A 123285-nucleotide genomic window follows, 5' to 3' on the forward strand; every position below is an offset into this window, starting at 1 on the left:
AGATTATTGGTATGGCTAAAGGTATGTTAAGTTACTTTAATAGGTGATTTTCATAGCTCTTTGGACAAGGCACTCCTAAAATTGCATTATATTTTAAAGTTTGCTTGAGGACAAGCAAAGATTTGAGTTTGGGGGTATTTGATACATGCATTTTACATAGTCATTTAGGTTAAATTTCATGACTATTTCATTTATTTGTTAGTCACTTTTAGCTAATTTTATTAGTTATTTAGATAATTTTTCATAATTGTCAATTTTTAGGTTAATTTGTAATTTGCTTTGTTTTGTAGGTAAAAATGGTGTTTTTGAGGGACTAATAAGTAATTATGCCAGTGAGGAGTGATTCTTCGAGCCAAAAATATCAAAATAAAGCTTGAAAATTGAAGAATGCAAAATTGCCAAAGTTTGCATAACCTGCTGCACAACTTTTGTAGTTCTGCACAGGGAGAAGAAGCAATTTGTGAGCTTGATGAAACCTGCATAACATACTGCATGACTTATGCAGATTCACGTCCTGCTTATGCAACTTCACAGAAACCTGTATAACTTGCCGTATAACTTATGTAGTCTCACGCCCTGCTTATGCAGCTTCACGGAGGGAACAACTGCTTTGGCCGAAACTTACATGACTTGCTGCATAACTTATGCTGTTCCACTCCCCACTTATGCAGCATCATGGAAAGAGCTCCCAAACCTGCCGAAATCTGCACAAGAGCCTGCATAACTTATGCAATTCACTTATGCAGTTTCACGGAAGGCTCCAAAGCTTGAAAAAATCTGCATAACTAGCCTGCATAACTTATGCAACATCACGGAAAGCACCTGAAACCACCAAATATGCATAGAATCTGCATAGGAAGCTTGCACAACTTGTGCAATCCTTCATAATGAGCTGGCAGAAAGATTTTCACACGTGAATCTTCACCTCAAACACACCATTTTAGGGTTACTTGTCAGAAGAATATAAATAGGGTCCTTATCTCATTTTGGCGATGAGGAGAAAGAACAAGAAAAGGGGAGAAGCAGAGGAAACGTAAGAAAACAGAGCAAGAGGCATCACTTCCCTTTTCTGGACCAGAGTTGGATCCTTCTTCTTCTTTTCACTATTTTCTACCTTTTTTGTATTGAGTTTCTTGGTTCTTAGTATATTTTCAAGTTCTATTTCCATATTTACTTAGAATATCTTGTAATAATTATGGATAGCGAGTAGTTTTTCACAGATTCTGGAGTTGGGATGTAATATTTGAGATATTTTGTGGATTTTGATTAGGTAATCCATATTTTATGGTTTTTATGAGGTTTTATCCATTTCTTGTGTGCTTAATGACATGCTTAGTGTAGAATCCCATTAAGTATTGTTCTTAATCCATGGTTGAAGCACCGAAAGGAGAAAACCCTGTGATAGATAATCAAGAAATTGGATTTAATTAACTTAAATCTAGAAATAGACTAAGGATTAAGTGGTTTTACAGATTAATTAATGAACTTAATGGATCTTGATTAATTTTAACTATGTGAAAGTAGGATTAAGTTAATTAAGACATTCTTTGTCTCACTCGAAACGGTATTCAAAGGATTTAAGAATTAATCTCCTTAAAACCCATAATTTTCATAAGATTGGACAACCAATTTAAAAATCCCAAAATAGTTTAAATATGAATCCCCAAACTCCGGAATCGCCCTTTTATCATTGTTAATTTTTAGTCGAATTTAATTGCATGTCATTTTAATTCTTACCATATTTCAATTTGCTCATTTTAATTACTGCTAATTTAGTTGAATCTTTATATTGATAATTAGATTGTTAAATTTTGCATATATAAATTTCTCACCTAAAATTTTATCAATCTATTACTTGAATTTCAAAATTAGTTTAAATTAATCAATTTTTATATCAAAAAATTTAATAATTAACACAACTCTTCGAATGAACGATATCTTTCCTATGCTACTTGTGCGAGCCATGCACTTGCGGTTGGGCTACATCACCCACCTTTACTTGACTGAGGCATTCTCTCTTAAGCCTCATGCACTCTCGCCTTGCGGTGCGCCTTTGACAACTATGTCTTCATGTAATAACTTTTCTACAAATATTAATGTGTTAATAAAAGATAAATGTCTTGCATGCATATATAGCATATTTTCATCTCCTTTTGTTAGTATACAATAATTGCATGGAATAATTAATCTTAATATGTCTATCATAATCGACGATCAGAATTACAGAATAAATTCTCATGGGAAAAGGGGGTTTTGGATTGATATTGCTGATGGGAAATAGTTAGTAGAACAAAATTGGTTAAAGCATGAAATGAAGGAAAGGTAGAAGGAGCTCTGTAGCCTTGTAGCCAAGGAATAATTTGCTGGATTGAGACATAGTCTGCCAAGCATTCAACCACTGATAGGATTATCTTCTTCCTTTCTTCTTCTTTTCCTGTTCTTGCAACAATTTCTTGATGTTACCATATGTTGATAAATCAAACAAATGTCGCAAGTTGCTACATAAACGGTGCCGTGTTTTGGTGAGAATGGATAGCCCCCCATTGTCAGTTCTCCTACCCAGAAGAATCTTTCACTACAATTTGCTGCAGGAATTTTACTAAGACAAAGCATAGTGGGCTATTGTTGGCAATTAAAAGAGAATAATTGCTTAGATGAGAATAATTGCTGCCACTTCCCCATTAGTTAAACAATCCACTTTTAGCTATTCGTATTACTAATGAAGGAGATAAATATGGTGGGACCCAGCATTCCTTTTGACTAAAAGACAAATATAGCCAGACATTTTCTTAGTATTTCCAAGCCACATGCAAAGTCAAGTTGTCCATCTTCCAGCATGGTTGAGGAAAAATTATGTAATAAAATTGATGTATGGATTTACGTGAATTCTATTATAATTAATAATATAATAAAATTGTTGTATTTATAATAACTGTATTAAATAAAAATTTCATAATTCATTTAGTTAAGCTATCCAATTATGAGTAGGCAAAACCAATTTAATTCCTAGCAGCTATGAGAAGGCGCACCTTCTATAGCAAAAATAATTTCCTTGGGTATTAATTCTGAAGTAAACAAAGACTATCCAACTTTTATTGGCCATAACCAAAATCTTTACTATATATGCATATTCAAATTAAACATATGGCTAGGACGAAGCCTAAACACGTAGAAAGACATGAGGGACATGCATGGACAGGCTTCGAAGCAAATGGATTGCCACAGTTGCAAGCATACTGATTCAGTGCAGCACAGGTGCTACCCTGACCTTCAGCATCTACTCTTCAGTCCTGAAATCCAGCGAAGGCTACAATCAATCGGAGCTTGACATGGTATCGGTGTTTAAGGACATAGGAGACAATGGTGGCATCCTTTCTGGGCTCCTCTACACAGCCGTTACGAGAGATGGTGCTGGCTTTGGTGGACCGTGGGTGGTGCACATGGTTGGAGCAATTCAGTGTTTCACTGGGTACTTCCTTATGTGGGCCTCAGTCGTGGGTTTTCTCTCCCGGCTGCCCTTGCTGTTGATGTGCTTGTACATGTTAGCAGCAGCTCATGCTCAGCCATTTTTTGATACTGCTAATGTTGTTATTGGCGTTCAGAGCTTTCCCAAGTATATAGGCACTGTTGTGGGTATTATGAAGGTAAATCCTCAAGATAACAATAAGGAATTTGGATCCTCTTATTTGCAGAGATGGATTAAAATTATTTTCATACAAAGAAAAAAAGATGCACCAGTAAAATTATTTGGACCTTGATTTGGAAGAGCTTTAGGGAATGAGATCTTTCTTTGCCACTTCACTGCCTTATGTAATGCTTCCAGATAGGGGTGGAGAACTCTTTCTGAAACTTTCCTTGAATTGATTTTCTTTTTAATAATAGGAGTTTCTTTTGGTTCTACCTACTAGCTATTCAGGTTTTCCTTCTTATGTTCCATTTTGCCAGGGCTTTCAAGGTCTAAGTGCGGCCATATTGATTCAAGTTTATAACACGATATGCCAAGGCAAGCCCAGTACCTTCTTTCTCATTATTGCGTTGTCACCAACTCCAGTTTCTCTCTTGCTCATGTGTTTGGTGAGAAGTTATGAAAATAACGCAGGTGAAGACAAGAAACAGTTCTCTGTGGTTGCCATGATCATTGCATTCTATCTCTTAGTCACAATAATTCTGGAGAATATTTTCAAGTTCCCATTATGGGCACGCATTGCTACCTTGCTATTCTTCTATTTCTCCTTGCCTCACCACTTGCTATTGCAATCAAAGCCCTGAGGAAGGACTCAGAGAGATTTCCCCAACCCTGTTCAATCGAAGTGACTCCATCAATGGACAAAGAAGCAGGTCAAGTGGATTCCTTATCCTCTCAAATTGGAGAACACATGAATCTCTTCCAAGCCATGAGGACCTTAAACTTCTGGTTGCTGGTTGTTTGCATAGCATGTGGAAGAGGTTCAGGGCTCGCCACAATAAATAATGTCAGACAAGTAGGAGAATCACTTAATTACAAAGCCACTGAGATTAATACTTTGGTTTCTCTATGGAGCATGTGGAATTCTCTGGCTCGTTTTGGAGCTGGGTTTTTATCAGACTTTTTCTTGTATTCAAGAAAATGGGCTAGGCCATTTTTGATGGCCATTATTCTAGCAATTATAACGGGTGGCCACACAATGATAGCTTCTGGTTTCTCAGGAAATTTGTGCGTGGCCACTTTCTTAGTGGGCGTTTGTAATGGCTCTGTATGGTCACTAATGCCCACCATCACTTCTGAGATATTTCGTATCAGACATATGGGGACAATTTTCAACTCTATTGCCATAGCAAGTCCTATCGGAACCTATATGTTCTCTGTTAGAGTGGTGGGATACATTTATGACGAAGAAGCATCAGGTGAAAGGAACTTATGCAGCGGCACTCACTGCTTCATGCTATCTTTCTTGATAATGGCATCTACCACTCTCTTTGGATTTCTTGTTGCTATTGCACTGTTCTTGTGAACAAAGAGTTTTTATAAAGTAGTTGTGCTCAGTAGGTTACAGAGATCTTGATTAGTATTTGGAGCTTGTTGGGTAGGCATGTGCTTGATTATAATATTTGCAAATGAATGAGAGCATCTGTTTAACATCTTCTTGCCACAACGTCAAGAGAATCTTGCAGGGCTTTTTAACAGAGTTGCATAATAATTAATAAAGAAGTAGAATTCTTATCTTTACCTACAATTAATTTGTGAAATTGCATAATTTTTTTTTAAATTACAAAAAATAGTATTACAAATGAATATTCTCTTGCTCTTCATCTAAATTCACTTCTTTAATCAGATTAAGATAGTAAAAATGGATCTTACGCCATAAGATGGTAACAAAAAAAATGCTGTGATCAGGAAAGGGATTAAAACAAAAAATTCAGGACTTGAGTTTGGAACCTTTTCGCATGGCCAAAGGCCAGGAAGGTCACTTTAGGCTACTTAATTAATTTAGGAGACGTTTTGAAATTTGTCCAAATGTTGCAGATTCTTGCAAGCTGCATGTACAATGGATTTCTGGATTTTGTTAGCCATGGCTTGTGGTATGGGCTCAGGACTTGTCACAGTAATATAAGCCAAGTAGGAAGATCTTTTGGTTATGCAAGCATTGAAACTAGTACCTTGGTTTCTTTGTGGAGCCATTGGAACTTTCTTGGCTGGTTTAGAGCTGGATTTACATCTGATTATTTCTTACCCGCTAAAGGGTGGGCAAGGCCATTGTTCATGGTCATCACTCTTGCCGGTATGACCATTGGTCATCTGGTGATTGCTTCTGGTTTTCCTGGTTAGGTTCTGGAGGCTGTTTGTTATGGGTCTCAGTGGTCACTGATGCCCACAATTTCTTCTGAGATATTTGGGTAAGGGCATATGGAATTACGGATTATGGCCAAACACATTCAATACTTGGATCCTACATATTCTCTTTGAGAGTGGTTGGGCATATATATGTGACAAGGAAGCATCAGGGGAAGGGAACACATGCACTGGAACCCATTGTTTCATGTTATCTCTTCTGGTCATTGCACTGGCTACAATTTTTGGGGGCTCCTGCTCTTCCGGAAAAAAGGATTTATATTCGGATTATACCGAGAAGATTACCGTTACAACAACTACCATAGAAAGCAATCAATTGGGCCTGATGGCTTCGGCCTGCAACGTTACAAAATGGGCTTATTAGCATCGGCCCAAATGGATCCCCATCAAAATTAGGATTTACTGAGAAATTAGGGAGTAATAGGTAAATTTGCTCCTTTTAGATATTAAGCTGCATCAGATTAACCATAGAAAAGGAAGCGAAGAAGGGTTTCTGCAAGCTCTTCCTGTCTTTGATTTCTAATTAAATTTCCACATTGAACAATCACAACGAACAAGTATATCAATCATTATTGTTGCTAATTTAGAAAAAAAATAATTTTTTTTTTAGGAGACGTTGATAGATACGTAAGGCCAAAGTTCCTCAATTTTTCTATTTGCAAGATGAAGACGACGAAAGGAGGCAAAGTTATGAACCCCACTGACGCCTATCGTAAGGAGCTTCGCAAGAAAGAATTAAAACGGGTAATTATTTTTATTTCTCCAATTTTTTTTTTTAAATTTTGGAAGGAGGGTGGTTTGGTTAATCATCGAATAGTTTTTCTGTAATTGGATTTTGGGTGCGGAGTTGCTGAGGACAAAGGGGGAAAAGTAGCAATAGCGAAGAAATTTGAATATTTTGATTTTGGTTTTGCAAGTAATGAAAGAAAATTTGCTTCAATCAAGCTCTGTAAAATTTGAAAATTGGGAGGTTTTTAATTTCGTGAAATCACTTATTTTCAAATTTAAGTTTGTTTCCTGAAACTTAAGGGAAAGCGAGGAAAGACTTCTCACTGTGGCCAATTTTATTCATAACTTTATTAGCACCAGAATGGGTGTAGTTGAACATTTACTTGTACTCTCAGATCGTGGTGTTTTTTTCATTGTATTTTAGTTATTGCATCTGTGTTTCGTCACACATGTATTCCTATGTGTTTTGGTGCCTTTCTGGAGCAATGAAAATCTTATCCATTAGTCGACAAATTATCAAACTTCTAACCTTGTGTATTCGATTTAACAGAATAAAAAAGAAAGAAAGAAGGTGAGGGAGGTGGGCATCTTGAAGAAGGATCCTGAGGCGCTTAGGGAGCAAATAGAGAAGTTGGAAATGATGAGTAAGTCAGTCTACTTGATTATTTCTTCTTCTCTCTGTCTCTCTCTCTTACACTGAAGGTATCTTGCTCAAAATTGTGAATAAAAAGTATCATATTTCAATGCACATGATCATAGTGGAATGATCGGAAGTTATTAGTAGTTGATTTGGATCCCTAACTTATGGAAGTAGAGATCCAAGCATAGATAGAATACCCTTCTTCAATCATGGATGTTCAATTCCCTCAAAACAATGACTTTTCTGATCTACTTGTACATTTGATACGTGCCCACGGTATATGGAATCGCATAAGAAATAAAGAGTGAGTAAAATATTGTTTCTATAGGGGTTGTCTTTAATTACTAAAATCTGTGGTAATTTTACTAATATTTAGACTATCAAATTGAATTAAATTCAAGAAATTAAAATTTAATTAAAAATGAAATTAACTAAAATTAAAAATTAACTAATAAAAAAAATAAAAAATTTGGGTTTAAAATCAAATAAAAGTGGCTAAGGATTTTGATTTCACTTTACCCAATAATTAATCTCAATCAGTTTTATTTTATAATCAATTTTAACTATTCTTGCAAGGGTAAATAATCAAAAGCATTTAATAATTCATTCCGAGTATCATTAAACCTTCTAATTAATGAATTAACCCATATTTCTCAATAAAGAGTTAATTAATTACAGCATTAAGAAAAAGACTATTTCAACAAAATCCATAGACCCAATCTTAGTTTCCACTTTTAATTAAAATCTATTATAGTTGTTATTAAATCTAACTTTTAATCATGTTTTTCAACCATAGATTAGAAATCTAAAATCATTCAAGTATTCGGCCAAGATACTCAATAGCATTAAACTTAAAAATAACAAATATTAGCAAAGTAGAGAAAATTAGAACAAAATCTAGAAATTAAATCATATCAAGCTATATCAAATCCCTAACTAAAGTATCTAGCCACTCATAATGTCAACTCAAAATAACCTTAACAAAATTGTATCTAAACATAGCAATAAAAATTTAATCTCTAAACAAAAGCTAATGGAAAGAAAAGAGAAGAAAGAACTCTAAGAAGCTTGAAGACTTGAAGAAAATTCTTGCTCCAATCTCCTCAAACTCCTCTTCCAAAAACCTTTCTCTAGCTCCAAGATAGAAAAACTAGAGTGTCTGGATAGTTCTTCCCAAGAGAAAAATGTCTCTTGCCTTCCCCTTTTCTGAAAATTTCCAACTACCCTTAATTTTGACTCTTCCTTTCTCTTGTTGAAGTGTCACAAAATCATTGGATGAGAAAATGCCCTCAAAGAGCATCTCATGGCCAACCATGCGAGTTGGGAACAATCTCACAGTTGGCGATGCTTGTTTTTCAATTCCACAGCTAACTATGCGGATTTCATAGCCAGCCATGAGATCTTCTGCTCTAATAATTCTTTTCCAATTCTTCACCATTTTTTATAGTTCTTTTTCCTAAAAAAAAAATATAATTAAAGTGATATTAGTTAACTTTTAGCTAAATAAAACTATAAAATGAAATTAAAATTAATTAAAAGACGAAATATTTATATAAATTAATAAAATTCACTCTATAAAAGTACTATATATTAATATTCCACAAAACATGTGGCAATTGTGTTTTCATGCCAAGTGACTTCTTCCTGTTATTGTGTCTAACACATCATAATTTAGTGCTAGTTCTCATAAACATTAACCCAACTATGAAGCTTTCTTTACTACGAGGTACCGGATTTATTTTTATTGTGAGAACTTTCAGTGTGTGAAAATTGAAATTTTAAAGTCCATGTAAGATTGTAGATCTCTAGCAAATTCAAACCTAATAATTGCCAATAGATCTTGAGATGCAACCAAACATTGGATATTCTAATTTATTAAAGGAACTGAGGAAGCAAGTTATGATTGATTTACTCTTTCTATGGTGCCTGTACCTGTGCATGCATAAATTGACGGTTGGGCGGGGGTATGTTTATAGAATTTAAAATAGTTGTTGCTTATGGGCTTCCTTGTTTATAAAAATGACAACTTTTCGGTTATCCTGTAATCATTGAAGCTTATAGTTTTAGTAAATGTCCTTCAATAAGAGAAATGAAAAAAAATCAGGCACTTTTTCATGCTGCATTAATTTTACTTTGATATTTATCCCATGGTTTTCAATGACTTCTCTTCTTGTATTTCCTAGCTGTTGATAGTTGTGCTCATCTGGACGATACTTTTGTTGCATGTGACATGGAGATGAAATTTGCTATGCTAGCCCTTTTCCATTCAAACTTTCCTCTGTGTCTTCATAATTGGTGCAGAGGCTGATGGTGCTTTGGATAAAGCAAGAAAACACAAGAAGCGTCAACTTGAGGATACACTTAACCTTGTTTTGAAAAAGAGAAAGGTAATAGTTATGATGCTATGTTTTCTGCTGCTCCTTTCATTTCCAAGTCCAACTCCATTTAAAAGAAAATTACATGGGTGGTCAGATATCTGGATCAAGACAAACATTTAATTATAGCAGAAACGAAACAGCATGCAGTTGATGAATGGTGGATGGTTTTTATTGGATTAATAGTGTGCATCAATAGGGTACGTCCGTACGTGCTCATAGACCAGCAAATAACTCTATCAACATTGTGTACTTGAAATGTCAGAAGCAATAACATTCATATAACATTTCTGAAGAAATTCTAATGGTTCTGTAATTTTAAGAATTAGTAATGGTTCTATAACTATTAGGTCTATGATTGCATATAGAATTAGGGAGAAAAATGTAGATTGGGAATAGGAAGAGGAAATTTGGTTGTACAAACATAATAACCAGTTTTCTTTAATATCTCAAACAGGAGTATGAAGAGAAGATGAAGGAGAAGGGTGAGACACCAGTCATGTTCAGGTAAATTGTCCGCTCTTTTCTCCTTTCCTTTCTGTCAATGCCAGCTAGCCATTTATTCTTTAACATCTTTTGTTTTTTATTAACAAACTGAATTCTTTATTCTATTGCAGTCATTTGGGGCCACCTCAGAGGAGAACATCTGCAGAAGAAGAAGAAAGAGTCAAGCACCCTAAACCTGAAGTATGTCTGACTGACTTTAATAATAATTTATTCCTATTTTATTCTCTTGCGATCTTACATTTACCAAGATTTTGGTTGCAGGACTCCGTCTACTATCATCCTACACTGAATCCTACTGGGGCCCCACCACCGGGAAAGCCTCCTATGTATAAGTCATCCATAGGTTCTTTTTTCTGTCTCATTTTTCAGCTGAATGTGTTGTTGATTTATGTGCTTTGGGTGTGTGTTAACTTTGCTTTGATTTTGACATGCAGGGCCTCGGATTCCCTTATCTGCTGCTGCTTCATCAAGCACTGCCGCATCGTCCTCAAATACAGAGTCGGATGATGGTACCTTAGCAGTGCTTCCCCCGCCACCTCCCCCACCTCCGCCTTTGCCAGAGAGCACTAACGTGGCCTCTGGTGATAACTCTGTTATACCTGCTTCTTTGCCTCTACCTCCACCTCCTCCCATGCCACCAAAGCCTCCTGCACCAGGGTTGGGCATGTCACTGCCTCCGCCTCCACCTCCACCTCCACCAGGCCCCCCACCAAAAGATCAAGTTTCAAGTCACACCTTCCTACCACCGCCTTCTCCCCTCCAACAGTCTGCTCAGCCACCTCCACCTGGCACTAATGAAATTGAAAGGGAAAGAAATTTATCTACCTTGTCAGATGAACCATCATCCAAAGAAACAATTCATGTGAGTTTATATTGCACATCCTCTGCAACTGCTTTGTCATAAAGACAACCTAAATTTGATGAAGACATTACACCAGATTATCAAAAAAAAAAAAAAAAGGAGTATATTCTTGGTCCATAGTTCAAAATCCAAAGGCGTTTAGCTGTTGTTTACAAACTCAAAGAATTGGTAACAGGCATTAGGCTTGACACCTTAACTGAACTTTTTTTTTTTTTGGGGGTAAACCTTTTCTGGACTTTTGGGTATAAAGGTAACATCTTCATTTCTCTATTCAGGTGCCTACCGTACTCCCCCCACCACCTCCTCCTCCTAGTATGCTGCTGAAGTCAGCCATCAATCAGTCTGAAGGCACCTCATCTGAAGCTGATGGTGATAATCCAACAGCAACTAAGGATAACCTTAAAATGGTTCCCCCACCACCTCCTCCACGGCAACCACCTCCTGTGGCTGGGCCAACTGTGATTCCCACATTACAGCCTGATGTATTGCCCCCAGGAATATCACATTTGCCTGGACCCCCACCTCCACCAGGTATGCGGGCACCAGGGGCTGCTACCGGACTTCCTGGCCAAGTGGCTCCTCCAGGAGTGATGGTTCCACTAATGCCAAGACCACCATATGGTCCTCCCCCTGGACCTCCTCCAATGATGAGACCACCACTTCCACCTGGTCCTCCTCCTACCTTACAAGAAGATCCTGCAATAAGGCCACCCATTCCTCAGAAGCCATCTTATGTCAAATCTGCTGCATCTACTGTAGTTAAGAGGCCATTAGCACAGCACACTCCAGAACTTACAGCTATGGTATGTTCATTTCTCTAATTAGTTATCAGAAGCCAACTTATGTAAAAACTCTTCTCTCTTTAAACATTTATATGTATAGTATACATATAAAATGGAAAGTGTACATATAAAATGGAAAGGTAAAGCACTTCTCTTACTGGGGATATTGCATTAAGAAAAAGTAGTACTATTGCTCATTAGACAATTTCTAATGTGTTTAACCTTGAGGCAAACTGCCTGAAGGTTTTCAGTAGAAAAGTTTCAAGACATTTGGAAACATGGAAGACATTCGGAATGCATTATGATTTGCAGATGTTGATCCCATTTTCTGTTCATAATCAGAAAATAGATCGCTGAACACAATTCCCAGAAGTCATTTTTGGAACTTATCAATTTACATATGAACAGAAGAAAATTACCATTGCATGAAGCCTCATCTGAAGGAACTGTAGGGGAGATGAGAGCAAAGAAAATTGGATTATCATATGGAGCATGGAATGTTTAAATTCTGTTAGCATTGTTATAAAATTGTGCACACATGATTTAACAACCTTGCTTGTATGATAATGTAGCACCCAACAAGGATTGGCTAGTATTCCCACACTCTGAGCCCTAATTTTTAGTCTGTTTTCAGGTTCCTGCTTCAGTTCGCGTAAGAAGAGAGACTGCTGTTCCAAAATCCAAACCCAAGCCAACAGTGTCAACTGCATCAGCAGCAGTCATCAGACCGGCTGCTCCTACCATCATGAAGCCAGAGTCCACTAAATTGCCACCAGCTCCAAAGACTCAGAGTATTGATGACTCATATATGGCGTTTTTGGAGGACATGAAAGCACTTGGTGCACTTGATACTTGATCTCAGCATTGCAGGCTAGAGGACAGAGAAAAAGGAACCGAGGCCTTGTAGCGTGCAGGTTAATTTGCTGGTACAGTAGCTTGAGCAGAAAAATTTGTTGTTGCCAGTGCCCTTGGTTCGACCTCTTTCGGTTGAGTTTAGGAACCTACATTGTATCATTGGTCCATTTTTCCCTTGGTAGAGCACCTCCATATATAAGGTGGGGGTAATTGGGGGCAATTTTTCTAAGTGGACGGTAGATATATTAACTGGAACAAGGGGCGTAACTGTACTTCATTGAAATTCAATATTTGGTTGCCTTTCTCTTTTTATTTTTTCACGACTTCCAACTTAATTTATGGGTACTCTCTGATTTGTAGCTTGTCTGGGTTGTATATGTTGCCCTGTTCAGAGACAAACTTGTAACCGTTCAATCTTCTCATTTTATTTTTGGGGTTAATTATAAAAAGATTCTCTGAAATTTGTTTAAAATGCACTTAAATATTTATTGTGTTAGAATTAACAATTTGTTTTCAAAATTTGAAATTTAATTACACTGAAGTCTTGCAGTTGTTAAAATTTGTACTTTTCGTTGATGGTACATGAATGATAGTTTTGTTTGCATGGAATATATTAAATTAACCGTGATACTTTGACTGAAATCCCAGGTATCTCTTTATGGTCCTGCATGGGCAGACACTGAAAGCCCAGAAAACAGTGGAAACTTCACCACTGCCGAGATTTCATGCAGATGTGCTCATGGCTCCCCAATTCAATGTAGCTTTCTGGAAGGAAATCCTCTGCCTGTTCTAGGATATGAGTTCTGATTAGCTGAAGATGACAAGGAAACTAAAGCAAGACCAAGCCCCTGCAATTATAAATGTTCCAAGGAAACTAGAGCAACTTCTGTCGCGCCAAGACCCCATTCTTCTTCCCCCATATCTGGGAAACTGTAGAGGAGATGCGCAACAATCAATTTGCTTCTCATCTTCATATGTTGAATTTTTACTTTTTAAGCCTGTTCTTCAAGAAAAAAATCAGCTATATCACATTGCTACACTATCTTTATCTCCTTGTGTTGTATTAGATAGTTTATTGGAAACTAAATTGGACCAGCTACATGAACACAATGACTTATTAAGTTCAGTTTTAGTTTTTAAATTTATTTTTACTGTTTTTTTTTATCGAATGGAATTGGTGAATAGATCAATTTTCAAATTAATTGTTTCCATTTTAAATTTATTGATGGAAGGTACATTCATGCAAGCACGTTCTTGCATATGGGAATTTGATTCAGTTTATTATTATTATTATTATATTTATTATTATTTAATTAAACAACCTATATAATTGAAAATAGTTCTCCTCCTTAACATAAAAAAAATTAAAATCTTGGTGATGCTTCTAATTATTTTGTCTTCTTCCCAATTTTTAAATAAAAATAATTTATTAAATTAAATAATTTTGATTATAAAAATAAACGAAATATAAAAAAAAATTATTATTTTATTTTTGAACAAAATTTACAACCTTCATTTGCCACAAGAAAGCAATTTCAAGAACAAATCAGGCCAGGAAGCTCCTCTGGGCAGCTCCTGTCCCCTTGGTCTAAGATCTAAAAACAGTTACATGTACCCTTTTGGCTAAAATAATGTTACAGTTCCATCTACCCTTGAACCATTTTTAATTAAATTATTTCACAGAAGATGATGTGAACATGCGATTGATCCCATTTGTTTATTTGGAAATTAGAGAAAGCTCTCTATATTTTAGATTTGCAGCTTTTATTTCGCCCCTCATATCTTTGTCTGTTTCTTCTCATTTTGATGTCATTATTGCTTTTGAATGCTTTCTTTTTTTCTTTAAATGGTAAAGTCAAATGGGATTCTTTTCATTCTTGAATGTGAATATGGCAGTGTTTTTTGGCTTGTCTTGCGGGGTTTGGGTTTTAAAGCACTGATCCGGCATGGACAATTTGCCAATTTGTGCACAAAACACATTGAATATCAACCAAGATCCATCCAACTTGTTACTGGGGGCAAAGCAAGTGGATTCCTTCTCAACTACCTCATATTAACTATGCAAAGTTGCCGAATTAATTACTCATTTCTTGATCAAAAGTTACTGGAACTTTTCAATTCTTGAAGCTGAAATTTAAAATAAAAATAAAAATAAAAATTCAAAAGCTTGTGATAGAGAGAAAGGATTTTGAGAGAGAGAATTGGAAAATCATTGTGCAACTTCAATAAAATATTGATATGCATACAGAGAAGGAAAGATATTTTAAATGCATTTCCCTTCTGGAAGCTGACTTTAAGAGAGTGATATATAGATAGAGCTTACAAATGGGCCACCAGGAGAGAGAGATTGGAGGTAGTAAAAAATAGAGCAGTTGGTAGAGAGAAGAATGCTCAAACCAAGAAAGGTTTTCTCCTCTGAATAATGGCAGTCATTTTCTAACCCCATTTCAAGCCAACAGTTTTGCTGCTTAAGATGATTCTGGCATAGTCAAAAAGGAGCCCTTGTAGCGGAGCATCATCATTGTTTTGCCTGTTTGGTGTCATGGAAGCACTTCTTGCCATTGCTTTCCTGTTCTTTAACTTACTCTCACTTCCTGATCCTTCCTTTTCTCATCCGTTATGCACTGATTCAAGTAGGTTTTAAACCTATAGCGCCAATATTGTTATTATTTGAGTTTTGATTTGTTTTTTACTTACAAAATTTAGTGGTTATGTGCGATTATGTACTAGAAATTAATTTTCTTTCTCCTTCTGAATTTGTTGATTAGGAGCACCTGTTACCTTGAACACCACTCTGAGTTTTTGTCCCTACAATGGGAGCACATGCTGCAATTCCACTGGAGATATGCAATTGCAGAAGCAATTTCTGGCAATGAACATCTCCAATCCTGGCTGTGCGTCTCTCTTGAAATCTATACTTTGCGCTGTAAGACTTTGTTTTCCTCTTTTGTCATGTAAAAATCATATCCAACACATATTCAATTTTCAAATTTAATTCAGGTTGATTGCTTGATGACAACAGTATAAGTGTTGTGAAAGTCGATGAGCTGCTGTAGGTTCTTAATAAGTTATCCTTTTTTTTTTTTTTTTTGCATTTAGTGTCTGCAACAGTATTTCAAGTGATATGGCAAAATCTAAGGGTCAAGACCTGTTCTAGTATATATTTCAATTACAGATTCTGTGTACTTTTCATGAATTCAGAGATTAATCATTATCAATGATTAATGATATTTTGAACGTATCAACCATCTCTCAACAACTACATCATTTTGATCGAATTTTCTCACTCTTTTGATATCTTTGTTATCACGGTTTACAGAGATGTGATCCCTTTTCAGCAGAGTTGTTTACAATCAATTCTGTACCCCGGCCAGTTCCTGTTCTCTGTAATTCCACTATATCAAGAAATTCATCTCAGTTTAGTCAACCAGTGAATGACTTCTGCTCTAAAGTATGGGATGCATGTGAAAATGTATCTATATCAAATTCACCTTTTGCCCCTTCACTACAAGGCCAAGCTGGATTACTTGTCAATTCCAGTATCACCAAATTGACTGATCTCTGGCAATCAAAAACCGATTTTTGCAAAGCATTTGGTGGAGCATCTACTGATGGATCAGTATGTTTCGATGGTGAACCTGTTACACTCAATAAGACTGGATCACCTAGTCCTCCAGCTGGTTTGTGCCTTGAGAAAATTGGAAATGGATCTTACCTCAATATGGTTGCTCATCCTGATGGCTCTAACCGTGCATTCTTCTCCAGCCAACCAGGTAAGATTTGGTTGGCAACTATTCCTGAAGAGGGATCTGGAGGAACGCTCGAAATTGACGACTCCAGTCCTTTTATTGATCTAACAGATGAGGTTTATTTTAGCAGTGAATTTGGGATGATGGGTATGGCATTTCATCCAAACTTTGCACAAAATGGCCGGTTCTTTGCTTCATTTAATTGTGACAAGGTCAGGTGGCCAGGATGTGTTGGAAGATGTTCATGTAATTCAGATGTGAATTGTGATCCTTCAAAGCTAGCTTCTGACAATGGTGCACAACCATGCCAATACCAAAGCGTTATTGCAGAGTATACTGCAAATGGTACAGCAGTTGAGGCTTCCTTGGTACAAATCTCTGTACAAATAGAATTTTGTGATGTTATTTTAATTCAATAACTCCAACTGACTTCTGAACTTTTTTTTCCAGGCAACAACTGCCAAACCATTGGAAGTTAGAAGGATACTTACAATGGGCCTTCCATTCACATCGCATCATGGAGGACAAATTCTTTTTGGACCTAAAGATGGGTATTTATACTTCATGATGGGAGATGGGGGTGGACCAGATAATGCAGGGGATCCTTACAATTTTTCGCAAAACAAGAAATCATTGCTTGGAAAGATCATGCGATTGGATGTTGATAACATGCCAAGTGAGTTCCCCATAGAATTGTGTTGATTAGTTTTTTGTTGGTTTGTGTGAACAATTGCTGCATTGCAGCTTCTGTTTTCTCTTCCTCAACCTGTAGCAAACCAGTGAGTTGAGAGGCCTTGTTGCATGGCTCATAATTGCCACTTTTGCAGGTGCTAAAGAAATTAATAACCTTGGTCTATGGGGAAACTACTCTATACCTAAAGACAATCCATTTAGTGAAGACAGTGAATTGCTGCCAGAAATATGGGCATTAGGCTTAAGAAATCCTTGGCGCTGCAGCTTTGATTCAGAAAGGCCATCCTACTTTATGTGTGCAGATGTTGGGCAGGTTTGTGCTGTCTTTTCCTTCCCACGATCTTGGCAATTAGTTGGTGCAATTTGTAATTCAGTTTTCTCCTTTAGGATGTTTAGGTGAATGTTGGTGGACCTGTATAGGTCAGCTTTATTCTATATGATTATCATTGGCCATTCTAGCAAAAATAGACGAAGTAGGAGTGTCAGGGAATGATGGATAGATCCAACTAGAGCTAATTAGCTAAAACTCTGCTTGTCTCTTTGCTTAATGTCTTGCTTCCTTTTCCTTGGAGGAGCGAGACTTTTCAAATAATATTTAGTAATTCTTGAGGGCTATTTTTCGAATATAATGTAAAATTATCAATACTTTTTGGAACTGCAAGTCAAAATGTTTTCTTGATTTTGCTAAATCTTTGTTACACTTCCTCACAAACTATCTCACCCATGGCCCATTTCCACAAAAAATACCATTTCTATTGTCAGCAGAAGATATTCTAATCAACCAGCTCACATTGGTCCAAAGGGTCTACACTTATTTCATAAGTTTGTTAGTTGTTTTATGCTTAGATGTTCCATTAGCACATAGGAATTATTTAGAGAAATAGAACTGTTTGAAACAAGGACCTTTCAAAATGACAATGCATTATGCTTGTGTCTTTTGTATTACTCTATTCAAGTCATGCAAACTTGAGGTGCCTGAGGTGGATAATCCAATTCCTTTATTTATTTTTGGCCTGCAGGACTTGTACGAAGAGGTGGATATCATAACAAAGGGGGGAAACTATGGCTGGCGTGTTTATGAGGGCCCCTATCTTTATAATCCTCCATCATCACCTGGTGGAAATACTTCTCCAAACTCCATAAGCCCAATTTTCCCAGTTATGGGATACAACCACTCTGAAGTAAACAAGAATGAAGGGTCAGCATCAATTACTGGGGGTTACTTCTGTCGCTCCAAGACTGATCCATGCATGTATGGGAGGTATGTCATCTACGTACATTTCGCTAAAATGTTCTACAGAGCCGTAATAATTGATAATGATGAGTTAAGTGGCCCTTAAAAGCAATCATGTTCTCAAGCAGACTTTCAAAAATCAATATGCTCTAAGTTATGAGAGGCAAAGACTTTGTAGGGACTTGCTAATTTGTTCTGTACATTCAGGTACTTGTATGCAGATTTGTACGCTGGTGCTGTATGGGCAGGCACTGAAACCCCAGAAGATAGTGGTAACTTCACCACCAGCAAAATTCCCTTCAGTTGTGCAAAGGACTCTCCCATACAGTGCATATCTGTACCAGGAAGTAACTTTCCATCTTTGGGTTACATTTTCTCATTTGGGGAGGACAAACGCAAGGATATTTTTGTCCTAACCAGCAGTGGTGTTTATAGAGTAGTTAGACCAAGTCGCTGCAGTTACACCTGCTCAAAGGAAAATGTCACAAATGTTGCAAGCCCAGGTCCTACGACCTCACCCCCTTCGAATGCAGGTCAGTCGCAATGCCGATACAGCAGGATTGTGGTCTTACTCTCCTCTTTGTTGCCGCTTTTGTTTAGTGTTATCTAGCATATCACAGCAGATGTATGTAGCATAAAGGTCTTCTTCCAGTATTGTTGTACACTAGACTTTTCTCAATTCCGTTTTCTATTTTTTTTTTTTTCCTATAATCGGCTTGATTCAACTTGAGATCTCACAATCCTGATGAGTACAGTAACACTAAGTTAAAAAGCTCATTAGTTTCATTTCTGTTTCTTGAATTGTGGTTTTCCGGAACTACCAAAGAGATGCCTGTATTTCCTTTATCTTCAATTCCAGACCAATGGAATAGGTTTTGTCACTCCCAGTTGTACTTTTTTTGGCTCATATGGCAATTCAATTGAAAGCTGAAGGTTGTAGCTGTCTTAGATTATCCTGATTGAGTCATTAATCATGTTCTCAATCAGATGAGAGGGAATCCTGAAAAGTTGCTTTATCTTCATAAGAATTATCTTATGGGAAATTGCATAAATAGTTTTATGAAAAGTTGATTTCATGACAAATTAAGAGGCTCCATGCATCAAAATTTGCATATCCTCAAAATTTGCTTCAGATACGTACCATTTATCAAATGGTTTATGAAATTTGATTTTATGGCAACTCAACCATTTCCTTTTCCACTGCTGGAACGTTGTCCATTTGGGTTCTCAGACAGTCACGGGAAAATGGGAGGAAATTCTGGTAAGGCGCTCTACCTCACCACCGTGTACGTGAATGGTGTAGTCTAACGAGGTCAATGAGTTCTATTATAAGGCCCAAAACCTGTAGTTGGGTTTCCAATATTTGGCAGAATTGGGCTAAATTGAGTTTAGCCCTTCACATACACATGCTTGTTGTGGCATTGTAATACACATATGACCTCTCTTTTTCTTTTTTTTTTTTTTTTAATTTTAGTATTGTTGATGAAATTTGAAACCTGATTAGATAATATTGTATGTTGCAGTTTTTCGAGTTTAATTGAAAACATGAAATGCACGATAAAATACTAAAATTGAAATATTTATTTTTTGTAAGTCAAATATTTTTTTCATATTTTTATAATTTAAATATATAGAAAAAATTCAACTTTAAACTCATGTTGTAATAACAATAATAATGATAATAAATAAAAATTATAATTTATTACTTTGTTGTTTGGATATTTATTAGGCATGATGTTAATGTTAAATTTGTTATGAAAAAGTACTATTAATTTTAACTCTATTAATAAAGTGAAAAATTATACAGATGCTGTCAAAAAAATTAAAATAAATTACAATTTAATCTTTATAATTTAGTAAAATCTATATATTTATCTTTATATACTTTTTAAAACTCGTATATTTAGCACGTAACAGTCCTCATCTAATTTTCTATCTAATTTATCATTTATTATATTAGCAATATTAAAATGATATTATAAATTTATAATATAAATTTTATTATAAAATAGTTTCATATTTTATAATTTTATTATTTTAATAATAATATTTTATTTTATTTTTTTAATATTCTAGATATATTATATATTTGAACTAAAAGAAATTAGTTAAAAATTTTATTATTATATTATATTACTTTATAATTAATAACAAAATAAAAAAAAATAATATGGACACTTTAGCGTCTATATACATACAGACAAAAATAAATATATAAGTTTATTAAAAAAAAAGGTAAAATTCACTCTTGAATTTTGAGGCGAGAGCTAAAATTGTTTAAATTGAAGTTTCTATCTATATTAGCCTATTTCTTCTATTTTAAGGCCAAATTAATATTTCAATATGTGAAATAGACACGTAGTGAAAATAATTAAAAAACCTAAACTTTGAGGCGAATGTTAAATTTATCTAAATTTAAGTTTCAGTGTAAATTTATCTGTAATTTCATTTTAAGGCCAAATTAATCTCCTCTTGTCGGATTTTCAGCATGTGAAATAATAATGTTGTTTAAAATTAAAAATAAAAATTAATTGTGTAAAATTAAAACGATAATGATATTGTAAAATTTCCTCGCATCAAGTATGAAATTTTTGATGCTAGGAAAATCAATAACATTGAAAATGCCTATAAATAATTTTTTCAAATTTTTTTAAGTAATTAGTTTTTTTTTTATGTTATTTGAAGAAAAAAGAATAAAATATTATTTTTAAAAAGATCTGAAACTCAATTTTAATCCTACATCAAGAATATTGTAAAGAGTCCAAAAATATAAAAATTAATATATAATTTTTATTAAATTTCAAAAATAAAATTATAATTTACTTTAACAACGTTCAGGTAATTTTTTCTCTTTACTAACAATGCATAACTTTGATATACATTTTTGTAAAATATTAACTTTATACCTTTTATTTAGAAAATGTGTAAAATTACAAATTATTTTTTTCTTTAATTTCCCCTAATAATAATAAGTGTCGGTCTTTCAAATTACAAATTACTGTGATTACTAAGGTAGGAAGGCTCATTTTTGGAAGTTGGAACCAATTTCAAATGATAAGGAACGTTAACCAATAATCACTAGTGGCTAATGTGTTCAATGAAATGGGATTATAAATCGCAATTTTTGCATCGATGCTAAAAATGTGGTTTCAATTGCACCGATTAGGTATTGTGTCTAACTTTGATTACCCTTTTAACATGTTTTATTATTTTTACTATGCTAATAATTTAACAATTAATTATACATTCAAGAGTTGACTATTCAGATCTAAATAGAATGTATGTATGTAAATTATATAGAAATAATGATTCTGATAAAATTATTATAATTTTAACAGCAGTCTATTTTTATCATTGACATATATTTAATTTATTAATATATATACATATAAATTTAAAATAAATTAGTGTTTTATTATGAGAAATAAATAATTTAAATTTTATCTTATTTTTTGTTTTTTTTTGCAAAATTAAGAAGATATATTAAACACAAATGTACAATTTATGATATTTAAATAATAAACTGAAATTTTCCAAAAATATTTTTTTTTAAATAAAGAAAAAGGATTATTTCAGATAACTCTTGTTGGTAAAATATCGTATTTGCCCATCAATGCAAGGAGATTCATGTGTACGTATCGTTGTCAATGTTATGAAATTGATGATAAAATTTCTAAGTCTCCTCCACTAAAATGTGCACATTTTTTCATCGGAATTTTAGTGTGAAAGGAAGAGAAAACATTTAAAAATTGTTTCATCCACCAATCCTATCAAGAAGAAATTAGTAAAACATAAGCTTTTAATATATTTCATAATCTAACATAAAATAAATTCACCAAAAAAAAATTTAGACTCAATTTGATTGGTTGAAAATTGACTTACAAATAAAAATAAATGGATTTTATGATGTTTGGAGTTTTTTTTTTAATTTTTATTTTCATAAAATAAAAAATTTGATTCTCACAATTAAGAAAAATCATATATATATATATATATTAAAAATCAAAATTCATGAATAAGAATTATTATCTTATTAAAGGTTAAAACTAAGTTTTACCTATGTATTTATTAGAATATTTAATTTTTACATTTTTCATATAATTAATAAAAAATAAAAATAAAAAAATAATATTTTTAATTTCATATAATTAATTAAAAATTAAAATTAAATAATAATTAAGACATATAAATATTTTTATATTTATATATAATTAATTAAAATTAAAAAAATATAAAAAACATGTAAATGTAATTTTAAGTTTATTTTCATATATGTATAAAATAAGTTAAATTCTAATTTTAAAGTTTATATACAAGCACTTTAAAAGAAATAAATTTTAATTTTATAATGAGTAAAATATTAATAAAAAATTATTATTTTATTTTCAAATCCATTTGATATTAATTTTAATACTAATTTTAATTTTAATATGTCAATTTGATGAATTTTTAGTTTAATTTAAATCAATAATTAAAAATTTATCACTCTTATGATAAAATAACATTTGAGTTCACATTTTTTTAATAAAAAATAATTAGTTTTAGGGAAATTATACCATTAATATAATATGTAGTTTTATGAAAATTACAGTGAAGTCATCATAATAACGGCTAATCACCCACTATTAAAAATTAAAAATCCACAAACCAAAAGGAAAGCAAACTAGCATTATCCGTCAACTCTAAGAACCCCAAATTCCAAGAAGAATGTGTGATAAAAATTCCAAAGCAAAACCAACCCTAATTCCTTGAATAAAAAGAAGAGGAAATTAGTAAAATTGATGAAAACCCAATAACCCCAAGTGCTTAATAAGCAGCAAAAGTCCGAGTTCTACATAAAATCCCAGACATTGTACCTCGTCTCTTCCCACCTATACCTTCCGTTGCCTGTCTTTCTTTCTCTTCCTTCAAATTGTCCTATTTTCCACTCATCCAAACAGATCACAACATACATATAAATATTATGTATATATAAATAAAAATAATTGATTGGACTTTTGGTCCTCAATCTTCTTCTCCTTTCTCATTCTCATTCTTACTCCAAAAATTATTTCTTTCCTTTTGATTCCTCTCTCCAATGCAAACCCTTGATCCTCTACATGTAATCCCACATTAGCTTCCCTAAACCCTCTCGATCTCTCCAACCATGTCCCTCGAACAACCCTTCTCATCACCGATCCCCCTAAACGAAGCCCCTGACTCCGCCACTGTTACAAACCACGCCTCTGCCCCTCTTGACGAGGAGTCCCCACCACCGGTGCCGGCTCCGGCGCCTCCTACCAACAGGAGCAATCGACCGTCCCGCGCTTGTACTATTCGAGCCGCCGAGAGGCTTCAGGCTGCCCAGCAGCAGGCTGCGATCGAGCGGAAGCAGAAACCGAAGAAGGAGCATCAACAACAGCAGCGATGCGATGAGTCGCCGCAGCAGAAAGAGCAATGCAGCGCCAGCAGTAAGATCATTACGTTGCTGGTTGGGCCGCCTGAGCCAGCTCAGTTGCCGAGGTGGAGCCTCCGCTCCATGTGGGAATTAGCTTCTATACTTAATTTCTTGCATGTGAGCTTTTCTAATGCTTCTTAAAGTTGTGAACTTTGTTGGTTTTAATTACCTACATTTTTGGTGTCTTTTAGGGGCTCAAATTTTTTTTTTAAATGTTTTTCATGTTGCAGGTATTTAGGCCTCTATTGAATATACAGGTTGAGTTCTCAGCCGAGGAGTTTGAGACAGCTTTAATTACACCAAATGACACTTTGGGTGATATTCATATGCCCTTACTAAAGGTTGGTGCTTTTTATTTTTTTAGTTTATATTACTTAATTGAACTTCTTGTACATGGTTTACAATTTGCTCAGTTCACATTTTGGTGATGTGCTCTAGTGAGAAGCTTAATTTTAGCCAAACCTGGGAGTGTTACTTCTGATCTGATTTAAGTGCCCCCAAATTGTTTTACTTTGGGTGCTAAGGAAGTGAATTGGCGGATTGTAAGTGCGAACTTGGGACTATGGTTTTATGAGTGGAGAACTGGCTGATGGTGCAGTGCTAGTATCATGCAAAGGGTTTAGGGGATGCAATTATGGACATGTCCTATTTTATCTCCTAGCATTGCCACAGTTGATTGAAACATTATGTGAATGGTGCTGCAATTATTGATTCCATTTAGGTAACCTTCATGTGAGAAAAAATTTGACATTGTGCTACTTGGCTAGCAGCATCCAAAGACATAGCGCGTGTATATATATATATATATAGAGAGAGAGAGAGAGAGAGAGAGAGAGAGAGAGAGAGAGAGAGAGAGAGGACTATGGAGGGTGTATGTCCTTGGTACGATGCTTTAGGCACTGCTTGAAGTTGTTTGTATCACATTTTTAAGACAAACTTGTAGGTTCTTTTTTTGGTACAGGCTCATTTGGAACTAGTTCACATAGGAAGCAAGCTTGGTGCCAGACCATTGCCAATGACCTCTGCGATGCATGTAGTGTTGGTTGCTACAGCACTGTTTTAAATCTGCAGATATTTGGTACCAGGGCCTTGTGATGTGATATTATGAAATAGTCAGTTTTGTTGAGCCATGTTTGTTTTGTTTGAGGTAGGTGTTAGTGTTCTGCTGCTAGTTTTGTTGGCCTACTCCTAGGCAGTTGCCAATTGTGATACAAACTAGAAAGATGGTTGCATTCCTAAATATGCACTGAAGAAATGGTCATTCTTTCAGAGCTCACTGCAAAGAAGGATTTACAAAGCCAACCTGATATAATTGGATAAAACTTTACTTGCCAATATTGCAGATCATAATAAAAGTATGGTTGGTGGATGTACATATAGATTTTGTTGTCCCCCCAAGCCACCACAAGTTTGATTTTAAAGTGATAGTATGGTTATCATAATCTTGTATAAAAATTATGGCCTGATTTATAGTACGTAGAAGTGAAATGGCTGTGATAATTATTTTGGACGAGAAATGGCTCCAGTAACTTGTGATCATTACCAAAGGAACTTCATATGACTTAAACATATCATAAGCTGTTTTAATTTGAAATGATGATATGTCATAAACTTGTGGAATTCCTAACCTTGATCGAGTTGAAACTGTTGTTTGAGTTGAACCTCGATTGTTTATTCTTAACATTAGCTGCTAACAGTGTTGTTAAGAGGCTCCCGGGCAAGGTGAGAAATTAAAAAAAAAGCTGACTTGATTTGTTTTCACCTTTTGGAAATGCATCTAGAATTTTAAATTATATTATTTACTTTATGGTTTTTTCTTTAATATTTTGTATTATTAGAGGAATGCTTTTGATCATAAAGCTTAAAACATAAAATATATTATGAAATGTGAATATGAAATTTGGCAATTTATTGATTATGTAATATGTTAAACTTTTTTACATTGTATATTTAATTATTTATTACTTTAGAATAAATTAGTGCCTCATTTCACTCAGGCGATGGGGGACCTTCTCACCTTAAGGGCACCTAACGCTGTTGACAACATAAGCTGCTAATCAAATAAATTGTTTTTCTCATATCGTAATTATTTGCAACATGCACATTTGTGCATTTTCTGCTTGATAATTAATACAAAAGCAGTAGAAATACTCCATGCTACTGCAACTACCATACTTATTTCTTTTGATCCATCCATTTTACAGGCAATCCCTCCTATTACCCGAATGGCCCTTACACGGGATACTTGGATTACTGTTTTGTGTAGAAAATTAAGAGACTGGTGGCACTGGGTAACTCAAATCATTTGTACTTCTTTTAAGATGTTTAAAAATATTAGAACTGATCCTCTTTACAGCTTCTTCCTGTTAAGATGAGTTTGGCATCTTCTTGCAGGTTGCAGATGGGGAACTTCCCATAGTTGCTTCACATGGGTGAGCAGTTTTGCACATTAGTATACTCTTAGAGTTTGTTTGGCATTATTGTTGGAGCTGCTGTAACAACTCCTTAAATATGTTAATTAGCCGGTATTAAAAATAGTTTAAAGTTAAATTTGATAATTTTTAGTTATAAGAACTCTAAAACAACTAAAATGCTCCAAAACAAATAAATGTTTTTTTTTTCAATAACATTTAAAATGGTACTTTTCCAAAAAGCACTTTTTGGCTTCCCAACCACAATCCCAAAGCCTTAAGGTCTGTTTGGCATTACTGTTGAAACTGTTGTTGAAAAAAATTACTTTTTTAGATAGACTAGTTAGAGAGTATTAAAAAATAATTTAAAATTAAATTTGATAAGTTTTAGTCATAAAAATACTAAAATAACAAAACAGCTTTTTCTAAACTGCTTTTTTCAACAGCATCTAAATGATGCTCTTATTTAGAAAAGCAATTTTGAACATCCAAACGCAATGTCAAACAAGCACTTTGTCTTTTTGGCATTGAAGTTGAAATTTTATTTTTGAAAAAAAGTACCCTTTAGATGTCATTGTGAAAATTAGTTTGAAACTATGGTTAGCTATTTTGGAGTTTTTATAATTAAAACATATTAAATTTATCTTAAAAAAATCTTTAATTACCTTTAATTAACATATTCAAGATGAGGTTTTCTGAACCAATAATTCCAAACAAACTCTCCATTGTTAATCTTTGTTTGTTTCTAATATTTCATGTTACTTTATTCTTTTAGGGTTGAGATTGAAATGTATAAAACTCTTGATCCTGGGATGCGTGTGGTGATCTTGAAAGCGTTATGTGACATTCGTGTTGAGGTATTATTGGATGTTCTATGATTATTTATTTGAAATAGTTGCTTACTGCCTACGATGTTAATTTTAATTCCTTTTTACACTCCATTGCCTATTGAATCTTATTAAACCTTAAATTGGCATTATATACTGATTCATAGACCAATTGGAGCACTATTCATAATGGGGTTGGATATATTTAGAAGAAGTTAACTTAATTTTAGACTGGTTCCAAATTAGTTGTGCAGGTAAATGATTCTCCTTTTGAGATTTGATTGTGTCGAAGGTTTTTTTCCTTTAGTGATTGATCTTGTGGTTTTCTCAGAGCACAAATTCTAAGTGTATTGGTGTGTATTGTCTTCTTGTCCCTTCAATTTACTTCTTGTCCCTTCAATTTAAGTCAAGTAGGTCTTGACTGATGTATTTATTTATAATTATTTCACTCAATTGTGCCACTCATATTGGTAAAGAACTGTGCCATCTGAATGTTCTCATAAATCATTTCTCTTTTTTTTTTTTTGGGACTCATATAGCCTTAAAGTCTTGGCACAGGTATTCACTTTATGATTTATCCTATTTATGCTCGCAAACATGCACATTGTAGAAGCAGCTGGCTGCTTATTGTTTGTGCAATATCTTCTTCAAAATTTCCTGAAATGTTATATCCAGCAGTCATTTTTGGCTTCTAGCAATTATTTCCTAATTTTACTCTTCCTTCGACTAATTTGAATTCTTCTAGTTGTAGACTTGTAGCAATTATGCATTCCTTTACATCTTAGGGCATTTCTACAGTTACAGCTAAGGTTGAATCTTTTCTCTACAAACAACAACTAATTCTTAATCCCAAACTAGTTGGGGTTGGTATATCTATATCTAGTTTGTAGTAATGTTTCCTCTGTACAGTTTTGATTTAGCTCATATCTATATTCTGAATATCATGTCAATCCATAATTTTGACAAATAACCTGTGTGCAGTATCTAATTCTGAGTCTATATAGGAACTTCATTAACATTTTTTTTATGCCTCCTTTTATTGTTACATTAGCAAAGCAATTGAATCTGAGTGATATTTGCAGCAAGAAGATATTCGGAATTATATAGACAACTCCATTAAACATGGTATTCAACTTTCTGTATTTCGTAAAGAACGCGTCGGGGGTGATTCGCAAGGAATTAATTACTGGTAATATAGATTTTCATAAAGCATTCAATTTAGTTTGTTTTTATTGTACTTTAAAATGATGTAAAAAAGATCAACTTTATCTGTTTCTGTGCAAAACTCAAGATCTTGGTTTGGTATAAAGTTTTTGTTGTCATATAGTATGAAGTTCTATAATCTATGTTTTTGTTTTTGGCATAGGTATGAAGATGATCCAATAATTGGTCATCGGTTATACCGGGAAATAAGAAAAGTTGAGGTGAAGAAGGGAAAGGCAAAAGGTTCTCAGGTCCTTCCCAATGCCACATACCAGTGGGAAACAGTTGCAACTAATTTTGATGAATTTCAAGATGTCTCTGTATGTTACTTAAATGGCCTGTCTTTGTACACCTGCCTTGTTTAAATTTCCATGCATTTTCTATTTTTACTATATTTTTATATATATTCTGATAATCATTACTGGCTACGGGTTTTGAAGTAAGCATTTTCTTTACGCCAAAAAAGATCCCCTTTCATATTTTTGTTATTTTATATTGTAGAATGAATAGTATGCATGATGACTTGAAGCATGCTCTGACATATCCATCATTTCATTTAGAAGAGAGTATGTTGTTGTGTTGTTTTTAGATGGTAAGTTGCAAATGTTTTGATGTGCCTATATGCATGAAGTAAAATTGTGATTATGCATTAATCTTCATAGTTACATTGCCATCCATCCATGTAAATTGCCCCTTTCATCTGCTGCACCTTTAAAACTATAAACCAAAACTTCTGATGAAAGGGGACAAATGAAATTTTGGATGTTAAGAATGTTAGGTAGTGACTTAGTGGAGAAGGGATTACAATTACAAAGAAAGAGGAATTCTTAACATTTGAGATTAGGTTGTATTGGGTTTTTATAAGTCTGGGCAGCTTAAGAAAAATATGCCAAGAGTTTTTTTTTAATCCCTGGAAGAATTAGTTTATATGTGGAAGATGAATCTTAGATAAGGAAGCTACCTTGAATGTTCTGTGGGCCAGTATGTTGAGTGGTGTTCTCCTAGTATGTTCCTTTAACCTTGGATAAATAAACAAGGAGTGCAATTTGCCTATCAAAGTTTCATGAGGAAGTAATAAGAGATTGAAAAGGTTTTTACATAAATGCAACACACGATATATATATTAACTATTAAGTGATAGACATCCATAATATGTAGAACAGAATGCTGCAAGTTAATTGTTAGGATTTGTAGCTGCATGCTGAATTTGTAGACTCATATTAGGATGTCTGGAATAATTTTATGAATGAGTGCCTAGTTGAGATATCATTATTATCCTCTGTGACCTTTGAACTTCTAGGATCTAGAATTGTCTGGGTTTCTCTTTTCTGGTGGAATTGCTTTATTTAGAACAGATTTTCCTTTTTCTGGTTTCTTTGTTGTCATTTTTATTTGTACTGACTACTGAATAAGTTTTTGGTTTTCTGAGGATGCTACCCTTTTCTTCCATGCTCTATATGGTTGCTCTTGCCGTCAGTTCTTTTATACATATAGACATATGTACCATATGCACACGAATTATAGATCATTTTAAAAAAAATTTAATGAATAAAAAGTTTTTAACTGTTTTAGTTGTTGTATGATACAACTTTTGGTAGTTAAGTTGTTGGACATCAACTTTCTTGTGGTTTCATAACCCTTTTTTCATAGGATATGTGTCCATTTCTGTTTGTACATGAATGATGGTTTTTTTCGCATTTTCTTCTATAATTTATACAGTTGATTAAAAAAAAGAAAGAAAGTATTTCACTGGCAATTGATTCTGTCATTCTGCTTGTGAGTATCACTTAAATAATTTTGGGAGCTGTGTTGATGGAAGCAACATCGTAATGGTTGACAAATTTTGTACCATTTTGCTGATTAGTTATGCATTATTATACCTTCTTTACATAAGTGTTTTTAGGACATTTTCCCCTGCCTGGTTTTGATAAAGAAACAGGTTCTTGTACGGCATTTGGTGTAATGAGGTTTAGAAAAATTTCAAATTTGTTGCTGCTGGCATGATTTTTCAATATTCTTCAACTATTGCTGTTTATTTAGTGTATTTTCTTATTTGGCTTTGTCTATCTGTTGGTGCAGGAGAAGCTTTTTGCAAGTAAAAATAGAACAGAGGCCTCATTAGGGAAGAAGCTAAAGAACGACATGCTTCCTGAGATTGAGAAGGTTCATAAGGTATGAAGATTGCATTTTGACTGAAATTGTTACTTGATTGAATGTTAACCAAGAAAGAGAGAGTGCTCCTTTCTTGACCCAAGTTATATTTTGTGATTGGATATGGTGTTAAATTTTGCTTTCCTGTTATGAAAACATCTTGTTTGCTTTTTGTGACTACTCAGAGGAAAGAAAGGTTGCTGAAAAAGCAACATAGACAGGCTCTACTTCTTGATAACTTTTTGAGTGTGGATGGACTCTCACCAGGACGCTCGCTTCGTGACAGAAAACCTGTTACTTACACTTTTGGTAAGATAAAGAAATATTATTCAACACAGTAGCAAGAGTTAGGCTTCTACTGATGATGATTATTCTCATATATTGATGGATATATGAAATCTGAACATGGATGCCAAATGTTTCTGCAGATGATTATGACCGGTCAATCAGTGAGGCTATTAAAATAACCAAGTATGAATTTTATTATGTATTCCTCTTTTTGCTTTTTATTTACTCATTTTCCCCCCTGGGAGGAAGTTATGTACCTTTGACCAACTTTCATTATTAACTGTATTAAATCCTTTGCATTCTTAATTGTTTTGGTAGGCGGAAACCACCATCCCCAGAGCCTATTTACAGAAGAGAAGTTATTATCAAACCTGAAGCTTCAACAAATGGTAAATGGACTGGTCCTTCACATTCCTCTGAACAAGGCAGTTTCTGTTTGACAACCCCCAATTCACCCGGTTATGATGACATTGATGAAGGGGATAAACCTGAATTATTGGACCGAAGGTAAGATAATTTCAGTTACTTGCATTGCCTTGAAATTGCACATGAGCTTTACCATTGCGTAATTGCTCGCAGCAATAGGCGAAGGCAGAGGCCTCAACGGTATTCAGCAAAAGAGTTTGTTGAAGCAGTCTCAGATAATGACGCAGACTTTGACAGTGATGATGACATAGTTGGAGAAGCCGTATATGATGAGGAATACTTGAAGAGACGTAAACAGAGGAAGCTGTCAAGCAGCTCTGAAGGGGATGAGGAGTATCGGTGGGATGAAGAAAATGGTGAAGATGAGGAAGAAGAGGAAGAGGAAGAGGATTCGTTAAGTATCAGTGAGGATAGTGATGAGCCCCAAAAATTTAAGAAAATGCCAGGCCGAACACGGAGGGAAACTAAATTAAGGTCTGTCGATGAGCTTCAATCAGGTTTGAGACGCAGCAGAAGGGCTACCAGAAACCGGATTAATTATCGGCAATATGAGCTGTCAGAATCAGAAACAGAGTCAATGAAGCCTGAAAAATCAAATGCATCAGATGATCACTCAGATGCTAGTGAGAAAGAGTATTCAGCTGGAAGTCAAGATTCTGATGAGAATGAGGATGAAGAGCAAGATATGAAAGTTGATCAGCCTGTTGAAGGTTACACCCAGACTGCAGAGAAACAGCAAAATCAGCCACCAGAGAAATCAAATAGCCCTGGCGAAGATGAAGTTGAGGGTGTAAGAAAGCGGCGTTTCCTCGATCTAAATGAACTTGCTCCAGGCTCTGGTTTTGATGATGGTCCAAACACAATAATGAAAGATGAAGATAGAGGCAATTTTTAAGTTTCCCTCCCTGCTAGAGAACAAGGTTTGTTGTTTTTTCTCAGGGAAAGCTTAATGTACGATAGTAAAAAAACAATATTATATAAATTTTGTGATAAGCCTGTGGAGGAAATTCTGGTCAAAGTTCTTCCATGGTGAAGTTAAGAAACAGCCTGATGAAATTCATTCAGGATTTGCAGCAGTGAGTGACTTGATACTGAGAGTTATGTAGATTAGGTAGTCATTTTTTAGCATGTCTACATTCATAGAAAACCTACAATGGGTGAATGAGAATTCGTTGGGAGTTCCTTATCTTATCCAATTAATGTACAATAACCTTAACTGATATTGTAACCGAAAAATTTGGGCATTAGATGTTCAAGCCCTGTAGTTTAATCCACCATGATTACAAAAAACGATGTGCCCATTGATCATTTGGTTTTGGCTTTGTTTGCGGATAAAATGATTGGATCTGAAATCTTTTTTATGTAATGGTCTATCCTCCCTTAAGGGGTAGCTAATGTTTCACTTATCGGTTGATCATTTTTCCTACATTGTAATTGCTACCATTCTTGGTTTGTAATGCTGACATTTTTATGATGCGAGCTGTGCAATGGACGAAAGTGATTGTGCTGTTTGTCTTTTTTGTAATTATATATTATGGTGCAACTGCTCGAGTAGTGTTTGTTTTGTGTTCTAAATGGACTTGTTACAGAAACAGATATTTGTAACTTGTAAACGATAATAATTACTTCAACCTTGTACCCGAAATTTACGTGGGCAATATATTTAATACAAGAATTTAATGATGATGCCAGTTCACAATGTTTCCTCGGCTTCTCCATTTTCCCGTGGCCGGGCAACATCTATGTTGACGGGGTACCCTGACGTCTCATTAGCTGCTGCTTCCTCCTCTGCCTTTCTTCTAAGTTGCTTCTTCCTCAGGTTGTCGTCACATGCTGCTGCCTCTTCTTCTTTCTCTGTTTTAAAAGCTTCTGCTTCTTTTACTTCCTCGAGGGCTTGAATCAAGTTTGAAAGACATGTCTCTGCATTATCAAGTGGGGACTTGGGCATAAGGTTTTCGGCAACATCAGCAGGTGTGATCTTGGTCTCCTTCATTAGCCTTTCAATTTTGCCGAACAGAGGGTGTGCTTTGAGTTTCAAGTAGTTCCTTGCAAGCACCTTGAATGCCTCAAAACTGCAATAAGAAAGTTCAATGTGCTTATCCATTCTACCCCTTCTTATCAAAGCAGGATCAAGCTTCTCCACATAATTGGTGGTGAAGACAATTAGCCTCTCACCTCCACAAGCTGACCATAACCCATCGATGAAATTCAATAACCCTGAAAGTGTCACCTTGCTGCTTGCCTCTTCTTTAAGGTCTTTACGAGGAATTTCCTTCTCTGATTTCTCCTTCTCATCATCTGAAGATTTCTCCGCTTTCTTCTTCCTCTGACCAGTAAGATCAAGCGAGCAGTCGATGTCCTCAATCACTATGATCGATTTACTGGTAGTTTCTATCAAAAGCTTCCTTAGTTCCGTATTGTCCTTCACTGCAGTGAGCTCCAGATCATAAACATCATAGTTCAACAAGTTCGCCATTGCAGCAATCATAGTAGACTTGCCAGTTCCTGGAGGACCATAAAGAAGATACCCTCTTTTCCATGCTTTTCCAATTCTGGCGTAGAAATCCTTGCTTTTGCTAAAAGTAACAAGATCTTCAATAATCTCCTTCTTCTTCTCAGGCTCCAAGGCCATTGTCTCAAACGTGGCAGGATGCTCAAAGACTATATGGCTCCACATAGTCTGCTTGTAGCTTGGCCACTTGTAGCCAGGACTATTAGTGTAAAGCTTCCTCTGCCTATTTCTCACCCTAATCTCCTTCCCTTCCCTCACTACATGCTGCAAGTAAGCCTCAGTGATCATCTCCCTATGGCTTTTGTGAAAGGTGAGCTTGTAATACCTTCTTTCTTGTTGAGGATACATGGATTGGCTAGGTGACACCAGCTTGCTGGAAACCCACCAAACCTTAACCCCCCGAAATTCATCGGTGACCCTCTCATACTCATCCATGCTAAGTACCAAGTTACTGCAATCTTTACCCATCTCAGCCTTGAGCCTTTTAGCAAACTTGGTAGAGTTGACACTCAGGTAAGCCTCAACAGCAGCATAGGCTTCACTTCTCTTGAGGCGATCCCCAGTGTATTCATGAATTGATATCTTAATGTAAGGGTAGAAGAAACTCATGATTCTTTGGCTATATTTTTCCAAGTAACGGCGAACCTCATACGGGCAAAATTGGCGAAAGATAGCCCAAAGAAACATGAAACTAGCAATTGTTGAGCCCATTGTTGCCCACATCTCAGTCATTGTTTGAGGTGCAATTGCCATCATGGTTTTCTTTTTTGCTCTCTGGGTTTTCCCCCTTTTCTCTCTAGGCCTAACGCAACAATGGTTCTTGTGTTTATGTTTTCCTATAGGCTAATGTGAGCATATTGATGGGTTTTGCATTAGCTCGTATAAATAAATAAAAGTAAAGAAGAAAAAGTAGGTAAAGTATAAGAAAAGAAAGAAAAAATAATAATAATAATAATAATAATAAATAGTAAGTATTTGCCAAAAACAAATGTATGTAAGAAATGTTTCTCTGGGTACAATACACTGAAATGGGAATACTTTCGGTGTCATTTTCTGATTATTTAGTGGGATATGTTTGGACGTTGGCTATAAAAAGCCACAAATACAGCCAGGCAAGCAAGAGGAGGAAGCCCTGCGTATTACAGAGTCATTATTGGTCCTAGAGCGTGTAGTTGTGTACTGTTTACTGTACTGTAGCTACCCAATTGCCATTAACAGTAGTAACCTTCCTCTCCTCTTCTAAGTATTGGACACATGGTCTTTAAGTACAAGTGGCGGTGGTGGTTTTGTTGATTTTCAATGAAAATAGACAAAATTTGTGGGCTCCTTCACCTCCTAATATCTATGATTCTCTTTTCAGCATTGAGGAAATCCATTCAATAACAACGTGCGCACGAGTTTATCCACCGTAGATTGATGTGCCTTTTTTTTTTTTTTTGAAGAAACAACTTTAGGGCATGAGTATCCATCTCAAGGCTAAACAGAGCCTACAGATCATTAACAAAATAAAACTCAACTCAATTTAATTAAAATTTTATCTCAAAAAATATCATTAATAATAATAATAATAATAATAATAATAATAATAATAATAATAAGTGAGATTCGAATTTGAATTGAAATATATTAACAGTTAAATCTTTAACCAATTAATCCACCATCATCATGGACAGATTGATGAATATAATTTAATGGCCTTAATTTTATTAGGAAATTCAGGTTTTTTATTTTATTAAGCCTTCTTTAATTAAATCATGAAATTATAAATTTTTCTTGCAATTAAATTTTAATATGAATAAAATTTTTATATAAAACCAACAGATCGAGAAATAATTTTCAAATTAAAAATATAAAAATTTTTGCTATGTTATTGAAAAAGAGATGGGACTCATAAATTCTTAAAAGATGTAAGCACATGAATTAAATTGTATGTAATTGTCTGAATATTGGAATTTTTTAAATGAATTTAGCAAATCAGCAACAATTAATTGTGATGAAATACAACAACAAAAATTTATCTTATTAAATTAATTAAAGTAGATTATATGATTTTTTTTTTCAAAAATTGAAATTAATTTTATGTTAATATTAAAAATTATAAAATTTTAATTATTTTTTTATTGCTTAAATAAAATTCAAAACTATTTAATTTTACAAATTTAAATTAATAATTTACATAAAATATATTTATTATTATTATTATTTATATTTAATAATTTTATAAAATATTAAAATTTTATTTATTTAAATATTATTAAAATTTATAAATATAATTACAAAAAAATACATTTTATATTTACTTATATACCATAACAGCTGGCATCCAACATTTAAAATTTAAATCTGTCTTGAACATTGTTTTTTAATCTGTTAATATCTAAATGTATTATATCTTTAAATGCTTAATATACACTCTTACAGTATAAAATAAGAAATATCAGACTGCTTTTTGAATGCAGAAGTCAAGTCTCAGTCTGCCATGATTTATCATGCACTCCAAATAATTGACTTTACAAGTTCATCAATGATAGGCATATATACATACATATATGGTCAGAGCATATATATATATAATATATGAGTTAATTTTTTATTTTTTAAATTAAATTGTGCTTAAATATGAGTTAATTTAAATAAAAAAATTAAAAATATATAAGTAAATTGAGTATTAACCCTTGATGAATTCCCTGGGAAACCTGTAAAAAAAAGCAGGGTGCAATTGAGAAAAAGACTGATAAGTATTGTTGTTAAAATTATTATTGAGAAAATTATTTTTTTAGATATATTAATTAAAAAATATTAAAAAATAATTTAAAATTAAATTTAATAAATTTTAATTATAAAAAATTAAAATAATAAAATTATTTTTAAATTATTTTTTAATAATATTTAAAATAATATTTTTATTAAAAAATAATTTTACACTTTTAAACTAGACACAAATGGAATTAGGCATCCACAGAGAGCTTCCACACAGCAGAGTAAGGATTCCACAGCTAGTGGCGCAAGTGAGCACAAGGGTCAGCATCGAATTGCGTGGCCACTGCGTACATTGCGAGGGCTAGTTGATCTGACTTGGTCACTTTCATCATCATCTGTTAAAAGAGGACAAATGGTCCAGTCACGTCATTCACGTGGCATAGTCCTTGTGCCATTTGAGCTTTGGTATACTTACCCGATTAATCCCCTACTTTGGAAGGTTGTTTGTCACTTTCCAGTAGTCCATGCACACTTTTTCATTTTTTGTTCTTTTCTTCCTGAGATTATCCACTTCTACAATCATGCCCAACTGACATCGAAAATCTCTGTATCTACTTGATTTTCTTGATACCAAGTAGCTGTCCCGTCTGTATTCATAACATTGGCATAATCATTTTGGTGCAATTATTTAAGAAGAACTGGAAGCACTGGTAGAATTCATAAATTTAAATAAATTCTGATGAAAGATGAAATGGAGGTTCACCTGTGGCAGTGGCTGTGTTGATCCATCCAATTAGTCCTGCCTGGAGTCCCATTAAAAGATAAGTGAAATGCATCATGTAAAGCCACTTTTCGTTTTTATTATAAAATTCCCTGATTTTGTACCATAAACATTTGTCATTTTATACATTGACAACAGGTCATGCCCTTTATTATTTACTTTTCTCTTTCTGCAAGCAGATGCAGGTCCACCTCCTACAGAAACCATTATTTGCATCTCACTTCTCATCTTTATTTATAAATAATCCACAAAGATGCTGATAGATTAGATGGGTGTAGTTGCAATTTAATAACAAGTAAAAGAATATTAAACTAGCAGGTATTCACTAGCAACTTGCCGAGTCCTCCCATGGAAAAGCATGCTTTGATCAGACAGGAGGAAACCACCATGGGCCATGGCCCCTGCAAACACACATAACATGAACTTAAAAATACATTTAAACTGAACGTCATTATTATCCAAAAACCAAAATAACCCATGAATAATGAGACAGAAAAAATGCAGACTGCAGTCAGAGATCTTGAGACATTGAAGATAATTTAGGCAAAGAACATTTGCTAGCTTGGCTAGCGGTGAGCCATAATCTTTCATCTTATGAACAAAGCCACAAAAGGAAATGCTAATCATATGAAATTCTTTTCCTGGTCAAATAAATCACCTTAGTCAATGCTTGCTGAAAATTCAGTTAGATTACAAAATAAATTAATTTATATGATTATTAATAATTTATTTTATATATTTTATTTAAAAAGATTATGAATAAATTAATTTATATGTAGTAAAATTATAACCCGACCCTCAGGGCTAAACGAGGGACGACCTAAAAAACAGAAGAAAGGAAAGGGAAAAACAATGAATGAATTTGAACTGCAATTTGTTTAGCCTAGGATGAACGACTAAGCCGACTTCACAGAATATACAATATTTGATGCTATGGCTGCAAAATTTCTTTATGTAACGTATCTTTAACTTCTTCAGACAATCATCCAATGTTGTGATCGTCATAGCATTCCACTGGCTCGAGTCACCAAATATTGTGACCATCACCCCATGTTCCAGCACTCTGAACTTGTGACGTTCCCTCGACAGTTTAGTATCTGTCATCTCATATTGCAGCACTGAGGCCTTCCAAGCTTTTGCAATTTATCCCAAAGGCAGATAATCTGCCTTGGAGACTGATAATGTGCTGTAAAATAGCCTTCAATGCATCCGAACTGGCAGTACTTCAAGCTGTGTACATATTCCACAGGTTTTGAGCTGTTGAATTGCTCCACCCACATTCCCATGCTCACATCTTCCATCTTAAACAACTGCAGAAAGTTCAGTGCAAAATTTAGTTGAACATTTGAACTATCCTCTCCTGGTTTTTATTTTATATATATATATATATATATATTTATTTATTTATTTATTTATTTATTTATTTATTTATTTTGGTGGATTGGATGCGGCGGAGGGAATACTTACCCTTAATTTATGTCTCTCAAACTCGGAAACAATGAACTGCGCTATATCAGAGGACAAAATGTAGCCTGGTCCATTTGCATAGGGTGGATAATCTTCCTCTGGCCACTCCTGAAACCACAAAAAATGATGAATAAATGGCAAGAGAATGTCACAAAGACACATCAGGAAAAAAAAAAGGAAGAAAATAATTGCTCAACAACCACTTTAACGCCATCATTTTTTTTTCTTTCTAAAAACCATAGCTAGCCCAAGAATTAGTATACAATACACTGAAGTTCTCATAGCTCCAACCAGTCCCATCACAAAATCACAGCATGTTGTGTACCAAATAAAATAAACATGTGGATTGAGATAGGAGAGAGCTTTCAAATCCAGAATTATCACAATACATACAACCTGATCAAGACAAGCATCAATTAAATCTGGAATATAGTGCATTGCAACCAACTGATCAAGGGGCTTGCATTTTCACATGAAATCTAAGTATTAAGATTGCTAGGATGACTACAAATGCAAACCAACAATTTGTGTCAATGAACTCTCACATAGAGCTCAATGCACCATGTTAAATTAGGTATCTGATAAAATTAAAGGATAAAGCAATTAACAGGGTTACCCATACCTCATATGTCACTGCCCATTTACCATATCGAAGAGGCTTATGGTAGTAATTTATGTTCCCAACGTAGGAACTCCTACCCTCAGGAACTTTTCTTGCTTCGTCAATGACTGCATCCACTCTAAAAAATGTGTCATCATCACCCTTCATAATATGCTTTGCATGCACAGTGCGGACCTGTAAAAAACCAAAGCCATTTAATATAAAAATAAATATCATAAGGAATTGCTATTTTTTTCAGCAATTCTAAAAGTATTCCATTACTCACCCCATATTCACAGATAGCAACAGTTTTTAATACTACAAGGTCATAATTATCCATGTAAGGCACGATAACAATGTCACCAAAAAATTCTGCCTCTTTCTTCAACTCCAAATTCACTTCTTTCCGGGCGTGCTGTACAAACATAAATTCAGAAAAAGTACCTTCAATTATAGTAAGAAAGAACAACGAAAAACGCAGTTGCTAATGTATTCTTCACATACCAGTGCTACAAAGAAACAAGCTACTGCATTTGAAGATTTAATAAGCCTATGTTGCATCCAAGACTTCCTTGCAGCCATCCTCTCAGCAAAATGGTTGCCTGCAGAAAGAACACCAATAAAAAGTTCTGCAGACCCCTCAGGAAGAGGTGGTGCTCTCCATCTGTCTGTCATCTCTAAATGCCTCTGAGGAGCAAAACTCGGGTGTATTGTGGGCAATGAAGCAGCAAATACAGAGTGAACTTCAATGTCACCTTTCACAATTAGCCCTGTGGCATCCTCAAGAGTATAACCCTGTCAGCATTACCAAACCATATCACAAAATGCCCACATCTACGATGACATAAATACAACCATAGGATATACTCACAGTGTGATAAGGAAAAGAGGTGACATGCCTCCCATCAACATTAATGTGATAACCTTCCAAACCAGCACTAAGTGTTAGAACAAACAGCTTCTCCTCTACAAATGGAAATGCCCAGTCAACAGACACCTTTTTAGTTCGGCCTATCAGCCGACTTAACCACCAAGTTGCCTTTGACTCCTCGGAGTGATTGTCATCATCTCGGATCCACTTCTCACACTTCACCTGACCATCAACTGCAACCAATGAGAACAATTACTCACTCCGGTGGAACTGAAGAAACAATTTCTTTTTTTTAAAAAAAAAAGGGGACTTGTACAAAAAAAAAAAATGGTTCAAATAAAGAGGAAATTCTCATCACTTCTAGAACAATTTCAAAAGACAACTAGAAACTAGAAAAAACAAACTAAATCCACAAATCCACAAAAATACTACATCCTTAATGAGACTATAGAAGGAATTTTTTTTTTTTTTTGGGTGGGGATTGGCGGGAGAGGGAGAAACGTAGGCTGAAATTTACATGGACCACCCTAACCTGAAACAGTTTTTTTACCCAGTCTCTTCATGGAATATGAGCAAACAAATTATACTACTTCAAGTTACAATTCATTAGCATGCAAAGTTCCCACTGCCCGATGGGGGGGGAGTTTAAGAAGAAAATTGCTTGTTAATAACATATCATAATAGTAATAGTCATACAGAATCAAATAAAAGCATCCACATTCCACAACTTGCCTTCCATTTAGGAAGTCTTTCAAACAAACATTTTTATCCAGACCAATGTCATCTTTCCAGTAGTCATCTCCCCAACCCCACTTTGATGAGATAAATTTGGCATTGTCTGGCCTAAACAGATATAAAAAAAAAAAAAAAAGTTTATTTCAAAGTTCCTATGTTGACAATATGACAAAAACCTCCACATAACCGACCCAGCCCATTATCCACATGGTTCCAAGGTTCTAATCCTAATGCGCATGTAACATTTAAGGGTTCTCAAAAAGAACAAGACCAACCTATGAAGCATTTAAAATCAGACTATTGAGATATTAGTAGAAATGGTAGAATTGTGCAGTAATTTTAGGAATCATTGTAGGATTGATTGAGTTTATTGTATTTCCATACTTGTGTAACTTTAACAGCATAAAACCCCCAAATGGCGTGAGGAAATGATCAGGCTTTTCAGCTCAATTTTCTCTCTCTTTTTTTCTCTTTTTATCTATTTTTTATGGTATCAAAGATATGAGGCCCGACAGCTGCAGATCCGGGACCCGAAAGCATGATGGGTTCAGCCAAACGAGCCAGATTAGCGAGTTGAGTTAATCAAGCCAGACTCAAGTAGATCCCTGAGCTAACCCAACATGCTAGACCCTAAGGGCAGAGCCACAAGATACCAAACACAAGTAGATTAACCAACCCATACAATACCAAGTGAGAACAAGGCCTCAATAGGTCAAGTTCAATTACACTCTAAGGGGAGTATTGGAACGTGGCTTGTCTCACATTGGCAAGAGAAGAAAAAATTTAACGGCTATATAAAATTCAAGCACAATTGTAGCTGCTGGCCCATTTTGTGCTCCAACTCCCTGGGCCCAAGAATTCCAACACAGACCAATTACAAACTATGATCCAATTACATTAGAATGGTGGTTTTTGGGGCCCCGCAATGGGGGGCGGGGGTGTTGCGGGGCTGGTGTGGGGTGTGTGGGTGTTGTTGGGCGCCATCATCCTAATTCTGAGTTACCAAACATACCCAAATCAAAAGCACTCTTTAAAAGTCCACCTTCTGTTTTAACTCCATCTAAACAAATCTCCCATACCCACTTCACAGCATCAAACACCTAAAGTGAAAAAATACATCCTAATTAACTAACAATAAGCCACAGTGGCCTGTTATTAACTTATAACTAATTCATTTCTACTGATCAGCCACAAAAATCTGCAATAAAACGTTTGTAATGTCCATTGCGGGCTAAGAACTCAACAGCATATGCCATATACAATTATGCTACTTTCAAACTCTAATGCAGGCCTCAAATAACTCAACAAAAAAACAAATATCCATTAAACACGATCGCTAAACGAACAATGAAGTAGCCTCTAACTCACCTGTCTCCTCATCAGCCTTAGACTTCCAACCCTCACATCGTAAAGCAGTCCCCCACTGCATCCTATAACAAGTATTATGCTCAATCACCGGCTTCCCACTCCAATCCCCCTTCAGCCTTGGATTGAAATGCAGAATCCTTGGCGGTTCCTCGCCTTCCACAATCTTCAGCGCCTGCAACTCCATAATAAACTGCGACACCACCACCGGCTCTCCACCATCTTTCACCAGCGATATCTTTGGGTCGTTCTCAGCATGAGCCCACCTTGGCTTCCCCACCACAGTAACGTGTGACCCCAACGTTAGCCCACACGGCAACTCCACCACCTTCCCTCGCTTCAAAAAATCCGACCCAGATAGCGAAACCGAATGCGGGCAAGATTCCGATAAGTTATTGGGCTTTTTAACATCCGAAACCTGAACTTTACCCGATTCTATCCCTTCCCAAAGCTTCCTCCCCTCCTCCCAAGCAGTCTTAGCAGTCCTATGAAGCTCGACGGATCCATCTTTTTTAGTAGGATCAAATGTTTTGGGGTCAAAATTCAAACTCGACAACATTTTAAGGGTTCTGTCAGTACTTTGGGACTGAGTTGGTTGCGCCGAGTTATAAGAAACCCAATCAAAGGGCCGAGTTGGAGCACCTCTATCCTGCATATCCTCTTCGTTTTGAAGAATAGAAGGGCGAGTAAAGGCTTCTTGAGAGACAGTACTGAAATCAGTATTGAAGGCAAAAGGGATTTCTAGAGTTACAAGTAGTATATACAAAAAACCAACGCCAATCAGGATTTGAATCGATCTTTGCCTGCTTAAAGACACAAACAAGTCGAATTTATCCATTCTGGTTTCCCATTTGCCCCTCTTCATACTGGACAATACCAAAACGAAAAGAAACCTAATTTCTGAAGGAAACAGCGAAAACAGAATCTGGGTGTTGGAGAAATTGAGGAGACAGGGCAAGAGAGAGTTGCTATAGAAGCTCCCCAGGCAGAACAGAGAATGAATCAGGTGATCAGCACATTCACAGAATAAGAAGAAGAAGAAGAAGAAGAAGAAACGCGTAACCAAGAGAGAGGAAGAATTGAAATGAAATGAAACGGCGACGAAGATTGCTCTCTCTCTCTCTGTCTCTCTCTATCTCTCTCTTATTATTATTATTGGGGGCTTTTGGAGAGAAGAAAGTGAATAGCAGGATGGGAAATATAGAGAGAGACGGAAAGGAATTTTCCTTTTTCAAATTCAAAATCATGGATTTACCGAAAGCATATGGTAAAAAATAGAAATTTCAAATTACTTCTATTATTTGTTTAAATACATATATTATTTTATATTTTTTTTAGTAAAATAAAATTTAATTAAATTCTAAATTTTTAAATATAAAAAAATTAAAAATAAATTTTTAAGTTTTATAAATAATTATTTATATATGTTAATTGAAAAATTAATTAATTTTAGAGATATATAATATGATGAGTAGAATTTTATATTTGAAATTATAAATTTATAAGTTTTAAAATTCTTAAAAAAATTGTAATAGATAAAATTTTAAATAATTATTATTTTTATATTTAAGATAAGATTTTTATAATTAAAATTTAAAATATTTAAATAAAAAATATATTTAATATGATAAATTAATTTTTATATAACAATAAAAAAGAAGTATTCACTAAGCAAGGTGGCATACTCTTATGAAATTATTTTTAAGATTTTGCTTTAATATATATGTTGTAAATTGCATAAATTATAATTTTTATATAAATATTTTAAAGTGTATATTGATTATACACTTGTTAGAGAAAATTGACTCTAATTAAAATTTAAATATAAATTTCATGATTTAAAAATGATTCAGCATCCATAAATTAAATCTAATTAGTTATCATTTAATTTTTTTGATGTATATAAATTTATATATTTTAAATAATAAGACTAAACGATCTAAATGAGCTATTTTATTACAAGTAGTTAGAGTAATGAAATTATACTCTCTCTTTATATTATCTTTGTAACAAAAATTGAAAAATTTATAATTAAAATGATAATTATATGAATTTTAATATAAATACTTATTTGAAAAATTATTAAATTTATTATTATAATTAAATTTATATTAATTAAACTAATAAAGTAAAATCAATAAATTTTAATTTAGTGGTACTAACATCACTTATAAAATCATAAGGTCTCAAATTCAAATTATAATTATAAAAATATAATAATTTTCTTTCCTCCTTTTTATTTCTATCAAAATATTAAAAATGCAAAAAAAAAATTTCCCTTATCAAAAAGATTTATATGGACAAAGAAAATCTTTTTCTTTCCAAAAATATTTTTTTCTTTACCAAACTTTTTTTTTTTTTTTTACTTAGAGTAAGTCAAAGCAATAAAATTCAATATCCAAGGATTTTGGACCCAAAAGAAATTCCAAGAAGTGGACTCTAGTCAAAATTCGTCATTAAATGTAACAACATAAAGGATAAAAATCCCATATCCCAAGTTTGATACTTGGCCAAAATTTTTTTTTGACAGTTAAAAGTATTAATTGGCAATAATTGAGACGATCCCACATTAATTAATTAAGAAATGGAAGAAACTATAAAGAACTTACCGTGATGTTGAAAGAATTGCCAATTAATTGTTGGCCAAATGAATTGGCAGTGAAGGCAATTTTATGCCTTTTCCTTCTATTCTCTTTGGGCCTTCATTGTGACTGTGGGTACAGAGATACACAAAGACATAATGATAGGTTAAGCAGAGCATTAGAATTAGAATTAATTAATAATTATTTAAAAATGTAAATAGAATCAAATCTTATAAAAAATATAATCGAATAAAATTAAATTAAGTCATATAAATAATATAATCAAGTATTTTGATTTGACTCAAATCGTCAATTTTCATTATTATATTTTATCTCATTTTTTCTTATTTTTTGTTGATTTTTATTAATAAACATTTTATTTAATATTTGACAAAAATAGAAATAAATTTATTTTATAGTATTAATAATTTTTATTAAAATTTAAAATTTAATAAATAATAAAAATTTTATGTTTTTTAATTAGTTCACATATTTATATTATTAAATAAAAAAGCAAAATCAATATTTAATATATTTTTTTAATTTGAATTTTAAAAATTAAAAGAATAAATTAATTCAAATAAAGTTTCAATAATTATTATTTTTATATCCTTATTGGTACATAAATTAGTCAGGGATTGACATATTAATTAATCAATTAATATTTTTAATCAAGTTATATTTTTTATCCGTTAGCTTATATAAATCAATAGAAAATATTGATGATTGATATATTTTTAATTATTTAAATAAATAATATTTATTTATAAATTTATGTATATATTTCGGCCTTAATATATATATATATATATATATATATATATATATATATATATATATATATATATATATATATATATATATATATTAGATTACATGGGAAGCTGACATGCCGCAATTCAGTCTTCACAACTCCTCAAACAAAGTAGCCTGAATTCCGTTAAGGCCACTCCGAACTATTAAGGCTTTACCTGGAAACTAAAGCCCAAGCCCACTAGCGGCCTGAGCAATACTATAATAAGACGGTTAAAAAGCGGAATGATTTGTATTGACAAGAGAGAAAATCAGCGGCAGCGAATGGCGGCCTCTTCTTTGATCTAAGCACAGGCGCTGGCACACAGAATCTTATACGAAGAAAGGGAAAAATGGTGGCGATTTCGCTTTACAGAGGGAACCTCCACAGAGTCCCGGACGTACCTCGTCGATGGCCAATGCCAGTCCGCAAAATCTCTCTCAAAGACTTCAAATCCCTCCTACACCGCCGCTCCAAAGCCCTTTCTCGCCTCCGCTCTTCCACCAACGCCATCGCCACCACTTCTAATCATAACCCTAAAACTGATCCAAAGGAGAACGTGGATCCAATTGCGCTTAACTTGGAGGCCGGCGAAGGGACTAATCGTGAAGAGGAGGAGGGGACTTCCAAAGGTTCAGCTTCTAAGGAGGTCAAGGATCAGAAAGGATTGGATTTTGGTGAATGTTCGGTTAAACCGGAGGGCTTGTCGGATTTGTCGCCTGCTGAGAAAGGCGATGATGAGGCAGTTAACGCCGATGGGAATTTTCAGCCTGAAAAGCTGGATTTGTCAGCTAATCCTAATACGGAGGTATATTATAATGGACAATTTCACAATTTGTATTTCAGTGCATCTTATTTCTTGTTTTTTTTGGCTCGACATTTTTGTTGTGTTATTAAATATATTTTCTATTGTGTGAATCTTGGAAATAAATAATTTTTTGGGAGACCCGTGTGGTTGCTATAAATTAACAAACTCATAAGTTCAATAAATCTTCATGGTGGTTCATCATGTTACAGCATAAATGTGAACTTTGATGTTTCTTATATGTGTCACTCAAATGATGGCAAGTGGCTGAAATTCCCTAAAAGATTGAATGAACCAGTAAACATTTATTTGATTTATTACTAGTGCTCCTGCGATTATGTGCATCTTCAAGAAAGGCAAACATGTTACGTTGTATCATAAATTCTTTGTTGCGTGTAAGTTATTCTTTGAGATTATTAATGTATGTATGAAATGCCTTTTCTCAAATCGTGTATTTGTAATTTTGCATCTTCAGCCGCGCAAAGCTGATGTTGTAAATGATAAAGAGAAAAGGAAAAAGGAAGTTGAGGAGAAGTTACTGGTTTTGAATGCGAAGAAGCATAATCTGGTACAAGTGCTGAAGCAGGTGAGTTACTCTATCCTCGTCTTGTGTGGAACAAGAAAAGTTTCAATTATGTGAATCATTGCTTTGTGCTCTCCAATCCCACCCCTCCACCACCCTGCGAAGAAATGATGAGTTTGGAATTGTTTGTGGTGGTGCCTGACAGATCTTGAATGTGGAGGAGGAATTAAAGAGACGAAATAGCATGCAAGGAATGGGAATTCGCCCTTCTGTTCCTCTTCAAGGGGATATTGCTAATGATTCTGGGTCAATGAGTAGGCATAATACTCCTAGGATGGGCTCAGAAGGAAACCTTGGTGGTGATATGGAAGGGGGAGAAACTGAAGATGTTTCAAATCCTAGTAATCATTCTCGTCACATACAACGAATGAGCAGTACATCTCCATCTTCAGAGTCTCCTCTAAGAAAGCCTCCCTACATTCAGCACAATGTGGTAATGCGCTGCAATTTCTACCTTTTATTGTGATGTTCCTTGGATATTTTACTTGTTTGAGTGAATTGATTGTGTTGATAGTTCTGTTTTTAGGCCTTTGTTAAACTAGATTAAGGGCCTTTCTGAACTACATCTTTGATGGACTGTCAATGCTCTGCTCTATTCATCCTAATCCCATACCCTAATCAAAGTTGCAAAGTATGCCAAGTCAGCCAAAAAAAAATGTTTTCTTTTCAATAATTTAGAGTTTTAGGATATAATAGACCTATAGGTCCCATACAATAAAATTATATGAGAACATCTGTTGTGTGTAAAATAGATATAATTAGTTCAAGTTCTTGGCCATAAGCTAAGCGTCAAAAATGGAAAAAATCAATGACTGACTCTTCTAGTTTAGGATTGTACTTGATTGAGTTGAGCTTTTGTGTTTTTAATTTGTACGAGCATATGCACAGATAATGATGTGTACTTCCTACTATTCGAAGAATGAAGTAAACTACTGTCATCTCATCTGCTTGGGGCTTGTTCTGAACATAGCAGAATGCTATACTCTAGAATTTTCTAGTAATCGATTGGCACCTACCCTGCCTTAGTAGGACGTTTATGTAATTTCACTTATTGGAGCCACAAGGTGAGTGCCTCAGGGACTACAGTGGATCACCTTATTATTCATAGGCCAAACCTGTTTATTAAGATGTCTGAAAATATACCAATCTGGATTGGATTGCTTGCACAAAGGATTTATAGGCTACTTAACTAGGATAGAATGAAGGGTTCATTAAAAGCAAATTCAATATTGGTTCTTCCAATTGTAGGTGATTGCAGGGCTAGGAATGGGCAGCTGAAAAGGATCGTCAGTTTTATTTGCCAAGAGGTTGCTGTCCAGTAAAATATATAGGCTACTTAGAGAAGTAAAATATTTGGGGTTTGCAGGGTTCAAACTTACAATGTCATAGGCTAATAGCTTTTTCAAATTTTTCCAAAATGTGGAAGTTAGAAGTGCTTTAAAGTCAGAAGCTATATGGTACATGTCAATCAGGTCCCTTTAAATAAATTTACATAAATATGCATGCATATCACTCGTTAAGTTTCTGGATATATGGTATTAAAACAATATTATTTACAACATGACAGTGTTGTTAATGCAAGAGGTGACACTAAGGCGATGAGGTATCCTATGGCCTTAGGTGAGAGGCATGAGGCAAGGGGTGTGCCTTTTTGAAGCAAGGCGTATATAGTGAAGATCAAATTGCATATTCTATAGTTAAAATCAGCACCCTAACAATTCTATCAATATTTGGTGGATGTCTTGATCCTCCATTCAGTGACCAACCAAGCATACAAAGAAAATACTCAAGTTAAAATTAAAAAGAAAAATAAAATAAAATGCAGATGCTGTGCAGAAGGCGGGAGTGAGAGAAGAAGAGAAAAGGAGGAGAGAAAAGAAGAAAAGAAATACAAAGAAAAAAAAAAGTGCAGATGCTATGCAGATGGCGCGAGTGAGAGAAGAAGAGGATAGGAGAAGAAGGAGAGAAGAAGAAAAGAAGAATTTACAAAGAAACAAAAAAGGGGGGGAGGGGGTTCTGTGCAGGCGCTGTTTTGCTGCACCAGGTGAGAAGAAGAGAAGAAGAGGAGATAAAGAGAGAGGAAGGATGAGAGAAAATTATCTGCGCCGGTGCTGTTGTGGTCTGACCTTGTTTTCCAGCTGCTGGTGGTGTCAAAATGAGAGGCGAAGGTTGGGTTTTTTAATCTTTGCTTTTTTAAAAAAATAAAAAAAATAATAAAAAAAGGCGCCTTAACAACACTGTAACATGATTGGAGTGTTTATATTTTACTGCAATTTGAATCTTATGTCTTGTCTTTCCTTTAGCTTCTTTATACGGATTCATTGTGTTCATATTTTACTGCAATTCCTTGCAGGTTCCATACCCCTCTCGTCCAAGTTTAGGGACCATCAGTAGTCCATCACGCTTTGCTCCAACAGGACACCAAGTCCCTTCTGCAAATGTACCAATGGTATCTGTATCAGGAACAAATTACATTGCGTCCTCTCCATCCCCTGCAGCATCTGGTGGCACATCGGCATTTAGAGATGCTCGGCAGCCAAGTCCATGGAATTAGAAGGTGTGCACTAACATGATTTTGATATTTGGCTCTGTTGTAACAGCTTCAATCTTCTTGTTAATCGGCAGGCATATCAAGCTTACATGGTTTTTATCCTCCTTTGCTCAGTCTTTCATCCCCATGCAAATTGAATGTTGGCGCCTTTTAAAATGTTCCATTTATGTGAGTCTTTCCATTGTTTAGCCAGCCCCAGGTTGAAGATGACGAGAATCCAAGCAGTGCCAAAAATTATATATATTTTTTAAATCATTGTAAATGTAGCACCGTCCATTCATTGCTAGTTATGTGTTGTTCATTGCAATTTCTTAAATTCAAAGCACTGATCCTAACAGATTTAAGCTATAGAATTGTTGAAAACCGCGAGTTGTAGGGACTGAGTCAAGCATTGTAAAATACATGTTGAGTAGGGTTATTTTGTTGGATATAATATCCAAAGCATTGTGGTCATGTGGTGCATTGGAATTCAATTATTGGTGATTTTCGTGTCACCTTCAGTTCAAAAGGGGGTTAAATGACACGGGTGAATGGACATTACAAGTTTTGATTTTGTTAAATATTGAATCTATTTTCCTTCCATTTTGATCTGTGGTCTTTTAATTCATCTAAAACTGTGATAACGTGTTGGTGCTGTTCTGTTTATGTCATGCATCTTTTGGCCATACGATTGTACCCTATTTCTTAAAATTTTCCCTCCAAAATTTCAATTCTCTGGGGGTTTAGCCTAAACGAAATCAATACATGGTTCTACCAACTTCTAAATAATTTTTTTTGAGAAGCCGCTACTTTAGTTTGAGGATCCATCAAAGGCTAAATCAAGTTGAGGTTCTCTGATAATGGCATATGGAGCTTCATCGTTGGAGCATTGAATTGTGCATGATCTTTCCTTGTGCTTGATGTTAAGAGGTTAACAATTTCGTTAGGTGGTGACACGGCCGCGGAAGGAGATCATCCTTTGGACGTACACAAGTAGAGTCAATTGAACAATTAAAGCATAGATAGTTTAGTGGAGTTAAAAGTTCAAAAACAAATGCTCTTTTTTTATTGGTTTTGCTCAGGAAAGCAGTATATGTGATAGGAAATTTCACCTTTCCTCTTGTTCAGGGACCTCGATTTTCAGTGGTCTTAGCCTTTAAGGACATGAGTCATTGAACTGGGGTCCTGGGAAAAGAAAGCCCCATTGACCAGCCCACATTGCTATTGCCAAGTGTTGCTATATTTCCTTGTCCAATTGGGATCATTTGACTTTGAAACTAACCTTCAACTATGCATTCAAGGATTGGAGGTGTGGAGTGGTTGTTGGAGCAAGGAATGTAGCATGCACAGGTTGGGACCAGTATTCACTTGACTGCAGAGGACTATTCCGTCTTATCACCAAGGCCCAAGCCAATAATTTCATTTTTCACTTCTGGGTATAAAGCAACTTAATTGTGCAAGAGATTATGTCTAAACAAACCTCTAAATCATAACAAGTGATTATGTTCTTACATGTGCATGAAAATGGTGCAACTATGCTGAAAATAAAGATCACCAAACTCTATAACATAAGCCATTTTCTAAGCATTTAATGCAATTTTCACACATATAGCCATTGTAAGTCCGGGTTTGCTGTGCAAAACGGGAAAGCTTGTTGGGTCAAAAAGTGGCATTAAAAAAAAAAAAAAAAAAGGAAATAGACACACCCTGTTTCTAAAAACTTCTTAGATGTTTGCATTATTGATGACTTCTCAATGAACCATCATCAAACACTTTTTGCCAGTTCTAGACTTCTAGTGCCCTGGAGAAATAGGGCCTTTGTGTGGCTCTATTAAATATTAATTGCACGAGGTGGAGGTTCTCACTGCTCAAGATCATAGGACTGGGACCGGTCTCAATGGTGAGAGGAGTCTGGCGCCTTTCAACTTCAAACTTCAGCAGGACAAGAGGACAAAACTTTCTGGTGACTCTCTTTAATGTCTACCTCAATTTTTACAGATTATATGTGCCATGATGAACTATTTGGACCCAAATTCAGATTCGGGGCTTGTACCAGATCCCAAGTTAACGTTAGCCTAAAATTTGGAGAAATTCAATCCTAGCTCAAACACCATGGCTCAACACAACTTCCATTTCTAATAAACCTTTAAGATTTTTTTCGAGTTACTTACAATTAAATCAATTTATTGTTGGTCCCAATACTCTATTTGATTACTAATTCAATAGCATAAATATACAAATTTCATTTAGTCTTTGTTAACAATATGAGAAAAGTCATTACTCATCACTCCCACTTGCCGATCTGATGGAGAAGCTTCAGCAATTGTGACCTCTCGAAAGTCCTAACGTACAGTAATGTGAAATGTTTCCACTAGTAGTAGGGGTGTGCAAACGGTCGGTTCGGTTTCGAACCGAATCGAACCGATAAAATCGAAAATCGAAAATCAAAAATTTTAAAAATCGAACCAAACCGATTGATAAGAGAAAACTGAACCGAATCGAACCGATAAATATCGGTTCAGTTCAGTTTTAAACCGATTAAACCGAAATTTATAAAATTTCATATTTTTAACATTAAATCTAAACAATAAAAACATAAAAACAAAAAAAATTAGAAATCAAAACTCAAAAATCTTAAGGTTCGGTTCGGTTTTCTTTGATTTCGATTCGGTTCACTTCGGTTCGATTCAATTTGATTCGATTTTTTTATTTCCTATATATATTAATAATTTCGGTTCGGTTCGATTTTTTTAATTTTTTTATGAAAATAACCGAACCGAACCGATTAACCGAAATTATCAAAATTATAAACCGAATCGAACCGATTGAATTTTAAAACCGAACCGATTAAACCGAATTCAATCAGTTCGATTCGATTTTTTGGTTTAAACCGAAAACTGCTCTCCCCTAACTAGTAGTGGGTTGGCTGGCCTTATGCCTTGAATATGCGAGAGACATCATTCTTGGCATTACACTATCTGTTCGGTAAGTTTAGCTGAAGGGAAAAATGTGTGTGAAAACAGAATTGAAAGAATGAAAAATCGCGTCCCTTGATGTCTTTTACATGTGCTTATATACAAGAATGTGATCTGTACAGTTGTAACAAACTCATCATAGCCTCTAAGTTTCCAGCTCAGCTTCTAACAGTTTTCTCCCGCCAAATAACTTAAATATCCTACAGCCCCTCCTCAAGATGGAGATGGGTTTAGGGAAACCAATCCCATCTTGGACAAAAATTTGTGGAAAAGTGGTGTAGTGACTGGTTTAGTAAACAAATCTGCAAGTTGGTCTCGGGCAGGGATGTGAGCAGTAGTGATAAACTGATTTTGGACTTGTTGTCGTATGATATGACAATCGATATCCAAATGCTTCGTTCATTCCTGAAACACTGAATTTTCAGAGATGTGGACAGCAGCTTTATTGTCACAAAATAAGGGAATGAGAGGTGCCACTGGAAATTGGAAATCCCGCAGTAAGTACGACACCCATTAGAGCTCACAAACCATCATTGCCATGCTTCTATACTCATCCTTAGTTGACGATTTACTAACTGTAGATTGCTTCTTTGATTTCCAGGAGATAAGTGACTGGCCAAGGAAAATGCAATACCCTGTCAATGACTTGCGAGACATTGGGCATGTGGCCCAATCTGCATCACAATATGCACGAATGCAGAGCTCTGAATTTGCTGGAAAAAATAAACCCTTTGCTGGAGTCCTTTTGAGATACCGAAGCAATGCTTGCAGGGCTTCCCAATGTGCTTTTCTCGGATGCTGGAGGAATTGACTAAGATGTTGCACTGCATATGAAATATCTGGGCGAGTAAGGTTCAAGTAAAGTAGTCGCCCCACAAATCTGCGGTATATTTCAGGATCAGAAAGTAATTCACTTGTTTCATCATCAAGCTTCAAATTTTTACTCATTGGAAACTCTTTAGGCTTACAATTCAATAATCCAGCATCGGTGATTATGTCTAATATGTACTTGCGTTGATTAAAAAACAAACCAGATGTAGATCGTGCAATTTCCACACCGAGGAAATACTTGGCATAGCCAAGGTCTTTGATGGTAAAAGAATCATGGAGAAATTGTTTTACAGTAAGAATAGAGGATTCATCAACACTTGTGATAAGCACATCATCCACGTATACGAGTAGAGCAATGAAAGACTGAGCCGACCCTTTTGTGAAAAGGCAATTGTCATGTATGGACTAAATAAAACCATAAGAACAGAGTTTAGATGTCAACTCTTTATTCCACTGCCGTCCGGCTTGTTTGAGGCCATATATTGATTTTCTTAGACGACAAACTTACCCTGTTTGAGCTTTCAAATATCCTTCCAGTGGCTTCATATAAAGTTCTTCATCTATGAAACCATGTAAGTATGCATTATTAATGTCCAACTCGTGAATAACCCAGTTCTTAGCAGCTGCAAGTGCCAAGAAAATACGAAAAGTTACTGTTTTCGCAACAGGAGAGAAACTTGCTGTGTAATCCAGGCCTGGAAGCTGATTATAACCCTTTGCTACAAGCCGAGCTTTATAGCGATCAACCGTGCCATCGATTTTGTATTTGACCTTGTATATCCATTTGGAGTCAATGGCCTTTTTGTGAGCAGGCAAAGAAGTTAATTCCCATGTGCCATTCTGCTCCAAAGCTGCAAGTTCCTTTTCCATTGCCTCAATCCAGTGTGGATTGGACTTAGCTTGTGAATAATTGTGAGGTTCATGGATCATTGACACATTAGCCACAAAATTACAGTAAGTAGGATGAAAAATAGGATTGGAAAAAGAAAAATTACCTGGGGAAAAATTGGAATCCAATGAACTATTGATAACAGTTGGTGTAGGATCATGTAGGGGGCTTGAAACAGAATGAATATTAGCAACAAAATCCTGAAGCCATGCTGGGCGAGATGTAACTCTGGAACTTCTTCTTAATGGAGGACAATCAGGGGATGTAGATGTTAGTAGTATGCCCTAGAGCATATCATTTAGTATGTATCTTGTACATATTTTTATTAATAAAAGGCATTTCCACTTTTCCGTTTACATAATATATTTATGTGTAATAGAAAAGGTCCATTGATATTTTGTTAGAAATTCTATTCTTAAGTTGTTAAGAATATGAGTGACAGTATTTCTAGTACAAAGTATCATAAATAGGTTCACAATCGAGGATACTTTACAATAAGGACATGACTTATCCAGAAAGATTGTATTCATATTTATTCCCAAGTTATTTATATGAGATATAAATAAGATAGAATGGTGAGTCTCATGCCATATGACAAACATAATAGGTAAGTAGGTCAAACCAGTGACACTTATGACAAGCACATGGAGTTTACTCTTGTCAATGTATTGTCATAAATCATATCAGTGCATATAATTTTTAGACCTGAGCTATCTTGTATATAGGTGGTTTGAGTTTGATACTGCTTTCATACTTGTACTGTGTATAGGTATATGGGTATGTGTTGGCTCCTATTAGTTATATATGGAGGTAGGTGTTGATCAAGATGGAATCTGTTCCTCTAAGTAAATAGGGATAAAATCCTATATTCATTTAATTGTTCTTGATGTTTCAAGTTCCTGGCCAAGACAGATAGATTTAATCAGAAAAGAGTTTCTGATGAGAAAATCTTTTAATCAAGAACTGGAATTAAAAGATAACATAATATTCATAGCAAATGGGGTTTGACATAAACCATGACTCCAGCTTGAGTTAGGATTTTGTAACAGAGAGATTCTAGTGCATGGTAACATATGATTATAGGTTCATTTAAGGTAAACCTTATTACTGATTGGGTGGTCATGGCATGCTATGCTAGGTGTTAACCATGGTCTATGAGGTGCATAAAATGATTTAGAAAAATCATTTATGGTAAGAAAGAGTTCTGATGATATTAAGAGTTGATATCATATCTCATTGCCAATTAGTGATGAGCCTAGTAAGTCACATACATACACAAGTAATCACCAAATTAAATATAATTTAATTAATTAATTAAAGAGTTTAATTGATTAATTAAATAGGTTTGGTTTGCAATTAGATTGCAAAGTCCCTAGCATGACTTGAAACCAAATCTAGATTATTGGATGTATAGTATAAGTTAAATTTATATTTAAAGTGTTTAAATATGAATTTAATTAATGAGAAATTAATTAATAAAGATTAATTAATTGATTTATATTTGATATAAATTGATTAGAAGAAGAGAAATAATTATTTTGGGTTGAGAACTCAAAATTAAGACACATGGGCATTTTGATCATTTCACAGGGTGACATGTGGCACCATAAGATGGTGACACATGGCACTACACATAAGCTTGCCAAATGTCTTTTAATCATGTAAGATGATTAAAATTAAGATTAAATATAGGTTTGACACTTGGCACAATGTGATTGGGTCAATTAAACCTAGAGCCAATCAGAAGATGACATGTGGCAAGGGTTTTAAGTGGTGACCTAGCTATATAAGTGTAAGGATGAAAGAACAAAACACAACCAGCTGCTGCCTCCCTTTGTGCCACCACCTTTGAGGCTACCATTCTCTCTTCTTCTTCATCTCTCATCAATTCCAAGAGATTAGCAAACAATCTCTTGAATTAAAAATACTAGAAATTATTTCTAGTGTCCTGTTTACATCTTTAATCTCTTAAAAGGCAAAAATTGATTTTCTAATTAATAGAAAAAGTTTAGAAGCTGTTCAAGGGCTGTCATAGGTGATCTTGGTGTGGACAAGCTAGAGGGACAACATCTGGTGTCCTAAAGACGCATCTCAAAGGTGCCAAACACACTGCAGTGCATCAAGAGGTTAGTGCACTTATTCTTGATCTAATCTAGGGTTCTAAAATTAATCTGATTAATTCTAAAATCTTAAATGGCAAATACAAATCCAAAAACATATTAAAAGAGTTTTAATATGTTGTTTATCATTGAAATCAAATAGATAAAAATAAATCTTGCATGATGCATGTGACCCTAGGTGAAAATTTTTGAATTCAATGATATAAACTTGTGTTTTTCATGCTTCCGCTCCTTCAGTAGACAAAGGTGATGGTGTATGAGGTTGTGTTGCTCGTAGGGATGAAGAAAATACAGTTCGTGTATTAGATGAAGGTGATGGTATATGAGGTTGTGTTATAGGCGGAGAAATAGGGGAAGGTGTTATTGGAGAACTAAGTTGTGATGGAAAAGAGAAAGGAGACGATAGGTCAGGTATATTATTTGGTATGACAGAATCAGAAAGCATAGGTGATACAGGAGGCACATATGAAGCATGGGCTGATGAAAAAGGAAAAATTGTTTCATAGAACTGGACATCTCTTGAAATACAAATAGAATTTGTATGGAGATTGTAGAGTTTGTATGCCTTCTGATGAGGAGGGTACCCAATGAATATGCATTTATAAGCACGGTAATCAAACTTGGAGTTGTGAGGAAGAACATTTGTGGCATAGCACAAACATCCGAATGTACGAAGGGTAGAATAATCTGGAGTAGAGCCATTGAGAATTTCATAATGAGATTTCCAGTTGAGAAGTTTGGTAGGTAGACGCTTGATAATGTGTGTGGCAGCAAGGAGAGACTCACTCCAAAACTTAGATGAAAGATGGGATTGGAACATCAAGGATCTAGCAACCTGAAGTTAATGGCGATGCTTCCTCTCCACGATACCATTTTGCTGTGGAGAGTAGATACATGATTTCTGATGAACAATTCCTCTATTTTGAAATAGCTGGGCAAATGTGGAGTTAACAAACTCAGTTCCATTATCACTTCGTACAAGCTTGACATTAGCTTGGTAGTGACTGCAAACAAAATTCAAAAATATGGTGAGAGCATGGCAGGTCTATGTCTTGTTTTGTAGTAGATAGGTCCATGTGGCACGACTATAGTCGTCTACAAGAGTTAACATATAACGTGCTCCTGTTACTGATGTGACTCGGTATGAACCCCATAGGTCCATGTGCACCAGTTGGAAAGGATGAACGGATTTTGTTATGCTTAAAGGAAAAGGTAGACAATGTTGCTTAGAGAAATGGAAAATATCACAAACAATGTAATATTGGCTGTAGTCAAGTTGTTTGATATGACTAATCAAAGTAAGTGCAGCATGTCCCAGCCTATTGTGCCATACATCTGTAGAAATAAGGGAACTTTTAGTTGTACTGTTATTGTCTTTATGTGAGAAAGTACAATGTCCTGCTACATTAGTTGACAATAGAGGAAAAATGTCCAGAGTGCTATTATCACATGAAGATAATGTTGATGTCACACCCTACCCCTCCGTAAGGCATAACATGATCCCGTAGTATACCTAATGAATTACCAACTTCGTCTACTAATAACCCATTAAATACACTACAAGGGATTTTAAACCTTTTTTTACTTCTTTTTACAGTGGTGAGCACTATTTACAGGTGTTAAATTTTTTTTTAAAAAAACTAAAGTGAAACCAGATAACACATTTGAAGTATTAATAATTTCTGTAAAAATTATGGCAGAGTGCCATCTGTATTTTGAATAAAACAGTTCTTCAAAAACCTGTAAAAAAGCACTTCCAATATTTTGTTCAATCCCCAAACTCCAATATCCAATCAACACAATAAGTTTTTCAAAGTTTGCCAACTCAAATCCACAATAATTTTTCAGTATTTTTAAAAGCAGAGATAAAGGAAATATATCACAATATTTACAAGCCAAAATAATTTACAAATTTAGTTTACAACTTTAATGTACAATTTTAATGTACAATTTTAATTTACAACTGCTCAAAATCAAGAACAATATATACATACAGTGAACATACATTACAATACAAAATGCCAAATATGGTATACTCAATATACCCGATGAACTCTCAATGTAGCACTAGCAGCCTAGTCTGCTACCCTATCAGTCTGTCTACCTGCGACAGCAATGAAAAGCTATCGCTGAGCCAATTTCTCAGTGGTGCACAACATTAACAAAATGCAACTTTAAATCATAAATCATAAGTCGTATAAATAGTGGATACTTAAAACCATAGTTAAATTCAAAGACAATGAATATCATAAAGAATTTAAACTCCATTTCACAATATCACAATAATATCAATAAATCATACACACAGCTTAATCATGTTGCCAAAGTCCAATTCGTCCCAAAAGCCGATGACTAATGAGGAATAACATAGCTAGCTAGCAATAATATGAGTACTCATTCTATTCGTCCTTAACAGGCACACACCTCAACACTTCAGCCAGAGAGGGAATTCAAAGTCAATTCGTCCCACTAGACAAGCTAGCGAGGAATTCAATCAATATACATGATAGCTGTAGTTTCAAACCATTTACAATGTTTTTCAAGTAATAAGTATCCATCAAATATCATTCAAACAAATTTTCGCAATTTAAACAATAATAGACAAATTGTCATAATTCATTTCAATTGAAAAATTCAAAAGAAATAACTGTTGTTCACAAACCTCTGATAAATGTCTCTTGGCCCTGACTCAATGTTTTCTTCCCCTTCCCTGAGTCTTTGCTAACTGAAACACACAATTTGAAGTGTTTCAGTACTCATTTAAACTGTCTCTAATAATAAGATTTAATAATTAATTTATTGAATTCTATTATTTTCCTTAGTCAACCTAAAATGTTGACCCTCAATGCACTCTAAGTGAATTAGGTTTAATGTTACCAATATGTCACATTTTATAGCCCTTTAATGTTGGTATATGTTACTAATTTCATTTCCAAGAGTATTGCAATTTATCAGATTTCAATATACTATTTTGACCTAGCCGGATGACCTAGTTCCCTCGGTTTTCGGGTTCCAGTCCAAACTACAAACTTATAGGTCTATGTCTTATTGCACGCGGGGCAAAATTTCAGGTCATTCTGAGTTGTGTAGACCAAGTTATGGTCAATTTACCAATGCTGGATAGAATGCACCAAAATGGTAGGTTTATGTCATTTTTTTAGGTCACTTTTGGTTCGGCCAGTTTTGGTACTTGAACTTGTACAAGCTATTTGGCTTGGTTCTGGCCATTTCTGGGCTTTGGTTCTTCATAAGAATTGTAGATATATGTCTAAACTATTCATGATAAAAATTTCAGGTCAATTGGACCTATTTTGAGTAAGTTATGGTCAAAACACTAACTGCTGCCCAAATGGTCAATTTTCAGGCTTTCAAGTCACTAATCCGGATTTGGTCATTTTTCAAGTCACCTTCTAAGCAGAATTTAGGTAAGCTTCCTTCATGAAAGTTGGCACATTTTGTGCCTAGTTTCACCTCCAATTGGCCTCATACTAATTGGAGTCACACACTTAAGGTTCTAAGCTAAAACATACACTGCCCTGCTATACACTCTTCATCACATACCAATTACACATTTTATACTTACCAAGCTAATCCTTTTATGTCAATTCTGGTTTGTACCATACCATTAACATACTTTATATTACATTTTGGTCATTTTGGACAGCTTGTAACCATTCTCAATATGCATACTATAACACAGAATTTTCCAAAGTCCATTTACACCATTTAACCACATGAACATACCCTATTTACATACCCAATTCCAAACCATTATACACATATACAAGCTGCCATCAATAACAATATAATTCAATAAACCAAACCATGAAACAACACATTTTAAACTACACTTTAAAGTTGCCGATTTACACATCTCCTTCAAATAGCTTCCAAGCTTCCAAAACCAAGTGCACTATCACACATACACTTAGTATACATTATCCAAATTATTTCTATATACATAAACACTTATACCAACATCTTAAACAACCATAAACAAGTAAAAACAAGCTACAAATAGTGAGTTTCCATGGCTGCCAAAATGGTGTTCCATCAAACTTCAAAAATTCTACCATAAATCAACTACCCACAACATCCACTCAAAGTTTAATGAAGCAAGATTGAAAAATATACACTTACCTCTTTAGGACTTCTTCAAAACTCTACCAAAATTTATCTTTATTGCTCATAGTATGCTGCCCAAGGTGTGTACTTTAACTTTAATGAAGAACTCTTGTGCAAACCATGGCTTGAACATAAGTGGATTTGAGCTTAATGGTGGAACGGCCATGGATGGACCTTGAGAGAAAGAATTCGGCAATGAAGAAGAAAGGATGAGGAAGAAGGCTGTTTTGTGGAGGTGGCTGTCCAAAGCTTGGATAGGTGTCAATTATCACAAGTTAGTGGAGCACTAATGAAGATTATAATGGTTATTTATTCCAAGTTTCCAATTTTTACAATTTGGCCACCACACTTTCACTATTTACATAATGTATCTCCTTTTAATTCTTCATGACATTTCCAAAGTGTAATATCATTTATATTTAATGGACATTTAGGTCAAAAGGCAACTCGGAATGTCAAATAACCACAATGCCCCTATTCGGGTTGCATTCCCGATTTTTCGGTAACACCGAGTTTTGTCGTTTTCTCGATTTCTCATTTTTCTTTGTACTAATTAATTAATTTTTCTTTGATAGTTCTAATGACATTTATACTTCAATAGATGTTTATTTAAGTTTTAAAAATATTTTTTAGGGTTCCCCATGGTCCAGGGCTAGTCAACGGTCCACGCCGTAACTTCCCGGTGCGGTCACCCATCGCTATGGTTTTCGGCTCGTTTAACTTGATTACGTTTCATTGCTATTATTTTTTCTTTATTTTTCTTGTATTTTTTTTTCTTGTATTTCATTATTTTATGTCTCCTCACCCATATCTAAGTGTAGTTCTAGGCATCCTAACTGTCCGAACAACACTAGTCACCGAAACAGTAAAACGCACTACCGAACATAGGGATGTTACAGTTGAGCCATCCAATCTGTACAAGCCCCCTACTTTTCTCCCAACAGCAACAATGTCTTTAGTCTATTGGTCCTGTATAACACAATGGGTAGAAAAAAAAACCACAATAAGATTTGAATCAACAAGAAGTTGTCCTACGGATAATAGGTTGTATTTAAAATGTGATAGGTAAAAGACATTTTGAGTTTTAGCTTAGGGTGTAAGGTAACAATGCCTATTTTATCTACATGTTGCTTAGAACTATCAGGTAGATACACGAATTTGTTAACTGTAAAAGAATGGTCAGAATCAAAGAAGCTTTGGTCAAATATCATATGGGTTGAGGCACCAGTATCGATGATCCACTCACCTTTACAAGTAATCTCAGAACTAAGTAAACAATTGTTTGTGGCCATACCTGCGTATCTAGAAGAGCCAGTAAATTGTGGGCAATTATCATCAACATTCGTCTTACCCTTCGTACATTTGGCCACCTCCTGACATACTGCATTTGCAAACTCTTTCTTCCATTCTTCAATTCTCCTATTTGATTCAGATCCAGACTCTTCCAACGGTGTTTCTTGCACAGCAATATATGTTTGAGGCTTATCATGCTTCTTCTTCTTGAATTCCACGATTAATCTTGAATTATTATAACTTTGCAATTGAAGTACTTCCTCCATTGATTTATTTACTGAAACTCTGCTTGGATTTCCATATTCCATAATTGCAGCTACTGCTCATTGACACCACAGCATAAGTAATTGAAAGAAAACTTGCTCCTCTGATCACTTGAAAACAGAATAGTAAAAACCCAGATCCAGATAACAAAGTAGCAAAATCTAGATCTAGATCTTGAGAAGCAAAGAATATCTACACAGGAAAAAACTGCTTTGATACCATGATAAATGTATGTGAAAACAGAATTGAGAGAATGAAAAATCGAGTCCCTTGATGTCTTTTACATGTGCTTGTATACAAGAATGTGATCTGTACAATTGTAACAAACTCATCATAGCCTCTGAGTTTCCAGCTCAGCTTCTAACAATTTTCTCCCGCCAAATAACTTAAATATCCTACAACTTCTGCCTTCCTTCCTTAGTAAACCCCACCTTCAATTTTCGCCTATGATCTCTACTTTTATCCAAAAATTGACCTTTCATTCCCCTCAATGAAAAACCAAGGATGGCATTTAAACTTTGCGTCGCTTATGGTACAGAATGAAAGCTACCTATTTATAGGCAGCCTTATTTAATGTGAGAAATTTTTACCTAAGCTTGACACATCCTAGATCTAAAATATATTATACATAATGCAACGTGAGAACACATGTTTTGAATTTACAATGGATCAGGTCTAGATAAATTTTTTTCTTATGATTTGTCCTGTAACATGATGGGAACATCATTGATGTAACGGTGAAAATAACCACAAGAAAAATATCCCTTTAAGTGTTATATTGGGAAGATGCATGTGAAGATGATAGATACACATAAATGGAAGACAAAATAATTTACAAAACCCAAGTTATTTTTGAATCACTTGTTAAAAACCCAATTCGAATTTAGTAGAAAGAGAAAGAAGAAGCATGGAAAAAAGAGGCTTTTGAGTGATTAATTCATTTGCTTAGCTAAGTATGCATTTTTCTGCCAAGCAAGTTAGGCAGCCAAGACAAGAGTGACCATCCACATGTACATATTAAGCTTCAAATATTAATCTCCAACAATTAATGACGATGAGGAGAAAGGGAGAGGGCACAAGGGTTAGGCAGCAGTGATGCTCTGCTCTCACTTCTAAAGATAATATTGACAGATTTAGCGTCAAAAACCCCTCTTTGTTTCCACTTATATTCACAATGGATAGCTAACTATTTCTTACTTCAAGATTAATTAACTTCATCTTCTTGATTGTGATGTATATCATACAATAATCATACGAAAACTTCCATCACTTTTTTTTTTTTATATGCTACTTTCTTGAAACAAGAGAAAGAAATTATGGTTTGGTTTGTTTTGCAGAAAATAAGAAAATATTTTTCATATTTTTTTAGTGTTTGAAGCACTTATAAAATGAATAATTATTTAAAAAATTATTTAATTTTTTCATTAATCAGAAAAATATTTTTCATTAATTTATTTTCTAAGTGTTTCAAACACTAAAAAATATTAAAAATATTTTTTAAAAAAATATTTTTTACAAAATAAATGGAGTCTAAATAAAAAAAATAAATATGTGTGAATTGATTAACATATATTTCAATATATATTAATAATTAATAAATATAAAAAAATTAATTAAATAATATTTAAATAATTAAACTAAAACAAATAAAAATTAAATTTTCTTTTATTTAAATAATTAAATTTTATCAATTTAGTTCGATCATTCATTTATATTTGGTTTAAGCATATCTTACAATAACTTTGTCGGTGTTTTTTTTTATTGAATACACTTTTAGATTGGTACTGTACGTTTGGGACTAATTAATTTTAGAGGTTTTGAAAGGCGCTTTCATAATCAATTAATCAACTTTATTTGTTGATAACCATTTTTAAACTATATCATTGTCAGTAATTTAATTATACTCTTAATTATATATAAAGTGATGCTATTTTTAAGTGATGCATTTAATATAAACTTATCTTCATATAAAAATAAGTTTTATAGTTATTAAATTAAATATTTATATAAAATTAATTAAAAAATATATAATAAATATATATATATATATATAAATATTTAATTATATGCTTTTGATTTAGAGTATCTATCCTAACATTGAAAGTATTGACGCTTAGCTCTACGTCAGTTGTTTTACACAATGCAAGCTCCTCCTCAAGCTTGTTTAACTTTCCTTGAAGAAATTATATTATGCCCTTATTATTTCATTAGACAAACTAATCATAATGTGTCAAGTAAATAAAAAAATAATTATAATTTTTTGAAAATAAAAACTAATTTTATGAAAATAATTTCTTTATGAAACCCACCACTACTGATTTATTGTTGCAACATCGGTTTGTCATTCCTTATAGAAGCCTATATGGAATAGCAGTGATGGCATATAATTACTTCTCTCCTTGTTGGCAAGTAGGATAGCCTCCATATCTTGATTCTTTTTGGACAAAATGTCCACTGCTGTATTGTTGTATCGAGGGCTCTTTGCGTCTCTGATTGCTTTCCATTGTCTCCTTTGAACTCTAACTAGATCAAATACCCTCCTCTCAATCGGCAAGTAGAATAGCCTCCATGGCTTAGTTCTTTTTGGACAAAATGTCCTCTGCTGTATTGAGGGCTTCTTGCATCTCTGACTGTAGCTCTCCATTGTCTCCCTTGAACTCCAACTTGGTGAGACGAAGATCAAAGTCGTGCTTTTATCCCTAAAATAGATTTTACTAGGCGTGAGCAAATTAAATACCAATTAATTACTATTTTTCGTCAATACAATTGTGAAATTACCCTCTAGCTCAGTTAACCATGAATACTTCCTTTTGTCTCTTTTTTTTTTTAATAAAAAAAAGTGAGAGTTCTTTAGCTATGACGGTCATAGCTCTCTTAGACCCAAGGTTTAGGAAAACTAATTAATATTTTCAATTTAACCTAAGTTTACAGGGAGTGATTTATCACTGAACTCAAAATGACATCCAATAAGACAAATCATTGAACAATCTATCACCGATTTTAATTATACTTCTAAGCAGAGACAATATTTAATCATCATGCTAGTGTGGAGAGTTAAATTAAATAGGGACAAAGCCATCTCATTAAATTAATTACCTGACTACCATACTCAATAATTTCTCTTATATTTGATTTTTTCAGCAGAATGTACTCCAAAATATTAAAAAAAAAAACTATGATCTTAATATATAGCCATACACTTTACCTACCAAGTTTCACACTCATTATTACACTTAACTATCCCACTATTTTTTTTTTATTTTTTTTTATCTTGCTCTATAATGCTACAATTTAACCTAACACAGTAAATGAGAATGGTATCCTCCTCCTTTATCATAAAAAAAAAAATGCTTCCTATTTATTTTATTTTAGTTTTTTTCGATAATTTTAATTTTCATTGTTTTTTTACTAATCTTACCTTTTTAAAAAATATTTTTTATAAAAATTATATAAATACTAAACAGATTATTTTTTTATTTATTATTTAATTAAAACTTTGATTGCTATTTTTGTGATTTGTTAATAATTTTATATTTTATTTTCAGTATGAAATTACAAAATTTTATTAATGTTTTGATATTTAAATTAAATCAAAATTACAGTATAAGTTTTTACCCTTTTATTTTAATTATCAAAATTTTAAATTAAATAATTTTTACCTACTGCAAGTTTAAAAGAAATTTCAAAAGAGAAAAAAAAAAACTGACCTTTGCCCTTTTGTCAAAATGATTTTGTGAAATTATTAGATATAATAACAAAATATTTCTTACTTATAAAAATTTAAAATTTACCTCTTATAATTTATAAGCTAAATTTTGTGATTTCTTAAATTTTTTAAATATTTTATAATACATCTTAAATTTTAAATATTTCATAAAATATTTAAACTCTCGTAAAACATTAAGTTTAATTAAAATATTTTTTAATTTTTTTATCAAAATATACTGTTTATTGATAAGAATTTAAAAAATATTTTAATTTTATTTTATAAAAATTGAGACACATAATGAAATATTTATAAAAATTAAAATATATTATAAAATATTTTAAAATTTTGAAGTACACAATTCTTTTTTTATAAAATTCAGAATTAAATTTATATATTCAATTTAATATATGGAAGAAAAATATCTGCACATACATTTCTGTAAAAACTCTGCATAGAGTAGAGAATTAGAACGGAACAACCGAAGTCGTGAGGAAGATAAATGGTGCCGTGGGCGTAGTGCGCACACCATCCCCAACCTCAAGTGAGAGTGGAAAAAAGATCACTCACTTTCTGGTTCTGCTTGCCTTCTCACTGTTTTAATACACTGTGTAAACCCAGAAAATTAAGCAACACACCACCCTTTGTCCCTCCAATTCCAACCACTAGAATTCGAATACCAACTTCACACACCAGAATTCTTTCAATAAACCCCAATTCCTGACAAGATTATGGATCCTCCATTGGTAAACGAGACCTCCTTCTCTGCAGCTAATCCATCTTCCTACACTTTGACCGAGATTTGGCCTTTTCCTGCAATTAATGCACAAGAGGGCGGGGGTGGTGTGTTGGGTCTACGAATGGGGAATTTGGCTGGGGGATTTGGGGAGCGAGATGGGTCGATGGAAGAATCTACCGTGACGGAGCAGAGCGTTGGTGGAGGTGGTGGGAATGGAAGGAAGAGGAGGGATTTGAGCTCAGAGGACGAGTCATCCAAGATGGTTTCTACTTCCTGCAGTGGCAACGAATTGGTTGGTTCTTTACAAAATTGGTTGTCTTTAGCATGGTTTTTCCCCCTCTCTCATTGTGTCTAGTTGATGAGAAATGAAAGAATAGTGATTTTTTTTGGGGTGATGATTGGCTTTTGTAGCTTTTTATTTGGAATTAAGGGAGGCTCGAATTGACAGAATTGTTATTTTTCTGGTCCCAGTTGATAGTTATTCAAAATTTTTTGAGAAAGTAAAGATTTTTTCTTCAGAGAGAGAGAGAGAGAGAGAGAGAGAAGAGTAAAGCGTTATTGGATTCTATTTAGTGGGGATTAAAATAAAATTGAGATTGATATTTTCATATGATATTCTCTCGGCAATTTAACTATTTGGTTCTTTCTGAGCTTTTGAGACGTTTCCTCCACCTTTGACCTTTGATCTGTAGAATTTCTTGAAACTCATTTGCTGTGTACTTCAATTTTTATTTTGCTTTTCAAATGAAAATGGGGTTTGTAACTTACTATTATGTGTTGTGATGTTTCTATCTTTATAGAATTAAATCTTGAGAGGCTAGAAATGGAGTAGTTTCTAAATTGAACATGATGTATGTTATTTATGTATTTTTATTTTGTGACAAATTTATCACTTTTTTTTCTTAAAAAATTTTCCTACAACGATTAGTCTTATATTATAAGTTTTTAACAGAATGATTCAAATGGTAAGCGGATGAAAATATCAGGATCCCGGAATGACAGCAGTAATTCAAAAGCTGAAGTAGAACCAAGTTCTGTTGGCAATAAAAAGCCATCTGAGCCACCAAATCAAGACTATATTCATGTGAGAGCAAGAAGGGGTCAAGCGACTGATAGTCACAGTCTAGCAGAAAGAGTAATTCACTTGAATCATCTTAAATTTGGAATTTTTAGTCATTTCTCGTTGTCTAAGATAATGGACTTAATGTGTTTATCGTTTAGTAAATCTAGGTTTAGGTTGATATAGAAGTGAATCATTTTATGTTAAAGCAGCATATTAGTTCATGGTTGCGATGTGTTGCTTACTAAACCTTCTGAATTATAAGTTTTACTTACTGAACCCTCTTCTTTGGCAGGCCAGGAGAGAAAAGATAAGTGAGAGGATGAAGATACTCCAAGATTTGGTTCCTGGGTGTAATAAGGTGCTTATTCTTGCCTACTTGATTTTATCATAGTCAAGTTCCTTTACTCTGAGCAGATAAACTCTGCTTAACTTAGGCTAAGACATACAATGAATCCACCTCCTCTATATTATATCTCATGTCTTATAAGCCAATATTGAGATTTGTCTGTAATAGACATCTAGTTGGTTCACGTAAGTTCCTAATTCAGTCTCATTTGACTTGGAATGATTTCCTTGTACAACCAGATAATTGGTAAAGCACTTGTTCTTGACGAGATAATTAATTACATCCAATCACTACAGCACCAAGTTGAGGTAGTATCTTCATTTTTCCAATTTTAACGTCATTTTATGTGACAATGCAAAATTGCTCTTCTGCTGAAGCTGAACCTGGATCTGTGCTATTTTAACTTTATTGTTGTAGTTCCTGTCAATGAAGCTAGAAGCAGTTAATTCAAGAATGAACATGACCCCTGCACTAGAAGGCTTCCATCCAAAAGATGTAAGTCTACTATACTTGTTGGTTACTTTAATAATTTTGTTGTCATAGAAGCCATTACCTATTTATTGTTGTTGGAATTTTGATTTAGTTTCTGACACATTGGCATCTTTAATTCCCTATTTAATGATGACTTCTAAGAAATAAAGGAATTTGTACATGGACTTTTCAAATTATTGTCCACTTCTAAGTAGCCTCACCTTTATGATCACAGCTAGGCTAAGTAGCCTCTTGAAGTTTGTCTTTATTGCTTATCTTTGCAAGTAACAGTCTTACCATAACTATTTATATTTTCTATGCATTGTTCTATGTCTGTTCAATTATTCTATTTTTCTCTTTTATATCACACTTTTAGTATTTGTTTATCATTTTACAAATTCTTTTCATCACATTGTTCACTTCATAATAGATAATACAAATGAACATGTAAAAATTGTTATGTACTGTTCAATATGGCTCAACTTTTGTTTGATTATAAATACAGATCAACTTGCAAATTATTTTCTTAAGTTATTTTTTCCTTTGTTTGGGTTGGGAGAAGGTGTTGGATTTCGGGTTTAGACTAGTTTGAGTACTTTCAATCAATCTAAATACAAACTTCTGCTTAGCAATGAGTGGGTTTGCATCATGCCTTAGAGTGCCAACTTCTCACTTGTTGGAGCTGCCTCTTGGTTTGCAGAACACATGTTTATTTTATGCTCAGTTTACCATTTACATTATCTTGAATACGACATATTGACCGTCATTGATGTTCTCTTATTTGTTTTCTCATGGAAAGAATATCTGTGGATTTCTTAAAATCAGATCCTAAAACATGTATTGTAAAACAATTTTGTTGTGATATTTCTGACCAGTCAATTTCTTGTTGTAGGTTGGTGCACAGCCATTTGATGCTACTGGAATGATCTTTGGCCACCAAGCAGCAAGAGATTATGCCCAAGCATCACTATCCGAATGGCTGCATATGCAGAGTGGCTGAAATTTTGAAAGAACAACATAATCAATCTACAAAAATTGCTATTTTGTTTCTGTACTTGGAGGGAAATTCATTATTAGCTTAAGCAGCCGGTGCATATATGTATTACCCATATGCATGATTGGTATTGAAGTTGTAATTTGATATCGTTTGTAGAAAATGCATCTTAAACAAAATCTCCTGGGGAAGATCGTAAGATGTTGAAAGATATTTAAAATTGCGGTGTACAAATTGTGTGTTATGAAAGACAAATGAACTCATTTCACTCATGGAAAATCAAAAGCAAAACAAACAAATTGCAATGCTTGCTATTGTACCTTCATATTTATCAGCTTCTGCTTGGTGCTGAAATCAAGAATCACTGATCTCAGTATTTTAGTTATGTGAAATCATGTATTACTACATACATCAAGGAATGAGGAAAGGGTACGAACGAACCACCCTGATAGAGCATATATAAAAATAACCACAATAAATAATAATCAGAAGAGATGGCCTTTGACACGGAAAAGTTGGGAAACAAGTGTTTTCGCACAAGCCTTGGGAGGAATTTCAAGAATGCTTAAGAACCAAACTTGGATTTTGTGGTTGTGACAGTATCTTCCCCCTGTTAAAGGTCTTTGTTCTTTATTGGGAATTGGAGGTGCAAAAGCAAAATGATTTGTTGGGGCGACCAAAGATCCTGGGAAGTGACTGTTGAAAGCAGTAAATACTCTCCAAAATTTAGTTGGAAGTGAACAAGACCACGAGGAACAACACAAATCTGCCCAGCACTCAAAACTTTGGAGTGAAACACATTGCTAGTTCTCACAAATCCTACAAGAAGCTTCTCTTCTATGACCACCCAGTCTCAGTTGCACAAGGATGCAAGTAAGGAGGGTTCAGCCCACCGGAAGCAAAGTCTACTCGGTTCATTGAAATTTCGAGAGTATTGAGGCCAGGAAATACAAGAATATTTGCTGAAGTCACAGACCAACCAAAGATGTTTGTTGTGTTACCCTCTTTGACCAAACCATCAGAGAAAAAAGTAATCTTAAGAGACTTCTTCTGCAGGTTTGCAAGGGAGGCCATTTACTGATGCAGAGGCTTTTAAGTCAGCAACACAGAAATCATGCAGTGGATCAGGGTCAGCTTATTTGATATGCATAGGTAGAAGCAGCATCACTATCAGGCTAACCAGAAGGCGAATGGGAGAGAAAAAAAAGTCATTGTGGATATGAACTTTTGTGGCCAAACTAAAGTATGGAATGTAAAGATTGCTCCTACAAATAGAGATCATGGTTCTTTATAAATGCCTCTAACTTATTTCAAACCTCCAGTAAAAACTCTTGGATTTGTAATAGCAAGTCAATGACCAAGTTGCTCTGATTGAAGACAGGATGAAAATATCGTTTGTGAAAATAACGTTTATGATGCAACTATGCCAAAAACTTTTGAAAAATCATAACAATTGAACATCGAACAAAAATCCTTTATTCTAATACATATTTACAACACATCAAGTTTGATGCTTCATTCAACAAATACAAATCGCATTCTGTTTCTATATGGTTCATCCTCCTTGGAAAATTAGTTATGGCCTCCTGCAATGGCACATGAGAATCTTTATGATGGCACCAACCTAATATTTCAAGCACTTAAGAACATATCATCCTCCTTGTTAGGTTACAAACCAAAATCAAATCTTAGGATTCCATTCAAGAAAGCATTCAAATGTGGCTTCAACATCCAACATCAATTCTGCATTCTACAAATATAAACATAATCATGCAACCAGAAAAAGTAATAAAATTATATCTATAGAAAAATAAAAGAGACAACAAATTAGCAAAACCTTTCTATAGCAGATGGGCTAATAGGAATCACGCCAGATGGAGTCACAAGAGCATCCACCAATACATCATGCAGAGTTACTGGTATAACTCCTTCATCCATGATTTGCAGAGAATAAGACAGTCCAACTGCAGAACCAGAGAGACGTCTTAACCAGAAAATAATAAAATAAAACCATTGTAGCATCTCTTGCATCCATACTAGAAAGAGATTAAAAGAAATGTATACCAAAAAGAGGATCCTTCCAATTCCTCTCCCTTGCTAGCTCTTGATACTTCCTCAAAAAGGTGTCATAGTAACTTTTGAATTTGCATTGCATATGTCAAGAAAAGTACACAAATTAAAGAAACAGAGAAATAGAGGATAGAACAATTGAGTACAAAATGAAGCTACGAAAATGTACTTGGCACAGTAGAAAATCAGAGCATTAGAAAACTTCAGAGGCTATGAAAATACGAGCAACACTAGATGTGCACAAAGCTTATAAGCAGTAACAATTGCTCTGATAGCTATGAAAGTGGATTCTCTAATTATTTTAGGGTAATAACATGCACAATCTCCTCAAGCCTTGCAACCTGTAGTAAGTAGTAACCACTGCCTCTTTCTAGGATATATGGTTGAGACTTCAAGCATCTAGTTATGGGTTGGAAGGAACCCAACCTCTCGACGCAAGGCCTGGAGTTACAGAACTACAAAGCGCAGGGTATGTGTGTGTGTGTGTCTAGTATAAATATATAAGACCTGTCAAAGGTTCAGGTTGCTTAGGAGAGTATACAGAAGCTTAGCTAAGATACATGAACTCACCCTCCACCACGGCCCAAGCGTCTTCCAGATTTGTCAAAAGCGAGTCCTGGGAACACAACAAGAATAAGTGCTAACTATTAAACTTTGGGTTTCCAGTTTCCAAAACTAAAAGTTACGGAGTTTAACAACACATATGAAGCGAGAAAAAAAAATAAAACAGTTACCAGGCAGGAGGAACAAATCAACCGGGACATTTGCCTGCATTACTGCACCAATACAGATTTAATATCTTTTAGTATTATAAAAAAGACATAAAAAAAAAAAGAAATAAACAAATCGGTTAATTGTTAGCATTCTAATTTCTAGAGGAGATGCATATAAGAAATATAATGCCTAAACTGGCGTTGAACTATGTTTAAAATGAAGACAAAAAACACGCTTGTGCATAGAGAGATGTATTACACGAGTCTGATGTATGTTTCAGCAAAGGAAACAAAAACATTGTCTCTTGAGGTATTGGGAAACTGGCGATACGTTTCATAACATTGAGCAGTTTTTGCACAATAACAAGGACGATAACATCGTCTTCTAAGGTTTTAAAGTGTTTCCCATAACAAGAAGGATAAGATCAAGAAGTAGCTACTTTTCACAACCAAATCCTCTATCACTGAATTTAATTTAAGAAGGGAATTAGCTAAACTCAAAGAAACAGCTAGAGAGATCTTTTATAGCCATACTTAGTTCTTACACCCAACCAAAGGGAGAGCAAACAACAATAATCAACCATCGCATGGGATCATTATTTATTTTGTAAAAATCAAATTTCTTTAAAAAAAAAGTTAACACTAACCATCTTCCCGCACATTTCCAACATGATCTTCTGGAGCAGGTTCTAAAATATTCATTGAGTTTGCAATTAGATCATCCATGCTTGAGATGTTGAGCATTCGCATATGACTATTCTTGTCCTCCACCCTCGGAACATAAAGCTTTTTTCCAGTCTGAGCACAACCATCTATGAACAACAAAGAAATACGTTAGATAGAGAAGTGAGAATTCCACAACTGTTAGAAGTATAGAATTTAAAAATCTAACCTTTGGCCGGATTCCGCAGAATTTCCGTCAACAATTTCGACGTATCAACCTCCCGTAGAGAGGTGCAACTTATATAAGCACATAAACTCCGGCTAGACTTGAACCATGGAGCTTCTAAGACAATACTCTGGATTGCATTGTCTAGCAAACAAAACCCAAATGAAAGTTAATTACAAGGATCTCTAAACAATGAGTAATGATTGAATTTTACAAAGTTACCTTCTTGGGATCGGAGGGACGGATCCATGAACTTGAGGGCCTTGCGGACTTGGGTTCGAAGAATCCCTTTTTGCTTGAATATTTCGTTGAGATGGGTGGATTGATCAAGGTCGGTGCTCATGGTGACGTTTGGGCGGAGGCAGGCGGGACGGGAGGGGAGGATTCGTGGCGGTGGTGACAGTAGTGAAGTTGGTTGAATCATGAGCGCAGCCTTGACCCTTGGCGTTGGGTTGGAGGCAAGCCATCTTGTCCACATTTTTGCACTTTTAGCCCTTTTGCTTTTTCAATTTATGCATACGCACCAACGATCAAATTTCGCAGGGCAAAGCCAAACGACTTTTACAAGTTTCTTTTTTTCTTTCAAAAATATATTATTCATTACTTTGCAAAATGTTAATCCAACACCGATGTATTTACATTAAAAATGAACTTAATAATTATTAAATTAAATATTTATATTAAAATTTATATAAAATTAATTAAAAATATATATATAATATATAAATTTATAAGAAAATATTTAATTTAATAATTAATAAATTCATTCTCAAATGAATTTAAATTTTTAATAATCACACTAAAAAGACTATGCTCATCAAAATAAGGTAAATTACTTTTTTATCATTAAATTTCAAATTTAATAATTTATTTTCATGACTTTAAATTTGATTGAATGACAAATATAATGATTAAATCATTATTTTTTAAAAATTAAAGAATATATTATTAATTTTGATATTATAAAAAATAAATAAAAAAATAAAAAAGTAATTTACTCCTTAAGTAAATTAAATTATGAAATCTGCATTAATTAAGGTTACAAATTATAAATTCTCATCACATGTACCATGCAAAGCAGAGCTATTCATTGCTAATAATTATGGATAATTAAATCAAATGATTAATACCAAAGGAAAGAAAAAGACTGAAAATTGTAATTAGTAGCCCAACGCACTCAAAAACAAAAGTAAATAAATACAAATAAGAGAAAACCTAGGGACCAGCATTGTAAAATATATAAATTATACTAACCTGCAACTAAAAAATAACCATAGAGATGCTAAATCCATACACTCCTCTTCCGCTCTCTCTCTCTATACTCTCTGCCCAGAAGCTTAACCCTAACTCCGAATTTGCATGCCATGACCTGAGCTCAAAGCCCAATCCGTCTTAGCAGTAAGCTCCATTAGTGATCGAATCAGAGAATTGAAAAAGAGGCAGAAAATGATGCTGTCTCATGGTGTCCTGGACCGGCAGATCGAGCACCTGATGCAGTGTAAGCCACTGGCGGAAGGAGAAGTGAAGGCACTGTGCGAGCAAGCAAGAGCGATCCTTGTTGAGGAATGGAACGTTCAGCCCGTCAAATGCCCCGTTACTGTTTGCGGTGATATTCACGGCCAGTTCTACGATCTTGTCGAGCTTTTTCGCATCGGTGGGAACGCCCCCGACACTAACTATCTTTTCATGGGCGACTACGTTGGTCAGTCTCTTATTATTTAGTAATCCACAGGGTTTTTTTTTTTTTTTATGTTCTGTTGAGCTGGACCTGAGCTTCAATGTCTCTGGAATTTGTGGATTTTTTTTATTGAGAGTGAGCAAAGGTTGCTGAAAGAGATAATATAGATTTCAAACGTTGAATTTTGTTCAGTTATTGTCCACCTTCGTTTTGAGTTTTTGTTATTGGGTATGAACCCGTAGGATATTCAGGGAAATTTCTGAAATGATTTCCTGGGGTTGGAGGTCAATTTTCATAGTTAATGTGCTTCTTTTAGGCAATGAGAGTGGCGGTAGCTAACTTAGAAGCTTTACCTTTAGACTACTGGAAAGAGTTAGTCGCTAGTCAGCATTAGTTCAAGCACTGTGCAATGTTTATATTGAAACCTTATTATCGCATTTTAATGATAACTAAGTCTAAGCATTACATTGATACTAAAAGGGGTTGCCTGACCATGAACACTAGGAGTGAACTTCTAATGATCTTTGCCAAAAAAAAAAAAGTTAAACAAACATTCTGATACCAGATTGAGGAAAAAAAGAAACTTCCTCTGGCAATAGTTACAAATGTGTAATGACTTCTCTTTTTTGTTCTCCAGCAGCATTTACTCACTTTCAAAAGCCTTCAAGATCCTTTCTCTTTTTTACTACTTTAGGTTATTTATATGGACCGTAACTTATTTTCTAATATGAGCATGCACGAGTGGAGTGTTTATTATATTCCTTCGGCCATTGCAGCTAAGCTTCTGTGCCTCTGTAATCACGTTTTCATATTTTGAATATGAAAATTTTTCACTATATTTATTTATTTCCCCCCTTTGCCATTCTGCAGATCGAGGATATTACTCAGTGGAAACTGTGACTCTTTTAGTGGCACTAAAAGTTCGATATAGAGATAGGATTACAATTCTAAGAGGGAACCATGAAAGTCGTCAAATAACTCAAGTGTAAGAGCTCTATTCATTTTAAGTTTGTTATTCGTAGTTGCACTTAGTGTTGTCAAAAGTGCTAGGCACCCTTAAGGCAAGAAGGTCCTCCGTTGCCCAAGACGCTAAGCGCTCTCTTGAGCGAACGAAGTGAAGCGCTAATTTATTCTAAAATAATAAATAATTAAATATAAAATATAAAAAAGTTTAATATATTACACATTATACAATCAATAAATTGTCAAATTTCATATTCATATTTCATAATATATTATATGATTTAAGCTTTAAGATCAAAAGTATTCCTCTAATAACACAAATAAAAACCATAAAACACATAATATAATTTAAAATTCTATATGCGTTGTTCAGTTTCATTTATTATGTCATGCAAACTGAAAATCCTAATTCTCTAGTCATCACGTGGATGCCAAAAGGTGAAAACAAATCAGGTCAGTTTTTCTCTCTCAACTTTTTTTTTTTTTTTATAAATACAATTTCTCGCCTTTTTCTTGCCTTGGGGCGCCTAGTGATGCCTCGCCAGATTGCCTAGGCAGCGCCTAGTTGAAGGAACCTCCCCTGGAGGTTTCCCAGGCAAGGTGCCTGGATTTTGCCTTGTTTGGGCGCCTCTTGCCAACACTGGTTGTATTAGTATCTTTGCTTTGCTAGTGAAATAAACCTATACAAGCAGTTGTGGAGTGTAAAACTGCTCCCTCACAGGTTTCCTAGATTTAAAGTTTCTAGAGTTATTACTGATGATTGCATTATTTAACTTTCTTTATATTTTGTTAAAAATTATTTCCTTTTAAAAAATCACAGATTAAAATTTACAAAGACAGATAGCATGAATAGCTCACTCTCTTCATTTTGTTCATTAATATGAGCCATTCAATCAAATTCCTGTGCATATGGCAATGGAACCCAGAACAATACAATGTGCTGATGCCTTGGTGTTCTAGTTATTTGGTCATGTAAATGATGCATTATAAAATCCACAGTTCCTACCAATAACTACTTTTTTTGTTTATCTCTTCAGGTACGGTTTTTATGATGAATGCTTAAGAAAATATGGAAATGCAAATGTCTGGAAATATTTCACTGACCTATTTGATTATCTGCCACTGACAGCCCTAATTGAGAGTCAGGTCTGCATTCTAGAATGCTTCCTTGGTTATCCCCATGATCTTATTTTCCAACTTGTGAATTGTGATCTTATCTGAAATCATCTATACCCTGTAGATCTTCTGCTTGCATGGTGGGCTTTCCCCATCTTTAGATGCATTGGATAATATCCGTGCCTTGGATCGTATACAAGAGGTACACTTATATAATGTTATTTCTTTAGCAATTTTGTTTCTTCAACAGTTTCTTGAGCCTCTTTTAGTTGCTTTTAAAATTTATTACTAATATTGATTTTTCGTTATCATATTTGTGTGTAAACTAAAACCGATTTACGTGATCTGATAACTATATGAGAAGGTTAAAAGCCAAAACATTTGCACTAGCTAATATTTCTGCTGATAGTATTTTGCTTAAAAATTTGGATAATTTTATCTGATTATGGGGAGCCAATAACCTTATTCTTCCTGTCAGAAGTAAAACTGGCATACACTTTTGCTGCTGAATTAATTTAAATATTCATTGATTTGTTCCTCCTTTCCATATTTGAATTTTTTCCCATGTTGTGCATTGTTTGTTGTGCTGGAGATTTTGAGTAAACAAAACAAGCAATGTCATGGAAAATTGGCTTAAATAGAGAATTAAATCTTCCAAGACAACTTAGGTGAAGGTCAGTGACTTAGTAAATGATATAACTAAAGCAAGCTCTGTCAGTTGATTTCTTAATATTTTTTTTGGTGTGCTAGAGATGACTAACTGGTGTTGTTTCTTTTATGTGACTTTCCTATAATTTTGCCTGTCTAATTGGCTTCTTTGTGATATCATGGATGGTTAGGTTCCTCATGAAGGTCCAATGTGTGATCTTTTATGGTCTGATCCAGATGATCGTTGTGGGTGGGGAATTTCTCCACGAGGAGCTGGATACACTTTTGGACAAGATATCTCTCAACAGTTCAACCACACTAATGGGCTTACTCTCATTTCTAGAGCTCACCAGCTTGTTATGGAAGGATACAATTGGTCCCAGGTTTGTGGATTATAAGTGAATAATTGAATTATTTTTGAACTATGGAGTTCTCATAGATTTATCTTTGCCATGACCTACTACAAATCTTTGCAGGAAAAGAATGTGGTTACAGTTTTCAGTGCACCAAATTACTGCTATCGGTGTGGAAATATGGCTGCAATACTTGAGATTGGGGAAAATATGGAGCAGAATTTCCTCCAATTTGATCCAGCGCCTCGTCAGATTGAACCTGACACCACACGCAGAACTCCTGACTATTTTTTGTAATTGTCATAGCATACCCTCAGCTGGCAATTTTTCTAATTCTCTGTCATGGTTTTATAGAGGTGGCTTACAGAATAGAGGATTTTTGTTGTTTACTTGGTAAAGAGGTAAAAAGAAACATTGTTACTGTCATTCTTTTGGTTGGAATTGTTCTACTGCTTCTGCATTTATGTAAAGTTTATAGGTTTAACAATAACAAGGTATCCTTCACCTTATCAGTTTGCGACCCTGGATGAAACAAACTTATGCGATTGCACATTCAAATTTTGCTTTTATAGTGTCAAAAGGATGTGGGTGCTTTAATTTTTTAAATTAACTTGATTAAAAAATATTTTTCTTTTGAAAACTGCTTGACAATAGTTGGGCTGAAAATAACAATTTAGTTGAAACTGTCCAGTATCTTGGAGTTTGCTAATCAACTATGAAGACTCTTGCTTCTCCTTTGCTAACTTCCTTCACATCACCAATCATCTCTTGTAGGGGTGGTCACGGTCTGGTTTCAAACCAGAATTAAACTGGAACTGGTTTAATCAAAATCAGATTGAAATCGGTCAAAATCAGAATCGATTTTGAATTGGACCTAAATCGTCCTTCTACAGTTTGATTCAAGTTCATATTTTTCAGAAATCATGAACAGGTGATTCTGAATCGTATTGAACCGATGGTTCTGAACTGAATCAAACTGGTGATTTAAATACAAAAGAATTCAATAAATACTTCATCTCACTCCTAATTCATTTATGTATATTATTAATTCTCTATACAATTATTCTCTATACTCTCTTTAATTCTTAATATATTTTTAATTTCTCTCAAATTTTCTAAATAATTATTTTTATACTCTTTTTAATTCCTAGTACTCCCTCAATTTCTCTAATTTATTATTTTATATATGAAATTTTTAATACTATCTTAATACTTTGTTATTATTTTATATCCTCAATAAAATTTTCAAAATCCTCTATTTTAATTTTTTTTCTCTTTTATACTTTTTAATTATCAATTATCATATAATTTTTAAAAAAGATAAGCAATAGAACTAGAAATTTTAATTCCTCTAAATTTTAAAATGATACATCGACAAAATTAAGTCTATACACTTTTTTTTAATTTCTTTAAAAAAATTAATTTCATTTCTAGTTTTTTAATTAAGTTGAAATCTTTGCTTATTAAATTTTTCTAAAGATAAATTATTTTCATTCTTTTTTTTTCTTATTTTATTTTAATTGAAAGATTTCTAAGAAAAAATTAAAATATTTTTACAAATATAACGTAAATTATGAATCAATAAAATTTTTCTCTAATTTTTTTCATCTAAATCATCCTTAAATCACCCCTAAACCACTCCCAAGCCGTCCTTCCAATCATTTTTTTTTCAACTACTATTCAAACCGTTTTAAACTGAGGCTCGAACTGGAACTGCCGGTTTATGAGTCGTCTTCCAAACCGTCCCCTAGCAGTTTGGTTCAGGTTTATGATTTCATTAAACCTAAACAAGCAGTTCAGAAACCGTAACCGATGGTTCTTCAACCGTGGCCACCCCTAATCTCTTGGCACCCTTCGCTTACTTGCTCATGTATGTCGATTGAGAAGAACATGAAAGAGCCGGTATGCAAAAAGTTCATGATAACCGTCAGAGCACTCTTCGCTCATTCTGTCATTTACTCCTTTCCCAGATGGATACTCTCTTGCACTACATTTTGTTGGTTGCAACAGCTGGAAACATCATTCACTGCCCTCTCTTACTTGCTCCTTTGCTTTGTAGCCTGCCCCAGCAAGCAGTCAAACTGAAAGCTTCAATGGATCCTTCCAAGGATATAGTGTAGAAAATGTCTCTTTGAACTTGAAGGTGACAAATGATCGGATGATGCAAAAGAATGGTGAAAATTGTCGAAAAAAAGAGTAAACAGAAATGTTAGTTGCTGTATTTTTCTTGCGAGTGCCATTTCTGTATCATGCAATCAACCAGTAAACTTTAGCTACTTGTCAAGGGGATTACGTCGTTCTGCAAACATATTTATCTTGGTCTGGATTCCTTTTACATGGCATTAATGTCTAAACTAGTGCAGTGATACCCGTCTGATGAATGTCTCAGTGGAATTGGTTAGCCAATACTTTCTGCCTGTGGCATAGATGGTCATGTGTTTGTAATTGCAGGACAGCAAAATTAAATTCAGTACACAGAAATGAAACCGAATAATAATAGAACAAATGTGGTAACTAAATCAAATAGGATAAATTTTAACAACGGTCCCTGAATTTATATGATTATAATATTGCAGTCACTCAATTTAAAAATGTAACATAAAATTCTTTAAACTCTTAAATTTTACATAGTAAAATTTCTCTAAACTCCAATCACCGATTTTCCCGTTAAATGCTAATATGAACAAATCCAATGTAGCGCTCAGTCAGTATTTCTCTCTTCTCTATCTCACTACATGTAACAAAACCATCCTTCAAATTTACTAATTGTAACACAGTTGTCCTTTAATTTTATTATTTGTAATAATATTATCCTTCAATTGTGTTATCTATAACACTATTGTCCTTTAAGTTTTTAAACATCAAAGACTAATTAACAATAGTTTCTTTATTTTTTTAACAATATAATATTTATAAAAAAATATAAAAAAATAAATCTATTAATAATAATTTAAAAAATATTTAAAAAAAATTATATTGCTCAATAGATTTAAATCTGTGGACAATAGTTTTTGAACTATTGTCATAACTAGTAAAGTTGAAGATGGTCTTATTACACGTGAAATGATAGAGGAGAAATGAATGCTGACTAAATGAAATCTATTAATAATAATTTTTAAAAAATTAAAAAAATATATATTGTTCAATAGACAAATTAAGTTTAAAAATTCTAGCTATGGCATATCTATATTAGATGAGATTATGAGAATGTGAATTTAAATTATACTGGTATTAGTTTGATGATTGTGTTACATTGATACAAAGTTGTGGGGCAATAGTGTTACAAATGACAAAATTGAAGGACAATGGTCTTATAAATGACAATTAAAGAACAATGGTGTTACAATTTGTAAAGTTGAAAAATGATCTTGTTACATATGGCATGATAGAAGAGAGAGAAATGCTGACTGAGCACTACTTTGGATTTGTGCATGTCAGTATTTAACCGAAAAACCTGTGATTGGATGTTAGAAGGATTTTACTGTGTAAAATTTAAAAGTTGAGAAAGCTTTTTGTTATATTTTAAAATAAAAAATTATGGTGTTACAATCTCATAAATTGAGGAACCGTAATTGAAATTTATCCAAATTAAATAAGTACCAGAAAGTACATGTAACGTAAAAGCTTTCATCTGTTGGCAAGTTTGTATGGTGTAGATAGAATTTGTCATCCCATGTTTCCAAAGTCATTAGAGTTTCTACATCAGTATATCTGGATCATTTTGTTCCATGTTTAGTTGAGAAACTGAGGTAAAATCCTTAAATGTGTAGCAGCAAACCATTATGTTAATTACTTAATTGACAAATTACAGAACATACACAAAAATTTAAAAAAGAAACAAAAGCTTCTACCACAACAATCGAAGGCGGTAATAGCAAAGATGCCCATGAAGCTTCAAAACCAGAATTCAATTTCTCCCAGCATTTTGCATTAATTGTATATACATTGATACTAACAAGAAAAAGGAAAACTGCCAAGAAGAATAAGGAGAATAAGAAAAAGGAAAACAACATTACAAATTGAATTCTTGCTGATTTATGGAACCATTATTGGAGGGTGTTCCCTATATAGCAGAAATATGTTTATTGGCCTGAGAAATATATATATTTAAAACATGAACTTAATGTGAGATAAACAAGACAAAAGAAACAAATAGAAGTTAATGATTATAAGAATGGATCCAATTGAAGCATTCATTGATCGTGTTAATGCTTCTAGTAAGTACTCAGGTACTGTGCGCTCATAAACACAAAAAATGAGGGTAACCTACTGATTGCATGCAGACATCTTAAAAATCAAAATGCTCGCGCACACACATATATACACGCGCGCTTTTAAACCAAGAAACCAGAAGCATTAAATTTCATTAGCATTTCACAGTATTTGCTTGAGTTTGAGTCCCCTTATACACCAAATATTGGTGGAATTATTGGGAAGACTGGGGTTAGGCAAAAGGGATGGGCTAACCTCAAATGGGCCTCCTAGCAGACCAAAGAATTTAAAGGGAGAGAGCATAATCTTAAAATCATAGATCGCTGCATGGGAGATGAACACATATATATGAAAAATGGATTAATTACAGAAGATTTCGTATTTTCACACACACACATATATGGAAAAAAAAAATGATAAACGTTGCCATTGAGTAATCAAAGATGTAGTAGTTCAAAACACCTGCTAATTTGCCATTACACACCTTCACTAAAACTAATTCAGTGTATAGTTTCTTTTCATTGTGTTATCTACACTACGATTCTTATCAACCGCATAAAGTTGATGAATGTACAAAGAAATTACCATGAAAATGACTTGGGAAGAAAATCATGCATCATGGTCATCATCAAAGGGCATTGAGATGAATTGACGAAGCTTCTGAAGATTATCACATATCTCTGTCAGTAGTTTTTCTCTTTCACTATCATTCTGAGCTGTATTACCAGCATGCTTTGAGAATTCATCATCTGCTTCAAGAGCCTTCACCCGTTCATGAAGATGCAACAATTCTTTCATTAATTTGCGTTCTTGTGCTGTCATATCAAAAGACGGTTGATCAGATGATGCTTTATAGGAAATGCAGAAGGTGCTCATACGCATAGGTACGCTTGATAGATGGAATTAAGACACTAACATACAGAAACTCGTGCATCTTACCTGTCTCTTCATTGCGGGTAATATTGTCAGAGGTGGCCCGTGAGGAAGAAGGTCCATCATCTGACAAAAGGTGAGTTCTCTTTTCCAGGTTTTTCAACCGACCAAGATGACGGGATCTGCCCCCTTTGTGTAATTTTTCACTAACATACGGAAACTCATGCATCTTACCAGTCTCTTCATCGCGGGTAATATTGTCAGCGCTGGCCCGTGAGGAAGGAGGTCCATCATCTGACAAAAGGTGAATTCTCTTTTCCAGGTTTTTCAACCGACCAAGATGACGGGATCTGCCCCCTTTGTATAATTTTTCTGTGGTCCCCCCTCCATTCTCATCACAAAAAGATGAAGGCTGATTGTTACCATTCAGATTTTCTTCTTTAATACACCCATTTTCTCCTTTAATACACCCATCACTGGAACTATAGGCTGGGCTGATATATTCAGATGAGATAGATTGTGAGTTCATGTCCTGGTAAGCCTGATGAACCTCAACTCCAGATCCCTCAAAACCTTCTTCCGTTAAGAGACCATAGTTTTCTCTATACTCGTCAAGTTCAGCCTCTAAAACTTTAATATCTTCCTCTCTCTTGCCAAGTAAATCCATTGTTGCTTGCAGGGCTTCTTGATCATATTCTGCCTGTTCCTCCATCATTCTTTGATACTGTAAGGCCTCCATCTGAACAGCTGCCTTCTCTGCCTGTAACCGAGTGATCATGGCCATTGCATTATTAGCTGCAACGGCAGAAGCACTTCTTTCTTCATCCAGTTCCATGTACAAAGCCATCAGTGACTTACGATCCAGTCGAGCCTGTCCCTTCATATGGTGCAAAATCAAGTCACCATCTGCTTCACCTGGTGCAGTACTCCCTTCCATGGACTCCGAAGCAAATTCTGTTTTTTCAAGTAGTGATTTCCTTGGGATTCTAGTAGTCCACCTAGGGCTGGCATTAGCTGAATCAATTAGTGGAATTCCAAAAAACCTGTTTCCTCTGGCAAAAATAGGAGTTCTATCCTCGTTCATATCCTCAGCCTCCGTCAGCGATGGCACTGTAGTAGCTTTGACGTCTTCCCTAGCTAATGCACAAAATCGTTCCACCAAAAGCATTAGATGGTCATGTTGGAGTTGATATATATTTTGCTGTCAATTTTTGATATACTGTGTTTAATTGAAAAGGAATGGCTCTCCATGTTTGAAGCAAGATTTGTAGAAATTTTTCTTGTGTTTAAAGTAATATATTTATACTTGAAAAAGTCACCATTTGCATATAAAAAAAGAGCTGTGGGAGAGAGTGAGTGAGCTAAGGTGAGGTGAGCTAGAAAGTGAACTGAAAATGAAGAAGAAAAGCAAAGGAAAATCAGTGTTTTTCTATATATATATATATATATATATATATATATATATATATATATATCTGTTTTTAGCAATGAAATGCCTCTTTTGTTTTGTTGAGGAATTTTTTTTTTTTTCCTTTATGGAAAATCATTTCCGAATCCCTTTACTCTTTTTTTCTAATAAGATATCACATCTTGAGTTTCTATTTTCCAACAGGTTAAAGAACAGAAAAAAAAAAAAGCCTTGACACATAATTAGCATGTCTAAAGTTTTACAGGCAGGAGGGTTTCATTGCAAAATTTAGAAGCAAGAATAAACTACAAGCACCATTAGCGATTTAAGCAATAGATTTCAAGAATTTGCATTATGTTGCCCACCAACACATTTTATAAAATTATTTTCGCTCCAAAATTTCCACAGGTCATCCACAGTTCATCATCATACTGTAGAAATTTTTGGCAATTTTATAAATGTTGCTTCTTTTAAGTATAAGGGTATTCTTCCATTTTACAATTATAAAGATTATGTATGAGTAAATGCAAGGCATCTTAAAGAGTTCAAAGAATTTAAATCAAAACTATGTAATTGAGATAAAACAGGGGCATAGTTGAATTGAAACTCACATTGCTTACCAAGAAGTGATGTATTTGGGCCATCCTCATCTTCATGTAGCTCAGATTCATTGTCTGAAAACTTCAGTTCTGTGTATCGCATGTGAGGTAATTCCATATTGCGATGCTCCTCATTTCTCAAATTTGCAAATGGTGCTCTTGGGGAAGGGTTAGGAGCTTGTGAAACCATGCTCAATCCCTTTCCCTTAAAATAGGACTTGGCCTTCAGTGGCTCACCACAACATAAACATCGATTGAAAATAATCTTCTCAGCCTGCATTGAATCATCTTTTCTTCCAGTAGGTAGAGTAAAATGATGATCTTGATCGTTATCAACAAACATTTCAATATTCTTATGCAAAATCCCAACAAGAGACTTATATGTATGGCCATCAGTTGCCTTCTCTGTAGCAAATGAAAGAAGGCAAGTCTCACACATTTTTCTTATATCAGAAAGCTTCTTGTGGTTGTGACAATAAGCCAAACGTGAAACCTCCTTCTTATGAGACTCGCATACAGAATCATTGTAATAAAAATCGGCAGCTCTATGAACCAGAACATGATCAATCCTAGTGCACAGCAAACAAGGGATTTCCAACTCAAAGAATCTAGCAAATTCATTAGCAAAAAATGCAAGAAACCCATCAATAAAAAGCACAATTATCAACAACCATTCGAGTACAGCATAAATCAGAAAGAGTGGAAACTTTCCCAGTTCTTGTTCCACAAAATGTTTAAATGATCTTTTAGCCATACTTTTTTTTTTTTTTTTCTCAACCCACAATCACCAACTGCAAATGGGTATAGAAAATAACTATAAAATCTTTTATTTGTTGCCTATACTCAGCTGGCTGTTAAACGATATAGAAATGAGCTGGCAAGGTAAAACATAGAAGATCATGACCCTGGTTGTGGAATGAACAGGACCCAGATCATGACCTTGCTCTCTGCGTGTCAGTGTGAGAGAGAAAAGGAGGGGGGGAGACAAACTGAAAGGTTATTTTGCGGTTTTGGATTTCAAATTTTGGATGGTCATTTTCTTTTGGCTAAAAATGGAGGAAAAGGTTGTGGGAGAATTGAGGTTTTCATGCAGACCATTACGTATTCAACGGCACTAATACAGTAAATGATGCCATTATGGGATTATTTTAGGTCAATAACATAATAAATAAATATATTAATTGCATGCTTAGTCAATTAAAAATTTGATCTCGCATTATCTCAATTGAGAGTAAATTATACGATTTGTTAACTTTGAAGATAGTACGTTTGTCGCCCCCAATTTAATTTTGTTGCTATAAAATTCTTCATTTTTAATTTTATTTTAGAAAAATTCCCATTGATTTGCAATAATAGATTGAATAAAGTGGTGATTTTCTTGTTTAAAAAAAAAGGATAAAAGAGTAATTTTCTTTTTACTTATTAGTACAAACCAGAGAGCCTTTTCTTGAAACAGAAATAAAATTGGGAAATTTTAAAGCAACAAAATAACAGAGGGATGATTATGAAACAACATTCAAAGTTGAAAGACAAATGATATAATTTGCCCCTCAATTGATAAAACAGTCCAAATCCAAGCGCAAGAGTCAAGACAAGTCACAATAATTTTATGCAAATACCAAACTTTAAATAGAAGTGCACGGTTAACAACATTTTAATTCGAAAGCAGGAGAAATGAAACCCAGATTTCATTGATCACACCAACTGCACTTGATGCAGAATTCCACTCGTATTCCATTTAACAGATTTTCAAAAAAAGTTCACCAACTGCCTTTGATCAACTGAGAAGACAAATAGTTTTCTGGTAGGTACCATTTTCAGAACATGGAAGCAATAAATACAATTAGTTCCCCGGTGGTTAACATTCCTGAATGTTGGACAAAGTTGCATTGTCAACAAAGATATGTTTGATACAAAACAGTTTGAGAAACTCGAATAAGAAAGACAATAAAATTTCACTTTTGAGTCCTTGTGTAATTCCTAACATCTGTGGAGGGTATGTGTGAAGAAACTCTAGAGTGTCAAATATGTTGTATCATCTTAGCTTGTGGGCAAAACATTTGTAGACATATAAGGTGACATGCATCCTTGGACCTGAAAAGAGTTCCATTGTTTAAATGAGAAAATGTCAGACTATCAAAATCCCTAGAGAAAAACAAAATATCACAATAAAAATTGCTCCTGACCTGTTGAATGAGGTCTGAATTGATATATTTGATATTGAAGTATACTATTATTATCATCCATAGTGATATTTATGATACAAAATTACAAACTAAGGCAATATGAGGTCATATGTAAAGGCATGCCATAGAGACATGAAAATAGCAACACAGAAAGAGTTTTATTTTTTTGTTGTTATTATTATTTTTTTTATTTTTTATTTTTTTGGATAAAGAAAGGGACATATTTGAAAGAATGATGCATGCCTTGCCATTATGCAAGTTATTGAAAGCTAAAAATGCCCTGGTCAAGGCAAACAAAATTTAGAGTCAAAGGACAAATCAAAATGCAAGACAGTTACCTACCAAAGTCAAGGCAAGCTAAAGCCAATTTAACAACACAGCAATCGACAAGAGGATTATTCTTTGCAGTACTCAAGAACATAACAAGCATTCTTTTTATTATTATTCAGATACCATGGTACTTGTGAAATTACTTATGCATAAAAATAATTCAGCAGAAAATAGAAGTAGATGGGGATAGAAAATGTGGACAAACTCAATGGGTGCAAGGAATTTCAGTGAAACCAGGTAACCAGCATGGTTTCAAGAACACAGTTTAATTGAAAGGATTAGTTACCTGTAACAGGCAAGTAGGAATTTGGATGAACCCCTGTAAAAGAAGATCAACCTTTTCCAGAATGTTTGGTGGAACAGGTGTGATCATGTAGAGCAAACCTTTGGAAGTGTCAATTCCTCTCACAATTCCTAGTTCAGTGAAGGCATCAAGTAAGATGAAAACATGATGAGAATTTAAACTAAGAATTTTAAATGCAACCTATCAGCCTCCAAATGGCACAGACAAATAGAATAGCATCATGAAACAAACTTACTAATATGCAAATATCAGGCATATTATGACGACAAATATTTTCCAAACGAAACAATGCTCTAGTCTGTGCAGCCAAGTCAATTTCCAATAGATATCTCTCATTCATATGCAGTTGGACTAATTATTCGCAGGAGATTTGTCTCATTGGCATATTGTAGTTCGACAGTCCCACCATTAACCCTACAGCTCATAATATGATGTTGATAATGACAGCTTTGCTTAATTTTCAAAAGAGACTCTCCATATTCATGGCATCAAATACAGGAGGACAACATATAGAGTAACCGAAGATGGTCAAAGCAGATTTGGGCATGGTATATATAGGGGTGAGCATTATTTGGTTCAAACCGAATAAACCGAACCGAACCACCTTAATTTAGAATTCGATTCGGTTTTTAAAATAATTTAGTTCGGTTCGATTTTATATTATAAAAATTTCAGTTATTTCGGTTCGGTTCGGTTTTGAAGAGAAAAAAAAATCGGTTAAACTGAACCGAACCAAATAGTAATTTTATATATTCAAATCGAACCAAACCGAATCGATTTTTGAATCGATTTATTTTTATGGGGAATTTATGAATTATATGTAATTTTATATATAAAAATTATTTAATTTCATTGATTAATGGTTATTAGGTTCAAACCAAAGTCAAAATTAAATCAAATAACTTGAAAATCAAGTCTAAATTAAAAAATAATCAAAACCAATCGGTTTGAACCGAACCGAACCGAAATAGAGCGGTTCAGTTCGATTCGGTTATTCATCCATTTTGGTTCGGTTCAGTTTCTAAAATATGTAATTCGATTTTCATGATTTAATTCGGTTCGGTTTGAACCGAATGCTCAACCTTAGGTATATATGTCAATAAAAAAAGTATATTCTAACCATTAAGCTACCAAATAATTATCTAGAAATATCAGTAAGAAGCAACTCTGAACATGTATATATCAATGCCTAATAAATTCCTATGTTTTATCAGCTGGAAAATGAAAAATATAAAGTTTACTCAACCAGAATACGGTAGAATAGCTCAACACACACCAAGGCCAACACACCAAGGTAAATCTGCCAACTGTTCAGAACCAACTGCCAAACCAACAATGCTTGCATTCAAACTGTAGAAGATTTCAGTGCTAAGGACCTGGCATAAACATGTTAACTGTAAGAAAAGAAGCCCAGATCATTGAATGTCAATACAAAGAGAAAGAAATACACTAACATTGCAGAAAAATTCAAATTTTACAACCCATAGGTAATGACATCTGCCTTTTAATATTTTGATGATACAAGATTGGACAGGACGTGACACGATGGTGGATAATGTGATGGAACAACACTACAGCAGTTCATATAATGCCCTGGACCAACCTGGCAATGGAGATGTCTGATCTTGACACTTGATATTGGAACTTGGTAAGGAGGGTGAGAGGCTAGAGAATTTGAAAGTTCCTTGATTGTTGTGATATTCAAACTACTCGAAAAGCACTGCCTGAAATAAGCCATTATTCGCAAATCTCTCAAAAGGCGTGCATCCTTTTGCAATAGCATCCTGGCATATAATTAGAAAAAGATAAGTAAACGAAAAAATATTTTAAAGTAACATAATTCACAAAAATAGATTTGATTAATATAGGAATCATATATGATTTTTCTATTAGATTTCACACACAAAAGATCAACGAAACAAATATAGTTTAACTGGGAAGCCTAATTGACAAAATCTTCAAGCAGCCAAACATACAGTAAATTTCATTGTAACTTGCCAGCAAAATACTTTGACACTTCCTCAAAATCTATTCCCGGATATTTAAGGGAAACTCCATAATCCAAATAACAATAAAGGCCGATAAAATTTAAGTGGCACTTGCTAAATCGCAAATTTAATTCTAATGGAAGCAAAGGCAATTACACCTCTGCACCAGCAATAGAGAAAGTTCATCCAAATCAAACAGTTTCTAGTTGAACTTACGATCTGTTAAAGGAGTCTTGACGAGCTGAATTAATCTCAATTAGATTAACCTCCCCCCAGCAATCATCATCTAGCCAGAATGCTCCAACTGGTAGATTCTTTCTCTCAAAAGATATGTTTATTTTAACTACATGGGTAGGAGCAATACATCTCACCATATCCACCAGTATATCATAGCCAACACCTGGAACATAGAAAATGCCAAAATCACACTGACCTTATAATGAACAAAACAATATTCATGTTCACATAACACTAGCATTACAAGCAATAAAAAAGCAGCAGGAGACAGATATTAAAGGAGAGAAGCAGGAAATATATTATGCAAGGAAGCACACCTTTTACCCAGCCTGGTGTGTTCACAATAAGAGGCAACTCTTTCTTTGCAGGGCCTTCACTATTGTTAAACATTCGGTACTCCTTCCGATAGTAATCATACAGCGTTGATATGTATTGCAGATATGTCGCTGGATCTCTTTTTGAAGAAATATCACCAAAGAAAAAGCATCTAGAGGAAGACAAAAGGACCAAAACAGTGACAATGTGCAAATGTCTCATCAAAGAACCAGGTTCTGGTATAAAAATGGCCATATTCAAATATCAATAGGTGTAGAGTCTAGAGTCAATTGCATGGACCAGAACATAACACAACAAATATTCAGTTGCAGCTGTTTTAGTAAAGATTCAGAAAATTAGTAGAAATCATAGAAATTCCGATTAAGAAGATTTTGAACAACAAATGATTCATCAATGAGAATAACAAATCAAGTATAAACTTATACATCCAAAATGCAATGTTCCAATTCTCCATACATCATTAAAAGGGAATAAAATCACAAAGAGTAGTGATGAGTTCAATAGCTCATACCTTTCAGGTGTCTTCAGGCATGGAATTGTCAAATCTGATTTTAGGAACATAATGAAATGGAAAATCATCAATTAGCAATAATAAAGGGTTTAAAAAAAAATTCTTCTTGAAACAGAGAATTTATGAAATTTTAAATTCAATTAATGGCAAGAAAGTCAAGATCTATATAAAAAAAAACCTGGGGTTATTTTGTCAACCACAGTGAGGGATACAAAACCGGGAGTAGTAAACTCAGGCTGCCCAACATCTGTATCCAAATAGCCTACATTTGTATATCTGCAAATTATGCAATTCAACAATTTCAAAATCATTTACAGATGGGGAAGAAATTCTGTCATTATAATGTATTAACTTAAAGCAAATGCACATAGAATAACGTGCGCATATGTTGAGAGTCTTGTAAACAGAAATACAGTAACGCACGTAAACATGAACTTCAATCATGGACAAGCTATGTTCACTTTAACACCAGACAAAGTGTAATTTACATTACATACAAAACTCATTACACACATGATATCTTCAAGACGAGTCGATATTTCTTCCAACTCGTTCTACGGTAAAAGCAACCAAATAAAAAGGACTTTAATATAAATATTGAACCCACAGTAGTAAACAGTCAAATTCAATGCAGAACCTCGAAGCAAACAGCTAAAGTAAAACAACCCAAGTCCAGCAGAAACCCAAATTACAAACACAACGAATTGCCTCAAAATAACAACCGGAAAATATTAAAAAAAAAAAAAAAAAACTCATTCGCACACTTAACAAAATACCCAGAAGAGACAAAGGAAAGGGTGGGGGAAGAAGCATGGGGTTAACCTCTGGAGTAGAATGTTGAGGAGGTGACGAGAGAAAGTGGTTTTGCCACTATTCTTGGCTCCACAGATTAAGGCAATAGGAGGGGATGAAGTAGTGGAATCGTATGCTATGGTGTCTGCAGCCTTTGACCATTCCTCTGGTATGTGTATGGTCGGTGATGGGTCTTCCGTCTCTGATATAGAAGCCATAGCAGCCTCTTTTTTCTCTCTCTCTCTGGACGCTGCGCGGTTGGGGTTTCTGTTGTTTTGTTGGTGTGCAGTGCTAACGGGGCGGTTCGTTTATCCGGCATCAACCGGGTGAACCGCGTCGGATTATGTATTTTGGATTCAGATAATTCCGTATTCATTTTTTTAATTCAATTAATTTTAATTGAAATTAAATTTAAATTTAATATCTAGGTTTCAAAGATATAATTTTTCAACTTTTAATTTAAAAATTAATTCAAGAGTTATTTATCAAACATCTAAATCAATAATTGAAATTTCTAAAAAAAAATTGTATAAACTTTAAACCATTCAATTAAGCATACACTTATTCATTAGATTTTAGTTGAAATTTAAATTTAAATCCCTAAATCCCTAGTAGCTCATCAAACCTCACCCTTTCAATCTCAAAATTCACCCTTATTTTCCTTGCTCTTAATCTCGACTCACACACACCGTCACAATCTCATTTTCTAGTCATATTGCCTTCTATCATTGACTCACACAATACCTACTTTCTTCTCATCTTACCTCTACGACCATTGCTCCTCGCAACCGTGCATGCCATTGCTCATCTGCCTCCTCGACACACGGCTGCTTTATTTCTCCTTGTCAATTGCCTATTATCGCCTAAAAGGCTTTTGTCGCTGCTCTTCCACTCTTGGCTTGCAAGTATAATCGCAGCACTCCCTTTCTCAGCATCCTAGCGAGTGTGACTTCATTAAGACCATATCAGTCCTTGTCCTTGATTGATGCGAATGATAAATCATACTATAGAATTCTTTAATCTTGATTGCAACCTTTATTTATTGCTAGCTCTCTTTCCTCATGTTCTATTTATTAGCTTTTGTGTTTTCAAATTATAGCAAATAAAATCGTTTTAGTAGGATGGTGAACAACAGAAATTAATTTATTTTTGCATTATAAGATTTTAAAAAATTTTCAATTTTGAAATTTTTGCATTCAAATATTGAACCTATATCGATGTTTTGAAATTCCGTCTAAAAATATATTTCATTATTTATTTATTTATTATATAATTTAGTTTGACTGAAATTTGAAATCTAAATATCACAATTTTATAGACCAATTCAATACCATTGAGTTAAAGAATATTGTTCTCTTTATTTGTATATTAATAAATATATATTAATAATTTTAAATTGATAAAAATTAAATTGAATTATGATTCATTTTTATTCTAATTGTAAATATGATATTATTTAAAAGTAGGCCTAATGTTATAAAAAAAAATCAAAACTTTATGTATTTTTACAATTACAATTAATATTTTTTGTCAATTTTGATATATTTTAAAAATTTAGTATTTATTATAATCTAATAAAAAATATATATATATGCGGCGTTGATGTAATACTTGATGTAATAAAAAATTATTTTTTTAATATATTATTGTTGATGTAATAAGTGATGTAGTATGGATTTTTATATTTTTATTGACATAAAAATTAAAATTGCTAAAATATTATTATTTTATATATTATTATTAATATTGCATAATTTTAATAATTAAAAAATCTACAACTTTTTAATTTTTTATAATTATTTTATATATAATTAGTTGACTAATTTTAATATAATTTTATCAAAAATTAATATTTTATTACTTACATCCCTTCACTTACCTCTATCTTTAAAAAAAAATTAATATTTTATTTATCTCATTTCATCCACTATTATTCAATAATATATATACATTCCTTTATCAACTTCTCTCTCTAAAAAATATTTCTACATCCACCTCTCTCTCCCTCCTCTTTCTAACCCATTATCATCCAATAACATATATATATATATATATATATATATATATACCATTTATCCATCTATTTATCTATCTCTAAAGAATGTACCTATATTTTCATCTATCTCTCTCCTTCTCCCTCCTCTCTATAACAAATATTTTTATACCTGTGTTTCTCTCTCCCCCACTCCCTCTCTCTCTCCCTTCCCATTCATTGTCATTTAAATTTATTTATTTTATTATACAAAGTAACATAAATATTTATTTTTGTAATTATTTTAAGCAATAAAATATTAATTTTTTATCAAGTTAAATCAAAATTAACCAATTAGCTATACACAAAATAAACTTATAAAATGAACTATAATTAATAAAAGTCAAAATATTTTGAATTTTTTTAATTATTAAAATTACGCTACATCAACAACATATAAAATAATAAATATTTTTACCACATCAGTTGTTAAGTTAGTAAAAATATAATAGTGTCACATCATCTATCATGTCTGAATAATATATTAAAAAAATAATATTTTTGATATATCAAGCATTATTAAATTCTCAATTTTAACTGGATCATAATAAATACTAAACTTTTAAATTATGTCCAAATTAATTTAAAAAATTGACCATAATCGTAAAAACACATAGAATTTTGAATTATTTTTAAATATTAGGCCTTAAAAAGAAATGTTAGAATTCAAATTTAATTATTAAGATTCGAGTCACCTATAGGAAAAAAATCATTAATAATTATTAATGTTTTTTTTTTCTTTTTAAAGAGAGATATTAATGATTTTATATTAATAGTTAATAAAATATAATTTTGATATATTTTATACCAATTTGATGAGTTATACATCTATCATTGAACAAAAAAATATAAAAAGTGATGGTACGGTTTATATGATAATTAACTTTAAAATATAAACGATGATTTAGGTTTGATTTCCTATAACAAAAATTGCATAAAACATTTTAAGAATAAAATTGAATTACATTAAATTATAATCAAATAAATAAATTGAAATAAAACTAAAAAACATTAAAAACAAAATCAAATTAAAATGTCAAGTAATTAAATTAAAATAAAAAGTTAACTATGTTTAATTTTATTATAATTCTTAATAAGAATTGGAACCCAACCTAATCTGTACAGCGGCCTATATCATGCAAATTTTCAAGAATTTTCAGCATAATGTGATTGAGCAATAGGCTTGACAACCACGACAGTGATTCATCTAGATAGTGCTTTGCATGACATGGAAAAGCAGTTGATAGATGTGATTCTTCTTATTATATATTGGCATATGGGAAAGGATGTTCAATTTATAATAGGTTGTTGGGAATTTGAAATTTAACTTTGATCTTTTTCAGGACGTAGTCTTTATATTCAAAGAGTTTGAGTATTAATTATTATGATATTTCCTTCCTTTTTTCCCAGCCCCATATGTTCCCTTTTGCCTTTTTAGGTTTTAATTATGATGCATAAAGTCAGTGTGTGTAAATTCTAATAATTCCATTATTTTAAAAAGCTTTTAAAGAAAAAAAATAAATTTATATATTTATTTAAGGGATTTGAGACCACTTTAATCATCAAGTTATAGTGTCCAATAAATATAATAATTAGAATTTTTTTTTTTCAAAAGCAATTAATTAATAACTCAAAATTTGCTTAAAATTAAAATTTAAACATGCATATTACAATTCAACTCTGCAAACATTAGTACAAATGCACCATTTAACTATTCATCTTACACCATAAATAACCCCACAAGGCCAATTGAACTAACTAAATTATTAAATTTGTTTGGATACTTAATTAAGCAAAGAGTCATTTCAATTTCACAATATAAAAGAATAAGTCATAAAAGCTTGAACAATTGGATAGAGTTGCAGAGAAGTCGAAGAATACACCTCATTCTGCCAATCCTTGTCGCCATCAAAGGTATGACAAAAACAAACCCATTCAACGACAACAATCATCTTCACATTTCATCGAACCCCCAAAATTCAATTCCTTAAGATGCAATATTTGCCTTTAAATAATAAATTATATTATATTATATGAAAATTTATTTACTAAAAATTATTAAAAATTATGAATTTATCAAACTTTCCCTTTGCCTTTCATTAAACACTATGTTTGGGATCTTTTTTGAAATGAATTTGTTTACCTTTCCTTAAAAGAAAAGTAACTATTTAAATAATAATAAAATATATATTTTGTCCTTTTTTATATGCAAATAAAATAAATTATTATAAAGATAAAAATATAATTTTATTTATTTATTATTTACTATACCTTAATTCGAAAAGAAAGTTACTCATAAAATCCACATTGAATTTTTTTTTTATTTTTTACTCTTATTTTTTTTTCTTCATTATTCTGCATCGATCTAAATAAGGTGTTAGCTATGAAAAGTAAGATGACAAAAATTTTAGAACCTAATTGGATTTGATCAATTTTCAAGGCCTAGGATAAGAATAAAATGATATTTTTCCTATTAAAATTTCTATAAATCATTTGATAATATATCGTTATTTTTATTAAAAAAATTATTTATTTATTTATATTTATATATTTAAAAATTATAATTTTAGAAAAAAGTATATTAGTAAAATTATATTTAAAATTTATATTTTACTTTCAAATAAATAAATTTTATATTGTATAATAATCTACAGAAATTTTCACCCAGCTCTTCAGTAGAAAAACCCTAATCCGACTCCAGATTTCTCCGAGGCGGAGACGGGAAGCGCTCGACCCCGTTGCCTTTCCTTTAAAAAAAGCACTTGAAGATACAAGATCAGATGTATCAATCCAGCCAAATCTTCCACATTCACAATCTGTACAGTGGGTCCCGACTAAACCCCTCCAATCAGTACAAATCACGTGCCACGTGTCTATTTTTTCATTCGTTGACCATAATTGACCAAGTTTCAAAAGCCCAAATAAATAAATCAGACGGCCAAAACTTCTCGTAGGCTCTGCAATCTCTCCTGTCCTGAATCCAAAATCTCCCAATCCCAAATCCGTCATTCATTGCAGGGGGGCGCCAAAACCCCCAATATATTAAAAAAAAAAAGCAGAAGGAAAAAAAAAAAATACAAATCAACAAACACATCCCTCTCTTTTTCTCTCTCTTTCACTTTCTTTCTCTATCTGTATTTATATCCATCGATTTATCTGTGCGGCTTTGTTAGGTTTTTTAATCGAAGCTATGGATCATCAAAATGCGGTGAAAGAAGCCCTAAACGCACTGTATCATCATCCGCAAGATGAGGTTCGTTCGAAAGCAGATGAATATCTACAAGACATTCAACGCTCCATCGATGCCTGGCAGGTACTCTACGCTTCTGGAGACTCTAAAATTTAATGCATTTTTTGTCAATTAGTGGAGTAATTATAGTTTTCGCAAATTTGGATTTGTTCGGAGAACTTTGAAAGTTCGATTTTTTAATTTTGTGGGAATTTTGAGAGTGTTAGCATCGAATTTCACTGGAGTTTTTTTTTTATTTATTTTGTATATCTATGTTTATACATTGTATTTGTGTGTATTTCTTTTTTGTTGGAACATGGGGGCTTGAGTTATAGATTAGAGCTTATTTTGAAATTTGAATAGCATCCAGTAGCCATTGCATTGAGAACTGTTTCGATTACTTCCATGACTAGCATTTTGCTGTTGTTGTTTCCTAATTTTTCTATCAAAACAAAATTGGTGTATTGAAGTGCAACACAGGGAAAATAAACAAATATAAATAATTTATGCATTTGTCATTTGAGCTGAAAATTGGGTAGGAATATACTCTCTGTAAGTGCGTAAGGGAACGGGAGAACTGGTGATGACCTATGATGCATGAACCAAAAATTAGTTAATTTCTGAGGACCAAACTGTGGTGCAGGTTTTGGCCATAAGTTCAAAATTTATAATTGTGGGCTTATTTCTGTTCCTACTTTGTAGGGAGCTCAACTCTCTTTCTCCCCCGTTCTCTCTCTCTTTGCCCTATACATTCTTGTCCCATATGTTTTGCAGGGAGCATTTATTAGAAGTTGTTAGATTTGGGATTTTTTTTAAAATTTGATTTATGAACTTCATACATGATATACAAATGACTGTAATATTTTAATTATTATTCATTCTCTGCATCTAGCACATTTTTCAGTTCTTTGTAATACGTGGAAATCCTTGTGTGTTGCACAAAGCACATCTTAAATGTCACTCTGGACTGATTTAAGGCTTGGAGAAAGTTTCAAGGAATATAGGAATGTTTTGTTTTTCTTTCTCCACTATGACAATTTCTCCATAGTTCTTACGCATTCATTATTCTATAAGTAACTTTTATTTGAGTATTTGGAAGCTATTACAATTTGGCCTGTTTTAATTGGACATTGTATATTGTTATTCTTCACTTCACTTTTGGTCCCACCATCTCATGACAAAGAAAGAGGAGAGGTTCATTTTTGTTGATTCTTTCACTAGGGACTTATTAATTGTTCTCTGTTTAGGTTGCTGATAATTTGCTTCATGATCCCACTAGCAATCTGGAAACCTTAATCTTTTGTTCTCAAACCCTTAGAAGCAAGGTAACTTTATTTTCCAATTAATTGGCAAATTTCATTTTACAGTTGTGAACCTTTCTGTTTTTTAATGCCTTGCTAATTGCTTCTTTAACACAGTCACAACCCCCTTCCCCCCCTTCTCTCTCTCTCTCTCTCTCTCTCTCTCTCTCTCTCTCTCTCTCTCTCTCTCTGAGTGTTTGTGTGTGTCATTTGACGTTTAAGTCATTGAAGCTTTCATCTGTGTCTTGCTTCCTTAGGTACAAAGAGATTTTGAAGAACTGCCTTCTGAAGCCTTTAGACCATTACGAAGTTCCTTAAATGTGAGTGGTGTTTATGTGTGCTTTTGGTAATTGAAGAAGCTCAGATTTATTCTCTCATGTACTATTACAACTAGCATCACCATGTGTATATAAAATGCTTTCCATGTAATTAATGAGCTTTTCAAACTGGATGTGATAGTTAATACAAAATGTGAATACTGGTTTTGCTAGAAGGAAAACTGATAGCGTTTCATTAACCTCTTTAGATCCATGTATCTGTTCATCCATTTTTGAATAGCATGCAAATTATGATGATTCGATTTAATTAAAAGATGTTATGCACTTATTCTTTGGCATATCTAGTTATTCTTTGTAGGATGTTGCACAATATTCTAAGTTGTGCTTTTGCGTCCTTGGAAAGAAAGAACATTTAGTAGAGGTGCTTGTGTTTTGATATTCATTTTTCTGGTGCTTTTGAATTTGATGATTCTTTAATTGTGGTTTCATGATGGAAGTGGCCAACCAGTTGGTTTTTTTTTAGAGGGAGTGTTTTGGCACCATTATATTTCCAGCAAACTTTAGTTGTGCTCCTTGGGCCTTGTTTATACCCATGAGGAAGTGAGAAGGATGGTGATGAGAGATGCTCCACATCCTTGAGTAAATTACTCAATATCTAAGAGAGCCAAACTTGTGAATAGACTAAACGCATTTTGATGACATTTATCTGTTAGTGAATGTTTAAAAACTACATTTTTCAAGGAGAAAGAAGTGATTGTGATTCCTGTAGATTGGCTTAGGGAAATCTGGTTCCATTGGCATGCACTTTTTGTTGTCTTGCTGGCTGCCTGGCACTTTGAAAGAAATTTCATAGAGAAAAGATTTATATTGCATCGTTTATTTTTACCTTGAAGAGTTTTTTGTCATATTTTTTACTCCTGTTTGGCGTGATTAGCAATCTACTCATATAGGTTCATTAGGAATGGTCCTGTTTGTTTTGTGTATGGTGCACATGCACATAAACACAGTGCTTAACTGTTTGCTCATGTTGGCTATGGAATCTGATTGCAGACTTTGCTGAAAAAATTTCATAGGGGCCCCCCTAAAGTCAGGACTCAGGTATAATAAGATAGTTCCTGCACAAATGCACATTTATAGTGAAATATTTTGATCCCAAGATGATAATATTCAGTTGGTTGAATTGTAGATTAGCATTGCAGTTGCTGCATTGGCTGTGCAAGTTCCTGCAGAGGTTTGGGGTGATGGTGGCATAGTGAATTGGCTTAGGGATGAGATGAATTCTCATCCAGAATATATACCAGGATTCTTGGAGCTACTTACAGTTTTGCCTGAGGTATATAAGTTTTTGAATTGTGAATCAAGTACTGATGAGTAGATTTGCAGAAATGTTGTCCATGTTAAAGCTAAATCCTGCTATTGGGTGCAAAAAGAATCGTGCTTGGCTAAAAATCTAATCACAAATGTGTTGATGCCTGCAATTCTAGCTTCAATTAAAGGACGATAACAATTTTTGTCATCATCTGTGCATTCATATATTGATTTGCTAAATAAACAGGTCAGAAAGAATTTCTGTTAACCCTAAAAGGTTAAAAAAGATGTGTAGAATAACAACAAACCTTCCATGTTAACTGAAAAAATGGAGAGTGGGACTAAAGGAAATATTTCTCCTGTGTACAATTGTACATGTTTATATTTCCCTCCAAAGGCACACTTATTTCGTAAGAAAAAGGATTTTAGTCGGTAGTTTATTTGTAGTACTTCTTAATTGTCTTGCTAAGTGTTTGTGCCTTCACATCAGGAAGTATTCAACTATAAGATAGCTGCTCGTCCAGAAAGGCGCCGCCAATTTGAAAAGGAGTTGACTTCTCAAATGGAGTTGGCTCTTAATATTTTGACAGCTTGCTTGAAAATTAATGAACTTAAGGAGCAGGTGGGTAATGATCTTATGCTGCAGTATTGTACTTCTAGTAAGCATTTTATGAGTATTATATGCAAAATTGCATTTATTCTGTATCTCATTTGATAGCATGTTTACAAAAAGTTGTAAGATGGTATTACATGATGGAAAACAAGTTGTGAAATTAATTTTTGAATATATAGGTGGACTTCTTATACAGACATAGCTTCAGTTGCACCACTTATCAATCAAGTATTTTTGGTCTGGTGGTGAGTGATGTCAAAATGCCAATCCAAGGGCTGTTGACAGAAAAATTGAAGATGGTGAAATATTTTTCTCATAATTGTTGACTGAAACTTGTCATAATATTATTGGGAAATGTTTTTTTTATTATCGATAAAGTTCTTCATTGCATGGAAATTTTAAAAAAAAAAGGTCTGGACCCTAATAGCAAGCTCTATTGATGCATATAATGGGCATGGCTTGATCATTATTGATCTATTTGGTTGTTCATGTCGGAATAATGTAGTTAGTGAGATTTTTGATATTGGGAACTTTATGATAAACTGTCATAACTCATGAGCCATGGAATTGTGAACATTTTCTTTTTGAGCGCATTTTCAATTATTTCTTGCAGAGCACTTTCGACAAGAGTTGCTAGTGATGGCTTTGTAACATGCCTGAGCTATTTAAATGTGTTTTTCAATTATTTGTGGACATTACTTATCATCAATATATCTCATTGTTATGCTTTCCTCTTGTCACAAGTAGACAATTTTCTAAAAGAACAATGAGAAGCGGGGGAAAAATAATTACGTTACATGTGCTTGTTTCCTGAGTAATTCTCAAAATTTTAAGTTGATGTTATAGACATTTAACATGTGTGCGTTGATTAATGGGGCTTTGATCATTTGGTATTTCTTCTCTCAGGTTCTTGAGGCATTTGCTTCTTGGCTCCGACTAAGGCATGGGTATGAGTTGCTTTCTGTTTATTATATCTGGCTGAGATATATTTTAGAATATATTTATAGTATTGATTTTGGAGAATTTGGACATTATATGTTGAAGTTTGATTGGTGGCACCTGATTAAATAAAACAGGTGCCTGGTTAGAGAGAATAATGTTAGAAAATTCTGTTAAGATTTGGATCTAGTAGTTAATTATGTGGAACTTTTTGATAGTTGAGAATTTTCTACCTGATAAAGTGTCATTTACTTATCATTAAATTAAAGAGAGAACTTTTTGGCTGGTTCTTCAAAAGAAAAAAAAAAATTTCACAATAGGCTAGATTGCTGTTAGTTGAGATTAAGCATGGAAGTAGCTGCAATTTAATGATCTATTTTTACCACTTATATTAGTTTACACTTTTGACTTAGCATTTGGTTCCCTTCATTCCTTTCTTTTTTTTTTTAAGGTGTTTGTTTATTTATTTATTTTAGGGTTGGTTTCTGGATTGTGAAAACTTGTGGCTTTCTTGAAACTCCAATACATAATGCAGTTGTTTATAGTGTTGTTGTTTTGAGTAAGTACATGAAGAGTTCCAGTGGCAGCTAATTAGGGAGTGGTAATTGCTTGGTAAAGCTTGTAGCTTCTGATACCATAGTCCTGTGTCGGCCTTTTGCCTTGATATTATTAGCAGCTTGATTGACCTTTTCTAATGTGCTCCACTTAGAGGAAGTAAAGGATACACTAGAAATTCTGCGATATTCATTTGACTTTTGTTGGTTTCAGGATCCCTGGATCTGTGCTTGCTTCTCACCCATTAGTTCTTACAGCTCTCTCAAGCTTGAATTCTGAGCTACTTTCAGAGGCAGCTGTAAATGGTATTACATTTGAAACAAACTAAGTGTTTAAAACATGTTTGCTGCTTTTTAAATGTTATTTTTTCCAAATTCCATGAATAGGAATGTTATTAGCTTGTTTGACTTGTAATAACATCTTTTGCATGTGATTATTTCAGTTTGTTATTTGGAGTTGTACCAATGAGATTTAAGATTTAGACCTCAATGCAGGTATCAAGGTTGAGATGGTGTGAATGGGCGATAAAATATCATCCTCATTCTGCTTCCTGATGCTCTATCTCAAATTTTGGTTGGGCATGGTAACATAAGGAATCACATTTTCTAGGAGCTCAAGAGGGGCTTTTACAATTATCTTGAAACAATAAGAGCTTGCCAAATTGAAACATTATTATTAAATTGATAGGAGATGAGGAAGGAAGGGGCTGGCCATTGGATTTAAATTGTAGTCGTGGAAATGGGACTGTCTCAGCCATTATGAATTGGTCGTGGGTTGTTAGTGCACATAACTTTTTGTATTATTTGCCAAATGTGTTAAACTGATATTGAAGGTGTTTACTAAAATTAAAACAATTCAACTAACTAATGAGCATAAATGCATCAAGATATTGAATCTATGATTTATATTCATTATGACTAGTGCATAACCAAAAAATTGTAGATTTCTATAACTAATGTGTGAAGGCTGGGCACAATGAAGTGGTAGGAGACAAAAAAGGGAGGGGCAGATCTAAAGATATGGAGGGAACTAGGAGAAAGAACTTAGTAGTCTTAGATCTTTTTGAAGATTTAGCCCTAAACCAAGTAGAATGTAGGAAACAAATCCGTTATCTGACCGCAATTGGTTTATGATGAAGGGTTAGTTAAGTTGAGTATGATTAAAGTGATAGGTTAAAAACTTAAAATGTTGTGCAAAACTGCAAATGCGGAAGTTTGTGGTTGAATTTGGAAATAGCACAAACAAAGAAATGACCAAGTACAAAGAAATTCCAAGTATCATGCAAAAATTCAAGCATAACATTTGTCTCCAGATTCAATTACTTTGAAGTTGTTCCTCACTGTAGTTTGTTTGCTGTTTGGGATTTGTCTGTATATTTCTTCGAATTAAAGCTTATGTCTTTATCTTCCCATCCCAACCCACTGTTCTCCCCATTTTAAAGCAGGATGATTTAATTTGGAACCATTTCCTTTTTTTCAAATAATTTTTTCAGGTAATTTAGGAGCGATGCTGTTTCATTCTAGTCTTCTTGGGTCTATTATGCTTCTTTTCTACATTTTCAATTTTTTTTTTTTTGTGGATAATATCTTAGCACAGATGTGAATGACTGAACTTATTTATGCTTCAAGTCCCGGGCTCGGCTCTAATAACTGATGAAAATTTTTCCTGAGGTTTGCAGTTGTTTCAGAATTGATACACTACACAACATCAGGAAACTCTGGTGGTATTCCTGTTCAGATGCCTTTAATTCAAGTACTTGTGCCTCAAGTTATGAGTCTTAAGGAGCAACTTCGGGATCCATCAATGGTACAGCACCTGTACAATTTTTGAATGCTTGTCGCTTGATTTAAGTGGGCCACTATTTGGCCCCATGAATAATTGTAGTGACATAATAGAAATATCAAAGCATCTTTTAATACAATGCTCTTGTGATAAGGTGGTGATTTGGTCTATTTGAATTTATTATCTTTTTGTGTATGGCACCAAAAATAAGGAAAAATGAGCGTGATGTGAGGTTTTTTAGTTGTGCTATCATGTAAAGATTTTTTCTCTCTCTTTTATGTGTATTCTATTTTATTAATTTGTATGGTTCTTTTAATAGATTATATTCTTGTTCTATGTAGATTCATTGTGATACACTGTTATAAATTGAAAAATATAATTTTCTTTTGGTGTTTCTTTTAGGATGAAGAAGATGTGAAAGCCATTGCTCGATTATTTGCTGACATGGGTGACTCATATGTTGAGCTGATCGCAACTGGTGTATATTTTTACCATCTATTGACACCTATTATTTAGAGCACCCCTCGACTCCCTCTTCTTATGTGCCTTTAAAGTGACTCTAGTACTCAAATAATAATCCCAGTTTTCTACTCTGATTTGTCTCATTGTCAGTTGAATGTTATTATTACTTTTCCCCCTTCCAGGATCTGATGAATCAATGATGATAGTAAATGCATTATTGGAAGTTGCTTCGCATCCAGAATATGACATTGCTTCCATGACATTTAATTTTTGGCACAGTCTTCAAGTTATCTTGATTAAGAGGTGAATCCATCTGGAGCTTTGCTGGGTTTGCTGGTTGTTTTCTAAAGAAAGTTTGAACATGATGATTATAATCTACCAGGGATTCATATATTTCATTTGGTGATGAAGTGTCCATTGAAGCTGAGAGGAGGAGGAGGCTGCTAGTTTTTCGGTCAGCCTATGAGTCACTTGTGTCCCTGGTGAGTTTTTTTATTTGGACAAGAATTTCAAATTTGCCCTAAACCAAGTAGAATGGAGGAACGAACATATGCCCATCCCCAACCAGATATGGATGAAGGTTGAGTTTTGTAAGCAAAAACTAAGATTTGCAATATCAACAATTAAACAACTTCGAATGGCTTAAAAATTGATGACACTTTTCCCAGATTAGATGAAACTATGGACCTATTTGGATGAGATATCTGAAATCTAAGATTTATTTAGAAGATATAAAAAAAAATGGTTAAACCAAATGTTAGAGAGTGCTTTGAAATTACACTTTTTAATAGTTATTTCAAATTCATACTCGTAAAAATTAAAATCCACATGCTTGAATTTAGTCTCCAATCAATGAATCTACCTAAATGCTACAACCAACAAATATTTTCAAAATTCTTCATTTCAAATGCCTACCTATCCAAATGCAACCCAATATTATTCTGTTGACATTTTCTCTCTTTCTTTACATTTGTTTGGTGAGATTGACATATTAAGAAGTGCATAGAATGTCCTGGCCCTATTGTTTAATGTGATGAAGAGAGGTGCTTGCATTTGTGATGGGGATTATAATTGGCTTATATGGAAATTGTTTTCTTTAATACTATTGCCATATCTTTGATGCTGCAGCAGTTAACCTGGAGGTGACTGTAATGAGAAGAGATCATACTTGCTAGCGTAAGTGATGAGCAAACACTTAATACATGAGTGCAAGTGCCCAGTGAAATGGATGGGCTCTTTAGTGGGCTGAGAGTGCTGTTTAGCCTCTTAGGACAATGTCTGAGAGTGTCTGAGATTAGGCCTTTTATGTATTACGTGGTGAGAGTTGAAAGGGGGTCTTGAGAATGAGGAATACTCTCAGCTAAGATTAAAGAGGTGGGTGCAAACTTTTCATTTTACTTTAAAAATCCCTTTGTCTTGGTGTATACACCCTGACCCACCAAATCAAACTACCAAATATGGAAATCAATTTCAACTATTCATCAAGCAAAATAAAAGCTAAATATATGTGGGCTAGATTAGATTAAAGTGATGGACATCATTTGAAATTATTAAATTACAGGTTTTGCTTTTGTACAAGTGGTGAGCTGTGGCAGTTGAATAATGAATTCTGGTTTTTTATTATTCTTTTCATTTACTTTTGAGAACAATGGGTTGCATCATTTTTTTTCCATGAAAGAGGCTTTTGTTTTATTTCCATGCTTAAGTGCATTTCCAATAGGATCAATTTCCATAAATTTGCACAATAACTGTGTTTTGGTGCTGTATTGATTTATGGTTACTACCATGGTACCATTTATTTTTGCTGATGAATATATCCTTGTAAGCAATGGGATATTTATTGGCATTTTTTTTCATCTCAAGCATATATTATGTATAAATGGGTTAAAAATTAGTGCATATTTAACTATAAAAGTTGCATATAAATAAATAATGACTTTCCTTTTCAACATGTTTAATGTTCTTTGTAAAGAAAATTGAAGAGCAATGATATTTCATCACAGGTTAGCTTTCGAGTTCAGTATCCCCAAGATTATCAAAATCTTTCAATTGAAGACCTCAAGGATTTTAAACAGACTAGATATGGTGAGTATAGATCTCTCAATTTAGTTGAAACAGATACTGTTACTGAATTTGCTCTTCATACACATTACTTAGTGAACCTGGTAGTGTTTTTCCTTCTTGCTTGTGCCTTGTGTTGCCAAGGCTTTTAGTGTCTGATTGCTCAATCATTCTATTTTGTTGTTATATCAGTAGTGAAGATAATCTTCTGCCTTCATATATATATATTTTCAACTTGATGAGACCTCATGTCTAGCTAGAACTTCTTCAGGACTAATTGTTTCTGTGATGTTGCTAGCTGTTGCGGACGTGTTAATTGATGCAGCATCAGTTTTAGGTGGTGATGCAACTTTGAAAATTCTTTATGTGAAACTTGCTGAGGTGCGTATTAAAGTATGGTCAACATAACTAACTCAAGTTGCCTTTATTGTGGCTTCGGCATCATTTGGATAAAATTTCTTGAGTTGCAATTTTGCTCCAGGAATTGGGTTAATCTGCTCTAGAACTATCTAGTAGTTTTTCTTTTGGAAATTTGTTTAATACAAGAGTTGTCTAGTCACAGTTCTAGAATTATTACTCTTGGCCTTTATGGCCAAGTGCTTTCTTTTTTAAAACGTGAAGTTTTGGTGGGTTTTAGTGTATTGGATATTGCTTCATATTGAGTGAGGATCATCCTTTCATTATGTAGTGTAGAGTTGCTATTGGATGCAGAAATAGCTTTAGCTTAAGCAGAAACAATGTGTAGAAAGCTATCTTGCTACAATTTCTTTCAGTAACACTGCATTAGCATACAAAATTTGCTTATCTCAATAACCGTGCTCATTTTCTTGTAAATATGTATACAAATTCTGGAGCACCATTCACAGAGATCTTGTTGCTTTGGTAGACTACCATGTTTTTAAGAAGTGGTCACATGCTAGTGAACCAGACTCTTTATATATATATATATAGTAGTTATTACTTGTACATTATAATTATGAGAAATTGTTTTGTACCATCCAAGGCTCAAGCTTGCTGGGGAAATGGACATAGTGAGTGGCGTCTAGCAGAAGCTGCTTTATTTTGCATCAAGGCTATATCAAATTATGTTTCAGTTGTTGAAGCTGAAGTAATGCCTAAGGTATAAAAGCTTTTTGTCAAAAGTTCCTCTCTGGACACCATTATCTTTTGTTATTTTCAAAGGTGATAATGTAGAGGTTGTCGGCATTTTACAGATGTTGTTTCATGTTGTGGATTTGATTAATCTTTGTGGGCAATTTTTTGCTCATATATGAATTTTATTGTTACCATATGAGAGAAAGGGACCTGAGTCCTTTGATTTTATGACAAAATTGACTCCTTATTTGTCCATATTATTGATTGAACACTTTGTGATCTGTAAATTATTTAATTGCTTGAGATTATTTGGGTTCAAAATTATTTGAAATAACTTTTTGTTGGTTGGTTTACCAGGTTATGTCTTTGCTGCTAGAGCTTCCACATCAGCCCCAACTGCTTCAGACAGGTGATTTATCTTTTATTGTAGATTTTCTTTAAGCTTATACTTGCACTTTCCTTAAAAAGGATCATGAATGTCACCGTGAAGCAGAGATTGTGAACTACCATCTCTACTCAAAACGGTGGTATATGTGTTTCAAGTCCCAAAACTTCAGACCTGCCTCAGTGCGATGCCTCTTGATGTGAAAACTGGGCTTTATATTTATGTCATCATTTTCAGTTTGCTTAACAATTGGAGCATATTCAAAGTGGCTTGATGCTGCATCGGATGGATTGCCTTTATTATCTTCAGTCATGAAAATTCTCATGGATGGCATGGGGACCTCGGAAGATTCTGCAGCTGCTGCAGCTGTGGCATTCAGACACATCTGCAATGGTACTTAGTTCTTGGTTGAGTAATTATATGCAGTTCCTTTATTTTTCTTTTGCAGTGATAGAAACTGAATCTTGGAATTTAGTATTTATATGCTTAGATTTTTAAGAAACCTGTAAACTTCAACTATTCTTTGCTGTAGTTGAACATATGAACTGTTGTTGTCTCAGGATAACCCTTGATTTTGATCCCGCAGCTATTAACACATGTCGTCGCTAGTGGGATGCTTTGGGTGCAATCCCATTTAAATGTATGGGGGTTTATTCATTTTGTGTTTGTTAAAGGATGTGAATATGCATCTTGTGCTTGGAATCAATTGATAACCACAAAGTTTGTGATGTAGGAAATACTAGGGATTTTAGGACCACTTATTTTAGGAATAAATACAGGAAGTAGAGTTTTATTTTATTTAGGATTTTGTGTGATTTGTGATTCCTAATTAGTGTTGCACTAATCCTAATGTTAGTTGGATTACAAATACTCTATATATAGGCCTAGGTTCTCTACTCATGTTAGTAGATTTTGCTATGATTGACCATTGCTTTGAGCTAATAAAATTGAGAATGTGGTTCTCTGTACTTTGAGAATTTGTTTCTCACCCTCTGTTCCCCATTTCTACTATTGATTCTGCATCAATTAGCTTGTTCTATTGGTTCTACAGTTCCAATGTCAAGAAGAAACTGATAGAATCTGAACATGGTCAAAACAATCTACAACATTCAGAATCAACAGTTGAATGAATCTAGAAGACTACTAAGATGAAGATAAAAGTGTCAACAGATGCATTATTTCCTCCAAAGCTGTTCATGATTCTTATTTTTCTTCCATATGATTTTTTTTCCTTCAATTTATTACTGGTGGATTTGATACCCTTCCTTTAAATGATTTATACATCAAAGCTAGTTATTTTCAGTATGGTATTTTTGATGTTCTACTTTCCCTGCCATCCCATATTGACTGAATTCTATGGTGCAATGCTAGTTTTTCAAAATCTTCTAAGTGTGGATTAATTTGCTTTATGTTGATTGTAGATTGCCGGAGAAAGCTTTGTGGATATTTTGATGATCTCTTCCCCGTATACCATAGGGCAGTAATCGGGGAAGGTAGTTTTAGAATTTCTGCTGATGATTCTTTGCATGTGGTTGAAGCCTTAAGGTATCTAGTTTACCTTATGACTTTGGGAAACGCTTTTTTACATTATATGATGAGATTAATTTTGTATAGAGCACTTGATTTGGATGTGTGTTGTAAATTTATTTTGCAGCATGGTCATTACAGAACTTCCTCCAGACCAGGCTAAGCAGGCTTTGGAGAAACTATGCTTGCCTGTTGTTACTTCTCTACAGGTGAGGTTTATTACTAGTGGATTTATTTATTCATTGTTTGATTGTTGATGATGCCACCAGAGCTGATAATGTGAAAAACCAGGGAGTTATCAATCAAGGTCCAGAAATATTGGAGAAGAGGCCTGCTCGTGAGTTAACCGTTCATATTGATCGACTTGCTTACATCTTTAGGTTTGTCTGACATCCTTCTGTTTAAGCTGTACCTATATTGGTATTCTCAGTTTATAACTAAAACCCAATACAGATATGTAAATCACCCAGAAGCTGTGGCAGATGCAATTCAAAGGCTATGGCCGCTCTTTAAAGCAATCTTTGACCTGTAAGTTTGTGCAGACTATTCTAGAATAGGTTTGTTACTATGTGAATATTCCTGGGTTTTCCACTTTTTACTGATCTGTGTTTTTCTGCTGTAGTCGTGCTTGGGACATGCGGACAATGGAGTCTCTTTGTCGAGCTTGTAAATATGCTGTGAGTTTGAAAAGCTGTGCCTTTTGAAAGCCAGGGCAAATTTTATTCAACCTAACAGTCAAACAATCATAGTCATAAGTGTGCTCAAGCGTTTGTTTCTGGCCATCTGAAAAATAGTCTCATTTAGTTGACCAATGTCCAGGCCTCTTTCAGACAAACTTGAATGGTTTTTTGTTATAAGATTTTGTGGGCAACTTGCTATTTAATATTTTGTCGGTTAACTTGTTTTTAAGTAATCAGTATTAGTTCCAGATGCTAATACGCTTGAGTTTTCTTTAGGTGAGAACTTCTGGGAGGTTCATGGGAATCACCATTGGAGCAATGCTAGAAGAGATCCAAGCCCTGTATCAACAGCACCATCAGCCTTGCTTCCTTTATCTCTCTAGTGAAGTTATAAAGGTACATCTTTCTTCCTAGATATGAGCAATTTTTAAATTTATTGTTTAATTTCAAAATTGAACTCTTATTTTGTTGGATCTGCAGATATTTGGTTCTGACCTGTCTTGTGCATATTACTTGAAAATTTTGATTGAAGCTCTTTTCAAGCGTACAATATGTCTTCTCACAAATATCAAGGTCTGAGTTCCGCAAGCAATGCATTTATGTTTTATTGTTTGGATTTCTGTTACTTCTCATGCCATTCAATCACTTATATTTAATCATATTCAGGACTTCACTGCCAGACCAGACATAGCAGATGATTGTTTTTTATTGGCATCAAGATGCATTCGTTATTGTCCTCAACTATTTATTCCATCTACTGTATTTCCGATGTTAGTAGATTGCTCTATGATTGGTATCACTGTACAGCACAGGTATTATTTATTTTCATTTTTTATGTTCACATTAATTTTCAATCTTTGAATTTCAGTAGTTAATAGACATATTCTTTGAAAGTTAACCAGTTCAAGACATTCTCGAAAGCATGGATGGAGGTGCAGTTAATAGACATTCTTTGGCATTACATTGCATTGCGGCCTATTAAACGTAGCATGATTGTTTTTTCGAAAAGTTTGAATACGATAGGGTGTGGTTATGATAAATAAGCATATTTTTACTATATATCACATGAAAAAATAATCATGATGCGTGCATATATTCTACCACTTTTTGGAATGCATAAACATTTAAAAGTATCAAGTAGGTTCAAGATAGAAAATAAAACCAATTAAAGAGCAAAGACATCAACAACCTAATTTCTGGCTAATTTTTATAGCATGTCCCAGAACTTTGCCCCGTGTCACTTTCATCCGTTTACTTCAGTTTGTTACTAAAAATCCTTGAACTTTAATTTTGTTTCACAAAAATCCCTTTCATCTGCTACAATAGATTTCCAGGTTAAAAAAAATAATGAAATTACCTTTTTACCTTCTTTTCTTTCACACTTAAAAAACATCGACCATTTCAATAATCATTCGGGTTTATCGTAAAGAATATCAATGCTGTCATAACTATCTACTTCCTGGAAAGAATAAAGATTTAGCCTTCACCAGAAATGCTGAAACTGTATTTGTAGACGCCACAATGTAAGTTAGAAGGATTTTTTAATCTAGAAATATACTATTGTAAGTTAGATGGATTTTTTGTGAATCAAAATTAAAGTTTAGGGATTTTTTTAGTAACAAATTAAGGTTAAAGGATAGAAGTAAAACACGGGGCAAAGTTGAGGGGCGGGCTATAAAAATTATCCCCTAATCTCTATATTCCTTGACAGTAGACATTAATTTTTCATCTGCTCAAAACTATATTCTTTGAGTTTGAGATTGGGAACTGAAAATGAGATTATAAATTTACTTGAGAGTATCAAAATTCTGTCCATTAGGAGATCCTTGGTATATCCTAAATGCATCTAGGTATATTATTGACAGAGATGTGGATTATTTCAAACATTTGGTACTTCTATATGGATGTGCAAGCAGAATTGAAATATTCATGCTTCCCTAAATTTATATGCTTCATTTATTTTAAGGAATGGAATAAAATGAGAACGTGATATAACTATTTCATGACCATCTAATAGTTGTTCATTGATGTGTAGGATATATTTTCTACATATTTGAAAAATATCTATGTAATATAATAATTATTTACAATTTCAACCAAAAGTTTAAATTGCAGAACATCTATTTTGTTTAAAATATTTATTATGTTCTGATGTTGCTGTTTAATTTTGCAGGGAGGCTTCCAAGTCCATACTGACCTTCTTGTCTGACATCTTTGATATTGCAAAGTCTAGTGGGGGGGAACAGTACTTATCCATCAGAGATAGTGTTATTATTCCCCGAGGTGCCAGCATTACCAGAATTTTGGTTGCATCATTAACAGGAGCGCTCCCTAGTTCTCGATTGGAAACGGTAGCTCTTACACTGAACTCGTTACATGCTGAATTACAATAATGAAGTTAGGAGATTCAAGGAAGCTTTTTTTTTTTTTGTTTTTTTTTTTTTCTCTTTATCTTCACCAGGTCATGTATGCTTTACTGGCACTAACTCGTGCCTATGGAGCGAATGCAGTGGAGTGGGCCAAGGAGAGTGTTTCACTAATTCCACTGACAGCTGTCACAGAAGTGGAGCGTGCTAGATTTTTTCAAGCATTGTCAGATGCAGCATCTGGGAATGATATCAATTCACTGATGGTTCCTGTTGAAGAGCTTTCTGATGTTTGTCGGCGAAACCGGACGGTGCAAGAGATTGTACAAGGAGCATTGAGGCCGCATGAATTGAATTTGGTTACTGTATCATAGTGGAGAGCAATACAAACGTGGATTCTTGCTTAGGGTTCATCTGTTAGTCACGAGTCATGCGAGTTACTTGAAGGTATACTTGCTGTTACATTCATTTTTCATGGTGTATTATTTAAATCATTCTCCAATTTTTTAGGAGAATCTTTTCTATTGGTTGGGAGAGAACGAAGGGTGATTGTTGTATCTTTATCGATGAGTTGTTGGATGTCTCGAGTGGTTTGAACCGCACTGGCTTCAATTTTTGGGGTGAAGTTTCATTATAAAGATGTAATTAAAAAAAAAAAAAAAGATTACAAACACTACACGTATTGCTTAATCTTTCTTTAGAGAATTGTTTTCTCAATATTTTCGAATCTTATAGAGGTTTTCGGTTAGTAGTCCATCACGAGGGCTGCAAATGACTGGAGCTGTTTGTAGGCTTACTAAAAACTCGCTAGGCCTTGTTCTTTTCTTTTTTTCTTCGCTTCAAAGCATGGGTTTAGTTTAAGCTTACTCTTCAGGGTTGTCGAGCTAGTTTGTTATATTTGTTAATTATATAAATATATCTTATATAAAGATGGTATATTTGTCAATGCGACCGCAGTATATCCTTCACTATTATGTATTTTATTTTATTAATAAATTTTAATTATTAATTATTTAAAATTATGAAATTTTACATGTTTTATTTCATAAATTGGTAAATAGTAAGTATTTTAATAGTACTTAAAATAATTTTCTTAAAAATTTTAAAATAATGTAATAAAATTTTTACTATAATTTTAAATAATTGTTATCTGCATTTATTTTAAGTGATGTTTAAAAAAATTATTTTATTTTATTTATTATCTTAAAAAATTAACAAATATTTTTTTTCATTTTACTCTTATTTATTATTATTTTTAATATATCTATCTCTTTTTTTTATCATTATTCTCTATTTTAATTAGATACAATGATAATTTAGACAATTATAAGTATTTTTATTTATAAAATAAAATTATTTAATATTTTTTAAGTATAAAATGCTAATTTAATAAAATAATTTTTTATTTAAATGTTTTTTTTAAATATGAATTTTTTAAGTTTTCAAAGTTCAATAACAATGTGCACAGTTTTTTTTTTTTTTTTAATCAGAACAATGTAGACAGTTTAGTGGCTATTTTTTAGTGCATAGGTCCGGTTCATGTCTGTTCGATATGAATCTGCGAGCACTGAAGGCCCGTTGACATCATGACTGGCGAGTGAGCCCACTAGCACTGAAGGCGCGTTACTTCTATGGCAAAACTTCTTTGTCCATTGTTGCTCCCCGTCGTGCACTAATTAATAGTATTTTTTAATTATTTAGATAGTATTTTTTAATTATTTAGATAATATTTAAATTAACTATTAAATATAATTAATACCGATTAACTAATAATTAATAATAATTAATTTATATTAAAAATTTATTTATTTTAATTATCGGATACAGTTGATAATCGTTAACCGATAATTGTTATTTTTAGCTGATAGTTGATAATTAATGATAGTTGATTTATTTTAAGTATTTAATAAAATTATATTTAACTGTTACTGTTCACATATAAAATGACTAATAAAAGTATATATTATATAATTTATTTTATTATTAAAATAAATATAAAATTATAAATTTATTATTAAATTAAATATATAATTATTAAATTAATATATTATATTATTTATTATATTATTAAAATAAATATATAATTATTAATTTATTATATTATATTATTTATTTTATTATTAAAATAAAAGAATAATTAAATTAAAAAAATAATTAAATGACTTTAAAAATATAAATAAAATAATAAAGTAATTATTATTATTGATAAAGAAAAAATTTATAATTAATTTTAAATTTTTAGATATAAATAAATATTTTATATTTTATGTTATTAATAAAAAATATTTTAATAAATTTGAAATTTATTAATTAAAATATTAAATTTATAAATAAAAAATTTAAAAATATTAATAATATTAATTTTTAAATTAAATAAAAAAATATAATTAAAATAAAAAATAAAATTAAGTCAATTATCAACTGATGAGAAATAATTTTAAAAATAAAAATAATATAAATTACAATTGATATATAAAAATCATATCAACCACAATCAATTATTAATTTTATATTTTAAAATTTATTAAATATTATAATTTATTTATTTAAATGCCTTTCAGCTATATACTTACTTAACAACGAACCAAACACCTCCTTACACTTCTCAACAAGTTTTGGAATTGGCGAGTGAACCCACCAGCACTGAAGGCGCGTTACTTTTATGACAAAACTCCTTTCTTCGTTAATCTCCTCAATAATGTACTAATTAATTATTAAGAACTCTCGGCAAGTTTTGGAACACACATCTCTCTCCCCGTCTCTACCGGCCTTCTCTGCTTTTTCTCCGGTAATGGTTTAACTGCTTAAAATTTCCTTCGTTATCTTTTCTTTTCCTCGGTAATGGTTTAACGATGTAATCTCAGCTCTCACAGCCCGCCTTGATCCAAAATTCTTGGCCGGCTCTTCTTTCTCTTTATTTTTTATTCATTTCTCTGCTCTGTATGAATTGAAAATGGTTTCCAATTCTCAGAAGAAAAACCTTCACTCTGTATTATCCAGCAACCTCAAAAAGCTCTCAATAACGCCTCCCAACCCTACCTCTGACTTCGACTTCTCTGAAGTATTTGGCCCGCTTACCCCACACCCAAACCAATCACAATCTCCTTCAACATCCGCCTCATCTTCTTCCTCCTCTGCTTTTATCAGGGACCCACTTGTTATCCAGAACCGTTCCCATTCGTTCGTGGGTCCCTCCCCTCGCTACACCCCCTCCTCTTCTTCCCCTTTTCAAATCCAAGAAGAGGATCTCGAAAATGAAAATGAGGTTATTGTTGAGGAGGATGACAAGAAGGGGAAGAGTGAGCAAGTGGGTAGTAAGATTGGGCCTGGTGATTTCGAGATCCTGAGAGTTGTTGGGCAGGGAGCCTTTGGTAAGGTGTTTCAAGTGAAATACAAAAGGAGTAATTGTGGAGATGGGGATGGGATTTATGCAATGAAAGTGATGAGAAAGGATACTATTATCAAAAAGAATCATGTCGATTACATGAAGGCTGAGAGGGATATCCTCACCAAAGTCGTGCATCCCTTTATTGTTCAGCTTCGTTACTCTTTCCAGGTTCTTCTTACTCTCTCCTGTTCTCTTCAATTTGTTTGTGGGTTTTTTCTATCTCTTTCTATCTATCTTTTGTTGCAAGTTTACGTTTTGTGGCGTAAAATGTGCTTCAGACTGTGGATGATCCAAGTAAGGAAAATGGTGTTTGCTTGGCTCTAATCCAGCAATGGAAATGTGTTTCGGAATTAAATCTTCTTGTAGTTGAATTCATCTAAAAGCTTGCTTTATTAAGAAGAAAGCTTTTTAGGTTGCTATACTTTGATGAGCATTAATGTCATTCCAATAGAACATTATTGTTGTCTGTAAAAGTTGTTTAGACCTTTCTAACACAACTTTGTTTCCAATTAAGACCTATTTGATCCGCTTGATAAAATTATCGCATTTCTTTATTTTTGCTTATGTCTCCTTGTGGGTGTTGAGGTTGCTTATAGTTCTCTATTTTCGATGCCTAATGTTGTGGGTGGTTCTCTTCTATTTTTAAAATTAGACTGTCTTCTTAACTTTTCAGACCAAGGCTAAGCTTTATTTGATCCTGGATTTTATAAATGGTGGTCATCTCTTCTTTCATCTTTATCGGCAGGGGATCTTCAGGTATCATATGTGTTAATATTTAGACTATTATCACGATGCATATTAACCTTTTTTTAGTTTTGCCTTTTGGTCTGTCTTGAGCAGTGAGGATCAGGCAAGGGTTTACACTGCTGAGATAGCGTCTGCTGTTTCACATCTTCACAAGTGCGGGATTGTGCACCGGGATCTTAAACCTGAAAATATTCTTATGGATTGTGATGGACACGTAATATCCTTACCCATTTATTCCATTTTGCAACAATATTTATGAAACTCATAACATTAAACTTTTCAATTTTTAGATACTTACATTTGATTAATGGCTTGGTTCCTAATATACATATATTTGTCCTGCAGGTTATGCTAACTGATTTTGGACTCGCAAAGGAAATTGATGAATCAAGTAGATCGAATTCATTGTGTGGGACCACAGAATACATGGCTCCAGAAATTTTACTGTCAAAAGGCCACAACAAAGATGCAGATTGGTGGAGTGTTGGAATACTCTTATATGAAATGCTAACTGGGCAGGTAAAACATTGCATTAGTGTTGACTATAAAGTCTGGTTAGAGGGCATTTTCCTTTTTTCTTCAAGGAGTTCATGGTGAGGGTTTTGCTTTAGCCAACTCCCATCCCTTCTGTTTTATACCAAGTGAGGAGTGCTATTTTGGGTACCGAGTTTTTGACATTGGTTCTGAAAATGATCTTAATATATGTAAATATCTACAGCCTCCATTTACACACAAAGATAGAAAGAAGCTTCAGGAGAGAATTATCAAAGAGAAAGTAAAACTTCCACCATACCTTAGCACTGAAGCTCACTCTTTGCTCAAAGGAGTAAGTATCAATATGTGCCTTTATCCATTTTACTTTCCTTCTTCCATTTTACTTTCCTTCTTCCATTTTCAAACAGTCACAAATAAGATAGAGTTCTTTTTAATTTTGCAGTTGCTGCAGAAGGAACCATCAAGAAGGCTAGGCAGTGGTCCTGGTGGAGGGGATGAGGTCAAAAGTCATAAATGGTTTGGTTCAATCAACTGGAAGAAGTTAGAGGCAAGGGAATCGCAGCCGAAGTTCAAGCCAGATGTGAGCGGAAAAGATTGTACAGCAAATTTTGACAAGTGTTGGACGACAATGCCTCCTGATGACTCACCGGCTGCCACACCAACAGCTGGTGAACATTTCCAAGGATACACGTACATTGCGCCAAACCCTTGGCTTTCATCTGCATGAATTAAGGGTATTGTGAAGGCAGCCTGTCCATGTTTTGTAAGTCTTGTCTCTCATAAACTTTTTCCCTCAAGAAAAAAGAAGAAAATGAAAAATAATAAGTGCATGCTGATATTACACATGCGTTGTACATTGTTCTTGAATAAAAGATTAAAGCTGCTTGTTGATTGCTTGGTTTAACTTTTTTTTGGTTAAGTGGGAGGTGAAAAGTTTGTGCCTTTTTTCTTTCCCCCATTTTTCTGTGCAACTCAAAATGCTATAATTAGAGAAAACTTTGTGGACTTCAAATATTGTAGGATAAGCAGATATGAGTCTAAGGGCCTGTTTGGATTAACTGTTGAATACAGCTATACTGTTACTGTTAACTGATAGCTGATAATAGCTGTTTTATATTAAGTGTTTGGTAAAATTATATTTAGCTATTCCTGTTAATATGTGAAATGACTAATAAGGGTATATATCATATAATTTATTTTATTATTTAAATAAATATAAAATTATAAATTTATTACATTATATTATTTATTTTATTATTAAATTAAATATATAATTATTAAATTAATATATTATATTATTTAAATAAATATATAATTATTAATCTTTTATATTATATCATTTATTTTATTATTGAAATAAGAAAATAATTATTTTTTTAAGATAATTAAATAATTTTAAAAATATAGATAAAATAATAAAATAATTATTACAATACTTGTATGTACCTAATAGATACCCTCTTTTGTTCTAACGCATTCCATAAGACCTCTCTTGGAAATAATTATTATTGTTAATAGAAAAATTTATAATTAATTTTAAGTTTTTGGATATAAATAAATATTTTATATTTTATGTTATTAATAAAAAATATTTTAATAAAATTGAAATACGTTAATTAAAATGTTAAAATTATAAATAAAAAAATAAAAATATTAATAATATTAATTTTCAAGTTAAATAAAAAAGGATAATATGGTCAAAATAAAAAATAAAATCAGATCAGCTATCAGCTGATGAGAAACAGCTCTAAAAATAGAGCTGATACAAACTGCAGCTGATCAGTTGCCCATCAGCTATCAGCTCTATTTTTTTAAGCTTGCCAAACACCACAATTTACATGTTTTGGTGTCTATCAGCTATCAGCTGCACCCAACAGGTAAACCAAACACCCCTTAAATCATTAAATATCTCCATTTCTTTTCAGCGGACTTCAATTGTTCTGTCGTCTATCGAATTCCCCAGCAAACTTCAGAAGTTTCAAAACATCATATGATTGTAATCCTTGAAAAACTTAAAGCTAGAAATCATTATTGTGTAAGACTTGTATCAGCTCAAGGATCAAAATTCTTACAAGCTTAGATAAAACTTGTAAATCAGTTTATGTGTTGGAATACTAAGTTTCTCTTATCAGGAAATGCATTGACATCTATTAAAAGTAATGTTTGATACCAGCATATGAGAGTTTTAAGCAAAATAGCTATTCTCTAATATTAAATTAGACAACTCCCAAAACTCGGCTTCAAAGCCTCTAGTGAAGCTACATCTACACACAACCTTCCAAAAGTCAAAGTCAACAAAACATAGTCCACCGTGTGTCAAAGCATGGCATAGAAGGCTCCAAAAAAGATTTTTGTGCTCACTCAAAGAGGAAAGGAGATGCACTTCCAGCAACAGAGATAGACAACTGGAGTTGCCTGCACATAAGATGTTGTAAACTAATAGAAATTGCCTTAACAATCAATTCTTTTTATCTGAAGAAGCAAATGGGTAGGACTGTTCAAATCACCCCATAAAGTATTGTTTGGCAAGACAATGGAGATTCCATCTTATTTTGGCATGACATTTGGTATTTGAGTTTCCCCTGAGAAATAGTTTTAGTTGGTCAGGGACATGATTACTTTGGTAATCTCTTTTATGATTCCTTTAATTGGGGCGTAGCTTTTGAGCAGAATGTTAAGGAGAGGCAAGTAGTTATCTTACTTTTTTGAATTTATTGTGCGCTATGGTGTTGGATACACAAAGAGAGGATTGTGCTTTGTGGAGGCTCACTAAATCCTAAAACTATTCCCTAATCAGGGAGAGGAAAAGCAACGGGAGATTATTTCCCAAGGCAATTTGGAAGAACACTGCCATTAAAAATTTGCCCATTTTGCTTGAGAAGCAAGACGGGCAGACATTTCGATTATTGAAAGCCTCCAACAATGTTATTGTTAGTGAATGGAAGTAACGTTGAATTGCTGTGCCTCTTATTGCATGTTATTGAGTAAGACCTTTATGGTATCTGGATTAATTAGTCATGAAGTCACTCTGGTTGCAGTGGTTTCAATTAGATCAATAGTTCAATGTTTAGTGTGACTGTGCAAACCGTGGACTATGCAACCGAGTTAAAGATGAATTTGGGATAAGCTTATTACTTGTGGCAATGTGTTGAGAGTGAAAAAAGAGAAAGTGAAAGTTGATATTTGATGATTACGCAAAAAAGGAACCATATTTGCTGTCACTTCATATATTCATATTAGTAGAAGACTGGCATGGACATTCCTTGAACCCTTCTTTTGAAATTCATTGAGCTATTAGTAAAGATAAGAGATGCATTTAGTGTTCTTGAACACACGGCAGGATCCTCGTTAGTTCTATATGGCAACTGGCAAACAAGGTTTAGTGCATTGTGTGAGAGAGAAAGAGGTTCCAATCTGAAGGAAGTTCATGTTTTCCTGTTCCTTAACCTTTTTTCCCTTAATTTACATAATAGTTAATGTGACTTGTCACAAATAAAATTGGATTTCTTGTGAAGGATGCACGGTGGTTCTTCACTAGTTGCGTGTTGGTTTCTTTTATTCTCCGTCTGCAAGTTAGAGAGCATAAGAACTTCGAGATGGTTTGCAGTGTGGCTGTTAACTGAAAGTATCTCAGAATATCCAATCCAGATTACTAAAATAAGCTGTCTGTCTACATATTATTCAGAGAGAGAGAGAGAGAGAGATATGGAGCCGAGATTCCTCATGAAAGTGACACAAAGTACAAAGAGGAAAGAATATTGTTCCTCACTGACTTGACATGCACCACATTTGATACCACTTAAAAAGCTTCAGTTTAGAAACTCCATCAAGGTATGCTTGGTTTCAGCAGCATATCTGAAAGCTAGCATCAACTAATCCTGTTTTAAAGCATTATTTGAATGGACTGGCATAAATTCACTACAAAAAATAAGACTTTCTTGTGCCTGTGTGGAAATCGCATTAATCCATATTGCAAATAAAACTTTGCTGGGAGATTATGATTAAGTTGATAATCAGTCATATGACTCTCATCAGTGGGATATTTCACTAGATGCACACTTGTCATACATAGGTTAGTAGGGAATGTTTGATTCCTTGGGGTCTCCCTACCTGATTAATTTATCATCCTTGAAGAAAAGAACTTATCTAAAGGATTGAGAAAGGAATCTCCCCAAACCAAAAGAAGTCGATAGTTATATGGCTGGCCATAATTAAGAGTTTGCACAAACTGAGAAGAACCTAAATAACTATTACCTTATCTGTCACCCTAGATAGGTGTCTAGAACAGACTTGACGAGCCTATTTTGGTAAATTCTGCAGTCACCTTGTTTGTTCTAGGAGAAGTTGAAACTAGAAATTTCTTAAGAGGCATCGAGCAGCCATGAACAATAGAGACGGAAGCAATGATTCCTTGAGTGAGAAGTCGATGAAGATGGTGGTAAACATCATTAAACTGTCTTCTTTTTCTATTGCTAAGATGAGTCTTGGAGCAGCTGGGCCTACAGTTGTTACCAAAAGCCTGGCACCTGTGACAGGCTCTGTCTCGGATGCTAATGAACCATTACTGCCTTATATTCATAGAAGCCCAAAGTCACAACAGGTAAGGAGCAGATCAAATCCTTTCTCATTTGTGATGCAGCCTGATGAAGGGAACGGATCTTCTTCATATATGATTCATGAGGAGAACAGTGTTATAGATGGAATGACTTCTGACTATATCAAGAAATTCCATGAGAAGAATAGCTACGATGCACATCTCCATTAGACATCAAAACTTTCTCCAGACAACCCATCATCCATCACGAGCAGTGAAGTAGCCATCTCGAGCTGGTTCCGTATTTCAATATGTACCTTTATCTGCTATAATTAATGTTTAAACTTCTAAATTTGCTTGGGCTAGTTGCTTATTATTATCTTCTTTTTGTTGCTACTGTTTTTCTCAAGAATACATTCCTTATGCTTGTTGTTTACTGGGTTTTACTTTCTTGCCTACCAAGGAGGATTTTGTACTGTAATGGACTTGGCGGGAAAAGCTAAAAAGTCAGTCAGCTTGATTACGTCAGCAAGTTAGTTGTGGTTAACTTATCTTGTTGGTTGCAACTGACAGCTAAAGTGTAGTTCTTCTTCTTCCTCCCTTTTTCTGATAGTTCTGTAGTTGCTGCAACTCTTTTAGGCGTAAGCTCACTCATGAGCTAAGAGTCATAACCGATTCATGGTCCTAAACAGACGTTATATGGCAAAATATGTGCAAATATGCAAATATGCCATGTCTTTTATTTGCTGTTCCTAAATAATTGCTTTGATTATTGACTTGCTGCTAATGCTCAGACAATTTAAAGTATTTCTGTGCAATTACTGGTTAGAAAACGAATAAAATTATAAAGAGGAATCCAACTTAAGAGTATATAAGTAAGGTATCTAAACTTCAATTTGTAATACAAAATCTCTAATCTTTAATTTAAACAATATAAAAACCTCTATAACTTTTAATAGTCAATGTTTATATTATTTTTACTGACGTGATACTTATTAGATTAAAAAAAAAAAATTCTTTGTTAAATTGACACTTATTAAGAAAAAAAAAACTTTAACTGTTATCTCCCTTCCTATAATTTTCATGATTTAAATTGCATATATAAATATTTTAATAACTCAAAATCTGTTTGTCCGAAACTATTAATTCATGAAAATATAATTTTTTTAATTTGATAATGGCACATTAGCATAAATGACTTAGACATTGGCTATTGAAAGGTAAAAGGGTTTTATCTTACTTAAATTAAAGATCGGGGGGCTTTATATTGTAAATTAAAGTTTAAATATTTTATTATTATATACTCCTAATTTGAAGTATTGTCTATATAATTTATTCATTATAAAATATAGTATATAGGGTATTACTTTTTATAATAATAATAATAATAATAATAATAATAATAATAATAATGGCAGAATAGCATTAGTTGAACAAACTAAAAATATATATATATAAAATTAGGGGTTGGTATTTCCACTTTTGGCATTTAAAAATTTAAATAACTGAATAAATGGCAAGACTATTTTTTTTTTTAATATTTGTATCTAAAATTCGAGCTCAATTATAATGATGGTTCATTTCATTTTTACTTTTGAGCCAAAAAAAAAAAACTCAAAATAAAATAAATTGATTAATGGAGTCATTCTATTTTGATTTTTATAATAGTCTAGTTTAATTAATTTTGATTTTTAAAAACAATTAAACACTCAATTCTTTTTAAAAAAAAAATGCACAAATATACAAACCAGAAAGAAAGAGCGTATCTTATCATCAAATTTAATAGTCCCCTCATTAATCATGTGATTGACAAAAGTGCCGAGAATAGAAACTCCTTATCTATTATTCCTTGTTAAGCCTATAATTTCAAAGGAATTAGCATCTGCCAAAAATCAATTTACAATTAAACAATGCTAATAATCTTGAAATAGTCTGTTGGACATCTCAGAGAAGACTTTAACTTCAAGTTTTGTTGTTGTGGGTTTTTCTTTTTTTTTTAAATAAGATATTCTCTATATCTATTTTATAGTTCATAAAAGATTAATTTCTTCTAAATTCATGACTATCTCACACAATAATATTTTTTTTAATATTTAATAATAATACACTTACCTAATTTGACAATACAGGTATTATTTTATTTATAAATGAATTAAGTGCCT

The 123285-nt window shown here is 33.6% G+C and overlaps 15 protein-coding genes and 2 pseudogenes across 23 annotated transcripts; 9 read left to right on the forward strand and 8 right to left on the reverse strand.

The window, feature by feature from the left end:
- The first annotated feature begins 3060 nt into the window (after window positions 1–3060).
- LOC110654306 (uncharacterized) lies at window positions 3061–5042 on the forward strand (annotated as a pseudogene).
- A 1213-nt stretch (window positions 5043–6255) lies between these two features.
- Window positions 6256–13052, forward strand: LOC110654346 (protein EARLY FLOWERING 5). The gene is made up of 9 exons (XM_021810297.2): window positions 6256–6574; window positions 7110–7203; window positions 9501–9586; window positions 10032–10081; window positions 10192–10261; window positions 10343–10424; window positions 10516–10943; window positions 11219–11746; window positions 12360–13052. Exons 1-9 carry the CDS (start codon window positions 6494–6496, stop codon window positions 12579–12581), a joined length of 1641 nt encoding a protein of 546 aa, XP_021665989.2. The 5' UTR covers window positions 6256–6493; the 3' UTR covers window positions 12582–13052.
- A 1779-nt stretch (window positions 13053–14831) lies between these two features.
- On the forward strand, window positions 14832–19137 carry LOC110654347 (HIPL1 protein-like). Its single transcript, XM_021810299.2, has 7 exons — window positions 14832–15213; window positions 15349–15506; window positions 15900–16697; window positions 16780–17005; window positions 17157–17335; window positions 18042–18283; window positions 18464–19137. The coding sequence occupies exons 1-7, from the start codon at window positions 15123–15125 to the stop codon at window positions 18864–18866; spliced, it is 2097 nt and encodes a 698-aa protein (XP_021665991.2). The 5' UTR covers window positions 14832–15122; the 3' UTR covers window positions 18867–19137.
- Window positions 19138–22911: 3774 nt separating this feature from the next.
- LOC110654348 (DDT domain-containing protein DDR4) lies at window positions 22912–32510 on the forward strand. Its single transcript, XM_021810300.2, has 12 exons — window positions 22912–23810; window positions 23924–24034; window positions 25898–25984; window positions 26088–26125; window positions 26880–26961; window positions 28014–28120; window positions 28298–28454; window positions 30214–30306; window positions 30471–30594; window positions 30714–30756; window positions 30892–31080; window positions 31153–32510. Exons 1-12 carry the CDS (start codon window positions 23403–23405, stop codon window positions 31892–31894), a joined length of 2181 nt encoding a protein of 726 aa, XP_021665992.2. The 5' UTR covers window positions 22912–23402; the 3' UTR covers window positions 31895–32510.
- Window positions 32511–32621: 111 nt separating this feature from the next.
- LOC110654349 (AAA-ATPase ASD, mitochondrial) lies at window positions 32622–34397 on the reverse strand. Its single transcript, XM_058132478.1, has one exon. The coding sequence runs from the start codon at window positions 34265–34267 to the stop codon at window positions 32693–32695; it is 1575 nt and encodes a 524-aa protein (XP_057988461.1). The 5' UTR covers window positions 34268–34397; the 3' UTR covers window positions 32622–32692.
- A 3333-nt stretch (window positions 34398–37730) lies between these two features.
- Window positions 37731–43204, reverse strand: LOC110654350 (hydroxyproline O-galactosyltransferase GALT6). The gene is made up of 7 exons (XM_021810302.2): window positions 42035–43204; window positions 39932–40164; window positions 39565–39855; window positions 39347–39475; window positions 39082–39255; window positions 38460–38567; window positions 37731–38302 (listed from the first exon to the last, which is right to left on the reverse strand). Exons 1-7 carry the CDS (start codon window positions 42894–42896, stop codon window positions 38093–38095), a joined length of 2007 nt encoding a protein of 668 aa, XP_021665994.2. The 5' UTR covers window positions 42897–43204; the 3' UTR covers window positions 37731–38092.
- Window positions 43205–45643: 2439 nt separating this feature from the next.
- On the forward strand, window positions 45644–49927 carry LOC110654351 (uncharacterized). 2 transcript variants are annotated; one of them, XM_058132480.1, is made up of 5 exons: window positions 45644–46214; window positions 46687–46797; window positions 46940–47227; window positions 49148–49351; window positions 49460–49927. In XM_058132480.1, exons 1-4 carry the CDS (start codon window positions 45759–45761, stop codon window positions 49346–49348), a joined length of 1056 nt encoding a protein of 351 aa, XP_057988463.1. In that variant the 5' UTR covers window positions 45644–45758; the 3' UTR covers window positions 49349–49351; window positions 49460–49927. The 2 variants fall into 2 exon arrangements, with proteins under 2 accessions (XP_057988463.1, XP_057988462.1); XM_058132479.1 differs by having other exon boundaries at window positions 45645–46214; window positions 49148–49927.
- Window positions 49928–52812: 2885 nt separating this feature from the next.
- On the reverse strand, window positions 52813–54000 carry LOC131172212 (uncharacterized mitochondrial protein AtMg00810-like). The gene is made up of 2 exons (XM_058133160.1): window positions 53639–54000; window positions 52813–53446 (listed from the first exon to the last, which is right to left on the reverse strand). The coding sequence occupies exons 1-2, from the start codon at window positions 53998–54000 to the stop codon at window positions 52813–52815; spliced, it is 996 nt and encodes a 331-aa protein (XP_057989143.1).
- A 3975-nt stretch (window positions 54001–57975) lies between these two features.
- Window positions 57976–62331, reverse strand: LOC110654307 (uncharacterized). 2 transcript variants are annotated; one of them, XM_058132482.1, is made up of 3 exons: window positions 61616–62331; window positions 58802–58864; window positions 57976–58243 (listed from the first exon to the last, which is right to left on the reverse strand). In XM_058132482.1, the coding sequence occupies exons 1-3, from the start codon at window positions 61863–61865 to the stop codon at window positions 58215–58217; spliced, it is 342 nt and encodes a 113-aa protein (XP_057988465.1). In that variant the 5' UTR covers window positions 61866–62331; the 3' UTR covers window positions 57976–58214. The 2 variants fall into 2 exon arrangements, with proteins under 2 accessions (XP_057988465.1, XP_057988464.1); XM_058132481.1 differs by having other exon boundaries at window positions 61559–62330.
- A 3616-nt stretch (window positions 62332–65947) lies between these two features.
- On the forward strand, window positions 65948–69449 carry LOC110654354 (transcription factor bHLH79). 2 transcript variants are annotated; one of them, XM_021810307.2, is made up of 6 exons: window positions 65955–66558; window positions 67219–67401; window positions 67622–67687; window positions 67915–67983; window positions 68093–68170; window positions 69039–69449. In XM_021810307.2, exons 1-6 carry the CDS (start codon window positions 66259–66261, stop codon window positions 69144–69146), a joined length of 804 nt encoding a protein of 267 aa, XP_021665999.2. In that variant the 5' UTR covers window positions 65955–66258; the 3' UTR covers window positions 69147–69449. The 2 variants fall into 2 exon arrangements, with proteins under 2 accessions (XP_057988469.1, XP_021665999.2); XM_058132486.1 differs by lacking the exon at window positions 67219–67401 and having other exon boundaries at window positions 65948–66558.
- LOC110654320 (germin-like protein subfamily T member 1) lies at window positions 69438–70451 on the reverse strand (annotated as a pseudogene).
- A 142-nt stretch (window positions 70452–70593) lies between these two features.
- On the reverse strand, window positions 70594–73343 carry LOC110654355 (5-formyltetrahydrofolate cyclo-ligase, mitochondrial). Of its 3 annotated transcripts, none has more exons than XM_058132485.1 (8): window positions 73035–73343; window positions 72816–72956; window positions 72571–72735; window positions 71945–71986; window positions 71781–71826; window positions 71205–71275; window positions 70978–71104; window positions 70594–70726 (listed from the first exon to the last, which is right to left on the reverse strand). In XM_058132485.1, exons 1-8 carry the CDS (start codon window positions 73288–73290, stop codon window positions 70717–70719), a joined length of 858 nt encoding a protein of 285 aa, XP_057988468.1. In that variant the 5' UTR covers window positions 73291–73343; the 3' UTR covers window positions 70594–70716. The 3 variants fall into 3 exon arrangements, with proteins under 3 accessions (XP_057988468.1, XP_057988466.1, XP_057988467.1); XM_058132483.1 differs by having other exon boundaries at window positions 70594–70883; XM_058132484.1 differs by having other exon boundaries at window positions 70594–70890; window positions 73035–73341.
- Window positions 73344–74069: 726 nt separating this feature from the next.
- On the forward strand, window positions 74070–78079 carry LOC110654353 (serine/threonine-protein phosphatase PP2A catalytic subunit-like). Its single transcript, XM_021810306.2, has 6 exons — window positions 74070–74514; window positions 75361–75475; window positions 76491–76599; window positions 76694–76771; window positions 77409–77600; window positions 77694–78079. Exons 1-6 carry the CDS (start codon window positions 74259–74261, stop codon window positions 77865–77867), a joined length of 924 nt encoding a protein of 307 aa, XP_021665998.2. The 5' UTR covers window positions 74070–74258; the 3' UTR covers window positions 77868–78079.
- Window positions 78080–81119: 3040 nt separating this feature from the next.
- On the reverse strand, window positions 81120–86294 carry LOC110654356 (probable myosin-binding protein 5). Of its 2 annotated transcripts, XM_021810311.2 has the most exons (4): window positions 84675–86294; window positions 82722–83792; window positions 82368–82597; window positions 81120–81660 (listed from the first exon to the last, which is right to left on the reverse strand). In XM_021810311.2, exons 1-3 carry the CDS (start codon window positions 85414–85416, stop codon window positions 82392–82394), a joined length of 2019 nt encoding a protein of 672 aa, XP_021666003.2. In that variant the 5' UTR covers window positions 85417–86294; the 3' UTR covers window positions 81120–81660; window positions 82368–82391. The 2 variants fall into 2 exon arrangements, with proteins under 2 accessions (XP_021666003.2, XP_021666002.2); XM_021810310.2 differs by lacking the exon at window positions 81120–81660 and having other exon boundaries at window positions 81667–82597.
- A 150-nt stretch (window positions 86295–86444) lies between these two features.
- Window positions 86445–91798, reverse strand: LOC110654357 (polynucleotide 5'-hydroxyl-kinase NOL9). 2 transcript variants are annotated; one of them, XM_058132487.1, is made up of 9 exons: window positions 91377–91798; window positions 90733–90830; window positions 90555–90588; window positions 90025–90194; window positions 89687–89870; window positions 89086–89266; window positions 88759–88876; window positions 87465–87592; window positions 86445–86756 (listed from the first exon to the last, which is right to left on the reverse strand). In XM_058132487.1, exons 1-9 carry the CDS (start codon window positions 91562–91564, stop codon window positions 86703–86705), a joined length of 1155 nt encoding a protein of 384 aa, XP_057988470.1. In that variant the 5' UTR covers window positions 91565–91798; the 3' UTR covers window positions 86445–86702. The 2 variants fall into 2 exon arrangements, with proteins under 2 accessions (XP_057988470.1, XP_021666008.2); XM_021810316.2 differs by having other exon boundaries at window positions 88759–88858; window positions 91377–91786.
- A 4537-nt stretch (window positions 91799–96335) lies between these two features.
- LOC110654358 (transportin MOS14) lies at window positions 96336–112635 on the forward strand. Of its 2 annotated transcripts, XM_058132488.1 has the most exons (28): window positions 96336–96691; window positions 97855–97932; window positions 98166–98228; window positions 99237–99284; window positions 99373–99519; window positions 99985–100116; window positions 100287–100406; window positions 101014–101054; window positions 101815–101906; window positions 103280–103407; window positions 103786–103861; window positions 104028–104148; window positions 104228–104327; window positions 105849–105930; window positions 106205–106287; window positions 106910–107026; window positions 107359–107410; window positions 107624–107779; window positions 108808–108931; window positions 109041–109122; window positions 109205–109293; window positions 109367–109441; window positions 109536–109590; window positions 109870–109989; window positions 110074–110166; window positions 110260–110405; window positions 111767–111944; window positions 112055–112635. In XM_058132488.1, the coding sequence occupies exons 1-28, from the start codon at window positions 96569–96571 to the stop codon at window positions 112331–112333; spliced, it is 3000 nt and encodes a 999-aa protein (XP_057988471.1). In that variant the 5' UTR covers window positions 96336–96568; the 3' UTR covers window positions 112334–112635. The 2 variants fall into 2 exon arrangements, with proteins under 2 accessions (XP_057988471.1, XP_057988472.1); XM_058132489.1 differs by lacking the exon at window positions 100287–100406.
- Window positions 112636–114660: 2025 nt separating this feature from the next.
- Window positions 114661–117493, forward strand: LOC110654360 (serine/threonine-protein kinase AtPK2/AtPK19). The gene is made up of 6 exons (XM_021810319.2): window positions 114661–115515; window positions 116021–116103; window positions 116188–116308; window positions 116440–116613; window positions 116813–116920; window positions 117032–117493. Exons 1-6 carry the CDS (start codon window positions 114913–114915, stop codon window positions 117314–117316), a joined length of 1374 nt encoding a protein of 457 aa, XP_021666011.2. The 5' UTR covers window positions 114661–114912; the 3' UTR covers window positions 117317–117493.
- The last annotated feature ends 5792 nt before the right edge of the window (window positions 117494–123285 follow it).

This window comes from Hevea brasiliensis, chromosome 13, assembly GCF_030052815.1.
Source record: "Hevea brasiliensis isolate MT/VB/25A 57/8 chromosome 13, ASM3005281v1, whole genome shotgun sequence".
NCBI lineage: Eukaryota > Viridiplantae > Streptophyta > Magnoliopsida > Malpighiales > Euphorbiaceae > Hevea > Hevea brasiliensis.

Excerpts from the sequence above, each read along its gene's own strand:
- LOC110654346 (XM_021810297.2), top strand. The coding sequence starts at position 6,494 with ATGAAGACGACGAAAGGAGGCAAAGTTATGAACCCCACTGACGCCTAT. Across the intron at positions 6,575-7,109 it reads GCAAGAAAGAATTAAAACGG|AATAAAAAAGAAAGAAAGAA; the intron begins GTAATTATTTTT and ends TCGATTTAACAG. Across the intron at positions 7,204-9,500 it reads AGAGAAGTTGGAAATGATGA|AGGCTGATGGTGCTTTGGAT; the intron begins GTAAGTCAGTCT and ends TAATTGGTGCAG.
- LOC110654347 (XM_021810299.2), top strand. The coding sequence starts at position 15,123 with ATGGAAGCACTTCTTGCCATTGCTTTCCTGTTCTTTAACTTACTCTCA. Across the intron at positions 16,698-16,779 it reads CAGCAGTTGAGGCTTCCTTG|GCAACAACTGCCAAACCATT; the intron begins GTACAAATCTCT and ends TTTTTTTTCCAG. Across the intron at positions 17,336-18,041 it reads TGTGTGCAGATGTTGGGCAG|GACTTGTACGAAGAGGTGGA; the intron begins GTTTGTGCTGTC and ends TTTGGCCTGCAG.
- LOC110654348 (XM_021810300.2), top strand. The coding sequence starts at position 23,403 with ATGTCCCTCGAACAACCCTTCTCATCACCGATCCCCCTAAACGAAGCC. Across the intron at positions 24,035-25,897 it reads TTCATATGCCCTTACTAAAG|GCAATCCCTCCTATTACCCG; the intron begins GTTGGTGCTTTT and ends TCCATTTTACAG. Across the intron at positions 28,121-28,297 it reads TCGCAAGGAATTAATTACTG|GTATGAAGATGATCCAATAA; the intron begins GTAATATAGATT and ends TTTTTGGCATAG.
- LOC110654349 (XM_058132478.1), bottom strand. The coding sequence starts at position 34,267 with ATGATGGCAATTGCACCTCAAACAATGACTGAGATGTGGGCAACAATG.
- LOC110654350 (XM_021810302.2), bottom strand. The coding sequence starts at position 42,896 with ATGAAGAGGGGCAAATGGGAAACCAGAATGGATAAATTCGACTTGTTT. Across the intron at positions 40,165-42,034 it reads TAAGGCTGATGAGGAGACAG|TTGATGGTCAGGTGAAGTGT; the intron begins GTGAGTTAGAGG and ends CATTGGTTGCAG. Across the intron at positions 39,476-39,564 it reads CTTGTTTCTTTGTAGCACTG|CACGCCCGGAAAGAAGTGAA; the intron begins GTATGTGAAGAA and ends ATGTTTGTACAG.
- LOC110654351 (XM_058132480.1), top strand. The coding sequence starts at position 45,759 with ATGGTGGCGATTTCGCTTTACAGAGGGAACCTCCACAGAGTCCCGGAC. Across the intron at positions 46,215-46,686 it reads CAGCTAATCCTAATACGGAG|CCGCGCAAAGCTGATGTTGT; the intron begins GTATATTATAAT and ends TTGCATCTTCAG. Across the intron at positions 47,228-49,147 it reads CCTACATTCAGCACAATGTG|GTTCCATACCCCTCTCGTCC; the intron begins GTAATGCGCTGC and ends AATTCCTTGCAG.
- LOC131172212 (XM_058133160.1), bottom strand. The coding sequence starts at position 54,000 with ATGGAAAAGGAACTTGCAGCTTTGGAGCAGAATGGCACATGGGAATTA. Across the intron at positions 53,447-53,638 it reads TATTTGAAAGCTCAAACAGG|TGTTGATGAATCCTCTATTC; the intron begins GTAAGTTTGTCG and ends GCTTATCACAAG.
- LOC110654307 (XM_058132481.1), bottom strand. The coding sequence starts at position 61,865 with ATGGAATATGGAAATCCAAGCAGAGTTTCAGTAAATAAATCAATGGAG. Across the intron at positions 58,865-61,558 it reads TGGCTCTTCTAGATACGCAG|TTAGCAAAGACTCAGGGAAG; the intron begins GTATGGCCACAA and ends TGTGTGTTTCAG. Across the intron at positions 58,244-58,801 it reads CCAAGAGACATTTATCAGAG|GTAGACAGACTGATAGGGTA; the intron begins GTTTGTGAACAA and ends TTGCTGTCGCAG.
- LOC110654354 (XM_021810307.2), top strand. The coding sequence starts at position 66,259 with ATGGATCCTCCATTGGTAAACGAGACCTCCTTCTCTGCAGCTAATCCA. Across the intron at positions 66,559-67,218 it reads CCTGCAGTGGCAACGAATTG|AATGATTCAAATGGTAAGCG; the intron begins GTTGGTTCTTTA and ends AGTTTTTAACAG. Across the intron at positions 67,984-68,092 it reads CACTACAGCACCAAGTTGAG|TTCCTGTCAATGAAGCTAGA; the intron begins GTAGTATCTTCA and ends TTATTGTTGTAG.
- LOC110654355 (XM_058132483.1), bottom strand. The coding sequence starts at position 73,290 with ATGTGGACAAGATGGCTTGCCTCCAACCCAACGCCAAGGGTCAAGGCT. Across the intron at positions 71,827-71,944 it reads TGATTTGTTCCTCCTGCCTG|GACTCGCTTTTGACAAATCT; the intron begins GTAACTGTTTTA and ends TTGTGTTCCCAG. Across the intron at positions 71,105-71,204 it reads TTGGAAGGATCCTCTTTTTG|TTGGACTGTCTTATTCTCTG; the intron begins GTATACATTTCT and ends CTGGTTCTGCAG.
- LOC110654353 (XM_021810306.2), top strand. The coding sequence starts at position 74,259 with ATGATGCTGTCTCATGGTGTCCTGGACCGGCAGATCGAGCACCTGATG. Across the intron at positions 76,600-76,693 it reads CAGCCCTAATTGAGAGTCAG|ATCTTCTGCTTGCATGGTGG; the intron begins GTCTGCATTCTA and ends TATACCCTGTAG. Across the intron at positions 76,772-77,408 it reads CCTTGGATCGTATACAAGAG|GTTCCTCATGAAGGTCCAAT; the intron begins GTACACTTATAT and ends ATGGATGGTTAG.
- LOC110654356 (XM_021810311.2), bottom strand. The coding sequence starts at position 85,416 with ATGGCTAAAAGATCATTTAAACATTTTGTGGAACAAGAACTGGGAAAG. Across the intron at positions 83,793-84,674 it reads ATCACTTCTTGGTAAGCAAT|CTAGGGAAGACGTCAAAGCT; the intron begins GTGAGTTTCAAT and ends TTTGTGCATTAG. Across the intron at positions 82,598-82,721 it reads TACCCGCAATGAAGAGACAG|CACAAGAACGCAAATTAATG; the intron begins GTAAGATGCACG and ends TTGATATGACAG.
- LOC110654357 (XM_058132487.1), bottom strand. The coding sequence starts at position 91,564 with ATGGCTTCTATATCAGAGACGGAAGACCCATCACCGACCATACACATA. Across the intron at positions 90,195-90,554 it reads TGCCTGAAGACACCTGAAAG|ATGCTTTTTCTTTGGTGATA; the intron begins GTATGAGCTATT and ends GTCTTCCTCTAG. Across the intron at positions 89,871-90,024 it reads CACACCAGGCTGGGTAAAAG|GTGTTGGCTATGATATACTG; the intron begins GTGTGCTTCCTT and ends TCTATGTTCCAG.
- LOC110654358 (XM_058132488.1), top strand. The coding sequence starts at position 96,569 with ATGGATCATCAAAATGCGGTGAAAGAAGCCCTAAACGCACTGTATCAT. Across the intron at positions 99,520-99,984 it reads TACTTACAGTTTTGCCTGAG|GAAGTATTCAACTATAAGAT; the intron begins GTATATAAGTTT and ends CCTTCACATCAG. Across the intron at positions 107,411-107,623 it reads GCCCCAACTGCTTCAGACAG|TTTGCTTAACAATTGGAGCA; the intron begins GTGATTTATCTT and ends CATCATTTTCAG.
- LOC110654360 (XM_021810319.2), top strand. The coding sequence starts at position 114,913 with ATGGTTTCCAATTCTCAGAAGAAAAACCTTCACTCTGTATTATCCAGC. Across the intron at positions 116,104-116,187 it reads TATCGGCAGGGGATCTTCAG|TGAGGATCAGGCAAGGGTTT; the intron begins GTATCATATGTG and ends TGTCTTGAGCAG. Across the intron at positions 116,309-116,439 it reads TTATGGATTGTGATGGACAC|GTTATGCTAACTGATTTTGG; the intron begins GTAATATCCTTA and ends TTTGTCCTGCAG.